Raw genomic sequence first — 144,179 nt, forward strand, 5'->3', positions numbered from 1 at the left:
AAAAGAGAAATTAAGAGACATGGAAGAGAGAATGAATGAGTCGAACAATGTATCTAATCAAAGCTCTGAAAAAATACTACATTAAACAGAAGGGATATTTAAATAGGTAATGAATAATAAGAATTTCATGAGTCCTAATGAATTCATTTGAGGAATACCAACAAATCCCAAATAGAATATATTATCACTTGTAGGTACAAAAGCAGAAAAACTGCAGAGCAACAAATAATATAGCAATTTTTTAGAAAAACAGAGAGAAGAGATGGATTATGAACAAAGGAATGGTGACTAGATTAATATTTGACTTCTCAACAGGAGCCAGAAGGCATTGGAATAAAATTTTCAAGATGCTGGAAGTTTCTTTCAACCTGGGATTATATGCAACAAAAGACACCTTTCAAAGAAAGCCAAATTAGACAATTTAATGTACTAACCACTCAACCACAACAAATTCTCACTGAAAGAACATCTGAAGGATATACTTCAAGAAGGAAAAAGATGCTAGGTAAAAGGTCTGAGATGTATTAAAAACTGGGGCCCAAAGGGAGGTAACTGGAGAGGGTTTCCAGGACACTTCACCAGTCCTGGCAATATTACTGTTTTGTTATATTGTTACTTTATTATTGTGTTATGTTGCTAACTCTATTATTATGCTGCACATGTTATTTTATGTACCAAGTGTTTGATAGTGTTAAAAATTGATGAAAAGCATCATATGGTCCCTCTAGGGGAAAAAAAAAAACAGTAGCATAAAAGAAGAGGAATATATTATCCTGAAAATTCAGGAAAATTAAATTTCTGGGAAAAGTGATTTATGAGAGGAAGCAAAAGAAACTTTTAGACAACTGTTCAGCTTGTCTAAACAGGATTCAAGAAGTTGTCATTCCTAAGAAATATGAATACCTGCCATATATAAAGAACACGCTGAGGAGACAAGTGGATGCTGTGCAAAAATAAGCTGGGAATAAAAGGGAGGTGGATGGAAAGATGACTGATAATACAAAGGCAATAGAGAATGGCCCTGTTAAAACACTGATGCAGAAAATTTTCATCAGTGCACTGAAGGCAAATTTCAAAGTTGTCTTAGAATAAGGAATAAAAAAGGCGAAGGAGATGATGAATAGAAGTAGACCACTAAAGAAAGTATAGTGATAAGGAGGAAAGCAGATGGTAGGAACATTGGCACCAGGCTTGCTGGGCACCTCCTATACTAGGCCGTGGGATCACAGGCATGTCAGAACCTTTCCTGAATGCTAACATCTGAGCTTAGCGTGATCTCCCTCTTCACACAAGAGGAGTTTGTGCTTAGTCGCTCAGTCATGTCTGACTTTTTGCAACCCAATGGACTAGCCCTCCAGGCTCCTCTGACCATGGGGATTCTCTAGGCAAGAATACTAGAGTGGGTTGCCATGCCCTCCTCCAGGGGAATCTTCCGAACCCAGGTCTCCCACAATGCAGGCGGATTCTTGACTATCTGAGCCACCAGAGAAGCCCACAGAAGAGGAGATTGGGCTTCAAAGAAGCTCTGTGCTAAAAATCACAGACTTGGAATTTGAACCTGGGTTTTTCTCATTCACATGTTTGAACCTTAATTTTTTTTTCAATATTATCAAAACACTTAAAATTTAAGTTAACTTGCTTTGAGAAGAGTTATTTTTTTACTCATGACAGATAAAACATCAGTGAGGCTAAGACACAGAAAACAGACTTGTGGTTGCCAAGGGAGAGAGGGGATGTGGGTGGGATGGAGCAGCAGTTTGGGATTTAAACTATTTAAACTATTTAAACAAACTATTTAAAATAGAATGGATAAACAACAAAGTCCTACTGTATAGCACAGGGAACTATACTAAATATCTTCTAATAACCTCTAATGGAAAAGCATATAAAAATGAATATATATATATATATATGTATGTCAATCACTTTGCTATACAGCAAAAATTAATATACTTCAATGAAAAAATTTTTTAAATCAATGAGGCTAAAACAATATTAAAAATTAATATTCCAAATAATATAGTACAGAAAAATTAAATATACACATACATAAATATATCCTATAGATTAAAAGAGAAAATGAGCAAGAACACCAGTATAATCTATGAGTGTGAATGCATATCTCTAAAATCAATTGAATAACTATTGAACTCAGCAGAATTGCAAAGAAATAAAAGTTGCAAGTATAGTTTAATCTTGATACATTTTACATATCATTTAAATATGTCAAAGGAGTAAATGTAACTTATCATTCACATAAACCAAAGTTCAATTACGAGGTAATATCTGCTGCTGCTGCTAAGTCACTTCAGTCGTGTCCGACTCTGTGTGACCCCATACACGGCAGCCCACCATGGTTCCCCGTCCCTGGGAATCTCCAGGCAAGAACCCTGGAGTCGGTTGCCATTTCCTTCTCCAATGCATGAAAGTGAAAAGTGAAAGTGAAGTCGCTCAGTTGTGTCGGACCCTCAGCGACCCCATGGACTGCAGCCTTCCAGGCTCCTCCATCCATGGGATTTTCCAGGCAAGAGTACTGGAGTAGGGTGCCATTGCCTTCTCCACCACAAGATAATATCAGTTGTACCCTAAAAATATTTAATAACTTTAAAATGCCTCTATCTATAGTAAAAGTTTTCCCTGGTGGCTCAGATGGTAAAGAATCCACCAGCAATGTGGGAGACCTGGGTTCGAGCCCTGGGTTGTGAAGATCCTATGGAGGAGGGCATGGCAACCCACTCCACGATTCTGGCCTGGAGAATTCCATAGACTGTAAAGTCCATGGGGTCACAAAGAGTCAGACACAACAGCGACTTTCACTTCACTTTCATCTATAATAAAATTACTTATTAAATAAGAATATACTTACTTCATTTGTATAACAAAGACTTTTTTAAAATATCAGGAAAATTATACATAATGTTAAGATACTAAAATTACTCCCATAAAATAATGAAGCAAGTCACCTGTATTTATTTAAAATGATTCTGGAATTGTCACCAATTCAATAAGTATTGATATAAGTGTTAAGAAATATAGTTTTGGAAAGGGTACAGATTTATGATTATATGAAGATTATTAATTGTAAAAAAACTTTCTGATTCAACTAATTAGAATGTTTTGTATTTCTGAATATACAAAAATATTTTGTATTTTTGCATATCTGAATATCTGTGCAGAGAAACGGGTACCTCTGTGCTCATGATAGATAAATTTCTGAAAAAAAAAAAATCAGTGTTTTAAAGTTAAAGGCTTTAACTTTAGAGTTAGAGCTAGGATTCTGTGCTAAACATAACCAGAAGCATGCAAAATATGTGTGTTTAAAGCTGATTACTAAAATGTTAGGGCTTCCCAGGTGGCACTAGTGGTAAAAAACCTGCCTGCCAATGCAGGAGACATAAAAGATGTAGGTTCAGTCCCTGGGTTGGGAAGATCCCCTGGAGGACTGCATGACAACCCATTCCAGTGTTCTTAACTGGAGAATCCCTAGGACAGAGGAGCCTGACAGGCTACAGTCTCTAGGGTTCCAAAGAGTCGGACACGACTGAAGCGATTTAGCACACACAAGTGCATTATAATGTTAATTATTAACATTGCAAAATTGCGATGTTTCTATGTCCAACTAAAGAATGATTAAAGCATTGTACTACTTCATTAAACTTGGGTTTTGAAAGATGTCAAATGACATGGAATGTAAACACGTTAGGTGCAAAAGGTATACATTATTTTTATACTCTGAAGAATATAATTCGAAAATAAAATTTTAAAAGACCCTCTATATACAGTATGATCACGTTAAAGGAAAAGACTGGTGCTTTGCTTAACATTTCTTAGCTTTTAATGGTAAGATTACAGGTGATTTTATGTCCTTCTTTAGGTATTATGTATGTATTATGTGTTTCTATATTCAAGTCAAATAGGAGGTAGGCTGTGGGTGGAGAGAGGAGAAGGGAGGAGAGAGTGGGGATGGGAGGAGAAGGGAGAAGAGGAGAGAAAAATGAATCACTTCCAGACCTGGCTATATTTGATTCCATCATACCATCAGAAAGGAATAAAGTGTTAATGAGGGAAGGTCTCTGGGTGGTAGAAACAGAGAAAAGGGAGGACCTGTTGGTGCTGTCGGTTCAGGCCCTCTCTAGGGAGAAGTGTCTTGATAAGATAGCATGGTTATTTCACTGGGCTATTGAGAATTGGGGTGCGTGATATTATAAAATCCTAAGATCCGAAGGCTATTAAGCATCAAATTATGGAACGGAAGTCTGTGCCTAGTCACTTGGTCGTGTCTGACTCTTTGTGACCCCATGGACTGACTATAGCCCAGCAGGCTCCTCTGCCCATGGGGATTCTCCAGGCAAGAACACTGGAGTGAGTTGCTATGCCCTCCTCCTGAGGATCTTCCCAACCCAAGGATTGAACCCAGGTCTCCCTCATTGCAAGCGAATTCTTACCAACTAAGCCACAACAAGGAGAAGGCAATGGCAACCCACTCCAGTACTTTTGCCTGGAAAATCCCATGGACGGAGGAGCCTGGTAGGCTGCAGTCCATGGGGTCGCTAGAGTCGGACACGACTGAGCGACTTCACTTTCACTTTTCAGTTTCATGCATTGGAGAAGAAAATGGCAACCCACTCCAGGGTTCTTGCCTGGAGAATCCCAGGGACGGGGAACCCTGGTGGGCTGCCGTCTATGGGGTTGCACAGAGTTGGACACGATTGAAGCGACTTAGCAGCAGCAGCAGAAGCAGCAGCAAGCCACAACAAAAGTCTGGACCATATTAAATTTGCTGAATTTATTATGATGGGGCTCCTGACAACCCAACAGCTGGCCTCTCCTTGGGACAGCCTGACCTCAACTTGTTGATGCAAATGAAAACTTTATCATGTAAATTATCTGGAGTTAATTTTCATACAGCTTGGAAAGTATGATATGCTTGTTTTGTAAATGAAACTGTAGATAAAAATGGACTTGTCCAGGATCATACAGAAATGACATGGTGAATCTGGTATTTGAACCCAGGTAGGTCTCTCTCTCTCCCCCTCCCTCTGCCCATGCTCCCTAGTGTAAACTTACACTCTGGCATGTGGAAGACACTCATCTCTAATCCACAAACTAGCAGCACAAGGCAGGGATTATTAAACAAACAACACCTGTGTTCTCTTCAATCTGTCCCAATTCTAAGACATTTATTTATCTGATTTTTGAGAGGCTAATCATTATGAAGCTGACCACCAGTCATTATGAGAGCAAACGTGAAATCCACAAACAAGTTTGCTCAAGTGCAAAGGAATATTTAATGTGAATTGAAGTTAATATGGAAAGCTCCTTGACGGGGAGCGCTCTTGAGGCAGCCTGTGAGAAAAGGTTTGGCTTACTGTGTCAAGTATTAACCAGAAAAAGAGCTATAGAAGCACACACTTGAAGGGATAGGAGTAGGAGGCAACAAAACCGGTGTGTTCTTTAGTTTTGTAATTGTACAAAACTATAAAGAGAGATGGAACTCAGTAGATCAGTTAATGGGAGACTTTTAAAAATACTCACCTGAGAAGTTAGTATCTGCTTTTTATAGGCAATTACCTTAAGGTTCAGCTCTGATCGCTGTCCTGTATTATAAAAATGGTGTTTGACCTTTTTTTTTTTTAACTTTGCACATCAAAATAACACTTTATCATCTACTTCTCTCTCTGTTAACTCAAAAAGATACCCAATAAAAATGAATATCTTATTGCTTATTTTGAGACATTTTGTTGCAACTCTGTTGTAGATGTGATTTTTTTCCTCCACATATAGAAGACTATTGAATTCAGACTATACAACAAGATCAGATGGCTCAGTGACAAAGCTGAAAGCTCCATAGGTTCCCGGAAAATAATGCTGTTTTCACAATTAATTTGAAGTAATATCACAAGATCATTTTATTTATTTATTTATTTTAATTGGCTAGTTTTCTTTTGCCTATGGTGGTTTTGGATTCAATCTTCAAGTGTATGTAAATCTGTGTGTGTTTTATTGAAACATAGTTGGAATTAAGGAAATGGAACTTTATATATTTCTCCAGCTATACGACCTTTGGCACATTAATCTCTTTGAAACCCAGTTTTACCATATGTAAACTGGAGCTAATAATCTCTACCTTGTTGACTTTAGTTTTAGGATTACAGTACCTAAGACCCTGAGCTCCCACAGCAGGAGGCTGGGATTCAACCCCTGGTCAGAGGACTAGAGCCTACATGCCACAACTAAAGATTCTGAGTGCTTCAACTAAGATGTAGCATAGCCAAATGCATAAACAAATATTTTTTTTAATGATGCATATTAAGCTGCAAGGGTGTAGCTAACATAGGGTAGGTAGTGAGTAACACAGCAATTGTTAATCATTTATGGGCCAATACTCAACTAGCTTGCAGTATGTTAGAGGTGGAAGTGGAAGTTGCTCAGTCATTTCCAACTCTTTGAGACCCCACGGACTATGCAGTTGCTGGACTTCTCCAGGCCAGAATACTGGAGTGGGTAGCCTTTCCCTTCTCCAGGGGATCTTCCCAACCCAGGGATCAAACCCAGGTCTCCCACATTGCAGGCAGATTCTTTACCACCTAAGCCACAAAGGAAGCCCACGAATACTGGAGTGGGTAGCCTATCCCTTCTCCAGAGAATCTTCCTGACTCAGGAATCAAACTCAGGTCTCCTGCATTGCAGGTGGATTCTTTACCAACTAAGCTATCAGGGAAGTCCCAGAAGGTGCTTCTTCTATCAGAGAAGGTGAAGATTTGCTAATAGAGATTGGTTCAAATATTGGATTTACCACTTAAATTCTGTGAGATCCTAGACAACTTTATCGTAGATTTTCAGTTTCTAAATGAATAGTGTCTACTTTGGCCAGACAGATTTAAAACTAGATTAAACAGATTTAAAACTCACATTATAGAGCTTAAAATTCAATATTCTCTATATGATATCATGCTGACATCACAACATCTAATCTCAGTGAATGGACATCTGGGAGATAAATTTGTGTGACTAATGACAGTTGCTTAAATAGATCAGACTTTAAGCCTTCAATTACAGGTTTGCTTTTCTCTCCCCTTTTGAGTGCATGAGAATTAGCATACACCTGATGTCAAAATTCTCAGTAAACTATCATGGGGGGATAAAAGCTAGTCAATTGAAATGACATTGTGATATTACTTCAATTGTGGTTATGCCAACATACAAAAATCAACCACAACATATTGTAAAATTCTCAATGGTAGCAATTAGGTCATGTATTTTCCTTTTGGAAAGGAAGAACTATACCTTATATAACTTCTATATAATCTGTGGCATGTAGTAGATTCTGAGTGCAGAGTTAGCAATAAATAAATGCTCATGAAAGACTGGTTTGATAACATTAGTGTTAGGTCTATCAAAGCTGATTTTGAATATTCAGATCTTAGATTTCGCACAGTAAACTTAGGTATGTTAGTCTCTCAGCTATGTCCGACTTTCTGCGACCCCATGGACTGTAGCCTGCTAGGCTCTTTTGTCTATGGGATTCTCCAGGCAAGAATACTGGAGTGGGTTCCCATTTCCTTCTCCAGAGGATCTTCCCCACCCAGGGATAGAACCCAGGTTTCCTACACTGTAGGCAGATTCTTTACCACTGAGCCACCAGGGAAGCACTTAGGTATAAATGCAAACCAATGTGGATTTTAAAGGGAAGATTTGTATCTGAGGGGTAAGACCAGCAAATGTAGCAGCAAGACTTCTAACACAATTTACATACCATCATTATTTATTCATGTAGAGATGAAAGTACCTTCAAATACTATGCCTAATTATTCCCAACACTTCTGTGTTCACTATGTTTGAGCATAAAAGTTGATTTTACAAACATAAGATTTTACTTTGCCTGCACTAGAACCTCATTTCTTATTCATGTTTCAAAAAGAACAAAAAATACCAAACCTTCCTTTTTGAAAGCCATTTTTCAAAGAAATGCTCATTCAATGTTTTTGTAAGTTTCTGCAATCAAATAGTAAGCTATGACATGGTTTCTTGGAATACATCTTATTTTCTGTGTGCTGTATCAGACAAGAATTCAAATAGGTATTATATTGCTGCTGCTGCTTAGACGCTAAGTCATGTCTGACTCTGCGATCCCGTGGACAGTAACCCTCCAGGCTCCTCTGTCCATGGGATTTTCCAGGTAAGGATACTGGAGTGGGTTTCCATTTCATTCTCCAGAGGATCTTCCAGACCCGGTGATCAAACCTGCGTCTCTTTGTGTCTCCTGCATTGGTAGGCAGATTCTTTACCACTGAGACACCTGGGAAGCCCAGGTATTATATTACACCTACCTAAATTTTACTTTGCTGTTTCAACTACATAAGAGGGGTTACTTCCATGATTTAATTAACACAGTGTTTATCGACAACACTTTCTTACACTGAACCAGGGCTGGTTTTTGATGAGTTCTTCTTAGGGACATTATGGAATGTAATCATCATGATTGTCTCTTTTAATTGAAGATCTATAGGTGAGGAATTTTAGTGATAGCCTTGTTGCTTCTTAAGGCATGTAGGGGAGGAAAGATAATTTTCCCTCAACCCTCCGGGTTCTTGGCTGAGACCCATAAGCAGCAGTTTAATAAAATGTACACCTCCTGTATACATGGGAGATAACCAAGAAAACCAGTAACTCTCTGAAATTGCCCAGCCACCACCTTAAATATCATCTCCAGTTAAAGACAAAAGAATGATGGTGTGGTGTGGTATGGGGGGGTGCAGTTATGGGAGGTTATCAGGAAAAGCACAGTAAACAAGGGTATGATGCTTATACAGATTTAAGTCCCTGCCTTCTCCAGTCATAAGTGTTTCCAGAGAATTCTTTCTCATCCGCTTCTTGGTACAGAGATGAAGACATCCTTAAAAATCAAGCTTTCTCTTATAAATGTACAGTTCTCTTAGAAAAGGATAACTACTTGGTTTTCAGAGCTTTCCCTATGTATGCTGTTTCTTATAAATAACCAGCTCAAGATAATCCCTATGCCTGAGGCATATTTGGGGGTGACAAATTCTCATGACCTTCAGGGATCTGTTCTGAGCTCCGCCATTACTTGCATATTTCACAAAGTGTGAATCATCTTTCTGGTTTCTTTCTGCTTTTTTCTTTTGGGGGGCAGTGGCAGCATCTGGGATCTTAGTTCCTGGTTTGAAGGTCAAATCCAGGCCCCCTTAGCTAAAACGCTGAGTCCTAACCACTGGACTTCCAGGGAATTCCCTTTTTAAGATTTTGTACAGCTAAAGCCATTCCTGGCAATAACTTTTCTTAGACTTCTTTAACCAGAGTGAGTTAGACTTCAGTTTAAATTTTAGATTCTCCAGTCAAATTGTATATGAGGACTTTTAAATTTTAACAAAAATAAATCAAGTTGTAAATGGCTATTAGCAGGTGAATAGTCAATTAAGTTATACAATTATTACAAATACTGGATGTTTATTGCCATAGAGGCATGTATATAGCTCCTAAACATTTAGAGCATCACACTAAAGTATAAGTGAATCAAATGCAGAGCATATCTGGTGGTGAAAATAGTTATTTGGCTGTTATGGCTCCTCTCTCTCAATTAGCATTGATAATGGAGTTTATTCTAGGAGAAAGTGATGTCTCTTCAATAGCACTTTTCAAATGCGTTTTCTGGAAAGCAAGTTCTGCTCATTAACTGGGGTTCTACTGCAAAATGGTGTTTTTAACTAATAAATTTGAGAAATAAGCTATTTCAGACTATTGCAAGAGTCCCCAGAAGCTTTAGTATACTGGTAGTCATTGTGGACCTTAAAAGGAGAAAAACAGTTTATAATTTGATGACATCCAATTATTTCACTTTGTTTCATTCATAGTACTTTTTGTCTGCTAAGAAATCTTTACCTACATCTAGATTGTAAAGCATTTTCTTTTATGCTTTCTTCTGGAAAGTTTATATATTTTTATCTTTTCCATTTTGGGCTATGAACCATTTGTGTTAATTTTCACAAATGATGTTGTTATTGCTGTTGTTCAGTCACCCAGTTGTGTCTGATATTTGCAACTCCATGGACTGCAGCACGCCAGACTTCCCTGCCTTTCACTGTCTCCTGGAGTTTGTTCAAACTCATGTCCATTAAGTCGATGATGCCATTCAAGCATCTCATCCTCTTTCACCCCCTTTTCCTGCCCTCAATCTTTCTTAGCATCAGGGTCTTTTCCAGTGAGTTGGCTCTTTGAATCGGGTGGCCAAAGTATTGGAGCTTCAGCTTTAGCAACAGTCCTTCCAATGAATATTCAGGGTTCATTTCCTGTAGGAATGACTGGATTGATCTCCTTGCTGTCCAAGGGACTCTCAAGAGTTTTCTCCAGCACCATAGTTCGAAAGCATCAATTCTTCGGCACTCAGCTTTCTTTATAGTCTAACTCTCATATCTGTACGTGACAACTGGAAAAACCCTGGCTTTGACTAGATGGACCTTTGTCAGCAAAGTGATGTCTCTGCTTTTAATATGCTGTCTAGGTTTACCATAACTTTTCTTCCAAGGAGCAAACATCTTTTAATTTCATGACTCCAGTACTGTCTGCAGTGATTTTGGAGCCAAGAAAATAAAGTCTGTCACTGTTTCCATTTTTTCCCCTTCTATTTGCTATGAAGTGATGTGACTGGATGCCATGATCTTAGTTTTTTGAATGTTGAGTTTTAAGCCAACTTTTTCACTCTCCTTTTTCACCTTCATCGAGAGGCTGTTTAGTTCCTCTTCACTTTCTGCTATTTCTGAGGTTGTTGATACTTCGCCCAGTAATCTTGACTTCAGCTTGTGATTCATCCAGCCTGGCATTTCCTATGATATTCTCTGCATATAAGTTAAATAACCAAGGTGACAATACACAGCCTTGACGTAATCCTTTCCCAATTTGAAACCAGTCCATTGTTCCATTTCTGGATCTAACCGTTGCATCTTGACCTGCATACAAGTTTCTCAGGAGGCATGTAAGCTGGTCTGGTATTCCCATCTCATTAAGAATTTTCCACAGTTTGTTGTGATCCACACAGTAAAAGTCTTTAGCGTAGTCAATGAAGCAGATGTTTTTTCTGGAATTCTCTTGCTTTCTCTATCATCCAATGAATGTTGGCAATTTGATCTCTGGTTCCTCTGCCTTTTCTAAATCCAGGTTGTACATCTGGAAGTTTTTGGTGCATGTACTGCTGAAGCCTAGCTTGAAGGATTTTGAGCATTACTTTGCTAGCATGTGAAGTGAGTGTAATCATACAGTAGTTTGAACATTCTTTGGCATTGTACTTCTTTGGTATTGGGATGAAAACTGACCTTTTCCATTTCTGTGGCCACTGCTGAGTTTCCCACATTTGTTGGCATATTGAGTGCAGCATTTTAACAGCATCATATTTTAGGATTTGAAATAGCTCAGCTGGAATTCCATCAGCTGCACTAGCTTTGTTCATAGTGATGCTCCCTAAGGTCCACTTGACTTCAAACTCCAGGATATTGGGCTCTCAGTGCGTGACCACACCATCATAGTTTTCTAGGTCATTAAGACCCCCCTGCCTTTTGTTTTTAATAGTTCTTCTGGGTATTCTTGCCACCTCTTATTAATCTCTTCTGCTTCTGTTAGGTCTTTACTGTTTATGACCTTTATTGTGCCCATCCTTGCATGAAATGTTCCCTTGATCTCCAATTTTCTTGGAGAGATCTCTAGTTTTTCGCATTCTATTGTTTTCCTCTATTTCTTTACATTGTTCATTTAAGAAGATCTTCTTATCTCTCCTTGCTATTCTCTGGAACTCTGCATTCAGTTGGGTATATTTATTTTTTCCCTCTTGCTTTTAACTTCTCTTCTTTGTGTATGTATTAAATGCATACATACACATGTATATGTACAATACATATGTATATGTGTACATATGTATTTATATATGGAGAAGGCAATGGGAATCCACTCCAGTACTCTTGCCTGGAAAATCCTATGGACAGAGGAGCCTGGTAGGCTGCAGTCCATGGGGTTGCTCAGAGTCGGACACGACTGAGCAACTTCACTTTCACTTTTCACTTTCATGCATTGGAGAAGGAAATGGCAACTCCTCCAGTGTTCTTGCTTGGAGAATCCCAGGATGGCAAAGCATGGTGGGCTGCCATCTACGGGTTGCACAGAGTCAGACACGACTGAAGTGACTTAGCAGCAGCAGCAGTATTTATATACATTCGTACACACATATCTATATGTTCTCAAAGTTTTGATTTTAGCAAGAATTTAAAACCAATAAATGACAGATGAAACTATTTTTTAACAAAAATAAACTCAAATATTTATGTAGGGCCTATTTGCTAGCCATATGATCAAAATCAAAATCAATGTCAGTTTAACTTGCTGATGTAGATATTACTGGTGTTGACTTTGGTTCACATCCTTTCATTAAAATTGTGACATATTGTAAAAAGTGCTTATTTAAATTAGAGGACTAACTCAAGTAATGTGTCTTTTCCATCCTCAGCAAGTATATGTGATGAAAATGAAATCCCTTTTTATAATTAGTCATTGAAATAAATGCCAAAAAACCCAGTTATATTGTGTACATTTATAGTACACTCTCATAAATCTAAGTAAGGTAATTAATGTATTTTGAACTAGATTGTGATTGATAAGATCAATCTTCAAAGACTGTTCAGAGTAGTATTATTAGCACATTAAATTTCTCTTGGTTCTATTTAAACCCCTTCTTACTAAATAACAAACATTTAAGATACTATATACTTTTAATCATATTAAGTATTATGTCATTATTTAATTATTTTAAATTCATTTACAGCTTGACACTAGGGGCCCTTTCTCCTTCTATGCCACAGGCATGCTTTGACTCTGCAGTCCAAACAAAATCACTATCTTTAATGGGCATCTGCCAGAAGGTATCAGCCACTGGTTCTTCTGTTTATGACGTGCAGCAGAGCTCTGCCAGCCTGTTGTCAGTGATTTTATTCAAATAATCTTTTTCATAAAGTAGTTGCAAATTTCATGGCAGTTTCATTACAGAAACACAAGGAGATCAGGAAGCAGAAGGGAACTGATGAGTTTCCTCCCTGGTGGCAGCTAAAATTACTCTAGAGCAAATAAAATATAACCGTCAGATACTGCCTGAGAGCAAAGGCTTCTTTTCTCAGAAGCTGTGGAGGGTGGGTCAGTTTAGAGGTGGCAGGGGTTAGGGGTAGACCCAAGCTAGACCACCCAAGATCAGATCCTTGTGGGGGACTACCCAACTGCATGTGAATTGCAGGCAAATTGTGAAATTTCTTGTGGCCTTGGTTTCTCCATTAGTAAAATGGAGATAATAGTTGTTCATATTTCATAGCATTATCATGAGGATTTAATGAGCTAATATTTGTCTTAGTAGGCACACTTCTAGGAACTACAGAAATAGAAGCTAGTATTGCTCTACCTCTGACAAAGCAGTAATTTAAGAAACTCTTAAAAACTTTCTTTAAGAGGAAGAATGTTGCTCTTTGTTGTCAGGACCACCAAAAAGACTGGAAGCAATCTCGAGGTAAGGTTTTAATCAAAATGGCACCTTGAGGGGTCCCAGTCTATGTTTTACATAGACCAGAAGGTCAGCTTTTTCTTGTTCTGTGATCTGCTCCTTAGGAGAACCATAAATAAGGTCACAGTCGTGGACTTTGAACACGAAGTCAGATGAGCTAACTTTCAACTGCTTCGATGTAGTCACCAAAGCTACAGAAAACATTCGTTAGCCATTTCTTTTAAAGAAGACTAGCCAATTAGGTAATATTGTATTTTGAATGAAAAATCAGATGTTAAAATTTATTCCATTATTATTTTATTATTTTTTTAATTCAAAGGAAGATTATTATCGTCACTTCTGTGAGATTTAGTTAATTTTTACTTCTTTCTACATGGTACTTTTATTAGTTACCTTTAGGCAATTTCATCAGTCTTGGCCTTTGCTTTTAATTTATACAGTGGGATTTACTTGTTCATTGGTGTGAGCAATTTTTAATACCCTGCCAAACAGCCTGTGGCAACTGAAAATACAAGTTGCATACTTTAGATTTCTCTTTTTGAGGCACTGCAACAAAAACATGCTGAAAACCCAACCTCATTGAATTGCATGCATTTATATAACCAGTTCAAATATACATTTTTGTGTGTAATTGAGAAAACAAATTTGACCTACATGCTCAGGAGGCAAGTATGTAGTTGAGCAGTCTCTCCCATGGCCATCATCAGTTTCAATTTCAATTTGTCAATTTAAAAAATATTCACAACCTAACAGCTGAGAGTTATGTTTTTTTTTTCAATGGGAATTTTTAAACCTTTGAGCCTGGGAGACAGCATCTCAAGTGACCCTGAGAGAACTGTGCTGAGGAGGCAAGGGGAGAAGCCAGATTATATACAAGTTTTGCAACAAAGGGCAGGTAGTCTGAACGTCATATGATTGCTGTTAATTAAAGAAAACCAGATATCCCAAGTTAAGGAACTTAGAGCTTTCTATGTATGGGAAGATGCAAGAGTCTAAGCTCACGGAAATCATTCCTTTCTTTTGCATCTCAGCTATCTGGGGCCAGTTTCCAGTGTTTTTCATATCCTGAGCTTCCTTTCCTCAGGGCTCACCATAGGGAGTGGCTGTAGTCCCATGGCTGCTAGCTCGAAGGTATTCTTCTCCTTCCTGAGTGCCCTTAGGGTTCACCAGCTCGCACTGGAGGGTTGCAATCGCTGATGATTGTGACATCTTTGTTCACTGATGACGTCACATGTGTGTGTGCTCAGTTGTGTCCGACTCTTTACAACCCCATTGACTGTAGATGCCAGGTTTCTCAGTCTCTGGAATTTTCCAGGCAAGAATACTGGAGTAGGTTGCCATTTCCTACTCCAGGGGTCCTTCCTGACCCAGGGATCAACCTGCTTACCATGTGTCTCCTGCATTGGCAGGCAGATTCTTTACCACTGAGCCATAGGGCAGGAAATATTCCGTTCCTCAACTTTCTTGTCATTTGTGTATTTTATCTCCTGACTAAATGCTTCATATTTCATTCAGTCCATCTTGTTCTAGAGTTTATACATGTATTAGAAGCTCAATCAACATCCAGAGACCATTTATACTGATTGTATTTTACAGTTTGGCTACATGAAGAAAATTCCCATCAGTTTCACAGCACCATGAAAACTTCTCCAGTAGCTCAGAAAATTCATGACGGCCACGTATTAAAAGTGTGTTGTCAGACACTGATGTCTCTCAGCCCTGGGGTCAGCCAGAGCCACCAGGCTAGTGAGCTCCAGCTAAGAGTAACTTTTTTAAAGTGCTCTTAGGCAGCCAAGTGCAGCATGTAATGACCTGACCTCTGGTGGCGGTGATATTTACTTCTGCTAGTTGTTGCTGAGTGAAGCCAAAGAGGGGCCTTACTATCTGGACAACTGCTTCAGCCATCAGCTGCAGATCACACAACATCTGTAGGGGCGCTGAAGGAGGTATGGGGGTTCATCTTGCAGGAGCCAAGAAAGACTGAAGCAGTTCAAGTCGATGAGCAGACACAGATCCACTTCTCTGTCATTAATTTCCATATTCACATATACACATGCTTTGCCTTTAGGGCTGCTATGTCTATTGTAACAGAAACCAATCCTGTACACACCTGATCTCAGGATGCATGTTTGTTCTGCAAATCAGAGTTTCAGTGTATCGTTAGTCCCCTGCATACAAAAATCTCGGAGTTGAATTCCGAGAGCACATTCCTTAAGTCCAACAAAGTTAGCCTAGGTGCCCAACTAACACAGTCAGTTATATAGTACTGTACCATAATAGGTTTATAACACTTTTCACTCAAATAGTACATAACACATGCAAAAAATAAACATTTTAAATCTTATAGTACAGAACCTTGAAAAGTACAGTACCATGTATCAGTACCAACTACATCACTGTTACTTTTACCTTGCTTCCGGAGATTCTGAGCTTGAAATATACTGAGCTACTATACTCTATACAGTGCTGTACAGTAAAGTGCACAAAAGCACAGTCACTTGTAGACAATGCACATACATGACAATGTATGCCAGACAAATGAACTAACTCATATGATTGGATGTGTGAATGCACATTTGCATCTTTGAAAGTTTACAACTTGAAAGTTTGTATGTAGGGGACTTAGCTTTGCCATGGACAAGTCTGATTGGATTTTAAATCACTGGCATTATCATAGGAAAAATCAGTATTACATTGTCTTAAAACAGAAAAGAATAACTGCTTTATTTCTTTAAATATAATTTCCAACTATGGTAAAATTTTGAATGGTTGTAAAAGAGTATTTACATTTTCATCTCATTTTGTTGACAGTGACTACCTAGAGCTCAAACTTTTCATAAAAAGTGAAGTGATTTTATATGGAACTTTAGGTACATTTAATATTTAAATCACTTCTAATATGTTTCTATTTTATTTTTAACATGTTTATGTGATGCAAAAGAAAGTTAGTTAAATGCTTTACCAAGCTCTGGGGAGCCTTATTTTTCCTATGACATAACTCTGAAAAATTTGGGGAAGCACCCTTCCCTTAGGGATTTTCAGTGATTCACAACGTGTGCAAGATTCTCCAAAGTGCCTCCAAAAAACTGAAACCTCTTCTGCAGGCTTTAAGGCATTAGAATACCTTAGCCTCAAGGAACTTGGTTCTTTCAGCAGTAACACCCTACAATAACAACATTTCACAAGGTCCTATTGTAATATGTCACACTGGACTATGCACTAGACTGGGAAAGTGGCCGGCAGACAGGCTCCCTTCAAGTTCATTCACCCTCCGTGCCAACTGCCTTGGACAAAGTAGTCGCCCAGATGTCTTCCTTCCATGGTTTCTTTAGTAGAACTTCAGCTTCCAGTCTACCTACGGGGAGGGTCAAGGTCTGAGGCGGCCGCCCATCCCGACCCAACACGTTTTCCCTCTCCTGCAGACGCCTTGGACCTGCGCCGCACCCAGGTCTCAGTCGCAGCTCAGACAGCCTCGCGTCCCATGGGCCCGTGGATGCGGCAGATGGACTTCGGGTCACCTTCTCGCTCCTTCCCTGCATGTGTCCCAAGAGGGAGGGATAGGCCAAGGCCACGGCCAGCGTCCCAGGAGGCGGGGCAGGAGCGCCTAGCCTGCCTTCCTCCCCCCTGCCCTCCAGGTTCTGCGCCCCTGGGCTTGGCACTGGAGGACACCTCCCAGGGGGCGTGGAGCCAAGACACCTGGGGCACCCGGCAAAGAGCTGCTGCCACCCACCCCTCCCCCAGCCTGCGCTGGGGGTGTTTATCTTGGCCGTTCCTCATCGCTCTCTTCTCTTTCACTTTTCTTTTCGTTGGGGGTTGGGACTCCTTGGGTTCCAGGCGCCCAGGGAAACCCCAGCTGATTTGTTTGTGGCCGCAGAGGCCCGACGCCCGGGAGGGGAGCCGGGTGACCGCGCCCGCCCCGCTGCACTGCCTGCCGCCCCTGACCCTGCAGCCCGGAGTCGATGGAGGTACAGAGCTTGGCTTCTCCGCCTCGGGAGGGGAGGTGCTGGTGGCTGGAAAGGGCAAGGGAATTTTCCCCGAAAGCCTTCGTCTCGGTCCCCTCCCAGCACTGGCCGGACCCACCCGTCTCCCCGCCGACTAGCTGCCAGCCGGGCCGCCCCGCCCTCTTACGGGGGAAACACTTGACCGCGACTTCGGTTTTCGGTGGCGCTAGGCGCAGAGGTTTTTCCCCTTCTGACCCTTTATTCCTGTCGCGGGCTCTCCACGCCATCCTCCGCTTCCAGCCGAGCACAGACTGCTAGTCCACTTGCGGCTCCCGCGCGGGTCCCCCGTGGCCCCGCGGTGCGCTCCGCTCTTTCTGCGTCGCGGGGTGCTGTGCGCTCCACATACTCCGCGCCGGGAGGCGGAGAGCAAGGGAAGCGCGCCCGGCCGAGCTGCGGGGTTCGGAGAAAGGGAAGTCCTACCGCACAGAGCACTGAGTTCTGCACCTCATCCAGCTCAGAAAGTTCAAGTAAGGTACTGCAGTTCCCCGCTTCTTCCCTCCCTCCTCCCAAACCTCCCACCGACCGTTGCCAACTCGCCAACCGGTGCCAACTCCTGTGTGAACTTGCACGTCTGACTCTGTGTTTGTCAGTCAAATTGCCCTCCTCTTTTTTGATCAGGACACTTATCTGCCTTGGAAGAGGAATTTATAGAATGGCTACCTTTTGACAGTCAGGCCTGGCTTTATATTATTTCCGGAAAATCCGTGCTAGAAACTTCAAAGAAATGCAGGAGACTTGTACTGCTGTGAACTGCTTATTCAAAGGGGCTTTAAATGAAAATGCAGTTAATTTTTCCAAGTGTTGTTGAGATGTTGCAAGCATATACAATGTATTTGAATGTAGCTTATAATGTATTGAATTTAACTTGATTTTCTATGCGTTTAAAAGTTTCTTAACGTCGAAGTATACGTAAAGCAGGGTTAATTTTTAAATGATGCTTAAAATAGGTTCTTAAATAGGGTGAATCAGAAGTTTCAAAACTGGAAGTAAAGTGGTTGTCACTAGCGATTCCCATTATGTTTTTAAAAACTACCGTCTGATGTTATGACACTGGTGATGGCATCTCCTTGTAACTGATAGGCATTCTCATTTTGTCAGTGTGTTTAAAGGGGCTTAGTTGACTTGACTGAATAAACAGATGAGATCTAGGTGGTTACAGCATCCTACTCTGCAGAGGTGGATGTTCTATGATAATGCATCAAGGTACAAGATACATTAAACTCCTGTCATTTTATTGGAAAGCAGTGCAGAGGGCATGATAGCTAAAGAGGGAGCAGGTACAAAGAGAGAAACATAAAGATATAGAAAGGAAAGGACTGATGACAAAGCAGTAGCCATTTTAGAGTTAAAAAAGTGTGAAAAAAATTAAAATTTTGCTTAATAAAGTTAAGAAGTCTAGAAGACTGTGAAGGTTTGTTCTGGTAGGCAGAAAAGGCACATCCTTGTATTTCTTCCTCGGTTTTCTCCTCTCAGAGTTTTGATCATACTCAGAATGGCCTTTCCAGCAGGATTGTCTGCTCTAGGACAGGGTGACAGAGGGGTTAGGTTGGGTGCTGGCCTGGACTTCTGGTAGGCAGAATGTTCACCGTTCTCTGCTGATTTGGAATGGAAACTCCAGAACCTGATTTAAAGCTACAGTTTCTGGAATTAGGAATTTTCCTACAGCTTACTAGGTGGGTTTAAGAAAAACAATTTGATGCTTTTTGTTTTAATCCATGAAATTAATATGTAAATGTCAACAGCTGTATCTCAGGACATAATGTTTGTCAGTGAAATACATGTTTATAAATTTCTTTGGAGGAAGGGGGAAAGCAGTGGTCTAAAGTTTGATAATTGAAAAATTTAAATCCTAGAAGGGTCTCCATCTCAGGTTTTATCAAACCTGGACTTCGGGAAGGCTGTGAATAAAGGGACTTTTTCTGAGGAAAATAGCCATAACTCTAATGATCTTTTTAAATGGATCTTGAACACAAAACAGTTTGAAAAACATTAAAAACTTACAAAACTGCCCTTTCTTCCTGTCTCCCATTGAGTATACTAAGTTCTATTCATTATGTAACAGTTCCTTTGCAGGTTAGTTAGTGATAGTGAAGAGAGTGATAATGCAGAGAGTCCTATTTCAGGTCCACAACTTGAACTATCGGAAATAATATGAATCATAGCTAACACTTGATGACTTCTTATTATGTCCCAGACATTGTTCTAAATATGTGTGTAGTTTTTTTTTTAAATATCATAATAAACTTTTGTGGTAGTAGGGACTGTATTTTATAACTGGAGAAATTGAACCATAGAGTAATTAAATAACTTTCCCAAAGTCACAGAGTGAGAAAGTGGTCGAGATTTAAGAACACCAGTATTTATGAAGGCTATTATTTCCATAGAAATATTTCTCACAATTTGATAGTGACAGCCATAATTTCATTGCAAGGTAGTGTGAGATAATGATGGAACACTGGTTTTATAGTAACACTTATATGGTACTTTCATTCTAACATTATTAATTATATATTTAAAGATTACATTTAGGAGCAAATAGTAGTCACATCACATGGATGTCTATATGAGTTTGTTCCTTGAAGAAAATCTTTTTATGGTTCCTGAATGAAAACATTTGTCCATTTCACCTAGTTTTTGCTGATAGAGCTTGACAAATGGTAGGCAAATGTGGATTGATGTATGTCTGTATCTTGCATTCATCCAAGTGAAAGGCTGGGATTGAGGGAGTCTTCAGAAGACACATAACACAGGGGAGGTGGGTGTGGTCAACTGTATGGGAAGTCTCCTTTTCAGAAGATATTTATGGTCTGAGGGTTGGCAAGAAGCCAGCTTCTTTCTTTAGCTCAATATTAGCTCTTATATTTCTTGATCCAGTGATTACAGATTATTGTGTGAGACTATTGAGTTGAACATTGTTTATATGCTGGCTGGTATCCTATTTTATGGATTGGGTAGAAACATCCCATAGGAAAGTTGAGAGAACATTTGTGAGTTTTGCTAGTAGTATTTACTCCTAGTTAATGGTGAATTTTATTAAAATAACTGCAGTCAACTTTGTATGTGTTACTATTTACTAACTTGCTGCATGTTGGGGAATGTTACCCTTTTTTTAAGTTATTCAGTATTAGAATCAGAAATAGGAAATAAAATGCTCTGACCTCAGCTCAATCCAATGGTAGTATTTGTACATATTCTGTATCTGGAGGTAGAGTATGTATACACATATATTTTCCAGTGTTTTACCCCACTGAAAATCTAATGGTGCACGGCAGGTCATTTTTTGGAAGAGCAGAGAACTGTATATGGACCACATGAAAATGAATTAAAAAAAGTCAGAATGCCGATTAGGTGGCCATGTTCTAAGTCGTGTCTTTTCCAAATGCTGAAGGAGAGTGACAGAAAGTGTTTGGTTAAGTAAAGGAACTGAAACTGAAAATGATCCCAGAAGAGGAAAATATGATGACTGTAAGGTTGGGGGTGGGGATTCTAATGATCTTTGTGACATACCAGCCCAGTGACATAGGCAATGAAACCTGCACCACTGAAGTCTCCTTACCGGCTCTTCTGCTCATATGCCTTCTGACACAACTTTGGGAGAGGAAGTACATTGGCCCTTGAATGACAGCAGTTTAAACTGTGAGATCTACTTATATGAGACTTTTTTGGACAGTAAATACCACAGTGCTAGGGTATCCATGGCTGGTTGACTCTGTGAAGCAGAACTATGGACACCAAGGAACCGCGGTACCCAGGGCTTGCTGTAGGTTACAGCAGACTCTCCATAGAGCGGAGTGTTGGAGCCCCAACCCTGCATTATTCAAGCGTCATCTGTATCATTTGCACACTTTTAGCACTGACTGCTAACATTTTCAAATTATTTTCTAATTGAACATTTTAGTTAGATATTTAGCCATATATTTTTCCAACTTGTTTGCTCTCCTTACCCCTCCGCGAGCTTCCCAGATGGCACAGTGGTAAAGAATTCGCCTGCCAATGCAGGAGACATAGTTTCCATGGAAAACTGCATGGACAGAGGAGCCTTGCACCCTACAATTCATGGAGCTGCAGAGTCAGATGCAATTAAGCACACACAGAAATACACCTCAGCACCAAAAAGAAGCATATACTTCGAGATTTCATTTTAAAATAAATATTAATATTTATATTGTGAAAATTATTATTTATGTTATTTTAAGCATAGTTATTAGTACACAACTAACCAAAATAACCCATTCACTTTTGATAAGTAATTATTGCTGCTGCTGCTGCCGCTAAGTCGCTTCAGTCGTGTCCTACCCCCTGCAACCCATAGACGGCAGCCCACCAGGCTCCGCCGTCCCTGGGATTCTCCAGTCAAGAACACTGGAGTGGGTTGCCATGTCCTTCTCCAACGCATGAAAGTGAAAAATGAAAGTGAAGGCGCTTAGTCGTGTCCAACTCTTAGCGACCCCATGGACTGCAGCCCTCCAGGCTCCACTGCTTTGACTTAAAAAAGTGTCTCTAATAGCAGTTTTCCCCCTTTCCCCTATGTTTGACACCCTGGACAGGCAAGGCACGAAGTAGGATTCTGAGTGGGGGCGAGGTCCACCTTTCTTTTGTAAAATGGGAAAAGCATCGTTATGAAAGAGGAAGAGGGAAAAGAGAACTTGCTAGAAATCTGCTTGCTTCAGGGTCATTTCAGGCATACCATTCATAAAAAGGGGCTCCTATGGAAGTAGTGGATCTGGAAATTCATTTCTTTAGAACTCTCTGTGGTCGTTCAGACCTTGGAAAGTCATGGAGGTTCCCTGACGAGCTCTGATCTAGTTCAGCCTTTTCCCCAACAGCCCCTTCCCATGGTTTCCGGACTGCCAGGGCTCACTGTGCTTCAAAGCAAGTGTGTGTGTGTGTCCACACACATGCGTGAGTGCGCCTTGTGGGGCAGACAATAAAAGAGGGAATCTGGCTGCAATAGAGTCTTCCCAATGATAGGACTGAAGAGTAAGTTCTAGTCAGGCTTAGACAGCCTTTGTAGCTTCATTTCCAGTCACCTCTTCTGTGCTCCAGACACACTTGCCATACATATGCCTCATCACTCCTTGTCAGCCAAGTGTCCTGCTCACAAAGCCCACCCTCTCTAACTTTGGCTGCCCCTTTCTACTGCCCAGGAAAAATTATTCTTTTCCTCCTATGAATGTATTTGGTGCTGTCTACATTCCTCTATGGGCTTCCCAGGTGGCACTGGTATAAAGAACCTGCCTGCCAGTGCAACAGACATGAGAGATGCAGATTTACTCCATGGGTCAGGAAGATCCCCTAAAGGAGGGCATGGCAACCTACTCCAGTGTTCTTGCCTGGAGAATTCCATGGAAAGCAGAGCCTGGCAGGCTACAGGCTATAGGGTCGCAAAGAGTTTAACATAATTGAAGCAACTTAGCAGGCACACGAACATTCCCCTGTAATAGCGTTTCTTTCTGTGAATTCATCTTATTATGTGTCTCTACACTTATATTCTGAGTAAAGACAGGACAGTGTGTCCCATGTCCCCAGCCAGGGGTTGGACACGTAGGTGACTTCTATTGACCTCAGTGATCACTGAACAGTTTAACAGCTGGGCAGAGGCATATGCAAAACAGGTAGGAAACAAGCAACTCAGCAAAACACTTTGCTGGAACATTATCATATAGGCAGTATTTTAGGAAAATTAGTGTAGGATAGGCTTTACTGAAGAAAAGAAAGAATTGGAGCTAAGGAAACCAGCCAGAAGTCCATTCAGGGATATGCTCTTGTTCCTATCATCTTCTCAAGGACCTGCCTGTGTCATTCTGCCTGCTAAGTCGCTTCAGTCACGTCCGACTCTTTGGGATCCTTTAGACTGTAGCTCGCCAGGTTCCTCTGTCTGTGGGATTCTCCAGACAAGAATGCTGGAGTGAGTTGCCATGTTCTCTCCATGGGGTCTTCCCAACCCAGATCTCCTGCATCTCCTGCATTGGCAGGCAGGTTCATTGTTACTAGTACCACCTGGGAAGCTGAGCTAATGCTAGCAATTCTTCTTTTTTTAAAATTTGTCATCAGTTTTTCTTCTGTCTCTAGTGAGTCTTTCCTTCACCATGCAGCTTTGCTATAATTTTTCCCATTAAAAAGGGAAACCAGAAAGACTCTCTTGATCTCATGTTTCTCTCCAGCTACCACCTGGTTTTTCTGTCCCCGTTTTATAGGAAAACCTTGATAGAACAACTCTGGTCCGTATCCAGTGTATCTTTCTCATCCTCTCTTGACCCAGTGAGATGGTCATCCCCACCATCCTGTGAAAAATGCACTTGTCAAAGGTACCAGGAACCCACGAGAAATCCAGTAACCAGAGCTTGGTCTGCTTCCTAGGTGCCACATTAGCAGAACCGGAAGGTTCTTTGTATGGCTTCCAGGGAATCCCCCCTCCTCATTGTCCTTTTTCCTCACCAGCATCAAATTTAGTCTCCTTTGCCACCTCACTTTCTTAACCTCTGAATATAGGCATCTGAGGGCTCAGTTCATGGCCTTTTCTCTGTCTATGCTCACTCCCTTGGTGATCTTAGTCTCTTGGCTTTCAATACCTTCCTAAATGATGACTCATCAGTGTATGTGTTAGTCATGACCCCTCTCTGAATTCCAGTTATACATAAAAGTCCCTTCACCACCCCCAATCAGATATCTAGTGCTCATTGGATTCTTGTGAAGTGAAAGTCACCCAGTTGTGTCCAACTATTTGGGACCCCATGGACTGTAGCCCGCCAGGCTCCTCTGTCCATGGGATTTCCCAGGCAAGAATACTGGAATAGGCTGCTGTGCCCTTCTCCAGGGGATCTTCCCCACCCAGGGATTGAACCCGAATCTCCTGCATTGCAGGCGGGTTCTTTGCTGTTTGAGCCACCAGATGGTAAAGACCTGGATTCCTGACTTTACCCCCAAAATTGCTACACCCATGACAAGTCCATTCTTGTAATTGCACAGATCACCAATCAACCTATTAACCATGGAGTATTCCTTTCTTCCCCTTCACACCCTGCCATTTATTCTGCTGAATCACTTAGCTGTGCCTTCAAAACAGATCCCACGTCTGCCGAGTCCAGGTCACTATTATCCTGTCTCGAGATACAGTGGCAAGAATGGGTCCCTCTTTTGCAACGCTTGTCCCTCCCTTCGGCCCCGCCAAAGTTTCAGTTATCTGTTTTTACTTACGTTTTTCTTATCTACAAACAGATGAAAACCACTGCAGTATGTCGTGGCTTAAAAAAGCAATATCATGTTATTTGTCATGATTCCGAGATTTGGGCTACATGCAGCTCCTCTAAGGCTGCCGGGAGTGACGCACCCAGGAAGATTTCCTCATCTTCCTGCCACACACCCAGGTGGATCTAGCACCTGGTGTCTACAGTCTAGCACTGGACTGGCTATGAAATTAAAGGCACCTCCTTTCTTTCTTCCTTTTCCATAAGAAATAGTTCTTATTAGCGGTTGAGCGTGCCATTTCTTTAGAGATTTTAGGGATCTAGAGACTTTCTCTGTCCTTCTTTTTGTTTAGCCGGTGGTGCTTTTATGGGGGGTACATTTTTCTTATAAACCTTGGAGGCTTCCCATTTGTCTATTAAGGATCGGTCCATTGGAAAAGACATACCCAGAAAACTCTTGAGACAGGCTGCAGCTGACCTTGACTGTGAGTCAGAATGCTGTAGGGCAAACCTTCAAGGTCTTAGGAAACTGCTTTTCCTCCTGGACAGGGTCTATGAGGTGCCACCTTAAATCTCTTCTAGGTCTTAATGAGACATCTTCCAGCCACATGCTTGATTTAATATTTAACCTCAGGGGACACTGTACTAATAGACCCTGGATTTGATCTTTGTCCTAAGACTGCTTCTTTGAGAATCTTGTGTTGCCTCGAGAGGCAAGAAGGACAGTAATTTTTGTTTTCCAACCTAACAAGTCCTAGTTTGAATGATTTCCTCTAAATACAAGTTGAACATTTTAGTTCCTCTTTCTCTTCCTGTAATTAATCCTAGGTCACAGAGTAAAGCCAATTATCACATTCAGAAATTTTCTTAGCCATGTCCACAAGTTTTTACTAGACACATTTTCTTTTGTTCATACTATTGCAGGCGGTTATGCAGCATGGAATCACCTTCTCTCCAGCCTCTAATAATGATTTCATCATACCCTTTTAGGCTCTAACAGTGAGTATCCTTGCTACATACTCCTCAGGTGTCTACTCCTCACCTGAGCTCATATCAATTTCAGTCAGTTATTAATTACTATGTATTTAACTACCCCCAAATTTAGTAGGGTAAGATAAGAATTATTTTATATGTTTGAAGCTCCAAGTGTAGAAATTTGGACAGGACCCCACGGCAATGGCTTGTCTCTATGTCAGAATGTCTGTGATCTCAGTTGTTATGACTCCAAAGGTCCAGGATTGTCTGAGATTGTACAAGAAATTGGGTCATGTGTGGGGCCTCGGTTCTGCCTGTTGCCTGGTTTCCTTTGTTCTTCTCCACTTCACTTTTTCTACGTGACTAGATTGGACTCATTCGCAACATAGTGGTCTCAGGGTTGTCAGACTCCTCACACAGTACCCAGCTTCTATAAAAGAGGAAGTGGAAACTGCCAAGGCTCAGAAAGCCTAGGTCTAAAATTCCCAGACTGTCCAGTTTGTCTCATTTTATCAGGAAAAGCAAGTCTGGAGGCCATCTTGATTCAAGAAGAGAGGACATAGACTCAGCCTCCTGCTGGGCTGTATGTTATGCTTGTTCCTAGAAGGAAGATGTTGCTTAGTGGCCACTGTCTTGGAGATCATCTGCCACACGTTGTGATCCTGTTAAAGCCTTGATCCGGTCATGTCACTCCTCTATTCAGAACTCTCCGTTGCCTTCTCATTTGACTTCAGTAAAAGCCAAATTCTATTGTAGTAGTCAGTAAGGCCCTCAGTGATTTGTCCCTCTGTTACCTCATCTCCTCCTCCTCTTTTAGCTCAAGGCTTTGGTAACTCTGACAACCTTTCTTTTTAAAAATCATGTATTTTCAATGGAAGGATAATTGCTTTACAACATTGTCTTGGTTTCTGCCATCTATCAACATGAATCAGCCATAAGTATGCATATGTCCCCTCCCTCTTGAACCTCATTCCCATCTCTCACCCCATCCCACCCCTCTAGTTTGTCACAGAGCCCCAGTTTGAGCTTCCTGAGTCTTACAGCAAGTATGGTAATGTGTATGTTTCCACGCTACGCTCTCCATTCATCCCACCCTCTCCTTCCCCTCCTGTGTCCACAAGTCCGTTTTCTATTGTGTCTCCATTGCTGCCTTGCAAATAGGTTCATCGGTCCCATCTTTCTAGATTCCATATATATGCATTGATATATGGTATTTGTTTCCATTCATTGTGTGTACTGCACTGTTCTTGTCTCCGGGTCTTTGAACTTGCTATTCTTCTGCCTAGAATGCTTCCTTTCAGGTGTGGCCCACTCCCTTACCTCATGCGGGGCTTGGCTCAAATACCCGCCTTGCTGGGAGGCTTTCCCTGACTGGTGTACTTCCTGTTGCATTTCCACGTACACTCTCTCTCAGCTCAAACATTTCTCCAGACACCCATAACTACCCGACATACCACCAGGTTTCTGCTACCTTATCCAAAACACTTAGGGTCAGATGTCTTTGGAATTCAGATTTTTTTCAGCTTTTGGAAAGGTAATTGTGATAGACTGAGTTGTGTCTCTCCCTCTCCCCACCAAATCCACATATAGAAGTTCAGCCTCCAGTGTGACGACATTTGGAGACAGTGCTTTCAGGAGTAATTCAGGGTAAGTGAGGTCAAAAGGGCGGGGCCCTAATGGACTAGAACTGCTGTCTTTATAAGATGAGGAAGAGACCCTAGGAGTCCACATGTACAGAGGAAAGGGTGTGTTCAGACCTAGTGAGAAGGGGGCTGCCTACAAGCCAGGAAGCAAGACCTCACCAGAAACCAACCATTCCGGCACCTTGATCTTGTACTTCCAGCCTCCAGAACTATGAGAAAATAAATTTCTGTTGTGTGACCCACCCCATCTATGGTATTCTGCAATGGCAATCCTAGAAGAACAGACTAATATAGTGACATAATGCCTTTGCTATATATCATGTGACAACTATGGTATATAGTAAGCTTATTCAGGAAAGCTACTCAAAAGTGAAACAGATACAGATCTAAGTAGTTTTATGCCAGCCCATGTTTTGTTAACCAACAAATTAAGCAAAACCTTCAGTTCTTAGAGTCTTTTCAATGTAAGATTTTCAGATAAGGGATGATGTTTTATTCAGTCATGTTTGTTAATTCCCACCTTTCCCCATTTGTACATGAGCTACAGGAGAGCATTTTTATTATTTTGTTCATTGGCATATCCCCATCATCTGTTAGTGCCTGGCAAATGGTTGTGCCTCATAAATATTTGCTGAATGAATGCCAAAGAATACGATATGTTCAAAGTAATGGGGAATAAAACAAGAGCTCTGTCAAGGAAGGTCTAATTTATTCATATGTTTTATTTGTTCATAGAATTTATTTGTAATAATTTTGAGTGCCTACTATGGGCCAGACACTCTTCGAAGCCCTTGACTGGCTTTGATTCAGTTGGAGGTTCAAAGTGCAGGGAGGATCCTGACGACTTTCAGATTTTAATCTTGGGAGTCAGGAAAAGTAAACCCTGTAGGAACCGATATGGATTGTGGCTAAAATGTGAGGGGAAGTCAGGGAAATGGATGAGTTTCATTTTGGAAACCTCAAGATTGAGGAAAAAGTGGAAAAGAAAGCCAAAAACGTCCGGTGACTCATTAGAAGTACTGCACTAAAGACTGGGTGGGCTATTAGTCCAAGAGATGTTGATTTATGAGTTCACTGTCAGGAATTACTGACTGAAGCCAATTGTGTGAGTATTTCTCCAGGAGGCAAATGTAAGTAGAGAAGACCAGAGGCCCATTACTGAGCTGGCCACTCCAGAAAAGGAAATGCTCAGAAAGGATTTTCAAGAAAGGGTTGGCCAATTTCCAGGTCTTCAAAAAAGAATGTTAGGCTTTTCACATCTTCTAACCCTTGCTTGCATATCATATCCACACTGTCTGCTTCTGTTGTGATGGATTCCATACCCCCATAGGCCTATTCTTACACACAAATCTTTTCTTTTTCTAATTGAAGTATAATTGACATGTAAATTCTATGAGTTTCAGGTGTCTGACATAATGATTTGACTTTTGTTTATATGGCAAAATGATCACCACCACCATAAGTTCAGTTAATGTCTGTCACCACAGAGAGTTATCATTTTTTCTTCTTATCATGAGAACTTTTAAGATTTATTTTCTTATCAACTTTCAGTTATGCACTATAATATTGTTACCCAGGGATTTCCCCAGTGGCTCAGTGATAAAGAATCTGCCTGCAGTGCAGGAGACACAGGAGACATGAGTTCTATCCCTGGGTAAGGAAGATCTCTTGGAGACGGACATGGCAAACCCACTCCAGTATTCCTGCCTGGAGAATGCCATGGACAGAGGAGCCTGGCGGGCTACAGTCTCATAGAGTTGCAAAAAGTTGGACACGATTGAAACAGACGAGCAGGGCACAATTGTCTTAGTCACCATTCTGCACATTACAACCCCGTGACTTATATTCTAACTAAAAATTTATGCCTTTTGACACCCTGCACACATTTTGTCTCTACCTCTGGAAACCACCCATGTGTTCTATGAGTTACTTCTTCTAATGTAGTTCTCTTGACAAAACCTCAAGTTTACCTGCTCTCTGTACATGGATTCTAAGTCGCCTCAGTCATGTCCAACTCTATGTGACTCTGTGAACTGCAGCTCGTCAGGCTCCTCTGTCTGTAAAATTCTCCAGGCAAGAATGGGTTGCTTCAGGGGATCTTCTGGATGCAGGGATTAAGCCTGAGTCTTTTATGTCTCCTACATTGGCTTACCTCCTCTCTAGCCAACTGGAAACATTGATCACATCCTGTTTTGTGCTCTCTCCACTGATGGATGCTTCTCTAAGTATCTGCAGTATTTTCTATATTGACTCATGTTCTTATTACCCATCTCCTCAGATAAATGATACCGGTGGTGCAAAGGATGACAAGAATCATGATGGAGTTGGAAGGGCTAAAGTTTGGAAAACACTGTGTCCTCATGTGCCAGGCACTTGCCTGGTACATGGTAAAACTTGAATAATGTTATTATTGTTGTCAGTAATCTTTCACATATTGCTGAGGGGTCAGGTAATAATACTAGGTTCTGAGAAAAGGAGTTTGACTGGAAATAAATCATGAGTGATCACATAGCTCTTAGAATGTCCCAGCACATGCTTTTATTGTCAGGATCAAGAAGGGAGATAGAATTTTCTGAGAGTCTAATTTGGGCCAAACTACAGATAGAATCTTTACGTTCATTTTTAGATAATACAGGTGAGCTTCTTAGATTAGTGTGATGGTTTTTAGAATTGACTGAAAAAAATAGGGTTGTTTAATATTTCTTTTTCCAGTTTTATTATCTGAGAGGATAATTTTAATCAATTACAAAGTAAATGCTTCACTAAGTGAAAGGAAGTAGAAGCAAGCCACACCCTATTTTCTAAATTCCTTCAAATAGAAATTCTTTGGTTTTCTTAATTCAACAATATTGGCTAAGTATTTTGGAAAAAAAATATTCAATAGTACAAAAAAGATGAGAAAGCTTTTGTAAAAATAGTAGTAGCATTAATACTTAATTTATTTGATGCTTCTTTCCCTGGGAGGCCAAGAGAACAAATGTGCAGTCATAGCAATACTATTTGTCACTTTAAAATTTGCAGTAATTCTAAATGTGACTTTTTTTAAATCTATATTTCATATTTTAAACTTTACTTCTAGAAATAAAGATTCTCGTTTTGTTTTGTGAAGGACCTCTAAAACTTCAGACATGTGGTTTTATGTTGGCATATTAGATTTAATATTGATATAGTTCTCTTCTATACTTTGACCTCTCAATTTAAGACACATTCCTCAGCCTCTGTAGTTCATAAAGCATTGGCTTGTAGGGATGGTTTTGAATCAGGTAGGATAACAACAGACCAGAAACTCTCCCAAACAATAGCAGATATTTATGATTTATTGAATACCTTCTCTGTGCTTGGGTGTCTATCAAGTGCTGTGAGAGATAAACACATGAACCAAACATGATGACTTTTAGGAACTTGTTATCTAGTGGAGCAATGAATATTTGTATATGAAGAGCCAAGTTACCCAGGACACACTGTCCATTCTCTGAACAATCCATATTTTCTTTCATTGCTAAATGCACAGACATGCACATCCCTCATTGAGAATACTTCAACCAACATCTCTTCCTCACCTCTTTGTCCTGACTCACTTACCTGGTCCAGGTGTCTCATTTTGATATTGTTTTCTCTGGGACTATTTCCCCTAAGACTCCAAGATTGGGTTAGGTATCTCCCATTCTTAATTTCATGTAATAAATATTTCAGAACAGTTGGCCTGCTCTATTTGTTGGGTGCCATAACCTCAGGATCAACCAACTGCAGATCGAAAATACTAAAAAAAAAAAAATTCTAGAAGGTTCCATAAAGCAACTTGAATTTTTGGCTCATTGGCAACTATTTACATAACATTCATATTTAGTTAGGTATTACAAGTAATTTATAGATGGTTCAAAGGAGAAGGAAATGGCAACCCACTCTGGTGTCCTGGCCTGGAGAATCCCATGGACAGAGGAGCCTGGTGGGCTGCAGGCCATGGGCTTGCCAAGAGTCAGGCACACCTGAGCAACTAACACACTTCGAAGTATACAAGAAGATGTGTATAGGTTATAGGCCAATATGCCATCACTTTATATAAGACTAGTATCCATGGGGTTCCTTGGACTAGTCCCTGGTGTATGCAGAAACAGGGCTGTGGTTAGCGTTTATTGTCAGCCACATGCGAAGCACTTCCACTTGTGTAACCCTCCCAAGCTCCTTAAGGTGTTTACATCTTCACCACTTTTCCGGTGATGCAACTGAAGCCGCAAGAATGTAGGTGACTGGGCCAGGCTCCACAGTGAGATGGAATTAGACTTTTAACCCAGATCTCTCTCCAGAGCATGCACTGTTCACCTAGTTGGTGCTGCCTCAGTGTAAAAACTAATATGAGATATAAAGATTAAATGGGAGGAGATAAAATTATCATTGTTTATAAATGAAAGTTCTGAATATTAACAAACTACTACAAGTAGTTGGCAAGTTCAGTAAGATTGCCAGGCAGAAGAACAATGGAAAATCAATAGCATTTTTCAACACTAAATAGAATGTTAGCTAACATAACAAACAATAATCACAGAGCAGACGGACTGAAAACCACAGGCACAGGAAACGAATCAATCTGATCACATGGACCACAGCCTGTCTAACTCAGTGAAACCATGAGCCATGATGTGTAGGGCCACCCAAGATAGACTGGTCATTGTGGAGAGTTCTGACAAAACGTGGTCCACTGGAAAAGGGAATGGCAAACCACCTCAGTATTCTTGCCTTGAGAACCCCATGAACCATATGAAAAGGCAAAAAAGATAGGACATTGAAAGATGAACTCGCCAGGTCTGTAGGTGCCCAATATGCTACTGCAGATCAGTGGAGAAATAACTCCAGAAAGAATAAAGAGATGGATCCAAAGCAAAAACAACACTCAGTTGTGGATGTGACTGGTGATGGAAGTAAAGTCCAATGCTGTAAAGAACAACATTGCATAGGAACCTGGAATGTTAGGTTCATGAAGCAAGGCACATTGGAAGTGGTCAAACAGGAGATGGCAAGAGTGAACATCAACATTTTAGGAAATCAGCGAACTAAAATGGACTGGAATGGGTGAATTTAACTCAGATGACCATTATATCTACTACTGTGGGCAAGAATCCCTTAGAAGAAATGGAGTAGCCATCATAGTCAACAAAAGTCTGAAATGCAGTACTTGATGCAATCTCAAAAATGACAGATTGATCTCTGTTCATTTCCAAGGCAAACCATTCAATATCACAGTAATCCAAGTCTATGCCCCAACCAGTAATGCTGAAGAAGCTGAAGTTGAATGGCTCTATGAAGACCTACAAGATATTCTAGAACTAACACCAAAAAAAGGTGTCCTTTTCATTTTAGGGGACTGGAATGCAAAAGGAGGAAATCAAGAAATACCTGGCATAACAGGCAAATTTGGCCTTGGAGTACAGAATGAAGCAGGACAAAGGCTAATAGAGTTTTGCCAAGAGAATGCACTAGTCATAGCAAACACACTTTTCCAACAAAACAAGAGAAGACTCAACACATGGGCATCACCAGATGGTCAATACCAAAATTGGATTGATTATATTCTTTGCAGCCAAAGATGGAGAAGCTCTATACAGTCAGCAAAAACAAGATTGGGAGCTGACTGTGGCTCAGATCATGAACTCCTTATTGCTAAATTCAGACTTAAATTGAAGAAAGTAGGTAAAACCACTTGACCATACAGATATGACCTAAATAAGTCCCTTACGATTATAAGTGGAAGTGAGAAATAGATTCAAGGGATTAGATATGAGAGACGGAGTGCCTGAACAACTATGGGGGGAGGTTCATGACATTGTACAGGAGGCAGGGATCAAGACCATCCCCAAGAAAAAGAAATGCAAAAAGGCGAAATGGTTGTCTGAGGAGGCTTTACAAATAGCTATGAAAAGAAGAGAAGCAAAAGGCAAAGGAGAAAAGGAAAGATATACCCATTTGAATGCAGAGTTCAGTTCCAAAGAATAGCAAGGAGAAATAAGAAAGCCTTCCTCAGTGATCAATTCAATGCAAAGAAATAGAGGAAAACAATGGAATGGGAAAGTCTAGAGATCTCTTCAAGAAAATTAGAGATACCAAGGGAACATTTCATGCAAAGGTGGCCACCATAAAGGATAGAAATGGTAGGGACCTAACAGAAGCAGAAGATACTAAGATGAGGTGGCAAGAATACACAGAACTGTACAAAAAAGATCTTCATGACCCAGATAATCACGATGGTGTAATCACGAACCTAGAACCAGACATCCTGGAGTGTGAAGTCAAGTGGGCCTTAGAAAGCATCTCTATGAACAAAGCTAGTGGAGGTGATGGAATTCCAGTTGAGCTCTTCCAAATCCTGAAAGATGATGCTGTGAAAGTGCTGCACTTAATATGCCAGCAAATTTGGAAAACTCAGCAGTGGCCACAGGACTGGAAAAGGTCAGTTTTCATTCCAATCCCAAAGAAAGGCAATGCCAAAGAATGCTCAAACTACCACACAATTGCACTCGTCTCACACCCTAGCAAAGTAATGCTCAAAATTCTCCAAGCCAGACTTCAACAGTATGTAAACTGTGAACTTCCAGATGTTCAAGCTGTATTTAGAAAAAGCAGAGGAACCAGAGATGAAATTGCCAACATCTGTTGGATCATGGAAAAAGCAAGAGAGTTCTAGAAAAACATCTACTTCTGCTTTATTGACTATCCAAAAGCCTTTGACTGTGTGGATCACAACAAACTGTGAAAAATTCTGAAGGAGATAGAAATACCTGCCCACCTTACCTGCCTCCTGAGAAATCTGTATGCAGGTCAGGAAGCACCAGTTAGAATTGGACATGGAACAACAGATTGGTTCCAAATCTTGAAAGAGTATGTTAAGGCTATATATTGTCACCCTGCTTATTTAACTTATCTCCAGAGTACATCATGAGAAATGCTGGGCTGGGTGAAGCACAAGCTGGAATCAAGATTGCCGGGAGAAATATCAATAACCTCAGATATGCAGATGACACCACTCTTATGGCAGAAAGTGAAGAATTAAAAGAGTCTCGAAAGTGAAAGAGGAGAGTGAAAAAGCTGGCTTAAGGCTCAACATTCAGAAAACTAAGGTCATGTCATCTGGTCCCATCCCTTCCTGGCAGCTAGATGGGGAAACAGTGGAAACAATGACAGACTTATTTTGGGCTCCAGAATCACCACAGAAGGTGACTGCAGCCATGAAATTAAAAGACTCTTGCTCCTCGGAAGAAAAACTATGACCAACCTAGCCAGCATATTAAAAGCAGAGACATTACTTTGCCCACAAAGGTCCATCTAGTCAAAGCTATTGTTTTTCCAGTGGTCATATATGTATATGAGAGTTGGACTATAAAGAAAGCTGAGTGCTGAAGCATTGACGCTTTTGAACTGTGATGTTGAACTCTTGCAAGGAGATCCAACCAGTCCATCCTAAAGGTAATCGGTCCTGAATATTCATTGGAAGGACTGATGCTGAAGCTGAAACTCCAATACTTTGGCCACCTGATGCAAAGAACTGACTCATTGGTAAAGACCCTGATACGGGGAAACATTGAAGGCGGGAGGAGAAGGGGGACAGGATGAGATGGTTGGATGGCATCACTGACTCAATGGACTAGAGTTTGAGTAAACTCCGGGAGTTGGTGACAGACAGGGAGGCCTGTCTCCAACTCACAAAGAGTTGGACATGATTGAGTGACTGAACTGAACTGAACTGAAATAAGCTATACAGTAGGTTCTCATTAGTTATCTATTTTATCTTAAATAGAGCTTGATAATATTCGATGGGGTCATCCAAATAAATACATGAATGGATTAATGATATCCACTAAAAAATCTCTAGTAAACATCACACATATAGAACTTTAAAAAGCATTTTCTTTACTTTTTAGAGATTTCAATGCAACTATTTTAATCAGCAACTGAAGACCAAAATAATAGTAACAACGCATTTTCATGGAGTACTCACTATGTGCTAAGTAGTATTTTAAGTGCTTTCTATGTTTTGCTTATTTAAATATTAATAGACTCTTAAGGGGCTTCCCAGGTGGTGCTCGTGGTAAAGAACCCACCTGCCAATGCAGGAGACATAAAAGATACAGGCTTGATCCCTGGGTCGGGAAGATCCCCTGGAAAAGGACATGGCAACCAACTTGAGTCTTCTCTCCTGGGGAGTCCCAAGGACAGAGGAGCCTGGAGGGCTATACCGTCTGAGTCGGACACAGCTGAGACACTTTGGATGCACACACACACAGACTCTTCTTTACTTATCTTTGTTTCCTCTATCTTCTTGCTTCCTCCCAAAATTATTTCACAAATGATAAATGAAGGGTGAATTTTTCAGAGGTCTCATATGCCTGTGGATATAGTCATTTTGTCTGCACATTTAAATAACGGTTTCCCTGGATATTTGATTTTAGGTGCAAGGCTATTTTTCTTCAACAGTGTGGGGACTCTATTATCTTCTTGCATCTGGTGTTTCTTTCAAGAAGCCTGATGTCTGTCTGACTTCTGTCTGCTTTCGCTGTAATGAATATTTCCAAGGAGAACCTTGGCCTGAATATTCTTGAATGCACTAAAATATTCCTGACTCTGAGTTTTTAATTTAACTTCTTTGCTACTCTATTATCGTCTTTATTTTGAGGTCTTATATTTGCAATTTTAGCAACATCTTGATTATTGTATTCTCATTTCTGTCCTTTTTTTTGGTTTGCAGACCACAAGTGGACAGAAGTTGAAATTTCTGCTTTCATCTTCCATGTCATTTGACTCTTCCTTCCTTTTCCTTGTGTAATTGTTAGCCCCAAATGCCTCTGAGGACAATGCCTGATGTAACTGTGTAGCTCATTCTTCCAGTCTACCGTGGTTTTCATCCTGCATTCAAGCTATTTGGCTAATTCCTTACTTTATCACTTACTTTAAAAATATTTATTATACCCATTTATTTCTTCACAATTTCTTCCTCTTGACTCATGTTTCCAAAATCCTTCTTACTGCTCCAGTATTTATTATTTTAAAAAATTGTTGCAGTATAGTTGATTTATAATGTTGTGTTAGTTTCAGCTGTACAGCCAAATGAATCAGTTATACATATATACATATATTCAATCTTTTTATATTATTTTCCCATTTGGGTCATTATAGAGTATTACCTAGAGTTCCTTGTACAAAACAGTAGGTTCTAATAGTTATTTATTTTATCTATAGTAGTGTGTACAAAGCAACTATACCCCAATTAAAAAAAAAAGATGCATTCTGGGGGCAGGTGAGGGATAAATTGGGAGATTGAGATTGACAGGTACACGCTGCATGGTGCTTATTATTTTTTAAAATTCTTGTTTAAATTCTTAGTTCTTCCACTAGGCTTTCCCCATCTGGCATACATTTTTCTTTTCTTTTTTTTTTGGCATACATTTTTCCAGTTTTTGTCACTCTTTTATGGAATTCCTACTAATATTGTTCCATGCAAGATTATATTTCTTAAATTGATATCTTTGTTAGCTTAGTATTATCAGCTGAAAGACAAAGCCCTTGGCTCTTGATATGGTTCTCCAAATGCGTTGGGTGGGGCACCCTTCAGGTTGAAGATACTCTGTTGCCGTTGTTGCTCAGTTGCTAAGTTATGTCCAACTCTTTGCGACACCCTGGACTGCAGCATGCCAGGCTTCCCTGTCCTTCACTGTCTCCTGGAGTTTACTCAGTTTCATGCCCATTGAATCAGTGATGCTATCTAACCATCTCATCCTCTGCTGCCCCTTTCTCCTTTTGCCTTCAATCTTTCCTAGCATCAGGGTCTTTTCCAATGAGTTGTCTCTTTGCATCAGGTGGCAAAGGTATTGGAGCTTCAGCTTCAGTATCAGTCCTTCCAATGAATATTCAGGGTTGATTTCCTTTTGGATGAACTGGTTGGATCTCCTTGCTGCCCAAGGAACTCTCAAGAGTTATCTCCAGCACCACAGTTCAGAAGCATCAATTCTTCTGAAGACTTTTTACTGGATTTAACAATTCCATGGCTCTGTGCTCTTCCGATACCTTGTTTCCCAAGTATCCTTCGCAGTCTTTTGCTGTTGGTGCCCTGCTCTCTGGCAGTTATGATGGAAAGATCCGTGTTCTAATGATAAGAGCAACGTTCATAATGTTCTAATGATGAAAAGAATAGAAGGATGCTAATCTGCATGGAGTCCAGTAAGAGAAAAGATAGTGACCATCACCATTATTTACATAAGTCCAAAGAGAGAGGTTTTATTTCTACAAAGATGGATGTTTGTGATCCAAGCACATGGTTGTGATACTTTTAATGCTGTTTGCTTAGAAGGCTATGTCCTATAGCTGAATGAAGATAATTTTCCATCCCGTAGCTATATTCTATAAAACTATATTCTATAAAACTTTTTAGTTTCCTTTGCTCACTGAAGTTAATAGTGCAGCCTCTGTTACTTAGGGATAGCTGTGGTGCAAGAAGCAGCCTCCTACATTTACCTTTTTATAATCCTCTGTGATAACAAACAAAAAAGCTCTAAAAAAAAAATCTAACATTTTAAACTACAAAAATGCAGCCATCTTGGGCATCTTGTACAAGTACACCCAGTAGAAAGGGTCAAACTCTTAAAGACTCTAACAAATATGTAATCCCATAGAAGGACCTGAGTATTTCAGTCCCATGGAGGCACACTGAATATTTGATGATGTCTATAGCTCCAGGAGTTGATGATGGACAGGGAAGCCTGGCATGCTGCAGTCCATGGGGTCACAAAGAGTTGGACACAACTGAACTGATAGCCTATTTTCTTGGAAGAAAAGCTGAGGAGCTTGGAAGAAGTAAAAAGCAGAGAAAAATGGAAAGCAAAGTTTAGAAAGAGTAAAGGAATAGCAGTCTATTCATAGTAGTAGTTTTAGTAGCTATTAAATAAGAATATTTAATGATCTCATGTCTGTGTCTCTAATAAAATCATCTGTAACATTTTCTAGAGTTCATATATAAGTATTAATAATACTTATTAATAAATAATACTTATTTATTGTACTTAATAAATAAAATATTTATTTTTCTCTTTCTGACTTACTTCACTCTGTATGATAGTCTCTAGGTCTGTCCACATCCCTGCAAATGATCCAGTTTTGTTCTTTTTCATGGCCGAGTAATATTCCATTGTATATATGTATCAAGGGGGAAAGGGGAGGGTAGGATGAATTGGGAGGTTGAGAATGATGTATATACACTACTTATACCATGTATAAGATAGATAACTAATAAGAACCTACTGTATAGCTCAGGAGACTCTACTCAATCCTTTGTGGTGACCTACATGGGCAGGAAATCCAAAAAAGAGAATATACATGTATATGTATGGCTGATTCGCTCTGTTTACAGTAGAAACTAATACAGCATTGTAAAGGAACTGTACTCCAATAAAAATTCATTCCAAAAAAGAACATTTAATGAGGCCAATGAAAGAAGAGGTAGAGAGTTAAAACTGCTTTAAGTCTCCTAACTGAGGGGCAGCCATTCTGTTGGCTGTTCCCAGATAAGGACACACAGCTCTAGTGGAGAAGAAGGAACCCACCAGTGCTGAAAAGGTCGGGAAGTTCCACCATCCAGTCCAGGGAAGAGAAGGCCAGCAGCCCCATGGACCACATGGAACTTAGGAATGTAAGCATGCTGCCAGTTAAATAAACGTAACTGATAGAAACATCCAGCCACCTAGTTTTGTAAGCACTACTGACTTGAGAAGTTGAATCTACTTGTCAGGAAGGAACCTACAAGCAATACCTTAGAAATAAGACCTTTGGGATCACTACACCAAATCTGTGGCCATGATGTTGATTCAGAGAGTCAATGCTTAGGATAAATCATTTGACCCATTTCATAAAAAGCCCAGTATTTGGAATGGGAAATATAAGAGGCCTAATCAGCAAGAAATATAAAACCATTGGAGAATGGTAACCAGCTCTTGTGAACTGGAAACGGTTGCCGAGGAATTATTGGGCTAAAGTACATATGTGGTTAATAAAAGATCAAGTTTGACTTAGATTTTTATTTTCTTAATTTTAAGTGTTGTTTATGAGGATTGCGGTGATTCTCCTTTCTGCTTCTGTTAGGGATTGGTGAGAAGCAAGAGAAATGTTTGAATCCAGTTATTTGCCAGCGGGAGACGTGCTGTATAATTAAGCTGTCGTTTTCACTGATAGGTTATTATCAGCAGGTAATAAGAAATGCGCATCAGTATAAATTGTCACACGGCATTTCATGCCACAACAGATGAGGTATGTCTTCCGCGGCAGCACCAAGCAATCATGTAGAGATTGGTGCCATTATGGCAGTTATAAATCACAACATACACTTTAATAGTTAAACAATTATCTGTAGTGGCAGTACTGGAAAATTGTTTAGTAATGATTGGCTGACTTTTATGATGAAGAATAATTTTGATATGGATCTTTTTCTATAAATACCTGAAGAAGGAAAAAGAACACTCATTTGAAACACGTACTTGAGAGCTTTTTGCTTTGGAGCTCATTTATCTTTAACTGCAAATATTTGAAGGATCAGAAAGTCGCCAAAATAGCTTTCTATATATAACTTTAGAGAGTTTAAAATTATTATGTATTTCATATTTTTATTCTAGGTAGATAGATACTGCATAATAGGACTAAGGATGCCCAAAATCAAGTCTATCTGATTTTCTCTTTGGAAAGCCATGAGTTAACAAGGGAATGTCTGGGCTTAAGGGATAAGAGGAAAATACTGCTTTGTTCTTGAAGGGCTAACGCTAAAGTCTTCTCTCCCATCTTTCTGTTTCCTTTTTCTTGATATTATTCCTTTGTTATTTTTCTTACTTATCTCTCTTCCCTCATCACAACTCTTATGTTCTTCAAAATTGAGCTCAGGGCTACCCACTATAAAAACTTCATTTGGACTGACCCAGCTTTCTTTTGTCCTTTAATTCTATTGTCTTAGACTTTGCTCTCCTCATGGAAAAGTTTAATAGACTTCTTTGTGAGAATTTTTTTTTTCAAGAAGTATTATTATTTTTTAAATAAATTTATTCATTTTGATTGGAGGCTAATTACAATGTTGTAGTGGCTTTGCCATACATCGACATGAATCAGCCACAGATCTACATGTGTTCCCCATCCTGAACCCCTCTCCTAGCTCCCTCCCTATCCCATCGCTCTGGGTCATCCCAGTGCACCAGCCCCGAGCACCCTGTCTCATGCATCGAACTTGGACTGGCGATCCGTTTCTTTGTGAGAATTTTAAAATCATATCAAGGGGTTTATGTGTTTCTAACTAGACCATTGCAGGCCAAAGTATCAAAATGTTTGTTCCCAGAATTTGGCCCCATGAAGAGCTTGCGCCAGAATGTAAATGCACCACACCACTAACACGTATTTAGTTCAACTGAATTTTTTTTTTTTTTAGCAAGACTTTTTTGAAGAAAGATTTAGTGCATGCTTCAGTTCAGTTCAGTTCAGTTCAGTAGCTCAGTCGTGTCTGACTCTTTGTGACCCTATGAATCACAGCACTCCAAGCCTCCCTGTCCATCACCGACTCCCGGAGTTCACATAGACTCAGATCCATCGAGTCGGTGATGCCATCCAGCCATCTCATCCTCTGTCGTCCCCTTCTTCTCCTGCCCCCAATCCCTCCCAGCATCAGAGTCTTTTCCAATGAGTCAACTCTTCGCATGAGGTGGCCAAAGTATTGGAGTTTCAGCTTTAGCATCAGTCCTTCCAATGAACACTCAGGACTGATCTCCTTTAGGATGGACTGGTTGGATCTCCTTGCAGTCCAAGGGACTCTCAAGCGTCTTCTCCAACACCACAATTCAAAAGCATCAAGTCTTCGGTGCTCAGCTTTCTTCATAGTCCAACTCTCACATCCATACATGACCACTGGAAAAACCATAGCCTTGATTAGATGGACCTTTGTTGGCAAAGTAATATCTCTGTTTTTCAATATACTATCTAGGTTGGTCACAACTTTTCTTCCAAGGAGTAAGCATCTTTTAATTTTATGACTGCAGTCACCATCTGCAGTGAATTTGGAGCCTCTCAAAAATAAAGTCTGACACTGTTTCCACTGTTTGCCCATCTATTTCCCATGAAGTGATGGGACCAGATGCCATGATCTTTGTTTTCTGAATGTTGAGCTTTAAGCCAACTTTTTCACTCTCTTCTTTCACTTTCATCAAGAGGCTTTTTAGTTCCTCTTCACTTTCTCCCATAGGGTGGTATCATCTGCATATCTGAGGTTATTGATATTTCTCCCGGCAATCTTGATTCCATCTTGTGCTTCTTCCAGCCCAGCGTTTCTCATGATGTACTCTGCATAGAAGTTAAATAAGCAGGCTGACAATATACAGCCTTGACGTACTCCTTTTCCTATTTGGAACCAGTCTGTTGTTCCATGTCCAGTTCTAACTGTTGCTTCCTCACCTGCATATAGGTTTCTCAAGAGGCAGGTCAGGTGGTCTGGTAAAACTGCTATTTGAATAGCACTGAGCTAGACTGTGAGAATGTTAAAGGCTACTCTGTGGGAGGGGTGGAAGAGCCTGTTTGGGAGGGACAAGATGACTGGCTCATGGTGAGGTGTAATATTCACAGTAGTGCTAGTCACTGAGAGGTAACACTTTACGTGTTCACTGTGTCCTGTGAAATCTGCATGAAAGAGCTCGTTTGAGCCTCACAATGACCCAATGACATAAGTTTTCTCATTTTCCCTATTCTCCAGATGAGGAAACTGAGGCTTTGAGAGATCAACTTTCCCTAAACTGTACTTCTAGTAAGTGCCTAAGTTGGAATTCAATCCATTAATGTCCAAAATCAATTTCTGTACTATACCTCAAACAGTGCTATCCAGAAGTTTCTGCAGTGATGAAAATGTTCTCTGTCTGCTGTGTCCAATATGGTACCCACTAACCATGTGTGACTTTTTGAGCACTTGAAATGTGGCTGGCTCAACTATGGACGTGAATTTCTAGTTGCATTTCATTTTAATTAATTTACATTTATATGTAAATAGCCACATGTGGCTAGTGGTCATTGTATTGGACAGCGCTGCTTCAGATACTTTTAAGTGTTGCTGACTGTAGGCTTATAAGGGGAAAACCAAACCAGGAAAATACATTAAGAGAATGTGCTAGTCTTTCTCCATTTTTAGAATTTCCCTAGATCTCAAATTAAAAAAAAAATTTTTTTCAGGAAGGAAGGACTGCTTTAAATCTATTGCTATATAGATGCAGTAGGATTCAATTAAAAAACAAACAAATGATCTACCATCTTCTCTGGTTCAGGCACTCCATTGGGCTTTGGAAATTATGAATAAATGAATTAAATATGATTCATGTCTTCAAGGAGCTCCCAGTATAAGTAACTTTGTAGAGGATGTTATACATTTTCCAGAGTTTCTTCATATATGATTAGACAAAGTATTTAAATATCTGCTATCTAATATTTTGCAGTGTTTTGCTTTTAATTTGTAATAGTTTAATTGTTTGAAGAGGTCATCTATTTCCATGGTTTAAAATGAAAAAGTCAAAGTGCTTTTAATTTTCTTCTACAGAAACAACTAGTGCTATCATTTTCTAATGTATGCCTTTCCAAATATTTAATGCATGCAGAAGAAAATGTACACATATATTTAATCCTTCCCTTTTTTAAGAACAAGTACACACAGTCAGCTAACCTTGCTGTTTGGACTAAAAATATATACTTCAGATACTTTTTCATTCTAGAACTTAAAGAATTTCTTATTTCTTTCTATAGATTCATAATATTTCATCAAATATCATAATTTATATAAACATTCCTCTATTGTTTTCTTTATTGTTCCCCCATTGTTATTTCCCTTCTTTTGCCATTACAGGAGGGATTGACATGAGGAACTTAACCAATTATATTCTCATGTGAGCTAGAGTGAACTGCGTTCATGTTTCCCAGAGCATATTCCATAGAGTATGGATCTCAGAAGATGTTCGATGTAAGAAGAGCGTTCTGTGGTTAAATAACTTCTGGATATTCATTGAAGATTCACAGTGCACATTGTCAAATTAAAGGAGATTCTCCTCAATCTAAGCAGGGTTGATCCAAGTGTTTCTCAACCATACATTTTCTCAGCTAAGAGAGTATAATGTTTTTGTAGATTGGCTTCCCTGGGAAGCAGACTCTGAGACAGGAATGTACATGCAGGAGTCTCATGGGGTGTGTCTTCAGGAACACCTGATGGAAATGAGGGGGATGGAAGTAAGTGGGTAGAAGGACAAGTTGAACTGGGGTGCAGTTGGAGCAAAGACAGCCAGTCAATCCCATAAGGAGTTCTCTGAAGCTTGACGACCCTTTAGGAGTGCTCCAACTCCAGGGAAGGAGGCCAGGTCCCCAGAGAGGGGTCCATGGAGGGCATCTCTGCAGAGACTCAGTTCTGAGCTCTCAGCTAGTGTGACGACTGCCTCCATGTTCACGACAGTTCTGCCGAGCTTCTTTACATCTTTTATGGAAGGGCATAACAATCCTTAGATGGCTTTGCTGGTCAGAGGAAGGCATTTCCTTTGGGAACCATTTATCCTCTTTGAAACACGGATGCCTGGATGGAAGTTGTTTGGAGTATCAAACACTCTTTGATTCTATTCCATTTCAGTGTGTACAAATTGAAGTCCAAAGTAAGAGACAAAAATGTTTCCCAAACATGCATTTGGCCACAGAGAGGCCAGTGATCTGGATCAGTCAGCCTTAACTGCAGTGTGGAGATGGAGGACATGCACTGTTAGGGCATTTTCAAGAGTGTGTTGCATTAGTTGAGGCAGGTTATTGGGGCAAATGGCAGCAGAACTGAGTTGAATTTGGTTTTTAAATATTTTGATTACCTCTTCTTAGGTATTTCCTGAAGAAGCTTGCCTCCTCTTTTCTAGAAACATTATCCCTTGTTGCTAATAATTGGAACATTAGCCAACAGAGGACATGAAAGGCAGGGATCTATCTAGCTTTAAATCAGAGATGTAGGTGTTTTTATTCATCCTCTATTTTGAAGCTTAAAAGGGTAAACATGCATGCGTGTGAAGTTGCTTCAGTCGTGTCCAATTCTTTGCAACCCTGTGAACTGTAGCCTGCCAGGCTCCTCTGTCCATGGGATTCTCCAGGCAACAATACTAGAGTGGATTGCCATTTACTTCTTTAGGGGAATCTTCCCAACCCAGGGACCGAACCCACATCTCTTATGTCTCCTGCATTAGTAGGTGGGTCCTTTATCAACTAGAGTTACCTGGGAAGCCCAGGAGGTAGCCAAAAGTCATAGCAGCTCTCAGGGTCCTTCCTTTTGAGGATCAGATGGGTCTGCGTGCTCATCCTGTGCCTTTCAGCATATTTGCTGATTTCATTCTCACACATTCTGTGGAATTCTCAGTTGTGGTGCCTATCCAGGAAGCTTATTTCTTGGTTGCAGAGGGAAAATGCCCAAGGAAGTGATCTCTCTTAGGTGTTCCTGATCAAGTTGATGCATGTTTATAGAGTGGATGGGAAAATATCCAAGAAAAATCTCAAAGAATAAATTCTGAGATAATAGAGTTCAGTTCAGTTCAGTTTAGTCACTCAGTCGTTTCTGACTCTCTGCGACCCCATGGACTGCAGCACACCAGGCCTCCCTGCCCATCGCCAACTCCTGGAGTCTACCCAAACTCATGTCCACTGAATTGGTGATGCCATCCCCTCTCATCCTCTGTCATCCCCTTCTCTGCCTGCCCTCAATCTTTCCCAGCATCAGGGTCTTTTCAAATGAGTCAGTTCTTTGCATCAGGTGGACAAAGTATTGGAGTTTCAGCTTCAGCATCAGTCCTTCTAATAAATACCCAGGACTGATCTCCTTTAGGATGGACTGGTTGGATCTCCTTGCAGTCCAAGGGACTCTCAAGAGTCTTCTCCAGCACCACAGTTCAAAAGCATCAACTCAGCCTTTTTTATAGTCCAATTCTCACATCCATACATGCCCACTGGCAAAACCATAGCCTTGACTAGATGGACCTCTGTTGGCAAAGTAATGTCTCTGCTTTTGAATATGCTATCTAGGTTGGTCATAACTTTCCTTCCAAGTAGTAAGCGTCCTTTAATTTCATGGCTGCAATCACCATCTGCAGTGATTTTGGAGCCCCCCAAAATAAAGTCAGCCACTGTTTCCCCATCTGTTTGCCATCAAGTGATGGGACCAGATGCCATGACCTTAGTTTTCTGAATGTTGAGCTTTAAGCCACCTTTTTCACTCTCCTCTTTTACTTTCATCAAGAGGCTCTTTAGTTCTTCTTCATTTTCTGCCATAAGGGTGGTGTCATCTGCATATCTGAGGTTATTGATATTTCTCCTGGCAATTTTGATTCCAGCTTGTGCTTCATCCATCTCATGATGTAGTCTGCATAGAAGTTAAATAAGCAGGGTGACAATATACAGCCTTGACGTACTCCTTTTCCTATTTGGAACCAGTCTGTTGTTCCATGTCCAGTTCTAACTGTTGCTTACTGACCTGCATACAGATAATACAAGTAGGAAGTAAAACCAGAACTAAGGAGTTGGCTGTTGTATGAACATGATGTAGAGGAGAAAGCAAAAAAAAAAAAAGAGAGAGAGACAGAGAAAGAGAGAGAAAGGTTTGTTAATGGCTGTGTCTTAAGATCAACTTTTGAGTTGAATAAACATTTTTCTCAAAAACCTTTTTTTCTTTCAACAAAAAGCTTCATAAGAATTCTTGTTATTCTTATTGTTATATAATAGTAATGGATTAGGTGAAAGATTGTTAAAAAGGGAATTTGAAAGGGAATAAACTTGAAAAGTGAATTCTAGAAAGTGGGAGAAATGATAGAATAGGAATTTGCCTTAAAGTGATCCAAAATGAGTTACTCTTTGTTGAACAGTCATTGCCTCTTCCTTTTTCCTTCATAACACGTGGTATCAAAGACCTAGGTATGCTGACTCTTCAGTGTTTCAGGTACAGCTTCTCTCATAATCCATTTGTAAGTATCCATTCACAAAATTGTCAGATCAGGTGGCATCTTGATCACTTCCAATTATTGAATTGTCTAATCCATTTAAAATTCCAGTCTAATCTCCAGATGATGTTCACTCAGCTCAAGTTAGGCCTGTGGAACCAGTTGAGGGAAGAGGGTGTGGTCAACATTTTCATGCCTTCAAACCTCCTTCTGGTTTTAACCACTGGAAGTTGAGGGCCAAAAGGGTGGTGACGGACAGACATACCAGATGGCTCCTGACTTAACTAGGCTATACTCTGTTAGCTGTCGCTTCCCTTCTGAGCTAACAGGAACAGGTTATTGTTACATTCTCTATGGAAGGTTCCAGAATTGGGCTTTTTCTGCCCTTTCAGATCCCTCCCCTGGGGGTACAGCACAAGATCAAGATGCCAGCTGATTGAGTTCCTTGGGGGAGGCCTCCCTTCCTGGCTTGCAGATGGCTGCCTTCTTGCTGTGTCCTCATGAGGTGTAGAGAGAGAAGGAAACAAGTGCTCTAATACCACTTCTCATAACTCCATATAATCCCATCATGAGGGTCCCACCCTTATAACCTCATTTAACCCTAGTCACCTTCCAAACCCCATCTTCAAATGCCGTTACAATGGGGGCTAGGGCCTCAACACAAGAATTTTGGTGAGACACAGCTCAGTTTATAATGCAGTGTCTCTTGTGTATAGTCCCATAGAACTTCCTGTCATGTTGCTGACTGGTGATTCCAATCATTGCCTCTCACTTCCCATGCTAGGATTTTAGTCTTCTGTATATGGACCAGTCGTGGGATCTTGGAGTTGATGGTGTTGAAGTAGAAGTAGAGTAAGGGTTTGCCTGCCTCTGAATTCTCCCTGAAGTAGGTGTCTAGACATAGCTACAAAACTCTCTTTAGAATGTAGGGCAGCTTAATGCTTCTTTATCCCCAATATTTGGTTCTCATCACCAGTTCCAGGGCAAGAGTAAAAAAATCTTCCTTTTAAATAATGTCTGATTATTTCTTTTCCCAAATGAAGCAGCTATATTCAACATGGATGTGAGTTAAATTATGAGGAAGACTGAAGATTTCAGGGACAATTAATTTTAAAAACTTCCTATTGACTTCTGAAGCTTTCTCCATATGAGTCTTCCTGTCTTTTCCAGCATCATGAGATGCAGAAGTAATTATAAATTCAAGGAAGGGAAGATTATTCAGTACATAATTTTTAATCTCTTTATCCTGCCTTTGACTCCTACAGAATCCATTCCTACATATGGTCACGTGGCTTTTCAAAATAATGTCTCATCATGTGCCATGTTGGTGATGTCACAGGAAGTCAAGAAGTCAATGTTAGCAGATAGCCAGCATATAGGAGGTCATGTAAGTAAGGTTTCAAGAATTACATCATGCAGTATAGACCCATTTATGTAATAATGTAATTAACAATAATGAAGATGTGGCAAACTAGTGGATATTATATATGTACCTGAGATTTTTAAGAAGTGAGCATCTTAGTAAAAACTAAAATGCCATTTGTCATAGAAGGTTGAAAGCATTTTCTGAGGACAGAGAACATTGCACATAACAGGTGGGCAAATTTTCTTCCGAAAAAAGCCAGACAGTAAATATTTTAGGCTTTTCAAGCCAAATGATGTCTCTTGCAACTACTCAACTCTTCCCCTATATACTGAAAGTATTGGGAAAGTATAGACATAGATGGGCATGGCTTTATCCTAACAAAACTTAACAAATGGCAAGTGAGATTTGGCCTGTGGGTCAGTTTGCCAACCCTTGGCATATTAGTTGAAGAAATTCTGCCTCTCACGTTTTGCTATTATTAAGTCAATTTTAAAGAAACTAGTGTTCTTAGAATTAGATAATAAAGGTAATACAGCGATCCAATCTCTGAATGATTTTACAAAGGTAAGGAGATCAGAGAATAATATAGATTAGAGTTCTAGAATGACTATTTGAAACTTTTGAAAAGTGAGAGCGATGTAAAATCAAGTAGTCTCAAGAACTAAACAAAATAAAGTCACAGAAATGGAAATCCAAGGAACTAGCTTCTTTTTGATAAAGTGAACACATGATTTAATTTTACTTTCAGTTATAACTCTGTTAGAAAAATTTCTGTATCATGTGTTTAGATCAGAATATGCAGTAGAGTAAATACAGGGGTTTATGAAAAGTGAAACCCTTTACAAGAATCCTAAGAGGGAAAAAAGTAATTCCTTTCTTATGCAATCATTTCTGGCATAATAAAATAATAAAGTAAATATAAATTGAAAGAAAAAGAATGAAGAAAATGTCGTTTGTAATTACCTAAAAAGTAAGACATATCTTCTAACTTCATGTGTTTCTTTGAAACTGCTCTGTTTCCTAGAATCTTTATTAAGAATTCCCTAAACTTGAGAAACAACTTACTGACAATCTTAGAGATAAACACATTTTATGTGTTTATTTTATGTGTTGCTATCACTGAAGGCTCAAAGAAGAAGTTGGAGAGTCCTTTGGATGTTGAGGAATAGAACTTGGGACATTGTTGTCACAGCAACATAGCTCTAAATTGTCACTGATTATGAAAATGAATAAACATGTTATTTTAAAAATTCCATTATGATCAATTCTGGGGCAAAAACCAGGGGAATTTCATTAAGTGAAATCATACTTGAAATATGCAAGAAATTAAGCAGGATATTCCCCTCAGTTGTTTTGAAGTCATAACAAAAGTACTTTCTGTTTATTGGAATTTTTTATTCCTAGTTTTTGAGCAGGTGGTTTCTTGAGTTTAGGGATTCTTAATAAAAATGCAGAGCAGCGTCCTTTGGGGTCCTTAAAAACAACCCTTTTGATGGTTTGTGGAGGCCTGCAATAGCTGTTCTTATCTGTGGAAGAGTGTCTCAAGATTTTTGTTTTGTTATCTTTCTGATTATCAAAGTAACATGTGCTCACTATCATAAGAGTGAAGAGTACAGAAAAGTATAAAGTGAGAGAAACATTGCCAGTAATGCAGTAACTAAGAGGCAGATTATTACATGATTCTTTCCAGGGCTATTTTTTTCTACATGGTTGATATAAAAAATATTGAAAATTTACCTTGTTTGTTTAACAGCAAACTGTGACATTTCCTTGTGATATTACATAAGTTGATATTATTTTTCATGTGTATGTAATACTTCAATTTAAATATATCGTAACCTATTATAATGTCATTAACTTGTGGTTATTAAAAGAAAACTTCAGTAAGTATATTTTTTAATAAATCTGTGACCAGATTTTTGAAATTTTTATTAGGAAAATTTTCTAGGAAAATTCAAATGTTTAAAGTTATAAATGGTACTTCAGACATATTCCAGAAAATATGTACAGATTTATGTCTTCATCATCCCATTGTGAGTTTTGGTGACACTACATTCTCTTCAGTGCTGACATTTAACAATTTTAAAGCAATCTTTCCCGCTTCCATGATGAGCAGTGGATTGGACCAAATGTAATTCTCATCTTGGAAATCATGTATTAATAGAATGGGACTGGGGAAAGACTCACAAACTAAGTGTAAACAAAACTCAGATAGTGAAAAAGCTGTAAAATCTAAAATGAAAAGCTGTAAAATCCAAACCTGTGGGCTGTAGACTAAAGCACCTGAGGCTGGTAGCATTTGCCAGGAAGTTTCCTCGAGGGACTGAGAGAAATGGAAGTACGGAGGGGGTCCTGTGATGACATTTGTCAGCAATCACCAAGGGGAAAGAAAGAGCCCAGTTCTGTGTGGGTACTGAGCCTGAGCAAGGAGTCGTTGCCAGGGGAAACGGGGAAAGGTTCTTTGTCTCCGTGAGCGGACAGATCTCAGAAAGCACATTTTTCAAAAAGGAAGGAAATGCATTGGTACGAAGTGGCTGTGTCCTTCAGTGACAGACGGGGTGGGTTACCAGCTCACATCCTGGATTTCCTGCATGGGGTTTCCTCCTGATGGAAATGTCGGCAAGTTAACAGGCTGTCTGGCTAATCTTTGCCGGTGGGTTGTAGGAGTTAGTAACACATTCTTGCAAATCTTGCCCCTTCCTCTGCCTGGGGGTGACTGCAAAGGTGCCCTTTGTGTAGCTCCGTGCACTTAAGAATGGCCAGCCTGCCTGGGCACTTCCTTCTAGGGGCTCGCCCCTGCCCTGCGGCTGCCCATTTTTACCTTCTCTTGCTTTCTTGGAAGTGCACCATTTACTAGAATCCTTTTTCTGTGCCTAATGATGACGTCATATCTTTTTTATTTGCTTGAATTCGTGAGTTCTTTAAGAAGTCTATTGTTTATTTTTCACACAGTTGAGAATTGAGGAAACAAACTAAGAGTTTATTATTGATTTCACAGCCAGAATTATATCCCATAATAAACACTGAATAATTTTAGTTCTTTAAATATAATGACTTGCTTTGTGGTCCAGCACATGGTCACCTTTGGCAAATATTCCAGAAGTAGAAGAGTGAATTTTTCCATTTTGAGGTATAATGCATCATACATGTCAGGTAGATCAAGCTTTTTTTTTTTTCAAGCCTACTCTATCCTTGAATTTTGTTTCTCTGTTGTTCTGTTAGCTTTTGAGAGAGATATTTTAAAGTCACCCAGATGATGGTGAATTTGCCTTTTTCTCTTTTCTCTAGTTCTACTTAGCTTTGCTTTATAAACTTTAAAGCTATAATTTTTAGGAGGCTGCATTTTTTATCATGATATCCCCCTGGTGGATGGACCTTTTACAGGGTATGAAATGCCCGCCTATCTTTCTAGTAAGTGACTAGCCTTCAAGTCTGCTTTATCCAACATTAGTAGAGCTGCCCCAGCTTATTTTTTTCAGTCTTTGCATGATACATATTTTCCCCTCCATTTCACCCTGACATTGTCCTTATATTACAGGTGTGTGTCCTGTAACAAGAGGTAGCTGTTTTACATTTTTGTTTTTAACTTAATCTGGCAATCCTAGTCTTTTACATATTTAGTCCATTTTCATTTAATATAATTACTGATATAGTTGGATTCATATCTACCAGCCTACTATTTGTTTCCACTTGACTCATCTCTTTATGTAGTTTTATCCTTCCTTTCTTGACTTTATATAGATTAATGAATTTTTTGCTATCCTTATTTCCTCTACTAATTTATTAATTAATATTATTTCACTCTTTATTTTTCCCTTAAATATTAAATGTATCTTTAAAAATTGTACCTCAACATATTAATTGTTACCTAGATATTACAGTATGCATCATTTGTATATTACACCCTATCTAATGATTTTTTAAAAGAAGAGAGTACTTCAGTGTGATTTAAACCCTTCCAGAGGAATATAAACTCAGCTTGTTTTAGTGAAGGGAGATTATCATTGACACCTAAATATGCTAAAAATTTCACAAGAAGAAAACTATTTTCAATTTTATTTATGAATATCAATGAAAAACTTTTCAGAAAATTATTTGCAGCTCATTAAAGGAATTATGTATTCATGATGAAGTAAAGTTCATTCCAGGATGAAAGATTATGAAGTCGATTAAAATATTTCATCGTAATAGTTGATCTAAGGGAAAAATCATATGTTAATTTCAACTCATTTGATAAAATTTAGCAACCATTCTGGATGTTTTAAAAAAGAGAGCTATCTCAATAAAGAAAGAGTCAAACATTTTATTACCATGACAAAACAACAAACTGTATGTTCACACATACGTATACACAAACATAATGGCTAAATGCTAGAGGTACTTCTGTTATTTATGCTCAAAGAACAAACAAGATAATTGTGTTTACCTCTCACCCTTGCTAGTGATGTTGTACCAGAGATATTAGTTAACACAACCAAAAAAGGCAAAGGAATTTGAGGTATGAAATTTTAAAAAGTGTAAGTAAAGCTGTTATTTGTAAATGACTTAATACTTAAAAAGAAAAATGGAATCTAGCTGAACATTTTCTATTGCTCAATTCCAGCATCTAAAAGAGAGAGAGAAAAAAGGTAAATACTTAAAAAGAAAAATGGAATCTAGCTGAACATTTTCTATTGCTCAATTCCAGCATCTAAAAGAGAGAGAGAAAAAAGGTAACTCTGACTCATTAAAAGAAATCCTTTGGTTCGCCAAAATACAAGCCAAAACAAAAGAAAAACTCTGGAGAAATTCTAAAGGAGAATGGTAAGCATGGAAAAAATACTTGCCTCTCAAATGACCAGGAGTTTTCTCTCTTAAATTAAATACAAAGCACAGAACAGCATGTTAGTCCCTAACTTGTGTCCAACTCTTTGTGATCCCATGGACTGTAGCCCGCAAGGCTCCTCTGTCCATGGGATTCTCCAGGCAAGAATACTGGAGTGGGTTGCCATGCCCTCCTCCAGGGGATCTTCCTGACCTAGGGATCAAACCCAGGTCTCCCACACTGCAGGCAGATTCTTTACCAACTGAGCCAAGTAAGCAAAGATAAATGAACATTAAAAAATACAAATAGTGGGCTTCCCTGGTGGCTCCATGGTAAAGAATCTGCCTGCCAGTACAAGAGACACAGGTTCAATTCCTGGTTCAAGAAGATCCCACATACCACAGGACAGCTAAGCCCATGTGCCACAAATATTGAGCCTGTGCTCTAAAACCTACGTGCTGCAGCTACTGAAGCCCGAACACTCTAGAGACTGTGCTCTGCAACAAGAGAAGCTGCTGCAATGAGAGCCCCATTAACCAACTAGAGTAGACCCCACTCTCTGCAACTAGAGAAAAGCCTGTTCAACAACAAAGACCCATTACAGTCAAATAAATAATACAAATAGTGTTTTGATTCATAAAAAATATGTTCAACCTCATGTGAAGTGCTGCTTGTTATTTAATTTTATTTGAGGAATGTGGAAATATAAGTATATATTACTAAATTTGCTTGCATTTCATAAGGAAACTTTTATGTATTTGCAAGAACTAAAAATGTTTGCCTAAATCAAGGCAGGAAGGTGGAGGGAAAACAGGTGACCAGGGACAGGAATCAAGGTACAGTTTCTAAAATGAATATATTTTCTTTTTGTTTTGTTTTTCAACTATGTACATTACTTTTATAAAAAATATAACAAACTGTAATTTTTTAATTACATAAGTTTCAGCTGTACAACGTTATAATTTGACATATGCATACATAGTGATCATTTCCTAATGTCAATAAAATGTAACTTTTTTCCCGGATTTGAAAAGTAAGAAATGCATTTGAGTCTAATTTGCTTTCTTGATTACTGTAGATACTGGATTCCATAAAGTGTTCATTTGTTGTTTGTATTTTTACTGCAATGATCTTTGTTATTTATATTTAGAGATATTTTTGTTTTTCTTACCAAATTTTATAATCCTTTAAAAATATAAGGAACAAGTACATTTTAGTATTTTTTTTTCACTTTTCTTAACTGTTTACCCTTTCATTTGGTTTATTGCACATTAACTTATAGAAATATTATTTTTATTTTGTCAACTCTATCAATTTTATTTTGTTGAATTTTTTAAAAATTGCTTTAAATCCTATCCCCAAATTAGGCTTTTATATATTTGTTTCACACCTATTAGGTCTGGTTCCTCTTTATTACTTTTCTACTTCAAAATTATTCTCACTGCTTTCACTAGTAGGTTTTTCTGAGATGAATGTAAAGATTGTAATGTCAATTTCATTTCCTACGAAATAATTTGGAAAAATATCTCTGTAACACATAGTGTTTCTATCCAGGAATAAAGTATACTTCTCAAATTATTTGTCTTTTTTGCTTTTTGGTTTAGCTTTATTGATTTTTATGTAGTTCTAATATAGTTTTTATCATATTTATCCTAATTGTACACTTCTGTCAATAATGTGAGTTATATAATTTCCTCTACATATTGCTAACATATAGAATGATGAATATGAAAATTATGGTTATTCAGTTTTTATTTATCATTTGTTTTGCTCCAAACCATCTTAAAGAACTTGCCGTTTCAGTCTGTGATACCTCAAGTACTGTATTTAGCTTTGTTGTATTAAATACTTGTTGAATTTATAAAAGTGATGGTCTTATTTTTTTGAGTAGTTGTAACTAGAATTTCTTATTTTTTATACTTTATTAATCAGAAATTCCAAAAAAAGTTCCAAAGAATAGCCACCAGGGTATCTTATTCTTAGTCCTGAATACAGTGGGGACACAGTGATTTGTTTGTAGGTTAGAAGTTGGTATTAGTTTAAAGAAGACTTGATTAGGTTAAGAAGTAACTATTCTATTCCTTTTATTAAGAATTACTTTTTTTTAGGAGAATGGATGCTGAATTTTGTGAACTGCATTGTGGGACACTATTAGAATTTGAAGCCCAGCTCTAGCACTTAGGAGCACTGTATCAAACGCAGGCTAGCTAATGCTACTCACAGCTTTATCGTTTGTAAAATGGACACAGCAGTTGTTGTATGGTTTAATTCATACCCTATTTTCTCAGAACACCACTCTTACTAAGTCACTCACCTTAAAAAAAAAATGTATTTGCTTCTTCTAGTCAGCAAGATTAAGAAATAAGTTTGTCTTCTGCTTTTCAAGGCTCTGTTTATTCAGGAAGGAAGGGTGGAGTTGAGTTAGATACTAATTCTTGAGATGTTTAAGTTCTCATAAGGTGGAACATGTTTATTTTTGTCTTGGTGTCCTAATGTGCATAATATTCAAGAAGTTGTCAAAATACTCTGACTAGTTAGTCATCTGCCCATATGTATGGAGGGCTAGTCACAATGTATATAAGCATGAACCTCACTGCCAGTCTATTGCTATCTATTTTACTATTAGTAAGCTTACTTATTCATCTTCTGCATGTGTGCTTCAGTCCTGCCAGACTCTTTACTACCCTATGGACTGTAGCCCGCCAGGCTCTTCTATCCATGGGTTTCTTCAGACAAGAATACTGGAGTGGGTTGCAATCCCCTCCTCAGGGGATCTTCCTGACCCAGGGATGGAACTTGCGTCTCTTATGTCTCCTGCATTGGCAGTTGGGTTCTTTACCACTAACTATTGCCACCTGGGAAGCCCCATTTTATCTTTACCTTATCTTAATTCTAATTTTCTTATACAGGTGATTATTTTAATATTCTGTGGAAACCTCACCTGAAATCTTAACATTTTTTATGAGGCAGTGGAGATTTGTCTACTGTGAGTAGTAGTAAACTTATGTTACAGAACTATAATTTGTGCATTAAAATGTGCAGAAAGGAGGTATTCCTTTTATTAATACATATTGTATAATTGTGGTTAAAACACTTTGTGGTTTTATTAAAACTTGTTAAATTATTGATTTTGTGATAGAGGTAATACTTAGTACTACATATGCCAGGAAATGTAGGCACATCCTTGTTAGGAAATATTTTCTTCGGAATGAAGGATCCTTTTTTTAAATTTAAACCATTTAAAAATTTTTGTTTGTTTGTTCATTTACTTTTGGCTACCCTGGGTCTCGGTTACTGCCCACAGGCTGTCTCTAGCTGCAGCGAGCAGGGGCTGCTCTCTAGTCGTGGTGGCCTCTCTTGCTGCGGGGCACCAGCTCTAGAGTGCTGGCTCAGTACTTGTGGCTCAGGGGCTTAGTTGCTCCATAGCATGTGGGTTCCCGGTCCAGCAGTTGAACCCATGTCCCCTGCATTGACCAGTGGATTCTTTACCACTCGACACCAGGGAAGTCCAATGGAGGACCTTTTGCAAGATAGCTCCTGCAGATCCTCTGAGCCTCGGTCTACCTATTCAGGCAATGCTTTTAAACTGTCTCTGCTTTAATTGGCTTATCTTCCTTTATGTCACCTCACCACTGCCTCTCCCATACAAGTATGGCTGTCTCCTTAGCTATCCTCACCATTCTTTTGTGGGTTTTGGCAGAAACTTCTGGATCTCTTCCAGTGAGGAGGCTTGGGTGTGTTAAATTCAGTCCTCTCTGCCTAGTTAACCCCCACCTTTACTTTTCTATCACATTTGGCTGCCTGTTTAGTGGGGGTACCCTTTTTGTTGATATCCATCAGGAATTCCAAAGCATGAGCCAGGACTAAGCCTTGTCACCAAATGTACTGTCAACCCACTCCACCAAGGGTACTGATCCCTCAGTGGAGAGTTTATCTCGCATCTGTCGTCTCCTACCTGTTTTTGCTTTCTCTCCGTCCTGGCTGAAGCATTCACTTGGATCACATCTTTCTGATCTTGAGAATTTTCTACCCGTCTCTTTCTACTTCTACTGTAAAAGAAACTCCATTTATACCCACTTTCATTTTCAAGGAGCCTCAGGAGAGCCAAGTGGTAGGAATTTTCCAAACAGGAGGTGACATTAGTTTAATTCTGAGAGGAGCAGGTGCAAGGAAGCAAGCCAGCCTTCCTGCTTTCCTGCCCTGGTGCTGACACTTACAAGCTGTGTAACTTTGGACCAGGAATCCCTGTTCCTCAGATTTCTTAACTTTAGAATGATGATTGTAACAATCCTTTCCTTACAAAGTTGTTGTAACAAAAAAATTGGTTCATACTATGTAACTGTAATAGCTTAGAACAGTAACTAAGTAGTCAGTACTTGATATTTGTTAGTAATTATTCTTTTATTATGATTTTAAATAATAGTTTAAAAATCCTTCTTTTATATATTCGAAGATGGAGAGCATAAGTAGAATACAATAAAGTGAGGAGTCTAACTGAAGGTAGGTAAGTGACTTCTTATTTGTGTGTGCTAAGTTGCTCAGTCTTGTCCGTCTCTTTGTGACCCATTGTACTGCAGCCCACCAGGCTCCTCTGTCCATGGGATTTTTCAGACAAGAATACTGGAGTGGGTTGCCATTTCCTCCTCCAGGGGATCTTCCCAACCAGTGACTGAACCTCATCTCCTGTGTCTCCTGCATTACAGGCATATTCTTTACCACTGAACCATCAGAGAAGCCCAAAGTACACAGATGGAGGAGGTGGGGGTTGAACCTGGGGCCTCGTACATGCAAAGCATGCAATATACCACTGAGCTACACCCCCTGCAACTTTTTATTGGCCACCATTTAATTGGAAAATAAAGTTAAAAATGCAGGTGTCTGGTTATGTAGGACTTTGAAAGTGCTATATAATTTATTTATTATCTTTAAAGAAACTTTTCCTTTTATTAAAGAAACTCTTTAAGTCATTCAGACTTCTTTGTAAACTCCTCTTATGGCTGTACCTCTGTCCTATAAGATCTCAACTCCTGAATAGGTACTTTTACCTGGGGTTTATTTTCCTTTTTCTTTTTTCAGCTTTTTGTTTTTTATTGGTGGATAGCCAGTTAACAATGTCGTGATAGTTCAAGTGAACAGTAAAAGGGACTCGGCCATACATATACATGTATCCACTCTCCCCACAAACCCCTCTCCCATCCAGGCTGCCACGGAACATTCAGCAGAGATCCATGTGCTATATAATAGGTCCTTTGTTGGTTATCTATTTTAAATATAGCAGTGTGTACATGACCATCCCAAGCTCCCTACCTATCTCTGCCCCTCAGCAACCATAAACTCGAACAATGCCCTATAATTTATACAGACAATAGTAAGCAATGGAAAACTTGATACAGTTTAAGTGATCTATGATGATAATAAAGTTGTTGTTTTAAATTAACCCATTAGAGGCACAGACAGCAGAATTAAAGAGTGAAACAGATTATAGTTGTGGGAATTCAGCCTTAAGGTGATGCAAGTTTCGACTAAGTTGTTGAAAATAGCAGTGGTGAAGCTCAAAAGCATAGAAATGGTTATTGGGGCTCAGAGGGAGGCTCTGGCAATAGGTGCTTCTGAGCCAGGGGTCATGGTTGAAGCAAGTTGAATGAAAAGTTAGCAGAAGGTGTTGTCTCAGCAGAAGTTTGAGAAAGTGATACCCTATTTGGGTGGAAATACCATTGATGGCGATCAAACTTTTTTGTGTAAAGGGTCAAATATTTTAATTGTTGTGGGACAACTATTGTCTCTGTTACATAGTCTTCTTTTTTAAATTTCTTTTTTTTTTTTTTACTAATTTTAAAATGTAGAACAGAAGCTTCAACCTGATTTTCCTCATCAAGCCATATTTCCCAAAACCCCTGCTATAATTTATTGTCAGAGAACAGAATGATGGCAGACATGTTTGGGCTAGAAATCTAGTTTTCCTAATCTTTAGCATATATATATTTTGAAAAGTCATTACTGAAGTGGGTTGCCATGCCCTCCTCCAGGAGATCTTCCCAACCCAGAGATCAAACCCACATCTCTTACATCTCCTGCATTGGCAGGCTGGTTCTTTACCCTTAGTGCCACCCGGGAAGCCCAAAATTAATATAGACTTTAAAAAAAATTTTTAGAATTAACATAATAGTTTCTGAAAATTCTTAAGTTCATAATTCTAAAGAAATTAATGTAAAGTTTGGCTTACATTTGGTTTATGAGACCATGATGGTAAATGATAGAACAAAACAGCACATAATTGTAGCTAGCTGCACTTGGCATCAAGGATTGGGGATTATTTATGTTTTAACCATGGGATTAAAGAGTGTTATAATCTTTTAAAACTGACCAAAATAAATGCATTATAAAAAGCATTTAATAAAACAACTTGAGTTCTTCAATTCTATCTAAATTAACCAAAATCAATGGCACAGCTTAAAGAAGCCTCTTAAACTAGCTAAAATTAATGAGTCCATTTATTCCCTCAATTCAAGTAGATCACAAGAGAATAATTATATTTTCCTGACTGAGTTTTATTGATCTTAAGTTTAACTAAGGAATTTTGCTTCTTACAACAGATTTCTAGAGAGATTCAATCTCATCCCATTAGAACCAAGACATTATTTTATTTGTTTTCTTTAGCGTGATACCTTATTTCAGATAAACTTTTGAAATTTACAAAGCATTGCTTTCTTATAGATGCAGAATTCGGATTATAGAAAGGAGTTTTAGATAAATTCAATATTGTGTTTAGTTTTAGGTACTAAGTTTTGAGAAAAACATTGATATATTAGATTTTACTTACAAGGAGACAATCAGGAATAGAAGCTATCTATTACTAACTCAAGTGAAAAATAGCCAAAACACCTAACAAAGAAAGACTTTGGATGGATGTGCATTTAAAAATATTTATAAGAGCAGAGGAAGTAACGGGTTGATTTATTCATCCATTTATCCATCCATCCACCCAACCATCCATCCATCCAACCTTTTAAAAATTTCCTTCTTTATGTTTGTCATCTTGCATGTGCTTGAGATTCAGAGATGAGTAAGACATCCCCTACCTAAAGAAGATCACAGATTAGTGAGGATATTTAGTTTTGTGGGCACAGTTTTAGCTAAGTAAACTAGTCAGCCTTTGTTTTCTCTTCTTTACGTCTGGATATTAATAATAACTAGCTCATACGGTTATGGTTAGGGGAAAAATTAGGTTGTGAAAAGTACTGCAAAGTGCTGTAGAAAGTTAGATGGTTTAACATTATAGGCTGAGATTTATTGACTAGAGATTACTAACTCATATTTTCTAAATCTTACAATTTATAAATATGTATATGGTGAATCAGTTATCTATTGCTAGGTAACAAATTATCCAAAATTAGTGGACTTAAAGCCACAGTACTTTATTATTTCTTACAATTCTGCTTGTTGACTGGTCAGTTTCTCTGTTGGTCTTGTCTGGACTTACTCAAGATTCCTCACTCACATGTCTGGGTCCATGGGCTGGCTGTGATCTGAGTTTTTCTGTATATATGTTCATTTCATTTAGCAGTCTAGCTGGATTTTCTTTTCATGACAGTGGAAGCATTCAAAGATAGAGAAAACAGAGAGGCATGGTTTCCTACAACCTAGCCCTGGAAATTCCTTTTTATTTTTGCCAGTCTTCTCAAGCTCAGCAAGTTATAGAGATAGGTCCAGCCCAGGTTAATGGGACAGAAAAGAGATTCCATCCCTCCATGGAAGGAGAAGTGACATTACATTGCACAAAGGCACAGGGATGAAGGGATTGTTGTGGCCATCTTTGCAATATGATGAGTTTTCATTTCACCTTTGATAAAATCTTTCTATATACAGAGACTGACAGTTGTATTTTTTTATTTTGGTAATCATTACTAGTAAATAATTATATGAAATAAGATAAAGGAAATATTGCAGCTTCTTCTGACTTATGCATTCATTAATGAGTAAAGGTTCTATCTGTATATGAGTAAAATCTACTAATTTGAATTTTACATCCCATTAGTTGATCTTCAGTGGTTTAACAATAGAAATAAGTCCTACCTTTTACTAGCTGTCATTTTTATTCCTTCATAACAAAAAGAGAAATATATTTTAATTCAATTTTCCTTTTATTTCAGTGTATAGTCAAGGCTTAGAGATAATAGAGTGGAGATGGGGAGCAATTTTGTTTTATTTTTTAATCTAATAGTTTTAATGGCTTCCCCAATGACTCAGTGGGTAAAAGAATCTTCCTGCAATGGATGACACTGGGTTTGATCCCTGGGTTGGGAAGGTCACCTGGAGATGGGAATGGTAACCCACTCCTGTATTCTTGCCTGAAAAATCCCGCTGGATAGAGGAATCTAGTGGGCTATAGCCTGAAGGGTCGCAAAGAGTCAGACATGACTGAGCAACTGAGCAGAGCTGAGTAGTTTTCATGTCATTTCTGTTTTAATGTCATTTCCAGCTGTTTAGTCTCCTTGCTTTTTAAAATTTTTAATTGAGGGATAATTGCTTTGCAATGCTGTGTTGGTTTCTGCCATATATCAACATGCATCAGCTGTAGGTATGCATATTTCCCTCTCTGTTGAACCTCCCTCCCACCTCCCATCCCATCCTACCCCTCTTATGATCCTGTGTATTTTTGCATTGTCTTTTGTAATCTTTCCTTTTTCATTCCTAATTTTGTTGATTAGAGTCTTCTCCCTTTGTTGTTGTTGTTGTTGTTGTTGTTTTTGAGTTTGTCAATTTTGTTATCTTCTTAAGGAACCAACTTTTAGTTTTATTGATCTTTGCTATTGTTTCTTTCATTTCTTTTTCAGTTATTTCTGCTCTTAACTTTATGATTTCTTTCCTTCTGGAGTTCTTTTGTTCTTCTTTTTTCCAGTTGCTTTAGGTGTAAGGTTAGGTTATCTATCTGATGTTTTTCTTGTTTCTTGAGGTTGGATTGTATTTTTATAAACTTCCTTCATAGAACTGATTTTGCTGCATCCCATAGGTTTTGAATCATTGTGTTTTCATTATCATTTGTTTCTAGAAATTTGTTTTATTTCCCATTTTATTTTTTCAGTAACCTGTTGGCTATTTAGAAATGCATTGGTTAATCTCAATGTGTTTGTATTTTACATATATACATATATATATATATATTTCCCTATAATTGATATCTAGTCTCATAGTGTTGTGGTCAGAAAAGATGCTTGATTTGACTTCAGTTTTTCTTAAATTTACCAAGGCTTGATTTGTGACCCAAGATGTGATCTATCCTAGAGAATGTTCTGTGTGCACCTGAAAAGAAAATGTGTTCTGCGTTTGGATGGAATGTCCTGAAGATATCAGTTAGATCTAATTAGGTGTAATATGTCATTTAAGGCTTGTGTTTCTTTATTTTCTGTTTTGATGATCTGTCCATTGGTGTAAGTGGGTGTTAAAGTTCCCTACTATTATTGTGTTACTGTCTATTCCCCCTTTTGTGTCTGTTAGAGTTTGCCTTGTGTACTGAGGTGCTTGTATGTTTGGTTCATAAATGTTTACAATTGTTATGTCTTCTTCTTGTACTGATCCCTTGATCATTATGTAATATCCTTCCTTATCTCTTATAATATTCTTTATTTTAAGGTATATTTTGTCTAATATGAGAATTGCTACTTCGGCTTTCTTTTGATTTTCATTTGCATGGAATGTCTCTTTTCATCATCTCACTTTCAGTTTGTATGTGTCTCTAGGTCTGAAGTGGGTCTCTTGCAGACAGCATATATATAAGTCTTATTTTTGTATCCATTCGGGTAGTGTGTGTCTTTTGGTTAGAGCATTTAATCCATTTACACTTAAAGTAATTATTGATATATATGTTCATATTGGCAGGGAAAACAAATTATATTTATTGATTATAGTCTCTCATAATAGGGAATGTCTTTTATTTTTCTTAAAGATGAACACAATTTCTTATCTTTTGACTTTTAAATATTCTGCTACTTTTGGATAGAATGTTTTGTATATGTCTGTTAGGTCGGATGACTGACCTAACATGTAGTTTAAATCAAGGGTTTTCTTATTGATTTTTTGTCTGGATGATCTACCCATTGATATCATTGGGATGTTAAGTCCTTTGCTATTATTGTATTTTTTTTTCCTTTTCTCCCCTTGGGTATATTAATATTTGCTTTATACATTTAGGTGCTCCTATGTTGGTGGATAAATATTTACAAATGTTTTATCGTCTTGTCGAATTGACCCTTTGTCACTGTGTAATGTCTTTTCCTTAACTCATGGCCATTTGTGTCATATATATGTAATATTTTGCTGTCATCCTGACAGTAGTCTCATAGATTCACTTTATTTTTAATCTTACTATATGGTTTATCGTCTTTCAAAGTATTCTAGTTTCTTTCTAACTTTATTACATGGTTTATCTTCCTTCAGAGTACTCTCATTTCTTATCCTATTCCTAATATTCCAACATAATTAATTTTCTGCTCTTTTCTCTCAAGCCACATTTCTACTTTCATAACTATGCGTTATTTTGACTAGTCAAACCATGTAAGCAAATTGAGCATTCACAAGGCACTTAATCTTTCCTGTTTGGGTCCTAAAATTGAGAGAGTTTTGCTAAAGTTGACATTAGCCTTGCACAGGTTTCAGGTAATTCTTCAGTTGTTCTTTATTGTAATAGTGAACCAGAACCTAAAGCACTTGTGACTTTATTTATCAGCATTCTAATCTTGTTTAAAGATATCTTTTTAAAAAAAATTATTGTTATTTTCTATGCTCTAATGAATTGGAGCATGTATAGGATGAAAATACAAATGAGCCAAAATGATTTTCAAATGTACTTTGTGAATCATCTGATTAATTTAATGTGTTATCTCACATGACATTTCATTTTAATTACACCTGTTAAGTCTGTTTAAGGTATTGATGGTCTTGGCAGAAATAATAGCCAAAGAATTTTGCAGGGGATTTCAGAATGGTTGACTTCAAAAATGTGACAGTTATCTTTGAAATGTCATAAAATAAAATATTTAAAAGTACATTAATTGCTTCTTAATTTCTTATTGCATGCTAATTACTTTGCTAGGTTTATTGTGTGCATCATCTCTTTACTCCTCATTACAACTTCTTATGATTTATATTGTCATCTTTGGTAGTTTTCTATGCTGTGTAACAAATCATTACAAACTTATGGGCTTAAAATAACATCCATTAATTATATCACAGTTATGTCGAACAGAAGTCCATACAAGCTTGACTGGGTATTTTACTCAGGGTCTCACAAGATAGAAATCAAGGTGTTTTCCAGGCTGGGCTTTTATGTGGAGGCTTTGAAACTCCAAAAACATCCATTGCCAAGCATGTAAGTTAAATTTAATTATTCAGCATAATTCGTTGTGAGCATAATTCAATTCCTGTGGTTGTACGAGTGAGGTCCTTGTCTCCTTGCTGGCTGTCAGCAGGGTCTACATACTAGTCCTAAAAACCACCCGTATTCCTTCTTACATGACTCCCTTCATCATGAGACCAGCAAAGGCACTGTGTAGTCCTTCTCATGATTTGAATCTCTCTGGCATCCCTCTGTGCCACCATCCAGAAAAAGTTCTGAGCTCATGTGATTAAATTAGTTGTCCTCCTTGCCCACTTCCCCTCATATAATCTCCCTATTAAGGACAACTGTGCTATATAACATCTCCATTTAACAGGGGTAATACCTCATCATATGCACATTTTAAGGTAGGATTTGGTAGGGAGCCAGGGTGAGGTATATAATTTTGCTTGTCATGCCCTGTTCCTCAAAATAGTAATTGACTGAGTTGGGCAAGCCTGGATTTGGTTGAACTACAGAACTTGGTCCCCATAGCACGTTCATCAGAGGGCCCGATTTTATACACGGGGATTATGGGAACCAACATTATTGCTACACAGCCAGACTGTGTTGGTTCCACATACTGCTGTGAAAAGTACTGCATTAGAGGGTGGCAGCACAAGCATTGCATGAGCGCTGGTCCTATAGAGTAGGATATCCAGATGGTCAGGAGTAACATAAATTGGGTTTTGTTATGCTCTGGATATTTCTGTGATTTGCACTGAGCATCGGTTTAATCCACCCTATTGTATTTCAAGCTGTGGTTTCTGCTTGCACCCTGTCTCCTCTCTGCTTATCTTATAAATGCACTTTAAAGACTTGATTAACTGAGTCAAACTCATTTCAGTTTCTTTTGGAAATCAGAGTGCAATTGTAGTTTTTCTTTTTTATTCATATTCTTTTCAGAGGTAATTGAATTGAATGACTATAATTCCTTTAAGAGTATGCTAAGGGAACTGCAAAAAATATAAAGTCAATGAAGAAAATTCCCACTCTTGAGGATACCAAGCTACCATTAACTAGAGACCACACGGAGTAGAATGTTTGATCTGGTGCACACACACACACATATACAGCACATAGTGTTATATTGAATATGTGATATATACTACTTAGGCTATTGAGTATAACTTTTTCTGAGAGTACTACTGATTTCTTTGTTGACTGCTTTTGAATCTTGTTTTTTCTCCCCATTAAGACAATGAGAGAATCTATTTTCCCCCCCATGATTTAGAGGTTGGATCCAGCTTCACAGTTGTGGGAACCAGCTCAGTTGTATTAGGAGCAGTATAGTTTATATGTGAAACAGTGTGCATTCTGGATTTCCATAATAATAATTATTTTAATAATTATTATTTACTCAGTAATTAAGTAATTTGGGACAAGTCAGTAGACATGTCTGGACCTCATTGTCCCAACTATAAAATGAATAACCTACTTTGGCTAGTTTCCAAATTGCTAGAGATTTTTAATTTATTTTGGTTTGACTACCTAGACTTTGTTGGATCTCAGCAAAACATACGAAGAAAATTTACAGATGAATGTTTGTGACTATTTTGTAAAATTTATTTGGTCCCATTTGTTTATTTTTATTTCCATTTCTGTAGGAGTTGGGTGTGTGACTACTATAATAGTAAAATTGATTGGAAAGTGCATGGCGCCCGACATACTTAATCAAGTTATAGGATTGTTTTTCTTTCTTCACACAATGAAACTCTTTCTTAGCTTCCAGTTGTGCATGCTCTGCTCTTCTCAAGTGTTTCATTTTCTCTTTCTTTTATTTATTTTTTTTTGCCTTTTCTGCATTTCACCAGACATATCTTTTATACTGATTATTTGATTATTTGGTTACAAGCTATGCATAATTATTCTCACTTTAAAGAGACATTCATATTCCTGCTATCTAGGATAAATTACCAAAATATTGAGACACAGGCATCATAATAGCAGACCTGAGCCAGAATAGTTATCACATATTGTCTTAGCAAAATTGTTTTTGCCTTTCTTTGTGAAATATGTTGTATGAAATACTGATGTCATTCTGACAGGCTCTCTCCCAAATTGATGGCCCAAGTCATAGCATCCACAGGACATTTTAAACTGTTAAAGAAAATTAAGTGAACGGTTAAATTAGAAATGGGGTCTGAGCTATAACTTCCCTCCCTAGAGGGGAGAATATTATGAGCAACATGCATCTAGGGAATGATTTTTCTGGTAATAAAGTTTGGAAAATAGCAACCCAAACAGAGCAAAACCATTCATGCTGCCGTTCAGTATGTAGGGAACAAAAAGACTTCTCGCAATGCAAGAACCTTTACTATGATATGTTTGCAGTGATGCCTTCGTGCAAGGGGAAACAGCTGTTTATCTGTTTTTCTTTTGGTTTTATTTTCTTTTTACTCTGCCATTCTGTCAGCGCGTGTCTTCATAAAGCTGTAGGATTCTGATAGAAAACTAGTGAGTCCATGTGCTTTGGAAGCCAATGTGTTGATTTTCTAGCTGGATAACAATATTTTATTATAGCTAGAGGGAGCGCGTGACTACAATCGCTAGAGGCAGGAAGCCTAACGCCACCCATATCATGTCCAGAGTGAGCTGTCTCCCGTGTTTTATGTGCGTCTCTCTACTGAATGAATATTGTAGCACTGCTTTTGTTCTTTTTGTTCTTTGAGTATCAGAGACTTGTCAGATGGTTCTGTTTCTGTCAAATACTTGATGGAAAGTAAAGCTTCCTGCATGGAGATGGCTTTACAACTTGGCTATAAAGGAAATCTCATAAAAGTTGATTGGCAATTGTCTTTATGAATTCTTCCCTCTGTGTTATTAAAAAGTTCATAGCACAGCATTGTGTTTGCCCAGTGTATTTGGACACATCTTTCGTCTGACCACCTTCTTCTGACAGAACATCTGTCCCACCAGCCTTTCTTTGAGGGCTCAATCAGTTCAGTTCAGTTCATTTCAGTTCAGTTGCTCAGTCGTGTCCGACTCTTTGCGACCCCATGAATCGCAGCACGCCAGGCCTCCCTGTCCATCACCAACTCCCGGAGTTTACTCAAACTCATGTCCATCGAGTCGGTGATGCCATCCAGCCATCTCATCCTCTGTCGTCCCCTTCTCCTCCTATCCCCAATCCCTCCCAGCATCAGAGTCTTTTCCAATGAGTCAACTCTTTGCATGAGGTGGCCAAAGTATTGGAGTTTGAGCTTTAGCATCATTCCTTCCAATGAACACCCAGCACTGATCTCCTTTAGAATGGACTGGTTGGATCTCCTTGCAGTCCAAGGGACTCTCAAGAGTCTTCTCCAACACCACAGTTCAAAAGCATCAATTCTTCGGCACTCAGCCTTCTTCACAGTCCAACTCTCACATCCATACATGACCACAGGAAAAGCCACAGCCTTGACTAGACGGACCTTTGTTGGTAAAGTAATGTCTCTGCTTTTCAATATACTATCTAGGTTGGTCATAACTTTCCTTCCAAGGAGTAAGTGTCTTTTAATTTCATGGCTGCAGTCACCATCTGCAGTGATTTTGGAGCCCAAAATAATAAAGTCTGCCACTGTTTCTACTGTTTCCCATGAAGTGATGGGACCAGATGCCATGATCGTTTTCTGAATGTTGAGCTTTAACCCAACTTTTTCACTCTCCTCTTTCACTTTCATCAAGAGGCTTTTTAGTTCCTCTTCACTTTCTGCCATAAGGGTGGTGTCATCTGCATATCTGAGGTTATTGATATTTCTCCTGGCAATCTTGATTCCAGCTTGTGCTTCTTCCAGCCCAGCGTTTCTCATGATGTACTCTGCATAGAAGTTAAATAAGCAGGCTGACAATATACAGCCTTGACGTACTCCTTTTCCTATTTGGAACCAGTCTGTTGTTCCACGTCTAGTTCTAACTGTTGCTTCCTGACCTGCCTACAGATTTCTCAAGAGGCAGGTCAGGTGGTCTGGTATTCCCATCTCTTTCAGAATTTTCCACAGTTTATTGTGATCCACACAGTCAAAGGCTTTGGCATAGTCAATAAAGCAGAAATAGATGTTTTTTTGGAACTCTCTTGCTTTTTCCATGATCCAGCGGATGTTGGCAATTTGATCTCTGGTTCCTCTGCCTTTTCTAAAACCAGCTTTAACATCTGGAAGTTCACGGTTCACATATTGCTGAAGCCTGGCTTGGAGAATTTTGAGCATTACTTTCCTAGCGTGTGAGATGAGTGCAATTGTATGGTAATTTGAACATTCTTTGGCATTTCCTTTCTTTGGGATTGGAATGAAAACTGACCTTTTCCAGTCCTGTGGCCGCTTCTGAGTTTTCCAAGTTTGCTGGCATATTGAGTGCAGCGCTTTCACAGCATCATCTTTCAGGATTTGAAATAGCTCCACTGGAATTCCATCACCTCCACTAGCTTTGTTCATGTGATGCTTTCTAAGGCCTACTTCACATTCCAGGATGTCTGGCTCTAGGTCAGTGATCACACCATCGTGATTATCTGGGTCGTGAAGATCTTTTTTGTACAGTTCTTCTGTGTATTCTTGCCACCTCTTCTTAATATCTTCTGCTTCTCTTAGGTCCATACCATTTCTGTCCTTTATCGAGCCCATCTTTGCATGAAATGTTCCCTTGGTATCTCTAATTTCCTTGAAGAGATCTCTAGTCTTTCCCATCCCGTTGTTTTCCTCTATTTCTTTGCATTGATCGCTGAAGAAGTCTTTCTTATCTCTCCTTGCTATTCTTTGGAACTCTGCATTCAGATGCTTATATCTTTCCTTTTCTCCTTTGCTTTTTGCCTCTCTTCTTTTCACAGCTATTTGTAAGGCCTCCTCAGACAGCCATTTTGCTTTTTTGCATTTCTTTTCCATGGAGATGGTCCTGATCCCTGTCTCCTGTTCAATGTCACGAATCTCTGTCCATAGTTCATCAGGCACTCTATCTATCAGATCTAGTCCGTTAAATCTATTTCTCACTTCCACTGTATAATCATAAGGGATTTGATTTAGGTCATACCTGAATGGTCTAGTGGTTTTCCCTACTTTCTTCAATTTAAGTCTGAATTTGGCAATAAGGAATTCATGGTCTGAGCCACAGTCAGCTCCCAGTCTTGTTTTTGCTGACTGAATAGAGGTTCTCCATCTTTGGCTGCAAAAAATGTAATCAATCTGATTTCGGTGTTGACCATCCACTGATGTCCATGTGTAGAGTCTTCTCCTGTGTATTTGGAAGAGGGTGTTTGCTATGACCAGTGCATTCTCTTGGCAAAACTCTATTAGCCTTTGCCCTGCTTCATTCCGTATTCCAAGGCCAAAATGCCTGTTACCACAGGTGTTTCTTGACTTCCTACTTTTGCATTCCAGTCCCCTATAATGAAAAGGACATCTGTTTTCGGTGTTAATTCTAAAAGGTCTTGTAGGTCTGCATAGAACCATTCAACTTCAGCTGCTTCAGCATTACTGGTCAGGACAGAGGCTTGGATTACTGTGATATTGAATTGTTTACCTTGGAAACGAACAGAGATCATCCTGTTGTTTTTGAGATTGCATCCGAGTACTGCATTTCGGACTCTTTTGTTGACCATGATGGCTACTCCATTTCTTCTAAGGGATTCCTGCCCACAGTAATAGATATAATGGTCATGTGAGTTAAATTCACCCATTCCAGTCCATTTTAGTTCGTTGATTCCTAGAATGTCGACATTCACTCTTGCCATCTCCTGTTTGACCAGTTCCAATTTGCCTTGATTCATGGACCAGGTTCCTATGCAATATTACTCATTACAGCATCGGACTTTGCTTCTATCACCAGCCACATCCACAACTGGGTATTGTTTTTGCTTTGGCTCCATCCCTTCATTCTTTCTGGAGTTATTTCTCCACTGATCTCCAGTAGCATATTGAGCACCTACCGACCTGGGGAGTTCCTCTTTCAGTATCCTATTATTTTGCCTTTTCATACTGTTCATGGAGTTCTTGAGGCAAGAATACTGAAGTGGTTTGCCATTCCCTTCTCCAGTGGATCACATTCTGTCAGACCTCTCCACCGTGACCCGCCTGTCTTGGGTGGCCCCACAGGGCATGGCTTAGTTTCATGGAGTTATATAAGGCTGTGGTACGTGTGATCAGATTGGCTAGTTTTCTGTGATTATGGTTTCAGTGTGTCTGCCCTCTGATGCCCTCTCGCAAAACCTACCGTCTTACTTGGGTTTCTCTTACCTTGAACATGGGGTATCTCGTCAGGGCTGCTCCAGCAAAGCACAGCCACTGTTCCTTACCTTGGTTGAGGAGTATCTCCTCACAGCTGCCCCTCCTGACCTTGATGGTGGAGTAGCTCCTCTTGGCCCTCCTGCGCCCGCGCAGCCGCCGCTCCTTGGATGTGGGGTTGCCCCTCTGAGCCGTCGCCCCTGACCTCGGGCATGGGGTGGCTCCTCTTGGCCGCTGCCCCGACCTTGTGTGAGGGGTGGCTCCTCTCGGCCGCCGCCCCCGACCTTGTGTGAGGGGTGGCTCCTCTCGGCCGCCGCCCCCGACCTTGTGTGAGGGGTGGCTCCTCTCGGCCGCCGCCCCCGACCTTGTGTGAGGGGTGGCTCCTCTCGGCCATGCTTCTGCGTGGTCCGTCGTTGCCAGCTCGCTTCTAGTCTTGTTCAACTCACCCTTGCTGTACATTAGAATCAAGCTTTTGGAGTGCTTTCCTTGGCTATTTGCACTGTCAAGGATCTAACATCATTTATGTTCAGTAATTCACCTCTTTTATTACTCTAGGCATAACTCCTGAGAAGTGCCTCAGACCAGGGAATCCTAGCTGAGCATTAATTAAACATCTTGGAGAGGTTTTTTTTTTTCCCATTGAAATGAGCATACTTTAATGCCAGTTTTTCCTTATGAAAATTTCTGATTCTCCGCTTACCCTTTGTGGTTACATCACCTGGCTATGTATCCTTACTGGCTGACATTTCTGGTACTCAGCTCAGCCTTAACACCCTCCCAATAATTCTGTGACTCTAAGTGGTCTTGTTTTACCTTAATTAAGCCAAGCCTGAGAGAATGCCTGTTTCTCTCACTGTACATTTTCCTTCTTTCCCCAGAACACTGCTTGATTCTTGCTCAGAACTCTTACATGAGATGCACTGTGAAACAAGGTGCCTTTCCTTCTTCTGTTTTCTTAAGAGTTGCCATGTCTAATTAACCCGAGTTAAAAGAAGACATTTTTTTAAAGGGTTACTAGAAGTCATAGTAATCTTTTATTTGCCTGGAAACAGGTTGTCCAGCATCCCAATGGAATCTAACAATACAGATATTTCTTTAAATTCTCCTTTAAAAAAAATCAAAGGGTAGGTGGCAGTCTAGAGGGTCTATTTCCTTGTACCTTAATGACCCATGGTAGCCCAGATGTTGAAATGCTCTAAGTGGGGAAAGAATTTTCTTTCATCATCTTTTCTGCTAATGGTGTTTATTTGATGTAAATATTCAGTTCAAGCATGATAATGGGTGCCCGAAGGAATCGAAGTGAAAAAACAAGATCTTTAACATATTTTTCATTTCCGTATAATTTATGTTTTATGTGTTTCTGTTGGAAACTGAGAAAGCTTTTTTTTTTTTTTTTCTGAAGGCAATTACTCTGCATGGCCTTTTACTCGATTATGGGGCTTTCTTTCCTTTCAGATAATAATCCACAGACTCTTCAGGAGCTCAAGTTAAGTCATTAGTTGCTTGATAAGCGATCATTAGTTCAGAGCTTAATTTCCATTGGTTGTACAAAACTCCCTGACATCAAGTGATCCATTTTGTTGCTTCTGAGGCCAAGAATTACTATTTTCTCTTGGCATCATGCAGATTGTGTATTTCAATAGAATTCACAAATTTATAGCTCATATTGAAGTAATTTATGCTGAAGACTAATTTCTCTATACAGTTGTTCAGTTTTTTTAAAACAATTTTTTCCACTGCTGCTTTCTGAATTTTTGTTCTTAACTCTTCTTAATTTTTTTTGGACATGCATCCAGAATGCAGAATCTTTGTTCCCCCAATGGAGATAGAACCCATGCACCCTGCGGTTGAAACACAGAATCTGAACCACCAGACCACCAGGAAAGTCCCCAATTTTTTTTTATTAAGAAAGAAAGAATGAAAGAGAAGTCACTCAGTCATGTCCGACTCTTTGCGACCCTGTGGACTGTACCCACCAGGCTCCTTCATCCATGGGCTTCTCCAGGCAAGAATACTGGAGTGGGTTGCCATTTCCTTCTCCAGGGGATCTTCCTGACCCAGGGATCAAACCTGGGTCTCCCACACTGCGGGCAAATGCTTTAACCTCTGAGCCACCAGGGAAGCCAACATTAGATATGTTAGATATATTTGAATGGTATGTTCTGCTACAGAGATGATTAATGTTAATATGTTGTTCTTTTAATGTATTTTTTCCTTCAGGGATAGTTTGTGACATACTGTGAGTGTTTTCTTTTTTCTATATTTATTTCTTTAGTTTTATTTTTGGGCTGTACGGGGTCTTCGTTGCTCTCTGTGGGCTCTCTCTAGTGGTGGTGATCAGAGGCTACTCTCGTTTATGTGTGTGGGCTTTTCATCACCGTAGCTTTTCTTGCTGTGGAACCGTCTCTGGGCACTTGGGCTCGGTAGTTGTGGCATGCAGGTTCTAGGACACAGGGTCAGTGGTTGTGGCACAGGGGCTTATTTGCCCCGTGGCATATAGAATCCTCTGGAACCAGGGATTGAACCCATGTACCCTGCATTGGCAGGGGGGTTCTTATCCACTGGGCTACCAGGGAAGTCCATTGTGACTTTTTTTCTGAACACTTATTAATGTTAACAATAAAGACAGGTTCAACTATTATCTTTCTATGTAGGTGACTACAACCATAATATCCAGCTTTGTTCTCCTTCTCTATACTTTCTTCTTAAATTCAGATCCATAAGAAATGTTAACAACTAGGTGAACTTGACTTAGTGAAATATGAGTTTTCTGTCAAGTCTAACCTTGGAAAATATTGATAATTGAATTCCACAAAAATTTTGATTTTATCTAATTACAAGCTTTTCCCCATCAAACTTTTGATCCAAACCATTTAAGGTATAAGGTACTCGCTAGGATTTTCCATCAGAAGGTCAGTGTTATATAGCTCCCCATAGCTACAGCACCCTTACAGAATAAATAGTCACATCCAAAAATATATAAGGTTTATAGAAGCGGAGACTTTTATCAGATTCTATGAAATGGGAAATTTGTGTGTATGTGCACATGCTGTGCACACACACACACACACACACGCACATGGATAGACATACAATGGCAAGCCCACACTGGGAAGTTTCCCGGACAGTACATGGATAGACATACGATGGCAAGCCAACACTGGGACGTTCCCCGGACAGTTAAGAAATAGTGAGAGACACCATGATGTCATAGATAAAAGGTAGGAACCTGGTATAAATTACTTAACAACTTATGGCTCACTTTTATCCTATCTATATATTAGGACAGCATTCTCAAGTTTGGGGCTTCCCTGGTGGCTCAGAGGTTAAAGCGTCTGCCTGCAATGTGGGAGACCTGGGTTCGATCCCTAGGTCGGGAAGATCCCCTGGAGAAGGAAATGGCAACCCACTCCAGTATTCTTGCCTGGAGAATCCCATGGACGGAGGAGCCTGGTGGGCTACAGCCTACAAGGTCGCAAAGAGTCGGACATGACTAAGCGACTTCACTTTCTCAAGTTTACTTCCACTTTCAGTCATTGAAATAATATTTGTTTGCCAGTGGAAAAGATGGTGCTTAAGGGGAAGAATAAAGTTTTTGGCTGGAGAGCAGGTGGTACAAATTTTCTGGGAAAGAAAAAACATTGTTTACTTTTCACTTTTGTCAATAGTTAGAGTTCTAAAGAGGGCTATAACCAAATGTACTCTGAAGGGATTTATAAAGAGAGTGAATGAAGGCTGGCTTTAGTAGGCCAGTCAAAATGCAGAAACACCATGAATACTTGATAAATTGAATGATGTATATGTAATACATTATGTACATTACAAGAGACAACAGTCTCAACCCAGATGGAAGTTCCTATTGGGCATATGTGCTGGAGAGGCTGGAGAATTTTATGCTGGGAGGATTTTATGCTAGTTATGACCCAGTCCTCTATTTACCCATCTAATAATTAACATGTGGGTTCAGCATGCCATCAACTACAAATTTCACTCTTAAATAATCAACAGTCTCTATTTTCCTGGAACAAAAGGATGATTGTTGATGACCAGGAAACAAAAGCTAATTTTTTAAAGTAGAAGAGCTATCACTCAGATTAAGGTTATAGTTTGTTTAATAAGTAAACACTTGGTTGAGTATCATACTAGTTGATGTTAAAAAATGATGAATGATTTTTTTCTCTTCAGTTATGGGTTTAATTACTGACTAAGTCTTGTAAAGTATAATTGTTAGGTAACTTCACTGTCTAAGAATCTGAAGTTGTATTCTGTTGTCCAGAACAAATATCTGATTCTTCACCTTGACTTGGAAGGTCATATGGAGTCTCACTCCAATTCACCTATTCAAATGTATTTCCTTTGACTTCCTACATTACTTTCCAGTTGGTGACTCCTCTTAGGCTTTCTCATCCTTGGATGGTATAATTTACGCTGGGTCTATATTAGCTGGAATAGCCTCCTTCTTCCTATTCAAATCATATTCACTCTTCAATAATAACCTCAATTGCCGCCCCCCGCCCCGCTATCCAAAAACCTCCATTTGCGGCAGCCTTTATCCTGTCTTATTTATTATTCATTTATTCATGTATTCACAATCCACAAATACTTGAGTACTGCCTATGTTACAGGTACTCTCCTCACCTAAACGTGAATTTTTATTGCATGTGTAGTTATATCCAAGTAGTTATACTGAGTTTGTAGTTTAATGTTTATTTTACTTCTGCTCTAAACCTGAACCCACAGTAACAATAATTATGTCTTTTTTTAAAAAAGGAAATCATGAAATAGTGTAAGATACAACCAGGCAAAGAATTACAAGGATGGTTCTGTGTCTTCTGTTGGCTACTTAGTTCTTGGGTAATTGAAATCAGTGGACATTTATTAAACTTCCATCATGTTAACTGCAATGTTAGGCACTGTAGGAGATAAACGAATGTATTTTATGTATGTGTTATGTATATGCATTAAAAAAAATCACTTTGCAGGGCCAACAATCTAGAAAAAAGGTATTCTGAAACCTCTAGAGGATTTAATGTTTTAGCCTCATATGATTTCATCCAAATTTTTGGATATGTGTTTATATGCATTTTTCTGAGGAGAGAGTGCATAGCTTTTAGATGTTAAAGGTGTCATTGATCATTTAAAAAAAAAAAGATTAAAGAGCTCATGTTTTCAATTTGTATAAAACAAGCACCCAACTAAAGAAGAGAAGCCTTGGAAAAACAACAATACTCTAAGCTGGGTTTTGTCTGCATACACTCAGATTTCCTCTTTCGTGTGATAATGATTCTTAATATTTTCTATAGGGAGAATAGAAGGAAAAGTTATTATTTCCTGTGGCAGAGTAGATTGAAAAAAAAAATTTTTTTTGGTCGATGGTTTAGGAAGTATTCTTTACCATCAGAATGCATTACCAGAAGCAGTGCATTTTTAACCTTCTCCGGGGCTTCTTACTCAGGCAGTCCCTCTTGTTTGGAGCTAAGGCTCAGTGAAGTTCAGTTTTTGGGTTTCACTTGGCCTGATCTCAGACAGCCAGTGCCTCTCCAGTGGGTCCAGCCTGGCTACGTCCTCACTGCTCCTCTTGACTCATCATCCCCACCCTTGTGGGCAGGTTCAACTGTGAGAAGAGGGGGAAAACTCATTAGTTCAGTTCAGTCGCTCAGTCTTGTCTGACTCTTTGCTACCCCATGGACTACAGCACACCAGGCCTCCCTGTCCATCACCAACTCCCAGAGTTTGTCTATTGAGTTGGTGATGCCATCCAACCATCTCATCCTCTGTCGTCTCCTTCTCCTCCTGCCTTCAATCTTTCCCAGCATCAGGGTCTTTTCCAATGAGTCAGTTCTTCCCATCAGGTGGCCAAAGTATTGGAGTTTCAGTTTCAGCATCAGTCCTTCCAATGAATATTCAGGACCGATTTCTTTAGGATGGACTGGTTGGATCTCCTTGCTGTCCAAGGGATTCTCAAGAGTCATCTCCAACACCACAGTTCAAAAGCATCAATTCTTCAGCGCTCAGCTTTCTTTATAGTCCAACTCTCACATCCACACATGACTCTGGAAAAACCATCGCTTTGACTAGATGGACTTTTGTTGGTAAAGTAATGTCTCTGCTTTTTAATATGCTGTCTAGGTTGTTCACAACTTTTCTTCCAAGGAGTAAGTTTCTTTGAATTTCATGGCTTCAGTCACCATCTGCAGTGATTTTGGAGCCCCCCAAAATAATAGAGTCTGTCACTACTTCCACTGTTTCCCCATCTATTTGCCATGAAGTGATGGGACCAGATGCCATAATCTTAGTTTTCTGAATGTTGAGTTTTAAGCCAGCCTTTTCACTTTCCGATTTCACTTTCATCAAGAGACTCTTTAGTTCCTCTTCACTTTCTGCCATAAGGGTGGTGTCATCTGCATATCTGAGGTTATAGATATTTCTCCCAGCAATCTTGATTCCAGCTTATGCTTCATCCAGCCCAGTGTTTCTCATGACGTACCCTGTATATGATTAAATAAGCAGGGTGACAATACAGCCTTGATGTACTCCTTTCCTGGTTTGGAACCAGTCTGTTGTTCCATGTCCAGTTCTGACTGTTGCTTCATTAGCACATATCTAAATAGAGCATCTGGGTTTCCTAGGTGGTACTAGTGGTAAAGAACTCATCTACCAGTGCAGAAGACATAAGAGACATGGGTTTGATCCCTGGGTCTGGAAGATCCCCTGGAGGAGGGCATAGCAATGCACTTCAATATTCTTACCTGGAGAATCCCAAGAACAGAGGAGCCTGGCGGACTACGGTCTTTAGGGAGGCAAAGAGTCAGACATGACTGAAGGAACTTAGCATGCAATATACAAAAATAGAATATCTATATAAAGTAGCTGAAAGCCCTGAGGAATCAAGGCACCAGGCTTGGTATTCAGGTCCTTGAGAGTCATGGATAAGGTTTGGATTCCCCATGAGGTCTGCTGGGGTTAGGTTGTCATTGGAGTCAATGTAGATTGAGGGGCATGCTGGCAGCCTGCCTGCTGATAGGACCTGCTGTTAACCTGAGATGCCAACTAGGAGGTAGAATGTGACACAAGGCTGGGGTCACCCTCCATGCCTCCACTACAGGCCTGGGGCTGTTCCTTCCTTGCCATGTAAGATAGGAGCATTGGAACTTCAGAGCTACTAATTACATGATAAACCTACCTCATTCTAAGTGCTCAGAGAGTTAGAACTTAACCATTATTATTTAGTCTTTTGTCCCAAATAATGTTTCTGTCAGTCTCTGGGAATTTTGCAATGAGTGTCTTTTAAAAATCTTATATATTACTTTAAATGTTCCAGAGTAATTCTCTTTCTCCACTTTGTGCCAAACAGGGTGGGATTCCAGATGACCTAACCTTTTACTAAAACAGATTTTTAAATGGCTTGTTCCAAGAAATATTTATGTTTGAAACTTCATGATCATATTAAGATCAAATCACATGGAGATAGAAGTGCTGGATTTCCTTCAGTCTTGAGAATCATCTGCAGTGGATGCCATGCTATGGCTGTATTTTCCTTAAGGAATGATGATTTTGCTCTCCTGATGGTTGGGAGTGCCACTTGCTGGAAATTCCTCTCTGGGAGAACCTCTCGTTGCCCAGGTCATGGCCAATCCTGGGGCATCATACACACAGTGTTCTTTGCAGAGAGGGGAGTGTTACAAAAGCCCTGTTTTCTCCAAGATCGACAATGTCAAGGGCCATCCCAGCTTCAGTGCTCCACAGAGCCGAGAGAGACTGGGCCTTACTGGGCTTTCTCCTTCCCTATCCCATAGAGAGTGATCCCAAAGACCCTTCTCAATATACATCCTGCACAGAAATCTGTTTCAGAGTCTCCTTCCCAGAGAACTTGCCTTGAGATGCCGTCATTGTCTTTAAGAAGCACCTATCTTTTTACTATCAGCTTTTCTAGAGATGAGATTAGAGATCATTTATTAGATGGGACCCTACTTCAGAAATGTTTGAATTGAAAAAATGTGCTTTGTACATTCAAACAAATTGTGCTGAGTCCACAGGAGAGCTATAATTGCTGGCTGCGTGATCATGTTTTTGATGCTCATTTGCTAAGTTGCATCCAACTCTATTGTGACCCCATGGACTAGCCTGCAAGCCTCCTCTGTCCATGGAATTTCTCAAGTAAGAACACTGGAGTGGGTTGCCATTTCCTCCTCCAGGGAATCTTCTCTACCCAGAGACTGGACCTGCATCTCCTGCATTAGCAGGTGAGTTCTTTACCACTGAGCCACCAGGGAAGCCCAGGATCATGTTGTGGTTGTTCTTCAGTCGCTCAGTCATGTCCGATTTGTGACATGGGGTCTTTGTGACCCCATGGACTGCAGCACGCCAGGCTTCCCTGTCCATCACCGTCTCCCGGAGCTCGCTCAAACTCATGTCCACTGAGCCGGTGATGCTATCCAACCATTTTATCCTCTGTCATCCCCTTCTCCTCCTGCCTTAAATCTTTCCCAGCATCAGGGTCTTTTCTAATGAGTCAGCTCTACACATGAGGTGGCCAAAGTATTAGAGCTTCAGCTTCAGCATTAGTCCTTCCAATGAATATTCAAGATTGATTTCCTGTAAGATTGAGTTGTTGAATGTCCTTCCAGTCCAAGGGACTCTCAAGAGTCATCAGTTCTTTGGCACTCAACCTTATTTATGGTCCAACTCTCACATTCATACATGACTACTGGAAAAACCATAGCTTTGACTATATGGATCTTTGTTTGCAAAGTAATGTCTCTGCTTTTTTTTTTTTTTAATATTCTGTCTAGGTTGGTCATAGCTTTTCTTCCAAGGAGAAAGTGTCTTTTAATTTCACAGCTGCAGTCACCATCTGCAGTGATTTTGGAACCCAAATAAATAAAGTCTGTCACTGTTTCCATTGTCCCATGATCATGTTAGCTGTGACTAACCCCAAGCAATTAGAAGCCTTTCACCAAAGCTATCATCTGAAGAAAGTTTAAAGATTATTCCTCCCATTTTTCACTGCAGTTTTCTCTTTATATGCTCTCCTAGCTTGCTCTGAACTCATGGTCTTAAGCCCATGCCTTATATCGTCAGCCCTGCCATGTCTTAAGATTCTAATTTGCATATTCATCTGTCTGCCAAACCATTATCTTTGCTATCCCACCGCCCTCCCAAACTTCAACACTGAGTGAATCATCTTCCCTTCCAGCCAACCCTGTCTTATGTCCAGTCTCAATTAGTAGCTCCACTACTCTGACATTCCAAACCCAAAACCTGTGAGTCATTCAAGCCTCTTCCTGCTTTTTCCCTCTACATATCAGACAGTCAATGCGACCTGCCAATTTTTTCTGGGAAATGTTACTCCAATAAGTAACACTGTTACTACTTTGGGATTTCTATTACTACTTCTTCAAACGTGAACTATGTACTGTAGCACATGAACTATCTATTATAATAATGTTTGATTTGTTTTGCTACCTTCAGTCTTGCTTCCTTTAAATATATTCTCTTCAGGGTGGTCAAGATATCTAAATCAAATGCAAGTTTTGATCATGCCTTGCACTTCTGAGCCAGTGAGCAGTAAGTTCTATCAAGCAAGGTTTTCCGTGACAACTCATTGATCATTGATCATACCATTTTCATAACACCATTGGGCTTCCCTGGTGGCTCAGCTGGTTAAGAATCCGCCTGCAATAGGGAGACCTGGGTTTGATCCCTGGGTTGGGAAGATCCCCTGGAGAAGGGAAAGGCTGCCCACTCCAGTATTCTGACCTGGAGAATTCCATGGGCTGTATAGTCCATGGGGTCTCAAAGAGTCGCCTGAGCGACTTTCAATTATACCACTTTTACCCCCTTTCTCCAACTTGATGTGCTGGTAAAATTGAAGTGCTTGGAGTTTACCTGAATGCTTCATAGTATTTCTTGCCTCCATGCCTTCCCCCACTATTTCCCTCTGCTTGAAAGGCCCTTTTCCCCTTTCTAAGATTGGCTAACTTTAATCACCCTTTAAGGTAATCAATTTTTGTCATCTCCTCTAGAATGCTTTCTCTACCTACAGACCTGGATATCCAAACTGGTTTAGCATTTACAGTATTGGGCTTCCCTAGTGGCTCAGTGTTAAAGAATCTGCTTGCCAATGCAAAAGACATGATTTTGACCCCTGGGTGGGGAAGATCCCCTGGAGAAGGAAATGGCAACCCACTTCAGTATTCTTGGTCTGGAGAATCCCATGGACAGAGGAGCCTGGCGGGCTACGGTTCATGGAGTTGCCAAAGAGTCGGACATGACTTAGTGACTAAACAACAGCAAGGAAAGTATGTTTGCTTTCTGTAATTTCTTCACAGACAGGGACTCTGGTTATTCACCTTTGTAATCCTAATGCCAAGCACACAGGGAATGCTCAGTAAATGTCTGGTGAACAGAAGTGGAGAGTGAAGACAGCAGCTCTCTGGTTCCCTTTATATTTACTTATTTAAAGAGTCTGCTTGCAATACAGGAGGTCTGGGTTCTATCCCTGGGTCGGGAAGATCCCCTGAAGAGGGGAATGGCAACCCACTCCAGTATTCTTGCCTGGGAGATCCCACGGGCAGAGAATCCAGGCAGGCTACAGTCCTTGGAGTCACAAAGAGTCAGACACGACTGAGTGACTAACACACATTTTATTGCTTATTTAGTATATTATCAACATTCCCAGTATTCTTTTTGTGGTCTTTGTCTGGAATCCAGTTCTTGCTCTCTTCCTAACATCTTGAGAAAATCGGATACTTAACAGTTGTGGAATTTAATCTTTTCAAAACTGAACTCCTGACTTTTCTCTTACATCATCTCTCCCTGTCTCCCTCAGTTGAATAAACAGTAAACTGGCTCTTGCGATTTCAGGCCCAAATCTTTGACGTCATCCTTGACACTTCTCTTTCTTTTATAACTAACATCCAATTCAGCAGAAAATCCTGTATCTTCAAAATATGCATCCCCTCTCTCTCCATTACTGTCATCTTGGATTACTGTAGCAATATTCCAATCGTTTCCCCAAGCCCGTGCTTACCCAAGCAAAGTCTTTCTCAGTATGGTAGCCAGAGTGTAGCTTTAACAATCTAAACCAGAACAGAATGGACAGTACTGCAACCTCAGCAGTTAGGAACAAAAAGAAATGAGGTGGATATTAAAGAAGACTTAAAAGACAAAGAAATATGAGAGTGAAAAAGGAAAGAACTTATTCCCATTAAAAATGGAATCGTGTTTACATTTAGCAGAAGGGAGGAGATTGTGTTTGAGTAGAGAAATGTAAAAGATTCCTTTCTCTGTTTGGAAGGACTGGCTTAAATGTACACAAGAATCTTTTGTTATTATTACAACCATTCTGTGACTCTAACATTATTTCAAAATAAAATACATTTTAATTGTAAAAAAAATAAATAAAATAAAAATCTAAACCAGTTTACCTGCTTCTTGTGCTCGATATGTTTCAAATAGATTTTCCGATGAAAGCTCAAGTACTTGCTCAAGTCCGTACCTCTTGCCACTGTCCCCTACTCTCATGTCCCCTCACTTCCTGAATTTCTGGCTGAATTAGAGTCTCTTTGGGTCCAATGGTTAAGACTCTGTGCTCCCACTGCAGGGGGATAGGGGGACAGGTTCGATCCCTGGTCTGGGAATTAAAATCCCACATGCCATGCAGCAAGGTCAAAAGGATTAAAAATAGAGCCTCCTTGCCTTTCCCAGCAAGCTTTTCCCATACAAGGGTCTTTGTATTCCTTGTTGCCTCTGCTTGGAAAACTGTTTCCTCAAACACTGTCTCACTCTCTTCCTTTAGGACTTTGCTTCAATTTCAGTTCAGTTCAGTTCAGTCGTTCAGTCATGTCTGACACTTTGTGACCCATGAATCGCAGCATGCCAGGCCTCCCTGTCCATCATCAACTCCCGGAGTTCACTGAGACTCATGTCCATCGAGTCAGTGATGCCATCCAGCCATCTCATCCTCTGTCGTCCCCTTTTCCTCCTGCCCCCAATCCCTCCCAGCATCAGAGTCTTTTCCAATGAGTCAGCTCTTTGCATGAGGTGGCCAAAGTGCTGGAGTTTCAGCTTTAGCATCATTCCTTCCAAAGAAATCCCAAGGCTGATCTCCTTCAGAATGGACTGGTTGGATCTCCTTGCAGTCCAAGGGACTCTCAAGAGTCTTCTCCAACACCACAGTTCAAAAGCATCAATTCTTCGGCACTCAGCCTTCTTCACAGTCCAACTCTCACATCCATAATGACCACTGGAAAAACCATAGCCTTGACTAGACTGACAAATGTCACCTTATTAGTGAGGTCTTTCTTGCCCATCTCTTGTAAAATAGAGGTTAACTTCGCAAGTACTGTCTTCATTGTTTTCCATGGTAGTTTGTTTTGTCAGTCATACATTTTTTTTCTCGCTCCTTTAGTTATGTCCCGACTTCCTGGGTTGTTTCTTTTTTTCCCTTTTTTCCATGCTGTGTCCTTAGAATAATGACTGACACTTAGTAGGGGCTTAATATATTTTTGATGAATGTGTGAGTGAATGAAGGAACTAGGAATAAACTCCAGTTATGTTTCTGCTTACCATGTGTAATGTTGGGCAGATGATTTCACTTCTCTGAGTTTTACTCCCTTTCTTTGTGAACAGAGGCTGATAATAATGGTGCCTGCCATATTTTTCTCAAAGGTTGTTGATGAGATGCCAGTGTAATATTCATAGATGATGTTGTGAGTCCTTACTATGCCTTGTGCACAATATAAATTGTAATCTTCACAGTAATCTTCACAATGATCATAAGAGGTATGTTCTATGATCATTTCCATTTTGATGATTTGGAGGGGAAAAAAAAAGAAGAACTAAGGCATATGCATGTCTTGAAGTCACCTAGAGAGTAAATGAGAGGATTCAAACCTGTATAGTTGTGACCACGTCAGTGTTGACCGGCAGCCCTGAGTATGTGTCTCCTCATTCAGGGCCTGTACTTTGTGAAAATGACCCTAGATAGGAATCTTACAGGTTTGTATTAGACATTGTTTTTCAGTTGGATCTTATTTTGATATTTTAAAAATCTTGTGCTGAATTTTCTCAAATTATTTTTTCCATCTACAAAGGCTACCGTATGACTTTTCTCTTTTTATCTGTTAATGTAGTGAATATACAACTAAGGGCTTCCCAGGTGGCGCCCTGGGAAAGAACCCGTGGTCAAGAACCCATCTGCCAACGCAGGAGACATAAGAGACGCAGGTACACTGGAGAAGGGCATGGCAACCCATTCAAGTATTGTTTCCTGGAGAATCCCACAGAGAGGAGCCAGGCTGGCAACAGTCCACAGGGTTGCAAAAAGTCAGACATGACTGAAGCAACTTAGCATGCGTGCATGCACACAAGTAAACTTCCTGATGCTGACCATCTTTTCTTTTTTTTTCTTTTTTTGTTTTTTATCTGTTTCTTTTTTTTTTAATTTTTATTTTATTTTTAAACTTTACATAATTGTATTAGTTTTGCCAAATATCAAAATGAATCTGCCACAGGTATACATGTATTCCCCATCCTGAACCCTCCTCCCTCCTCCCTCCCCATACCATCTCTCTGGGTCGTCCCAGTGCACCAGCCCCAAGCATCCAGTATCGTGCATCGAACCTGGACTGGCAACTCGTTTCTTACATGATATTTTACATGTTTCAATGTCATTCTCCCAAATCTTCCCACCCTCTCCCTCTCCCACAGAGTCCATAAGACTGTTCTATACATCAGTGTCTCTTTTGCTGTTTCGTACACAGAGTTATTGTTACCATCTTTCTAAATTCCATATATATGCGTTAGTATACTGTATTGGTGTTTTTCCTTCTGGCTTACTTCACTCTGTATAATAGGCTCCAGTTTCATCCACCTCATTAGAACTGATTTTATTCTGTTAACACTCTACTTAGTAAAATTTAATATTTTGGAAATTAGTATTTATGTTCCTATAAGAGATTGCTACATGATTTTCTTTCCTAGGTTATCATTACATAGTTTTGATGTTAGATTTTGGTGCCCATGAATTAGAATAATACTGTAATTACCATAAGGATTTGTAAATTTCCTGAATTTTTGGTAAAAACCTTCATAAAGAATTCAGAGTCTTTTAATGCATGTCTGTGTTAGTCGCTCAGTAGTGTCCAACTCTGCAATCCCATTGACTGTGGCCCGCCAGGCTCCTCTGTCAATTGGATTCTGCAGGCAAGAACACTGGAGTGGGTTGCCATTTCCTTCTCAAGGGGATCTTCCCAACCCGGAGATTGAACCCAGGTTTCCTGCATTGCAGGTAGATTCCTTAGTAATCTGAGCCACCAGGAAGCCCCTTTTATTACATATATTTTGATTAATCTTTAATTAAGTTTTCCTTATTTTCATGAGTCCATTTTGATAATTTTCTTAGAAAATCAGTGTTCAAATAGATTTGCATGAACATATAATTTACAGAAATTATACTCTAATGACCTTTTTGTATTTTAATACATATGTATGTAATCTGACATTTTGCTTTTTAGTTTTGATCAGATTTATTTTTCAAAGCTATATCTCTTAGTTATACTAATTACCTTTTTCTACTTTATTACTCTTTTTATCTTTAGTAATACTTAATTCTCCTTTTAAAATGATTTTGTAGATTCTTGAGATTAATAAATAGTAAAGTATTTCAATCTAATTATTTTCTGAGAGTCTATAGAATTCTATATGTTATGCTTTTGCTATAATTTTTTTTAATGACATGTAATTTTCAAATTGATTTTCTTTTATACCAGCTCTATTTAAAAGGGTAATTTACATTTTCAAGTGTATAATTCTTTTTATATTCTATTTTTTATTGCTTTTTAATTCAACAGCATTGATATTATTTTAATTCAATATTATCTGATTCAATCATCCAATATTATTGATATTATTGATTTGTAGTTATAGCATGTGGCATATAGAATCTGGTTTCAGATTTTTGTGTAGTTTTTTTTGAGACATTAGGTTTAGCACATTGATGCTTTAGGTGTATGTCATAAGCCACCTCTTAGGAATGTCCTATGTATTTATTTTCTATGTGCTATGTCTATGAGGTAGAATGTTTCATCTATCTATAGTTAATCTAATATACATACACACTACCTAAAACATTGTTCACTGTGTTTTAAAATTTACCACAGGCAGTGGTGTGCTAGAGCCAGCTCTAATTGGCTTGTGAGAGCCAATGGTTAAATATGCAGAAATTTTGTGAGCCAGATGTTAAGACACTGTGACTTGAAATCAGTATGGTGAGGAACTTACAACACAGAAATTGGCAGATGCTACAGGATGATGGTGGTGGTGGTGGTGGTGTTTTGAGAACTAGCTAACTCACATACCCAAACCACAGCCCTACTCATTTTTATGGTTAAATTTCTGAGCACAGTTCAAGATTTTTAAATGACTCCTTGTTTTTCTATTAGATTTTCCTTTATATAATTTGAAGCTATATTGTTATATATTTGAAACTATATTCTTAGAAGCATAAAGCTTCATATCCTCTTATAGATTGTAACTTTCATCCATATCCATTATCTTTGTATTGCTTAGAATTCTAATTGTATTTTTGTCTTGAATTCTAATTTTATGGTATTATTATTACTATACTCATATTTGCTTAGCATATCTTTTCTTGTACTTTCATTTTCAAGCTTTTGGTAACATTTTATTTTTGTTTCACTTTTTACAAATACCATATTAAAAAAACATTATCTGTTATCTTTCTGCCTCTCTATTTTTAAAACTCAATCCAAGTGTCTTTTAGTAATCAAATGTAGTTTTTAATCACATCTTTTCATGTATGGGTAATTGTGGTTGTATATTTAGATTTACTACTGCTACGTTACTTTTTATGTGTGAACTTATTGTGATTTCTTTGTTTAATTTTCTCCTTTTATGCTTACCATTACCTTCTGTTAGTTTGCTTAAGTTTTCTTTGCCTCATTTTACTTTATTTTATTTTTAAGCTTGAAAATTACGATATATCCAGGATTTTTTTTTTCTGTATTGAACTTTTGATTTCTGCAATTAATCATCATGAATGTGCTGCCTGTTCACCAAATAAAGTAATAATCTTAGCATGAGTTTTCCTCTTCTTTTCTCACAATATTTACCACATGGAATTTATCTGTGATTTTCCTTCCACACTGCTATCTGGAAAAGTACATATTAGGTCAGGAGTTGCCTGGTGTTAAGGTTGGGACTGGTATGACTGTAAAGGGGCATGGGAGAAATTTTGATGATTATAGCTGTTTTCTGTTGTTGTTGGAGCAATTTCATGGGTGTATACAGTTATCAAGACTCTGCATATCATATACCTAAAATGGGTATGTTTTATCACTTTGAAATTATATCAATAAAATTGATTTTAAAAGTATAGTGGGGGAATGTCAGAAAGAACCAGAAATCATTAGCAAGATGTAGAGAAGGCCCAATTAAAAATTGCATCTCAAAAAATTATAAGGGAACATTTTTTCCAACAATACTATGTAGCTTGGAATTGGACACTGGTAAAATAAAAGTATCAGAAAGGTGAACTGTGGAGAAAACTCAGTGGAGGAAGATTTCGATTCTCTTTAGGATAGTATTACGGTGGCCGACTGGGACACCTGCTGGATAGGGAAGCAAGTGCGGCTAAGAGTCTGATAGTTCTAAGTGTGTGTATGTGTGTTATGGGGGCAGTGTAATTGTAAAGAAGTGAAAAATAAAATCCAACAAACATGTGGTATGTGCTCGTTATGACCTAGTATGCTTTTTTGTTTTGGATTTCGGTAATGAACAAGATAAATAAGCTTTCTACCACAAGAATCTCACATTTTTGCAAAATTAAATGAATGAATGAGATTTATTAAAAAAACTTAAAAAAAAAACGTGGTGGTTATTTATACCCAAGTGTGAATATGACATGTGTTGGGCTCCATGATTTCTTATATCCCATATTTTTCTTTTTCTTGGATAACTTTTTTTTTTTTCCTAGAATGTATTTTCACATTATTATTTCACAGACATTCAGTGGATTTTAAATTTTCTGAGGTCTGGTAGGAAGAATGTTCTTTATCCTCTTTCTCAAATACTAATGTCCTTCTGTACTATGGTTTCATCCTCACCACTTTTTGGAACAAAGTGCTTTTGGAAACTAAGCTAGAGGAATAGATCTTATTGACCATTTCTGGACAGTAGGTTAAGTATTAAAGTTGTGCTGCTCTGCAGAAGCTGTCTACTTATACCTGCCCTAGAGTTAGCTTTTCTCAAAAACATTTACCCAAAACATTTTTCAACAGCACTTACACCAAATGATAAAAAACGCGCATGAACATACTGCTGTGTAGAACTGTTATCAAAGAGTGGTAAGAGCATCGTTTGTATATGTCCTTTAGCTACATATATGCTTCATTGTCTGGAGAAGGAGATGGCTATCCATTCCAGTATTCTTGCCTGGAGACTTCCATGGGCAGTGGAGCCTGGCGGGCTACAGCCCATGGGGTCGCAGAGAGTCAGACACGACTGAACAACTACCATGTATACACACACACATGCATCATTGTTGTCTTTGATGATAAACTACCTTAGGTGTTTCTATATTCATTTTCTGTAATAGCGTCTGTCTAGTTAAGGCCTTTTGAGTTGTCATGGCAACTAAGGGGTCCAAAATTTATAACTACCATTGTCCTTGACAGTGTGATATTTAAATGGCTGTGATGTGTTTGGAAGCATTTCAGGACAGTTAAGCAATTTAAGTACTCCAAGAACTTCATGTTGTTTTATTTAAAATATATATGTATATTATTTTACAGGTCTTATATGAAATAGCATTTTTTAAATACTAAAAACATCTTACTTAATCATTTATTTTTGTTGTTTTGATAAACTGTTGTGATTCATAGGCCTTAAAAACATATTGTGTGGAGTCATGAAAATTAAATGCCAACTTCAAATCTTGTTTTAATTTTTATTTATTTATTTTATTTTAATTGGAGGCTAATTACTTTACAATATTGTGGTGGTTTTTGCCATATATTCACATGAATCAGCTGTGGGTGTACATGTGTTCCCCATCCTGACCCTCCCACCCACCTCGCTCCCCATCCCACCCCTCAGGGTCATCCCAGGGCACCAAATCTTGTTTTTAAATGGAAGTAATTTTTAAAAGTCACCGTAGTAACTCGTGGTAAGATAGTTCACATTGGATTATTTTAGCCTTAATATTGAACACAGATTGTGTGTTTAAGAAATTTCTTATTTGAAAGTTTCATAATATTGGTGTCAGTTGAAATCAGCTTGAAAGAAGTTACTGAAAAAATGCCAGTACACTTAATGACAGGACAATTTAAGATGTTACAGATATCACTTCCTCAACTCTACTGAAATTGGGACTGCTTATGGAATCCATACGTGTCAGAGGCTGGCCTGTGGGTCAAATCCATCAACAGTCTATTTTGATAAGTAAAGTTGTACTGGATACACGCATTCATTCATGCATTGTATATGGCTGTTTTCACATTGTGTCAGCCTTATTAGATAGTTGAACAGAGACTACAAGATTTATAAAGCATGACGTTTACTATCTGACCCCTTACAGAGAATGTTTACTGACTCCTGCTATATACAATAGGGACAGTTTTGTTTACAATTTCCTCCCATTACTTTCACACCATTATCAAATGACTCACTTTTCTCTGAGTACACAAGTCATTGTCAGGCTCTTTTCTCCACCTAAAGTGTTGTTTTTCCTTTTGCTCATATCTAAAATCTATCTTCTCTTCAAGATATGATTCAATTGAAGTATTTAGTTCCAAAGTCTTGTCCAACTCTTTGCGACCCTATGGACTGTAACCCACTAGGCTCCTCTGTCCATGGGATTTCCCAGGCAAGAATATTGGAGTGGGTTGCCATTTTCTTCTCCAGGGGATATTCCCCACCCAGGGATCAAACCCACATCTCCTGCTTGGCAAGCAGATTCTTTACCACTGAGCCATCAGGAAAGCCCCATGATTCCATTAACCCTTCCTTTATGAAGCTCCACAATTACCAAAAAAAAAAAAAGCAATATTACCTAGATACATGTCTCTTATACTCCCGTACTGCTGCTGCTGCTGCTAAGTCACTTCAGTCGTGTCCGACTCTGTGCGACCCCATAAACGGCAGCCCACCAGGCTCCCCCGTCCCTGGGATTCTCCAGGCAAGAACACTGGAGTGGGTTGCCATTTCCTTCTCCAATGCATGAAAGTGAAAAGTGAAAGTGAAGTTGCTCAGTCATGTCCGACTCTTAGCGACGCCATGGACTGCGGCCCACCAGGCTCCTCCGTCCATGGGATTTGCCAGGCAAGAGTGCTGGAGTGGGGTGCCATGGCCTTCTCTGATCACATAGTTGGTTCTCCCTGAAACCAGCCCACATTCTTGGGTGGGGTCCAAAAGTCACCTCATTATCATAATAAAAGATCTCATCACTCTCAAAGACTCCTTATCGCCCTCATCACTAGAAATTCCTAAGGTTTTAGGAGCTGTGGGCCAGAAATGAGAATGAAGACCAAATATATATTACAAATTACAATATCCCAGATATCATCCTCACTTGCCTATTCAAGAATATCACTCTGACAATCATTTCCCTCTCTTGTGTGTGTTAATTGCTCAGCTGTATCCAAGTCTTTGGGACTCTATGTACTATAGCCTGCCAGGCTCCTCTGTCCATGGACTTCTCCAGGCAAGAATACTGGAGTGGATAGCCATTCCCTCCTCAGGGGATCTTCCTGACCCAGGGATTGAACGTGGGTCTCCTGCCTTGCAGGGAAATTCTTTACCATCTGAGCCACCAGGGAAGCCCTATTTAAGAGTGTCCCTCTGACAATTGTCCCCCTCTCTTCCATAATCAGTTTCTACGGCAGCATACAAATGTGCTGTTATTTCCCTCACTTTCTACTATCTATTATCACCTTTTGGAGCAATATTCTTCAAAACATTGTCTGCACCAGCAATTTAGAATCCTTTCCCTTTCCCTGATGCCCATTTCATGTAGGCTTCTGCCTCTATTACTCCCTTTAAGTGCTCTTTTCAGTGTCACCCATGACCTTCATGTTGCTAAACACACTGGTAAGCACTCAGTCTGTGTTTTCCTTGACCTGTCAGCACATCTGACAGGCTCTTCATTTCCTTTTCCTGAATGTACTTTTCTCACTTGACTTCTGGAACATCACCCTTCTTAAAGTTGCAACCTTGTCCTTCTTACCTGTTTTCTTTTTCCTGTATCATTTAGCCACTCTTTAATGAAATATATAATCCATTTACTTATATGTACTATATATAGTCCATCTTTCTTCCTGAAACCAAGGTGCTTCTGTGTTCACTGATTTGCTTTGTGAACAGGAATGCCTTGGTCATACCGAAACGTCCAGCAAGTAGTAAGTACTCAATAAATGCATACTAAATGGTTAAGGACAGCCATGTAATCTTACATTTTTTATATTCCACGTAAGCATTCAACCTTGGTCTGCCCTCGGTTTTAGTTTTTTTTGAGTGATTAGCTGAATATGTGTACCAAATAAACCAATACTTATAGCCCTTCTTTTCTTGCAGAGTCTATTTAAGTTTATTTTAAATGTGTGACTAGGCAGGTAAATAATTAAACAGAATAAAGCAAAAGAAAACAGCAGTACGCTAGATTGTTTTTCCTCACTGGGAAAAACTACTATTGGTATAGAATAGGGGCTTCCCAGGTGGTGGTGGTGCTGCTGCTGCTGCTAAGTCGCTTCAGTCGTGTCCAACTCTGTGGGACCCCATAGACCGCAGCCCACCAGGCTCCACCGTCCCTGGGATTCTCCAGGCAAGAACACTGGAGTGGGTTGCTATTTCCTTCTCCAATCTAGCTGGTGCTAGTGGTAGAGAAACCACTTGCCAATGCAGGAGACTTAAGAAACATGGGTTCAGTCCCTGGGTTGGGAAGACCCCCTGGAGGGATGGCAACCCACTCTAGTATTCTTGCCTAGAGAATCCCACGAACAGAGGAGCCTGGCAGGCTATAGCCCGTAGGGTCACTAAGAGTCGGACACAACTGAAGCAACTTAGCACGCAGAATATTTACAATTGTTTTCACAAGTCACTCCAGAATTAAAGCTACTGGAGCCACCCCGTTGTGCGGATTGTCCACTTTTCACGATGTCTAACTCTTAGGCAGTGACATAGACAGTATTGCTGCCATAAGTTCAGGGAGTGCCCCGCAGTAAGACCCTGTCTCAGGAGTCCAAAAAAAATCAGCTTAAACTCTGATAGCTCTTTGAGAGTAGGGCTTGGATTTAGTCTTTTTTATTCTTGAATCTAGGTATGCAGGTGAATGGACACGTCAAAGATGCTGATTGTTAGGGCCTTTCATGACCATATGCAAACTGTGTGCCAGGATTAAACACTGCTTCCATAGTTCTCCACAAATATAACTTTATAAGGAAGTGGACAGTTTATTTCATCACTACACTTCTAGTCTCAGAAAGTAATTAACTGGTTTCAGCCACTTTTATCTAACAGGTACTTTGTAGGGGTCAAATGAGATGATGTTTGTGAAAGGACTTGAGTTCTGTTTCACGTCACAACAGTTTCAAACATGTTTTTTTTTTTATTGAAGTACAGTTAATTTACAACATCTTGTTAATTTCTGCTTACAGCAAAGTGATTCAGTTACACACACACATGTATATAAATAAACACATGTGTTCTTTTTTATATTCTTTTGCATTATGGTTTACCTGAAGATATTGAATATACTTCCCTGTGCTCTACAGGAGGACCTTGATGTTTACCCATTCTGTGTACACTACTTTGCATCTATTAATTCCAAACTCCCAGTCCATCCCTCGCTCACCTCCCTCTCCCTTGGCAACCACAAAGGAAAGACCTGTTTGTACACTATCAGAGAGCGGTGACTTTTTATGATTCACATGGGATGGATCAGCTGCTTTCCATAGTAAGGACCTCCACTTCTCAACCAGAGTTTATTATTTCTTGCCTCTCTCTTCTACCTGTGCAACCTGGATTGTGAGGTAGAATTTTGATAGCCACATGTATGACATTTATCTGAAGCAAGTCACTTAACCTCTCAGGACCTCAACTTCTTCACTATAAAATAAGAGTTATATCTCTCATATAAAGATATTGCCAGGATTGAATATGATAATGTATATGAAATAATTTTGTAGACTTAAAAGCACTTGGTAAACAATTCCTACTCTAATTAGTATTGCCATCATGAGTGATAATTATATTAAATGTTAACACTGAGTCTTACTCAAAGAGAAAGTTACAGAGTATTTTACCTTTTTGGATCTTTACTCTCCTGGATTACACACACTCACATTCTTAGTAAAGTTATTGATCCACAGAAGTATGGAATGTCAAAACTTCCAAAGCTGTTATGAAAATCTGTCTGTCAGCCAGAAAACCAGGTCAGTTCTTTTACCAAATTAACAAAGCTGTAAAAATATCCTCAGTTAACACTGGTTTTTATTATCATTATTTGTTAGAAGTCTTTGAGGTCATTTCCTACTTATTCTACCATACTTGGCGTGGAGCATTCTGACTAAAGCTGTTAGTTGTCCTTGACTTACACCAGCTGCTGGTAGGTGGGCAGGACAGTGAAAGTCTGACTGGTAAGATTTTAACATCCTGCGTGTGTGGAGACTCACTGATGCAAAAGCCCAGGATTGAAATACTCATTGCTTACTCAAGCAGCTTCATGAGGCCTCATTAACAATTGTATCACCCTTTGTACTGCTTGGTCCCAGCTCAGGAAATCCTGTTTCTTGAACAATGTGGAGTGGGGGGATCCTACAACTAAAAAGGAAGTAGGGAATTTAAAAGAGTTTGAATGAAATGGTAAAGATAATTTTAAAGTTTTGCAAATAATTTGGAGCAGTGAGATAACATAGACAAAGAGAATGATTAAGATGAGAGTAACAGGTTGCTTTAATTAAACTGATTAATGGGTGGCTTAGATTACGTGTAATAGGAAGATTAGACTTAATATTTTGTTGTGGAATAGATGGCATTTTTATTGGAAATACACTTACACTCTCTTTTTTAATACTTAGTTAAATTCTGGTTTTTCTTTTAAAGAGTTATACATCATATATTATAAGGTAATCATTTTTACATTTCAAAAACATCTGAAAATAAAATAATTATTTCAGTCTACAAAACTTAATTGCAGTGAATACTTACGTTGAGAGACATGGCAGATTTTGGTTTTTGAAGGGGAAGTCAACAAATACACACTATTTTAGAATGATGGCCAAAATAGTTGTTTAAATTTTATATATTTTGGTTTTAATTTTTTTTAATAAAATGGAATTGGATATGGGAATGTGTAATCTTCATATACTTAATCACTTTGAATTAAAGAAAACAGGATTTTGTTACTTATGAAATTCTCAAATGATGTTTCAGTTAACAGTGATATAAAGACTGAAGACATCTATTCAATGTCTATAGAAGTAGCTACTTCTGTTGTAAATTATATTAATAGTCAGTAGTTTATATGCATTAAGGTATTTGGCTGTCAGCTTTTCATTAATATGTCTTTGGAATTCAGTCAATTCAAGAACCTAATATAGTGGAAAGGACTTGGGCTTTGTAATCAGACAAACCTGGTCTCAAATCATGGCTGTCTTGTACTTCCTGTGGGGCCTGGGCGGCTCACCCAAAAGTTGCTAATCCTCCATCATAGGATTGTTCTGATGATTAAATGAGATACACATTTCTAAGTAACTAACAGAGTGACTGAAAAAGTTGGTGCTCAATAACTGTTAATTCTCTTCCCTTTCTTTCCCCCTACTAGTCCACTTGTGTTTTTAATGGATCCTCTTTACTCTGGGTTGTATTGTAGGAAGTATTCTGGATGGATGGCTGCTGGAAACCCATTGCCATAGCCAGCTCTTCTTCGATACTGAAAGATTTACTCTGGCATTGAGTAATGAGAATTTTGGTAAGAAAAACTAGATGAAGATAGTATATGGACTTTTCTTAAAAGGTCATTTGTGTCTCAGATACTTCATAATAATTTATATGGCTCTTCTCTGGAGATTTTGGGATGTCACAGATGTCTGTTGACATATGGGTTATTCTTATTTTGAAAATAAATAAACTAGGTTTTTAAGGTCTATTAACACCTTGATGTGCTCTTCATGTTGTTTTTCACTTATCTCACTCTATTTTGTTCCTTAAATGTCTAATCAATAAGCTGTGTAGTCTTTGAAAACAAGGTCTAGCTGTTATTCATTCTTTCAGTGTGAATAACATGGAGCACAGATTCTTAGAAGTTAAGTCAACACTGCTCTTTGGGGACTTCCCTGGCGGTTCAGTGGTTAAGACTCTGCCTTTCAATGCAGGGGGCTGTGGGTTTGATCCTTGGTTAGGGGGCTGAGATCCCATGGCCAAAAAATAGAAAAAGCATTGCTCTCTGAAACTATAAAGATTTTGACCACATGAAAGAGGCAGGCAGAAATATCAAAACTCCAGGAAGTTCTGAGATAAGTAATCTTCCTAAATCACCCAGAAAATGTATTATATATCAAGTCTTAAGATAGCATAGAGTATCTTTGGTTGGTTCCATTTCTATTCAGTTTGTCTCCAAATGATATTAATATGTAATTAATTTTCATATTGTTATGTGAAATTATGATATAACTAGCGTACCTATATTAGTAATTCATATAACTAACATGAAATATGTTGGACAATTAAAAAGGAAGAAAGAAAAAAAGAAGAAAAAAAGAAATAAGGATGAGAAGGAAGTTAAGGATAATAGAAACAAATTATATTACCATATAGGTAAATTAGTAAATAACCATATTTTCTATGCATCATTATTATTGAAATGCATCTGGAGAAATATGTATTAAAGAACTTTGCATGTAGGAGACAAAGTTGAAGGTAGGGGAGAAAGCAAAAAAGATACATTCTAATTTCATTAATTCCAATAAGGAATTCTGAAAGTTTGATATATTTACATTTTGGAACCTAAAAATATGATAAGGTATCATTTTGAATCTCATTTTTTCACTGAGAAGTTTAACCACTTTGTCTATGATTTTATTTTTCAGAAACCATATTTGAGAAGTACTTCCATCCAGTGCTACTTGTGTTTACTTCTGAACAGTCATTTTTTAACAGAGGCTGGCATTCATGTCTTCATTTTGGGGTAATTTTATTTTTCAGCATAGAATCATCATGTTAATAACCAGGATCATTGTTCTTCAATATCTTCTCTATTAAATTGGTTTGTGTTCATTGCTTAAATCTTTAGGTTCTCAGTATGTGGGGTGTGATAGCAGATTATGGAGATTCAGAGGAGGTTTGGTAAACATCCTACAGAGAATTTCTATATTCTTATAAAATTCCAAATGAGTATTACATCCTGCAAATAAATTGGACTTCTTGGTTTCTGACTAAACTTGGAAGGAAACTCTTTATTAACATCCTATGTGATTTTGACACCAGTAAGAAAATAGATATTGAGGGCTTACCCATGTTACTTTTTTGTTTTATCTGCTGCTGCTGCTAAGTCACTTCAGTCGTGTCCGACTCTGTGCGACCCCATAGATGGCAGCCCACCAGGCTCCCCCGTCCCTGGGATTCTCCAGGCAAGAACACTGGAGTGGGTTGCCATTTCCTTCTCCAATGCATGAAAGTGAAAAGTGAAAGTGAAGTTACTCAGTCCTGTCTGACTCTCAGCGACCCCATGGACTGCAGCCTACCAGGCTCCTCCATCCATGGGATTTTCCAGGCAAGAGTACTGGAGTGGGGTGCCATCACCTTCTCTATTTTATCTACCCCTGGCATTGACTCTTCCTATCCTTTGAGCCCTATCTTAGTTCAGTTTGAAACACTTGTTTCTTCATTTAGGCCTTTTGATTTTCCTCCTAATAAACATTCATATTTTGCCATGCCTATTAATTTTTTCCTTCTCTGTTAGAAGCAACTAATATACTGCACTCACCCAACTTGTAGTTTTGCGATCTGACTTGCAGTTCAGTTTTATTCTGCCAATGCCTTCATGTTATGGGGAACCATAGGTTTGTGCAGGTAACTCCTCCTTTCAAAAACAGAATAGTTTTGGCTTGCATGCTTCTGTCCTGGATCCATCAGGGAGCAACTATTTTTCCAGAAGCTCTAAGAATTATTCTTCAGTTACTTGGTCAGTGTGTGTATCTTTTGTCCTGATATTAAATTTCCATTTTACAAAACTAAGTAAGTTGTATGATCTAGTTTTGTGACTAGGGCCGAGTCCATAATGTTTATGGAGAAAGCTGCTATAAGGTGCATGTAAGGGGCATATATTTACTGTCAAAATCCTTACATGAAAAAGGTGATTGCTTATTTAATGACTTTACCCTCTTAGACTTAAAAGTCTGATGGGACTTCTACTTAAAGGAAAGTAAAATTTATTCAAAAACATATTCTGGGCACTGCCACATATCAAGCAATGTTTTTCTTTCAATGTGATAAATTGCACCAGCTTATCTATAAATTTGGAGAAGGCGATGGCAACCCACTCCAGCACTCTTGCCTGGAAAATCCCATGGACGGAGGAGTCTGGTAGGCTGCAGTCCATGGGGTCTCGAAGAGTCGGACACGACCGAGTGGCTTCACTTTCACTTTTCACTTTCATGCATTGGAGAAGGAAATGGCAACCCACTCCAGTGTTCTTGCCTGGAGAATCCCAGGGACAGGGGAGCCTGGTGGGCTGCCGTCTATGGGGTCGCACAGAGTCGGACACGACTGAAGTGACTTAGTAGTAGTAGTAGTATATATAAATTATCCCTCTGAATTAGATTTTTCTGTAATCCAGGTTGGTCATCAAGCTAGCGTAAAGCACCAAAATTGTACTATATGTTCAGTGTTTATATTCATCTACGAGGCACAAAGGCAAAGATAGCAGTCATTTTTTCACTTGTTGGAATAAAAAGGTCTTGATTGCTCTTTTGCCAGTAGTATTCATCAAGACAGTATTATGTTCATTCAAAATGCTTTGCTCTTTGGTTTTGCTTTCAGCTGTATCAGTGCAAGTCTTCCCAAAACAGAAGCAAACTGGCAGTATGTAATAAATGATTTGAAAACAATTGAGCATCTTATTCAAGTAAGTACTCATTTTTCCATAAACTATTTTGTATAATTGCTATGGAGTCTGTTACGCCTGTGTTTTGCTGTCAGTCCTAATGAAATCTCACATAAAACAATAATGTTTCGGTAGAATTGTATGCCTCATAGAACCTCCAATGAAATCTTTTATTTAGAATTTTCAGATAGCAATTACCTTTAAACCTCAATTTATGAGTGGCCTAGCATGAAGAGTTCTTTGTGACCACAGGCCAGAGAGACTCCCTTTTCCTGTCAGATATATACCTGATATATCCTCCAGATAGAAAACAGACTGGAGAGACTTGTTAGCAGAAAAGCCAGGTGGCTTGGTGACCCTTGTAGGGGAAATAGGCTGACCCAGGGAAGGACTCTCTGTGCCATGGGCTAGAAAACCCCCTCTGGAGACACCGGTTGTTCTGGCAGAACTTGTAGAGGAGAGAAATAGGGGCTGTATTGTTGTGCAGGCAACACAAGAGGACCAGTGAGCGTCTCAGGGGCAACAGGTGTACCAAACCTTCCAAATTTGCCCCACAAAGCTTCTGAAAACTAAACCATCATTGGAATAACAGCATACAAACTTAGGGCAGCACCTCTGTACTGAGCCTACACAGAGTGGCTGCACGCTAAACTCCAAGACTTACGTAGGACCAGGGTCTCCTTACATAATATCCTAAATACCAGGATATATGGAAAACTCAGTTTTCAAACCAAAAAGCAGGAAAATCACAACTTGAATGAGAAGAGCGTCTGAAACAGACTCTGAAACTGAGATGGATTAGATGTTGGAATTATTTGACAAGAATTTCAAAGCAGCCATCGGGAAGATATACCAGCAAGCAACTGTGGATATCCTTGGAACAACTGAAAATAAAACAGAAAACAACTCAGAAAGTCTTAGCGAAGAAATACAATATGTAAAAACACAGCAAATGGAAATTACAGAACTAAAAAATACAATAGCTGAGATATAAAACAGACTGAAGAGGCTCATTAGCAGAATGAATATGACAGAGGAAAGACAGTCAACTTTAGGGTGGAATAGAGAGAAAACAGATTAGAAAAAAGTAAATAAAGCCTCAGGGATTTTGGGGACAATAAAAGAGCCAGTCTTCCTGGCATTATCATCCTAGAAGGAGAGGAGAAAAAGAATACTAACAAAAAGACATAGATCAGCCAAATCGTTGACAAAATACAAACTTATTTTGTGCTGTCTACAAGGAAATGGGTAGGTTGAAATTAAGAAAGGGAAAAGAATATGTCATGCTGTAGTAGACTGAATAGTGTCCACCCCTAAATTCACATTCACCTAGACCTCACAAGTCTTTGCAAGTATACTCAGTTAGGGTGAGATTACAGTGAGGCGAGGTGGGCCCTAAATCCTTGACTATTGTCCTTATAAGAAGAGAACAGGATACATAGACACAGGGAAGAAGGCCCTGTGAGAACAGGCAGCCACAAGCCAAAGAAGATTGGAATGACTGGCACGATGTGGCAAGGGCTGGGGAGCCAGGAGTGACAGTTCTCTAGTACCTGCAGAGGGAACAGGCTCAGTGGAATCCCTGGCTTTGAACTGTAGGAGTATGAATTGTTAGTTGAAGGCCCTCACTTTGTGGTACCTTGCTACAGCAGCTCTAGGAAACTGAGGCACACACACACAGTCATACACACAATAATTTTAAAAATCAGAAATGGCTATATTCATATCAGAGAATGCAAACAACAGCAGATAAAATTACTAGAGTCAGGAGAGACAGTATACCTTGGTAAAAAAGATTAATCACCAGAAAAACATAATGATCTTAAATGTGTACCCACCAAACAGCAGAGCCTCAAAATGGAAGAAGCAAAAACAAATAATAGATCCAAAAGGAGAAGCAGATGAGTCCGTAAATATAGTTGATTTTAGCACTTCTTCAGTGACAAACAGAACTACTAGACAGAAAATCAGAAAGGATATAGAAGAACTGGATAGCACAGTCTACCAAGAGTATCCAATGTCATGGATAGAACACTTCACAGAACAGCAGCTAATAAACATTCTTCTCAGGCACCACTCACCAAGACTGGACGTATCCTGAGCCATAAAATAAACCTGAACACATTTATCAGGACTGAAATCATGCAGTATATGTTGTCCAACCACAGTGAACTCAAGTAGAAGTTGATTACATAAATACAACAGGAAAATCTCTTGGAAATTAAATTATACACTTAGAAATATTGCATGGGTCAAAGAACAAGTCTCAAAGGATATAAAGTATAGAACTGAATGAAGACAAAAATGCACCATAAGAAGATCTGTGGGATTTAGCTAAAGCATTACTGAATGGAAAACTGATAAAATTAAATGATTACGTTAGAAAAGAGGAAAGATCTCAGATCACCAATCTAAATTAGTGCCTCAAGAAACTGGGGAAAGAAGAGCAAAATCAATCTAATCCATGCAGAAGGAAGGAAGTAATAAAGACAAAAACAAAAAGTAATGAAATTCAAGTTAGGAAAGCAATAGAGAAAAATCAACTAAATATAAAGCTCATTACTTGTGGAAAAAATCAATAAAATTGATAAACCTTTAGAAATCCTGACAAAGATAAGAGATGATAGATACCATTAGTATCAGGACTGAAACTGGGGTCTTACTACAGAACCTACAAACATTAAAAGGATACCAAAGAAAAACCATGAGCAACTTGATTCTCATAAATTTGATAATTTAGAGGAAATGGACAATTTTCTCACAAACCACAACCTATCGAAATGTAGCCAAGATGAAATAGATAATGTGAACTCTCCTATAACTACAAAATACTTTGAATTCACCATATACAAGCTCCCCAAATAGAATCTCCAGATCAGCTGGTTTCAGTGGAGATCCACACACAACTGTGTAAAAATAGTGAATGGGGTAAACAAACTGTAGTTCATCCATACATGCAACGTTACTCAGTAGATAAAAAGAAATGAGCCACTTAGCCATGAAAAGGTAAAGAGGATCCCTAAAACCCATTTGCTAAGTGTAAGAAGCCAATCAAAATAGGCCATATACTGTGTATGATTCCACCTATGTGACATTCTGGAAAAGGTTGGATACGATAAAATCATCAATGATTACCAGTGGTTAGGAAAAAGGGACAGATGAGAGACTGGAGAACAGGTGATTTTTAGGGCAGTGGAACTATTTTGTATGTAACAATAATGATCAATGCATGTCATTACACATTTTCAATAACTATAGGTGTACAATACCAACAGTGAACCCTATGTAATCTCTGGACTTTAGCTGAAAATGTATCAATATTGAATCACCAGGTGTAATAGATGTACCATCCTAATATAAGGTATTAATAATAGGGGGAACTTGGGAAGGGGCCTGGGGCCATATGGGAACTTTTCTGGTCATGTCCTGCAAACCTACAACTGCTTAAAAAATAAAGTCTATTAACTTTTTCAGTAAGCCAGTTTCAAAAGGTTACTTACTGTATGATTCCATTTATATAATATTCTTGAAATGATATCATAGGAATGAAGAGCAGAGAAATGGTTGACGGTATATAGAAGGATGGTGGGCGGAATATGAATGTTTTGGGAGAAAGGTGATTTTAGCTATAAAAGAGTAACGGAATCTTTCCTATGGTAATGGATTGTTCTGTATCTTAAATATGGTAGTGGTTACATGAATTTACACATCTGATAAAATTGTAAAGAACTATACACATACACACAAAAACTGGTGAAATCTGAACAAAGTGGGCAGACTGTATCCATGCCAATCTCCTCATTACGATATTGTGCCATGTTATGCAGGGCAAAATGTGGTCTACAGGAAAAGGAAATGGCAAACCACTTCACTATTCTTGCTTTGAGAACCCCATGAATGGTACAAAAAGGCAAAAAGGTAGTACACTGAAAGATGAACTCCCCAGGTCAGTAGGTGCCCAATTAGCTACTGGAGATCAGTGGAGAAATAACTCCAGAAAGAATGAAGAGATGGATCCAAACAGAAAACAGCACCCAGTTGTGAATGTGACTGGTGATGGAAGTAAAGTCTGATGCTTTAGTAAAGAACAGTATTGCACAGGAACCTGAAATGTTAGGTCCATGAATCAAGGCAAATTGGAAGTGGTCAAACAAGGAGATGGCAAGAGAGAACATCTATATTTTAGGAACCAATGGACTAAAATGGATGGGAATGGGTGAATTTAACTCAGATGACCATTATATCTACTACTATGGGCAAGAATCCCTTAGAAGAAATGGAGTAGCCATCATAGTCAACAAAAGAGTCTGAAATGCAGTGCTTGGATGCAATCTCAAAAACAACAGAATGATCTCTGTTCATTTCCAAGGCAAACCATTCAGTATCATAGTAATCCAAGTCCATACCCCCACCAGTAATGCTGAAGAAGCTGAAGTTGAACAGTTCTATGAAGACCTACAAGACCTTCTAGAGCTAACACTCAAAAAAGATGTCCTTTTCTTTATAGGGGACTGAAATGCAAAAGTAGGAAGTCAACAGATTCCTGGGGTAACAGGCAATTTGGCCTTGGAATACAAAATGAAGCAGGTCAGAGGCTAACAGAGTTTGCCAAGAGAATGCACAGGTCATAGCAAACACCCTCTTCCAAGAACACAAGACTACACATGGACATCTACATATGGTCAATATCAAAATCAGATTGATTATATTCTTTACAGCCAAAGATGGAGAAGCTCTATACAGTCAGCAAAAGCAAGACCAGGAGGTGACTGTGGCTAAGATCATGAACTCCTTATTGCCAAATTCAGACTCAAATTGAAGAAAGTAGGGGAAACCACTAGACCATTCAGGTATGACCTAAATCAAATCCCTTACAATTTTACAGTGGAAGTGAGAAATAGATTTAAGGGCCTAGATCTGATAGATAGAGTGCCTGATGAACTATGGAATGAGGTTCATGACATTGTACAGGAGACAGGGATCAAGACCATCCCCAAGAAAAAGAAATGCAAAAAGGCAAAATGGTTGTCTGAAGAGGTCTTACAAATAGCTGAGAAAGGAAGAGAAGGTAAAGGCAAAGGAGAAAAGGAAAGATAGAAGCATCTGAATGCAGAGTTCCAAAGAATAACAAGGAGAAACAAGAAAGCCTTCCTCAGTGGTCATTGAAAAGAAATAGAGGAAAACAATAGAATGGGAAAGACTAGAGATCTCTTCAAGAAAATTAGGATACCAAGGGAACATTTCATGCAGAGATGAGCACAATAAAGGACAGAAATGATCTGGACCTAGCAGAAGCAGAAGATATTAAGAAGAGGGGGCAAGAATATACAGAAGAACTATACAAAAAAGATCTTCATGACCCAGATAATCACGATGGTGTGATCACTCACCTAGAGCCAGACATCCGGGAATGTGAAATCAAGTGGGCCTTAGGAAGCATCACTAGAAACAAAGCTAGTGGAGGTGATGGAATTCCAGTTGAGCTATTCCAAATCCTAAAAGATGATGCTGTGAAAATGCTACACTCAATATGCCAGCAAATTTGGAAAACTCAGCAGTGGCCACAGGACTGAAAAAGGTCAGTTTTCATTCCAATCCCAAAGAATGGCAATGCCAAAGAATGCTCAAACTACTTCACAATTGCACTCATCTCACATGCTAGCAAAACAATGCTCAAAATTCTCCAAGCCAGGCTTCAGCAGTATGTGTACTGTGAACTTTCAGAAGTTCAAGCTGGATTTAGAAAAGGCAGAGGAACTAGCGATCAAATTGCCAACATCTATTGGATGATTGAAGAAGCACTAGAGTTCCAGAAAAACATCTACTTCTGCTTTATTGACTACGCCAAAGCCTTTGACTGTGTGGATCACAACAAACTATGGGAAATTCTGAAAGAGATGGGAATACCAGACCACCTGACCTGCCTCCTGAGAAATCTGTATGCAGGCTTAAAGCACCAGTTAGAACTGGGCATGGAACAACAGACTGGTTCCAAATCGGGAAAGGAGTATGTCAAGGCTGTATATTGTCACCCTGCTTATTTAATTTATATCTAGAGTACATCATGTGAAATTCTGGGCTGGATGAAGCACAGGCTGGAATCAAGATTGCCGGGAGAAATATCAATAACCTCAGATATGCAGATGACACCACCCTTATGGCAGAAAGCGAAGAACTGAAGAGCCTCTTGATGAAAGTAAAAGAGGAGAGTGGAAAAAGTTGGCTTCAAAATCGAAGTTCAGAAAACTAAGATCATGGCATCTGGTCCCATCACTTCATGGCAAATAGGTGGGAAAATTAGGGAAACAGTGACAGACACTATTTTGGGGGGCTCCAGAATCACTGCAGATGGTGACTGCAGTCATGAATCAAAAGACGGTTGCTCCTTGGAATAAAAACTATGACCAACCTAGACAGCATATTAAAAAGCAGAGACATTACTTTGCCAACAAAAGTCCATCTAGTCAAAGTATGGTTTTTCCAATAGTCACGTATGGACGTGAGAATTGGACTATAAAGAAAACTGAGCACTAAAGAATTGATGCTTTTGAACTGTGGTGTTGGACAAGACTCTTGAGAGTCCCTTGGACTGCAAGGAGATCCAACCAGTCCATCCTAAAGGAAATTAGACCTGAATTTTCATTGTAAGGACTGATGTGGAAGCTGGAACTCCAATACTTTGGCCACCTGATGTGAAGAACTGACTCATTTAAAAAGACCTGATGCTGGGAAAGATTGAAGGTGGGAGGAGAAGGGGACGACAGAGGATGAGATGGTTAGATGGCATCACTGACTTGATGGACATGAGTTTGAGTAAGCTCTGGGAGTTGGTGATGGACAGGGAGGCCTGGCGTGCTGCAGTCCATGGGGTCGCAAAGAGTCAGACGTGACTGAGCGACTGCAGTGAACTGCTGATGCACGACATTGTCACTGGGGGAAGTGGTGAAGGGGCACACAGGATCTTGCTGTATTTTTCTTATAACTTCACATGAATAAAATTATCTCAAAATAAAGACTTTAATTTAGAAAGTTTAATTTAATGTTTTCAGTAGGTTGTTCCCATTATATCTAAAGCAGGGAATAGTTTCTCATATTGCTTCTGTTTCTTTTCAGTCTATACATATGGATGCTACTTTATATACTGAAAGTGATGCTCATGTGAGTATATTTTGTTTTCAACATTGCTGTCTTTTCCAATGTTCAAAGGCTTGGAAATATATTTTTATAAATTTACTGAAACATGTATAGTTTTAAAATCTAATGTTCGGATGTTCATATGATCAATGAATTTTATATGCAATTGTTGAAATTATAGCATGGTAGGGAGAAAGAGCTACATAGATACTATTTACATTGTAGCATCCTTGTCAAATCAAGACATAAAAAAGCCTTTTTCTATCAATGTCAAACAAAACATAGTACATATTTCTATGATGCAAGTAAAACACAATGCAATTGATTCAAGAATCAAGTTAGTCAATTTAACAATATCCAACATATCAATTTTATCCAGTGCTATCACTTTTAATCATATTTTTTACAAATTGTTTAAGTATATTCCTGTTCTACATTTTGCCTGAATCACTACAGTTGTCAGAAAAGGATTCTGATTGGTTATTCTTTATGTGAGAAAAGAAACTAACACAACCCATAAAATCTATCAGAATTCAAAAATGATCTTAAATCGCTTCATTAATATGCTGACATTGCTTAAGGCATATAGAACTTCTGTTGAGTTGCTGGTCCATTCTCTCTTAATTGGTTACTAAAACCAAGACACAAATCCCTGACATCTTCTCTTCATGGAAAACAAACTCTGTGTTGTGTGTATTCACAACAGTGAGTCTTCTATTATTCCTTAATTAGAACTTCTCCGAAATAGAAGGTTTACCCTACCGAGACTTCTTAAGCATTGGAAAGAAGCCACAGCCAGAAATTAGGTGGGGAGGGGAAACAGGTATCTATCAATCACTTGGATATAGTACTGCTGCACTAGAAATTGTCTCCTCTTTTGGCTTCACATGTTTTCCATTTTTCTTTGCATTTTCTTCAAAGTAGAAAGCAGTCAATTAACCGCCAACACTCAGAATCCTGAGATTGCTGTTTTTGTAAGAAGATAACCTTGCTGCTCCTGGGGTTGTAGCTCGCAAGAAGCTGAGACCGAAATTTAGATTTAAACCCTGACTCAGCCACTTTCTAGCTTTGTTGCCTTGGAAGACACTAAATACTTCTGAACCTCAGTTTTATTATTTATATTTTAGTTGTTATTTATTTTATTGACATGCTGACAGTATTTACCCTTTCAATCCAGAGCAGCGGCTGTGGGAGGATAAGGAGTATTTCCAGGGCCAGCTAGGTGGCTGTGTCCTTTCCTTCCTTCCTTCCTTCCCTCCTTCATTCATTCAGTAAGCACTTGCCAAGTGCCTGCAGAGCTCCAGGCACTATGCATGGCATTGAGAACAAGAAATCAGACAGTCTCTATCAAATCCCCCACACGCTGGTTAAATACTTCGGTTTGAAGTTTAGGTTTTTGTTAAAGTAATCATCTTGGGAAATGTATTTTTATGGGACCTGAAAAGTACCTTTCTGATTTGGCCAGCCTGTACATAGGCCATACTCCTGCTTTGATTTTTCTAAGAAATTTCTTGGAATCATGTGTGCCACTGGAACTTGCAAGAATAGGATGATTAGCAGCTACCAATATTTAAAATGTTAACAATGCAGTCTGATTCTAAAAAATTATTCCATATGCACCATCTATATTCATGTTTTGAGAGTTCCAGGTCAACATTATCACCCCTTTAGACAGAGGAAATGTGCTTAGTGGGAAAAAGTGGCGTATTATTTCTACATTTTCTAGTTTTATGTTCTTTCTTCTGCACAGCATCCCCATCTTTCCTGACTGTTTTTTGTTCTCAGTTTGTTTTGGTTTTGATTTCAAAGCCAAAAGAGAAAAATAAGTGAAGCTGTTTCCTATGTAAAACGTCTTAGGAGTATTGTGTTTTTTTATAAAATAGTTGGATTGACTTTTTACAAAATCAGAATTGCATCTGTGTGAAACTGAAATAATGGGAAAATAATTGTTTTCAAAAATGATTCTTTGTAATTCTGTTTTAGCCCAATTGCAAAGTAACAGCGATGCAGTGCTTTCTCCTGGAGTTACGAGTTATTTTACACGAGTCCAAAAATGCCACCATTTATGAAATAATAGAAAATCTTACCATGCTAGCAAACAGCAATTTATCTTCTATTGAGGTGAGTTATCCAGTAGTTGTCCAGAGTTGCATCAGATGCTCTTGGATTGACTGGGGGAAATCATTAGCTGGATGGGAATGGACAAGGAGACCCTTGGAGGGAGCACTTGGGAAAAGGAGTTAATTCCAGCAGAATGGCTGCCAGAAGCTGCACCATCACTCCTGTGCACACAATCCTAAGCATTTTATTGATTTATTCATTCAACACACATTTCCTACAGCTCCACAGTGTGCCTCAGTGCACACAGGGCTGTGTGTGTGTGTGTGTGTCCGTGTGTGTGTCCATGTGTGTGTGTTAGTCACTCTGTCCTGTACAACTGTTTGCGACCCTGTGGACTATAACCCACCAGGCTCCTCTGTCCATGGAGTTCTGCAGGCAAGAATACTGGAGTGGATTGCCATTTCCTTCTCCAGGGGATCTTCCCAACCCAGGGATCAAACCTGGATGTCCTGCATGCAGGCAGATTCTTTATGTCTGAGCCAACAGGGAAGATTCTTCATGTCTGATGCCCAATTGTTGAGCACCCATAGAGTAATATTTGGGTTATTACTCTGTGCCAGATACTGTTCTTCCAGGGTCAGATGGTAACTCGTTGAATTCCTGCAGTCAATCTGTGAGATATGGTTATCATTGTTTCTATTTGAGGTTTAAGAAATTGGGGCTCTGGGAACTTGCATCTCTTTCTCCAATTCATGCAGTTAATAAAACGAGGAGCCAGGAATCCCCGAGCAATTTCTCTCCAGAGTCTACCTTCTTATCTACTCAAAGGATAAATGTTGCAGAAAGATAATAATAAAAATCTGAATACTTGGAGTATAAGGTATACTCCTAGGTAGCAAGAGCAGTATAGGGCTCCTGGAGAGCAAATGCCAGGGACCCCTATGCTAGGCTGGAGCATCAGCTCTGCAAGGCCCTGAAGTACAGACGATCATGGATTGTATGGCAAAACACTAGTGGCCAAAGGAAAGTGGACTGAAGAAGTTTCATAAACAAACAAAGCCATCATTATAATTTGTTCACTTAACAAATACGCTTTGGGACCCATTGTAGGCCCTCAAGATAGCAGAAGTTAAAACAAACATACTCTTCCTGCTCTTACAGAAGGAGGAAACACATAGTAATCAATAAGCAAATAAATAGTAGGTCAAGTGTTTATTAATAACTGTAGTGGCCACAAAAGAGGCAGGTCAGGGGAAAGTTATGATCAACCTAGGTAGCATATTCAAAAGCAAAGACATTACTTTGCCAACAAAGTTTCATCTAGTCAAGGCTGTGGCTTTTCCTGTGGTCATGTATGGATGTGAGAGTTGGACTGTGAAGAAGGCTGAGCACCGAAGAATTGATGCTTTTCAACTGTAGTGTTGGAGAAGACTCTTGAGAGTCCCTTGGACTGCAAGGAGATCCAACCAGTCCATTCTGAAGGAGATCAGCCCTGGGATTCCTTTGGAAGGAATGATGCTAAAGCTGAAACTCCAGTACTTTGGCCACCTCATGCGAAGAGTTGACTCATTGGAAAAGACTCTGATGCTGGGAGGGATTGGGGGCAGGAGGAGAAGGGGATGACAGAGGATGAGATGGCTGGATGGCATCACCGACTCGATGGATGTGGGTTTGGGTGAACTCCGGGAGTTGGTGATGGACAGGGAGGCCTGGCATGCTGCGATTCATGGGGTCGCAAAGAGTCAGACATGACTGAGCGACTGAACTGAACTGAAGGGGACTGAGGCTCTAGAGAAGGTTTGCTTATATAACTGACAATTGGCAAAAACATGAGAGAGAATGAGCTTCAAGGATGCCATGGGGAAGTATGTTCAGTCAGAGGCAACTGAAAGAGCAGAGACCTGAGCTAGTGTGGCTGGACACCGTTGATTTTCCCTAAAGTACCAAGCTACTTTAGGTCTTTATTTCAATGTCACCATCTCACAGCAATGTCACTTCTTCACAACTGCAATCCTGTCCCTACCTCAACATGCCTTACCCACTTCTCTATATGTCCCACCATCTTAAATACTATATATTTTGCTTGCTGGATATTGTCTGATTTTTCCGTAGAATTTCAGCTTCAGAGGGGCAGGTGTTTGTTTCCATTTTTTTGCTGTTTGTTTTTAGTGCTGTATCCCAACTCCTAGAACAATGCTTGACATGTGCTAAAATTCTCATCTATTTCTGAAATGAATATATTAATGTTTAAAATACTCTTGTGATATGTTATCTCTCTGTTATTGGTGGAAATGCTGGGCCATGCAACAGATAATTCATAGCAAATGTCAATGGGGAACTCTTTAATGTGCATTTTTATAGTCCCCCTCATCATGACAGAGTGTGGCCTGAATGCACAGTCAGAAGACCTGGACGTGGAGAATTTCACTGATTATGTCAACTAAATGAGTCATTTACTATCTCTGCCTTCCTATCTGACATGATTACTTTCAGAATCAAATAGGACAGCATTATATGGAATATGACAGCACCTGGCAGAGGGTATGTGCTTGATAAACGTTGGTGAATTTGAATTTTAAATGCCTAATGGATGGAAAAATCTCATTTTGATTTTTCCTGAAACAGCTTTCACAGTTCAGATGATCCCTGGAAAGTTCGTTTTGTAGATTGCTACACTTGTAGCAACTGTGTTTACAGTACAATAATTTATGGTATTCATCAAAATAGTTCAAATTAGCCAATAATAATTGGGCGAATATCATGTGCCAGACCATTTGCGAAGCAACAATACATAGCCTTGACTTCCTGGAAGAGCCTAGAGCAAACAGGGGTCTGAGAAGCATAAAGCTCCTTAATATCAGCCTAACACATGATGTGATATGAGAGCGAGCCTAAATACGGAGTTCTTAGAATGAAGAGATGGGACGTTTAGTCCAGCCTCGGGAGTTCCCGGGTTCAGAAAAGCCTTCCCAGTGGAGACAGCACCTGAGTGATCTTAAGTGTGAGTGGTTGTAGCTAAAATAGAAGTGTGGAAGGAAGAGAGAAAAGCAAAGACAGCAAAACACCTAATAGGTTCATGTATGTATGGGACCAAAAGGCATGAGGCCAGTGTTCCTAGGGCTGAATCTTTGAGCCGTGGAAAAAGGGAAAGAAATAGATAAGGAACAGCTCAAGGAGAGCCGGCATGCCACGCAGGGGGCCAGGGACTTCATGCTGCGGTAGATGACCAGAAACTACTGAAGGCCTCTAAGCAAGACGTTTGTGGTTCAGTAGATCTTTTTTCTTTTTCAATTATATTTTTCACTGTCCTTAATTCACTCGAGGAAAAAATCAGTCCTTATCAAATCTCTCCAGTTCTCTTTTGCCTTAATTCTTCCTAATATGGTAATTAATCTGCCAAGTATTTTATGTCTGGACACCTCACCATGTGGTTCAAAGGATATGATATTCACAGGAAAGGTATATTTTAGATTTTCCAATCTAATCCTTTCTTTTTATTTGCAGAATAAAACAGAATTGGGATGCAAAGAATGTGAGGAACTGGAGGAAAAAAGTATCAAAGAATTTTTGAAGAGTTTTGTACATATTGTGCAAATGTTCATCAACACTTCTTGATTGCAGCTGATCCTTTTCCGCATTTCTATTATTAACAAACATCTTTCCGCGGCTTAGAGGCAACAAAGCACTCAGCATTTCAAATGTGCTGCCAAAAGAAATTCTCCTGGCAAGACGATGCTCAGGATCTTGGTTGGGATGGATTCATAAAGATAAAAGTCAAAACATGTCACCGAGACCACGTTGTCTGCCAAGGACGGACTTATTTTGTTCATTTATTTTTAATTTATTATTGAAATTGTACATATCTGTAGCATAATGTAAAATGTTGAATAAAATTATGTACATATTTTATCCTTTGAAATTGCACTGATATTTTACATCTTATAAGAAAACAGAGGGTGTTTGGTTCAAGGGTGAGAGTCAAATTATTAAACAATCTGTACCACTTGGTACTATGGCTATAGACATAGAGGATGCCCCAACCAATTGGAAATTGACTACCAACCTTCATTTACTTCTTCTTCAGCTGTGGCACTTGGAAGGAGAATTGACTACCAACAAGAAAGGAGGAACTAGGTAGAAACCAATCATTTCATTATTGATATATAAAGCCCTTCTTCTTGCTATTGTTGTTTAGTCACAAAGTCATGTCCAGCATTTTTTGTGACCCCATAGTCTTTAGCCCTAGAACATGGCATCCAGTCCCATCACTTCATGGTAAATAGAAGGGGAAAAAGTATAAGTAGTGACAGATTTTATATTCTTGGACTCCAAAATCACTCCAGACAGTGACTGCAGCCATGAAATTAGAAGACGCTTGCTCCTTGGAAGAAAAACTATGACAAACCTAGACAGTGTATTAAAAAGCAGAGACATTACTTTGCCAACAAAGGTCCATAGAGTCAAAGCTATGGTTTTTCCAGTAGTCATGTATGGATGTGAGAGTTGGACCATAAAGAAGTCTAATTGGCAAAGAATTGATGCTTTCAAACTGTTGTGATAGAGAAAACCCTTGAGAGTGCTTTTAACAGCAAGGAGATCAAACCAGTTAATCCTACAGGAAATGAACCCTGAATATTCATTGGAAGGACTGATGCTGAAGCTGAAGCTCCAATACTTTGGCCACCTGATGCAAAGAGCTAACTCATTGGAAAAGACCTTGATGCTGGGAAGGATTGAAGGCAAGAGAAGAAGAGGGCAGCAGGGGACGAGATGGTCAGATAGCATCACCAACTAAATGGACATGAATTTGAGCAAACTTCAGGAGATGGTGATGGACAAGGAAGCCTAGCATGCTGCAATTCATGGGGTTGCAAAGAGTCAGAGACATGACTTAGCGACTGAACAACAACAGACTGTAGCCTGCCAGTTTCCTCTGTCCAGGGGATTTTCCTGGCAAGAATACTGGAGTGGGCTGCCAATTCCTTCTCTAGGGGATCTTCCTGACCCAGGGGTTGAACCTGCATCTGCTGCACTGCAGGTGGATTCTTTACCACTGCTGCTGCTACTAAGTTGCTTCAGTCGTGTCTGACTCTGTGGGACCCCATAGACGGCAGCCCACCAGACTCCCCCGTCCCTGGGATTCTCCAGGCAAGAACACTGGAGTGGGTTGCCATTTCCTTCTCCAATGCATGAAAGTGAAAAGTGAAAGTGAATTCACTCAGTCATGTCCGACTCTTAGCGACCCCATAGACTGCAGCCTACCAGGCTCCTCTGTCCATGGGATTTTCCAGGCAGGAGTACTGGAGTGGGGTGCCATTGCCTTCTCCGCTTTACCACTGAGCCACCAGTAAAGCTCTTATTATGAGAGAGAGTTTGCAAGTGCCTGGCATGGAATATGCACCAGTCCATCTATAATAAACCTTTACTGTGTCTACAATAAACCTTTACTGATAGGTGAAATTGTGTATCAAAGCTAATGGTTGCAACAATGTTTATATTTCATTCTTCCCTCATGTACAAGTATTTTACTTTCCTACATTGTTTTTGTCATGTTTGTATAATAAAAAGCTGCTGATGAGAGCTAACATGATGTGGCATGAAATAATTGTTTCTATTATTTTTAGTATACTGTCTAAAATTTTCAAACTCTCTTGAAGCTGAACTGACTGAAATGAAATATGCTCATCGCATCACGGATGTCTTGCCCCTAGTTCACTTCTAGCAGACTTTACTGAGAGATCAAAGAGTAGGAATTTATCTCAAGAATTTGATTTCTTTTCATGTCATAGTGCAAACCATTTCTCTATTGAATCATTCTTTAGTAGTCCAATGCCCCATCCCTGCTCATGTATCTCATTCTTTCAGTCAATGTATGCTTAATATTTTCTTTCAAGATAGTTTTGGAGAAATCTGTATTCCATTTGACCTTCAAAGAGTCATGTATTGGCTCTTAGTCTGTCCCTTGACCTCAATCCAGACAAATAATATTTGGCAGCCATTGAGCTTGTGGCTTTTTTTTTTTTTTAGTTTCATCTGAAAAGGAATTTTTTTTGGACAGGAAAATTGTTTTATTTATTGTATCAAAGGTATTAAGCAGACATTTTAAAAGTTTAAATACAGATGTTTGGATATTCATTAAAGATCAAATTATTTAATATGTTAAGAAAATTTTACCATGTTCATTAAACTCAATTGAAAGAAAGAAAGTTGAAAGTGAAGTCGCTCAGTCGTGTCCCACTCTTTGCGACCCCGTGGACTATAGCCCACCAGCCACCTCCGTCCATGGGATTCTCCAGGCAAGAGTACTGAAGTGGGTTACCATTTCCTTCTCCAGAGGATCTTCCTCACCCAGGGATTGAATCAGGTCTCCTGCATTAGAGGCAGATGCTTTAACCTCTGAGCCACCAGGGAAGCTGGGTATTAAACCCAATACATTATAGGAATTCTGTTTTTAGTTGAGTCTCCGTAGAAGTGTCTAAAACATGATCGTATATTTCTCTGCGATGAAACTATTCTAGATGGAATGATGGCATTTGTAAAACAGAGCCGTGATCACGCCTCCACCTTTTTATTTTGGGTCTTTTGTGTCTCCATACAGGTTTTAAGATTTTTATTTTGGTCTTGTGGTACATTTTGGTCTGTGACTTGGATAAAGATAGAAGGTATGTGTTTATCAAATCTGTGGAATATGCAATGAAGATTTACAGTTCCCTCAGGCTAAAAGGGAGTGCCAGTGTAACAAGATGAAAATGAATAAGGATATACAAAGAGTTCTGTACTTGGGCCACAATAATGAACGGCAGGAGTAAAGAATAAGGAGGATGCAGCTGGAGTCAGCAAAAAAGATTTTAGGGTTTTTATGCACTAATAACTCGGTGTAAGTTGACAGTTTGATATAACTATCAAAAAGGTAATTGCAATTGTTAGCTACTTTAATATAAATATATTACCTAGGGAAGTATTTTTGAAGTGTACCCGGTGACATCAAAATCACCTGGAAGGTTTTTGTTTGTGTTTGTGTGTGTTTTTTTTTTAACAGTTTTTTTGAGAAATAAATTGGCATACATCACTATAGAAGTTCAATCATGAATTTTGATTTACATATATTGTAAAATGATTAACATGATAGGTTTAGCTGACATAACCTTCTCCTATAGATACAATAAAGAGAAAAGAAAGGAAAAAACAGGGAAAAACTTTTCTCCTTGAGATGAAAACTTACAGGATTTACTCTCAACAACTCTCCTGTATAACATACAGCAATGTCAGCTATTATAATTATATTGTCCATTACATCCCTAGTAATTATTCATCTTGTGACCGGACGTTTGTATCTTTTGACCACTTTCCTCCTATTTCCCGTCCTTGCACTCTGCCTCTGGTAACCATGAGTCTGATCTCTCTCTCGCTCTTTTTGTTTGTTTGTTTTGCTTTAAGATTTCACAAATAAGTGAGATTACACAGTATTTGTCTTTCCCTATGTGACTTATTTCACTAAGCATAATGTCTTCAGGTTCTCATGTTGTCACAAATGGTGGAATTTCCTCATTTTTATGGCTAAATAATATTCCTCGCTCTCTCTCTTTCTCTCTCTTCATCCACATCTTACGTCGTTTCCGTATCTCGGTTATTGTAAATAATGCTAGTATGAACATAGGGGCACATATATATTTTCAAGTTAGTCTTTTTGTTTCCTTTGGATGTGTTTCTAGAAGTAGAATTGCTGGATCATATGGCAGTTCTTCTATTTCTAACGTTTTGAGAAACCTCCATACTTTTCTCCATAGGGGTTGCACCAGCTTAGAATCCCACTAACAATGCATAGGTTTCCCTTTTCTCTACATCCTTGCCAGCACTTGATATTTGTTGTCTTTTTATAGAAATCATTCCTATAGATGTGGATATAATTTCTTATGGTTTTAATTGGTGTCCCTAATGGTTAGTGATTTGAGCATCTTTGTTGGTTTTGTACAATATCTCTGTTGGTTTTGTACATTTTCTTTGGAGAAATGTTTATTCAGGTCCTTTTCCCATCTATAATTGTGTTTGTTTTTTATTGAGTTGGATGAGTTCTTTATGTATTTTGGATATGAAGCCTCTATCAAATATATAGTTTGCAAATATTTTCCCCAATTCTATAGGTCGCTTTTTCAGTTTGTTGATAGTTTCTTTTGGTGTGCAGATGCTTTTTACTTTGACATAGTCCCAACTTTTTATTTTTTTATTTTTTTGTTGCTCACCCATTAGGTATCATATCCAAAGAATCATTACCAGAACCCATGTAAAGTAGCTTATGTTCATATGTTTCCTTCTGAAAGTTTTATTATTTCATATCTTACATAGAAGTTTTAAATTCATTCTATTTCATTTTTGTGAGTGGTGTTAAGATAGGGGTCCAGTTTTGTTCTTTTACATGTGAATATCCAGCTATCCCAACACCATTTACTGAAAAGACCTTCTTTTCTCCATTGAGTATTCTTGGCTCCCTTATCAAATATTAGTTGACTGTATATGCCTGGTTTTATTTCTGGGTTCTCAATTCTGTTTCTTTGGCCTATTGTTTTTATCCCAGTATTCTTTTATTTTTTATTTTTTTCTCTCTTTAAAAAAATTTTTTTTTTAATTTTATTTTTTAACTTTACAATATGGTATTGTTTTTTGCCATATATCAACATGAATCCACCACAGGTATACATGTGTTCCCCATCCTGAACACTCCTCCCTCCTCCCTCCCCGTACCATCCCTCTGGGTCGTCCCAGTGCACCAGCCCCAAGCATCCAGTATCGTGCATCGAACCTGGACTGGCAACTAGTTTCATATATGGTATTATACATATTTCAATGCCATTCTCCCAAATCATCCCACCCTCTCCCTCTCCCACAGAGTCCAAAAGACTGTTCTATACATCAGTGTCTCTTTTGCTGTCTCATATAAAGGGTTATTGTTACCATCTTTCTAAATTCCATATATATGCATTAGTATATTGTATTGGTGTTTTCTTCCTGGCTTACTTCACTCTGTAAAATAGGCTCCAGTTTCATCCACCTCATTAGAACTGATTCAAATGTATTCTTTTTAATGGCTGAGTAATACTCCATTGTGTATATGTACCACTGCTTTCTTATCCATCCATCTGCTGATGGACATCTAGGTTGCTTCCATGTCCTAGCTATTATAAACAGTGCTGCGATGAACATTGGGGTACACGTGTCTCTTTTAATTCTGGTTTCCTCGGTGTGTATGCCCAGCATTGGGATTGCTGGGTCATAAGGCAGTTCTATTTCCAGTTTTTTAAGGAATCTCCACACTGTTCTCCATAGTGGCTGTACTAGTTTGCATTCCCACCAACAGTGTAAGAGGGTTCCCTTTTCTCCACACCCTCTCCAGCATTTATTGCTTGTAGACTTTTGGATCGCAGCCATTCTGACTGGCGTGAAAAGGTACCTCATAGTGGTTTTGATTTGCATTCCTCTGATAATGAGTGATGTTGAGCATCTTTTCATGTGTTTGTTAGCCATCTGTATGTCTTCTTTGGAGAAATGTCTATTTAGTTCTTTGGCCCATTTTTTGATTGGGTCATTTATTTTTCTGGAGTTGAGATGTAGGAGTTTCTTGTATATTTTTGAGATTAGTTGTTTGTCAGTTGCTTCATTTGCTATCATTTTCTCCCATTCTGAAGGCTGTCTTTTCACCTTGCAATCTCTTTAACAAGTGGTGCTGGGAAAACTGGTCAACCACTTGTAAAAGAATGAAATTAGAACACTTTCTAACACCATACACAAAAGTAAACTCAAAATGGATTAAAGATCTAAGCGTAAGACCAGAAACTATACAACTCCTAGAGGAGAACATAGGCAAAACACTCTCCGACATACATCACAGCAGGATCCTCTATGACCCACCTCCCAGAATATTGGAAATAAAAGCAAAAATAAACAAATGGGACCTAATTAAACTTACAAGCTTCTGCACAACAAAGGAAACCAGTATTCTTTTATTTTGATGGCTATTGTTTTATAGGACAACTTGAAATCAGGAAGTGTGATGCCTTTTGCTTTGTTTTTCTTTCTCTGAATTTCTTTGACTATTTGGGAAATTCTGTGATTCCGTATAAATTTTTGGAGTGCTTTTTCTATTTGTATTAACAACAAAGGCCATTGGAATCTTGAGAGGGATTGTATTGAGTCTATAGATAGCTTTTGGTAGTATTGCTATTTTAAAAATATTCTTCTAGTTCCTGAATATAGGATACCTTTCCATGAATTTGTTTCTTCTTCAGTTTCTTTCAGCAGTGTCATATAGTTTACAGAGTACTTTCACCTCTTCAGTTGAACATTACTAAGTATTTTGCATCTATTGTGAATGAGATTGATTTCTTTATTTTTCAGAAAATCTGTTGTTAGTGTGCAGAATACTACTGATTTTTTTTCACAGTCTATCATTCTGTCATTTTTGAGACTGCACCCAAGAACTGCATTTCAGAATCTTTTATTGACTAGAAGGGCTACTCCATTTCTTCTAAGGGATTCTTCCCCATAGTAGTAGATATATAGATATACAGTCATCTGAATTAAATTTGCCCATTCCCGTCCATTTTAGTTCACTGATACCTAAAATGTCGATGTTCACTCTTGCCATTTCCTGCTTGACCATGTCCAATTTACCTTGATTCATGGACCTAACATTCCAGGTTCCTACACAATATTGTTCTTTACAACATAGTGAAGGTGATGGAATTCCAGTTGAACTATTAAAAATTCTAAAATGCCAGCAAATTTGGAAATCTTAGCAACGGCCTGAGGACTGAAAAAGGTGTTTTCATTCCAATCTCAAAGAAGAGCACTGCCAAAGAATGTTCAAACTACCTTACAATTACACTCATTTCACATCCTTGCAAGGTAATACTCAAAATCCCTCAAGCTAGGCTTCAGCAGTACATGGACTGAGAACTTCTAGATGTACAACTTGGATTTAGAAAAGGCAGAGGAAATTGCCAACATCAGTTTGATCATAGAAAAAACAAGGGAATTCCAGAAAAAAAAAAAATCTGCTTTATTGACCATGGTAAAACCTTTCACTGTGTGGATCACAGCCAACTGTGGAAGATTCCTAAAGAGATGGGAATACAAGACCACCGTACCTGCATTCTGAGAAATCTGTATGCTGGTCAAGAAGCAACTGTTGGAACTAGACATGGAATGACAGACTGGTTCAAAATTGGGAAGGGACTATGTCAAGGCTATGTATTGTCACTCTGCTTATGTAACTTATTTGCAGTGTACATAATGCAAAATTCTGGGTTGGATGAGTCACAAGTTGGAATAAAGATTGCTAGGAGACTGATATGGTTGATTCATGGTGATATTTGGCAAACAAAACAATTCTGTAAAGCAATTATCCCTCAATTAAAAAATTAATTTAAAATTAAAAAAAGATTGTAAGAAATATCAACAACCACAGATATGCAGATAATAACAATCTAATTGTAGAAAGTGAAGAGGGACTAAAGACCCTCTTGGTGAGGGTGAAAGAGGAGAGTGAAAAAGCTGGCTTAAAATTCAGCATTCAAAAAACTAAGATCATGGCGTCTAGTCCAATCACTTCATGGCAAATAGATGGGGAAAAAGTGGAAACACTTTTTTATTTTTATTTCCTTGGGCTCCAAAATCACTGTAGACAGTGACTGCAGCCATGAAATTAAAGGACACTTGCTCCTTGGAAGAAAAGCTATGACAAACCTAGACAGTGTATTAAAAAACAGAGACATCACTTTGTCAACAAAGATCCATATAGTCAAAGCTATGATTTTTCCAGTGGTTGTGTACAAATGTGAGAGCTGGGCCATAAAGAAAGCTGAGTGCCAAAGAATTGGTGCTTTCAAACTCTGGCTCTGTAAAAGACTCTTGAGAGTCCCTTGGATAGCAAGATCAAACCAGTCAATTCTATAGGAAATGAACCTGGAATGTTCACTGAAAGGAATGATGCTGAAGCTGAAGCTCCAATACTTTGGCCACCTCATGCAAAGAGCCAACTCATTGCAAAGACCCTAATGCCAGGAAAGATTGAGGGCAGGAGGAAAAGGGGGCAACAGAGGATGAGACAGTTGGATGGCATCACCAACTCAGTGGACATGAGTTTGAGCAAACTCCAGGAGACAGTGAAGGACAGGGAAGCCTGGCATGCTGCAGTTCATGGGGTCACAAAGAGTCAGACACGATTTAGTCACTGAACTATGAAAACAAATCCTTTATTGACATATTAAAATTTCAGTGGATGTAGTATAGCTTATTTAACTGGAGTTGTTCTAGTCCCCTAAACAGTTTAATAAAAATTTTCTACATGCATAAAAGGAAAATTTTACAATGCAGATGTAAACTGCTATGCTAAAATTAAAATTAAGTTGAATTTAGATGTGAATATTATGAGAAGTGGGCTTCCTAGGGGGCTCAGTGGTAAATAATCTGCTTACCAAGCAGGAGACACACATTTGATCCCTGGGTTGGAAAGATCCCCTGGAGAAGGAAATGGCTACCCACTCCAATAGTCTTGTCTGGAAAATCCCATAGACAGAGGAGCCTGGCAAGGCTACAGTTCACAGGGTCTCAAAAGAGTTGAACATGACTTAGTAAATCAACAACAACACAGGATCATGAGAAGTGTTACCAATGGTATGGGAATACATTTTTGTGACATTAAACTAATGTTTTCTTTTCAAAAAATTTCCATTAAAAATAAGGATGAGTGAGCTTGTGTCCTTTGTAGAAATTTATTATATGATTTACTAAGTTTATATTAAGGTCCTACCAAAAAAATGAAACATATGGGATGATTTTTTATTTGAATTTTTGTTTCTTATATCAGACTTCATCAAGATGAAGTCGTATTTATTTCTCTGATTAATGATAAGTCAGACTTCTAATTTGAGTATCAATTTATGCTCAAGCTGGCAACTGAAGAATGAAACAGCTATCCAGACAACAGGCAAAATTGATTTTTATCCATCCTCTTTGTATTCCAGTAAATGTTTTCCAAATGTGCTTTTCTGTTTCCAGCAAACTAAAGATTATAATTTTATTTCTCTCAGCCATTAATTAATTACTTCTGAGAGTGAAGAACTTCTTAAGGCACAAGAGTCCTTTTTTTTGTATTTTAATTTTGTATCCTGGAACTTTACTGAATTCATTGATTAGATCTAACAGCTTTTTTGGTTGAGTTTTTGGGATTTTTCTGTATATAAAATCATGTCATCTGCAAACATAGACAGTTTTACTTCTTCCTTTACAATTCCGAGGGGTTTCCCCATGGCTCAGATGGTAAAGTCTTCCAGCAATGTGGGAGACCCGAATTCAATCCCTTGGTCAAGAAGATCCCCTGGAGAATGAAATGACAACCCACTCCAGTATTCTTGCCTGGAAAAATCTGTGGACAGAAGAGCCTGGCAGGCTACAGTCCATAGGTCACAAAGATTGGACACAACTGAGCAACTTCACCTTTACAATGCTGATAACTTTTTCTTTCTTGTCTGATTGCTCTAGTTAGGGCTTCTAGTACTTTGTCGAATAGGAGAGGCAATGTGGGCACCCTGTCTTATTCCTGATTTTAGAGGAAAAGCTTTCAACCTTTTACCATTGAGTATGATGTTAACTGGAGAAGGCAATGGCACCCCACTCCAGTACTGTTGCCCAGAAAATCCCATGGATGGAGGAGCCTGGTAGGCTGCAGTCCATGGGGTCGCTAAGAGTCGGACACGACTGAGCGACTTCACTTTCACTTTCCACTTTCATGCATTGGAGAAGGAAATGGCAACCCACCCCAGTGTTCTTGCCTGGAGAATCCCATGGACGGAGAAGCCTGGTAGGCTGCAGTCTATGGGGTCGCATAGAGTCGGACACGACTGAAGCGACTTAGTAGTAGTAGTATGATGTTAACTGGAGACTTGTCACATATAGCCTTTATTATGTTGAGATATGTTCCTTCCATGCCTAATTTGTTTTTTTTTTTTTTTTTTTTTTTTATCATGAATGAATGGATGTTACATTTCTAAATCAATTTCCTACATTTATTAAAAGTGCCATATGGGGAGAGGAGGAGCTAAGATGGCGGAGGAATAGGACGGGGAGACCACTTTCTCCCCCACAAATTCATCAAAAGAACATTTAAACGCTGAGTAAATTCCACAAAACAACTTCTGAATGCCGACAGAGGACATATGGCACCCAGAAAAGCAGCCCATTGTCTTGGAAAGGAGGTAGGAAAAAATATAAAAGGCCAAAAAAAGAGACAAAAGAGGGAGGGATGGAGCTCCATCCCGGAAAGGGAGTCTTAAAAAGAGAGAAGTTTCCAAACACCAGGAAACACTCTCACTGCCGAGTCTGTGGAGAGCCTTGGAAGCACAGAGGGCAACATAACAGGGAGGAAAAATAAATAAATAATTAAAACCCACAGATTACGAGCCCAATGGTAACTCCCCCAGCAGAGAAGCAGCACAGACGTCTGCACCCACCACTAGCAAGCGGGGGCTGGGCAGGGAGGCGTGGGCTGCATCGCTTAGAGTAAGGATCTGGCCTGAATACCCTGAGTGCTATCTGAGCGAACTAACTTGGGCTAGCAAACCAGATTGTGGGATAACTACCACGCGAAAAGCCAGCCCTAACCTGACACCGCCAGGCCTGCGCACAGAACAAAGGACTGAACAGAGATAGCTGGCTGCAGACCATCCCCCTCCAGTGACAGGCAGCCAGAGCCAGAAGGGGGCAATCACAGCCCCAGAGAGACATTATCTACCAAACTGCAAGCAGGCTTCTTTACTAACCAAGACCCTTTGGGGTTCTGGACGGTCAACATCCGCCTGAGAAGGTGCATCGGTTGTACACCCAGAAAACCGAGCAGCAGGGACCAGGGAGGCGATAAGTTGCAGCGACCGTGCTCGCCAAACACCTCATCACCTAAGCTGCTCGGACCTGGGAAGGGCCCAAAACGCAGGCCCAACCGAGTCTGCACCTCTGAGGACTACCCGAGTGCCTGAACCTGAACGGCTTGGACCTGGGAGGTGCGTGCAGCCCAGGGCCAGCCTCGGATGGTTCCCAGTGGAGCAACCTAGAGCCTGAGCAGTGTGGGCAGGGAGGGTACATGTGCCGTGAGCAGGGGCAGGCCCAGTGTGGCTGAAGCATTGTGAGCACACGCCAGTGTTATTTGTTTGCAGCATCGCTCCCTCCCCACAGCACGACTGAACAAGTGAGCCTAAAAAAAAAGTGTCCACCACTGACCCCTTTGTGTCAGGGCGGAAAGCAGACGCTGAAGAGACCAGCAAACAGAAGAAGCTAAAACAGAGGGAACCGCCTTGGAAGCAACAGGTGCAATAGATTAAAACCCTGTGTTAGTACCGACTACATAGGAAGGGGCCTACAGATCTTGAGAAATATAAGCCGGACCAAGGAACTAGCCGAAAATGAACTGACCCCACAATACCCACAACAGCAGAGAAAGTCCTAGATATATTTTTACTATTTTTACGATCATTCTTTTTTTTTAATTTTTAAAAAAAATTTAAGTCCTCTATTACTGCTTTAATTTTCACTTTTATAACCTACTATTACTTTGAAAAAAAAAAAAGACCTTTTTTTAAAATCAAACTTCATATATATATTTTTTATAATTTTTGTGACTTTGTTTTTTTCTTCTTTTCTTTAACATTGTATTTTTGAAATTCCAAACTCTACTCCAGACCTTTAATTTTTGCTTTTTGGTATTTGTTGTCAATTTTGTACCTTTAAGAACCCAATCTTCAGTACCCATTTTTACTTGGGAGTAAGATTACTGGCTTGACTGCTCTCTCCCTCTTTGGACTCTCCTTTTTCTCCACCCAGTCTCCTGTGTCTCCTCCCTAACCCCTCTATGCTGTACCCAACTCTGTGAATTTCTGTGTGTTCCAGAGGGTGGAGAACACTTAGGGAACTGATTACCGGCTGGATCTGTCTCTCTCCTTTTCATTCCCCCCTTTTATCCTCCTGTCCACCTCTGTCTCCTTCCTCCCTCTTCTCTTCTCTTCTCTGTATAATTCCGTGAACATCTCTGAGCGGCCCAGTTGTGGAGTGCACATAAAGAAGTGATTACTGGCTAGCCTGCTCTCTCCTCTATTGATTCCACCTCATCTCATTCGGGTCACCTCTAACTCCCTCCTTCCTCTTCTTTTCTCCATGTAACTCTGTGAACCTCTCTGGGTGTCCCTCACTGTTGAGAAACTTTTCATCTTTAACTTAGATGTTTTATCAATGGTGGTGTACAGAAGGAGAAGTTTTGAGACTACTGTAAAAATAAGACTGAAAACTGGAACGGAAGCTTAAGTCCAAACCCTGACTCCAGGGAACATTAATTGACAGGAGCTCATCAAACATCTCCATACCTACACTGAAACCAAACACCACACAAGGGCCAAGAAGTTCCAAAGAAAGACACACCACACAAATTCTCCAGCAACACAGGAACACAGCCCTGAGCTCCAATATACAGGCTGCCCAAAGTTACTACAAAACCATAGACATCTCATAACTCATTATGGGGCACTTCATTGCACTCCAGAGAGAAGACATCCAGCTCCACCCACCAGAACACCGACATAAGCTTCCCTAACCAAGAAACCTTGACAAACCACCTGTACAAACCCACCCACAGCGAGGAAACTCCACAATAAAGAGAACTCCACAAACTGCCAGAATACAGAAAGGACACACCAAACTCAGCAATATAAACAAGATGAAGAGACAGGAATACCCAACAGGTAAAGGAACAGAATAAATGCCCACAAAACCAAACAAAGAGAAAGAGATAGGGAATCTACCTGATAAAGAATTCTGAATAATGATAGTGAAAATGATCCAAAATCTTGAAATCAATACGGAATAACAGATAAATGGCCTGGAGACAAGGACTGAGAAGATGCAAGAAAGGTTTAACAAGGACCTAGAAGAAATAAAAAAGAGTCAATATATAATTAATAATGCAATAAATGAGATCAAAAACACTCTGGAGGCAACAAACAGTAGAATAACAGAGGCAGAAGATAGGATTAGTGAATTAAAAGATAGAATGGTAGAAATAAATGAATCAGAGAGAAAAAAATAAAAACGAATTAAAAGAAATGAGGACAATCTCAGAGACCTCCAGGACAATATTAAACACTACAACATTCAAATCATAGGAGTCCCAGAAGAAGAAGACAACAAGAAAGACCATGAAAAATACTTGAGGAGATAATAGTTGAAAACTTCCCTAAAATGGGGAAGGAAATAATCACCCAAGTCCAAGAAACCCAGAGAGTCCCAAACAGGATAAATCCAAGGCGAAACACCCCAAGACACATATTAACCAAACTAACAAAGATAAAACACAAAGACCAATTATTAAAAGCAGCAAGGGAAAAACAACAAATATCACACAAGGGAATTCCCATAAGGATAACAGCTGATCTTTCAGTAGAAACTCTTCAAGCCAGGAGGGAATGGCAAGACATACTTAAAGTGATGAAAGGAAATAACCTACAGCCCAGATTACTGTACCCAGCAAGGATCTCATTCAAATATGAAGGAGAAATCAAAAGCTTTACAGACAAGCAAAAGCTGAGAGAATTCAGCACCACCAAACCAGCTCTCCAACAAATACGAAAAGATATTCTCTAGACAGGAAACACAAAAAGGGTGTATAAACTCGAACCCAAAACAATAAAGTAAATGGCAATGGGATCATACTTATCAATAATTACCTTAAACGTAAATGGGTTGAATGCTCCAACCAAAAGACAAAGACTGGCTGAATAGATACAAAAGCAAGACCCCTATATATGTTGTCTACAAGACACCCACCTCAAAACAGGGGACACATACAGACTGAAAGTGAAGGGCTGGAAAAAGATTTTCCCTGCAAATAGAGACCAAAAGAAAGCAGGAGTAGCAATACTCATATCAGATAAAATAGACTTTAAAACAAAGGCTGTGAAAAGAGACAAAGAAAGTCACTACATAATGATCAAAGGATCAATCCAAGAAGAAGATATAACAATTATAAATATATATGCATCCAACATAGGAGCACCACAATATGTAAGACAAATGCTAACAAGTATGAAAGGGGAAAATAACAATAGCACAATAATAATGGGAGACTTTAGTACCCCACTCACACCTATGGATAGATCAACTAAACAGAAAATTAACGAGGAAACACAAACTTTAAATGATACGATAGACAAGTTATACCTAATTGATATCTATAGGACATTTCACCACAAAACAATGAATTTCACCTTTTTCTCAAGCGCACACGGAACTTTCTCTAGGATAGATCACATCCTGGGCCATAAATCTAGCCTTGGTAAATTCAAAATAATTGAAATCATTCCAAGCATCTTTTCTGACCACAATGCAGTAAGATTAGATCTCAATTACCAGAGAAAAACTATTAAAAAATCCAACATATAGAGGCTGAACAACACACTGCTGAATAACCAACAAATCACAGAAGAAATCAAAAAATAAATCAAAATTTGCATAGAAATGAATGAAAATGAAAACACAACAACCCAAAACCTGTGGGACACTGTATAAGCAGTCCTAAGGGGAAAGTTCATAGCAATACAGGCACACCTCAAGAAACAAGAAAAAAGTCAAATAAATAACCTAACTCTACACCTAAAGCAACTAGAAAAGGAAGAAATGAAGAACCCCAGGGTCAGTAGAAGGAAAGAAACCTTAAAAATTAGGGCAGAAATAAATGCAAAAGAAACAAAAGAGCCCATAGCAAAAATCAACAAAGCCAAAAGCTGGTTCTTTGAAAGGATAAATAAAATTGACAAACCATTAGCCAGACTCATCAAGAAACAAAGGGAGAAAAATCAAATCAATAAAATTAGAAATGAAAATGGAGAGACCACAACAGACAACACAGAAATACAAAGGATCATAAGAGACTATCAGCAATTATATGCCAATAAAATGGACAACGTGGAAGAAATGGACAAATTCTTAGAAAAGTACAACTTTCCAAAACTGAACCAGGAAGAAATAGAAAATCTTAACAGACCCCATCCCAAGCATGGAAATTGAAACTGTAATCAGAAATCTTCCAGCAAACAAAAGCCCAGATCCAGACGGCTTCACAGCTGAATTCTACCAAAAATTTAGAGAAGAGCTAACCCCTATTCTACTCAAACTCTTCCAGAAAATTGCAGAGGAAGGTACACTTCCAAACTCATTCTATGAGGCCACCATCACCCTAATACCAAAACCTGACAAAGATCCCACAAAAATAGAAAACTACAGGCCAATATCACTAATGAATATAGATGCAAAAATCCTTAACAAAATTCTAGCAATCAGAATCCAACAACACATTAAAAAGATCGTACACCATGACCAAGTGGGCTTTATCCCAGGGATGCACGGATTCTTCAATATCTGCAAATCAATCAGTGTAATACATGACATTAACAAATGAAAAATTAAAACCATATGATTATCTCAATAGATGCAGAGAAAGCCTTTGACAAAATTCAACATCCATTTATGATAAAAACTCTCCAGAAAGCAGGAATAGAAGGAACATACCTCAACATAATAAAAGCTATATGTTACAAACCCACAGCAAACATTATCCTCAATGGTGAAAAATTGAAAGCATGTCCCCTAAAGTCAGGAACAAGACAAGGGTGCCCACTTTCACCACTACTATTCAACATAGTTTTGGAAGTTTTGGCCACAGCAATCAGAGCAGAAAAAGAAATAAAAGGAATCTGAACTGGAAAAGAAGAAGTAAAACTCTCACTGTTTGCAGATGACATGATCTTCTACATAGAAAACCCTAAAGACTCCACCAGAAAATTACTAGAACTAATCAATGAATATAGTAAAGTTGCAGGATATAAAATCAACACACAGAAATCCCTTGCATTCCTATACACTAATAATGAGAAAATAGAAAGAGAAATTAAGGAAACAATTCCATTCACCATTGCAACGAAAAGAATAAAATACTTAGGAATATATCCACCTAAAGAAACTAAAGACCTATATATAGAAAACTATAAAACACTGGTGAAAGAAATCAAAGAAGACACTAATAGATGGAGAAATATACCATGTTCATGGATTGGAAGAATCAATATAGTGAAAATGAGTATACTACCCAAACCAATTTATAGATTCAACGCAATCCCTATCAAGCTACCAATGGTATTCTTCACAGAGCTAGAACAAATAATTTCACAATTTGTATGGGAATACAAAAAACCTCGAATAGCCAAAGCAATCTTGAGAAAGAAGAATGGAACTGGAGAAATCAACCTGCCTGACTTCAGGCTCTACTACAAAGCCACAGTCATCAAGACAGTATGGTACTGGCACAAAGACAGAAATATAGATCAATGGAACAAAATAGAAAGCCCAGAGATAAATCCATGCACCTATGGACACCTTATCTTTGACAAAGGAGGCAAGAATATACAATGGATTAAAGATAATCTCTTTAGCAAGTGGTGCTGGGAAAACTGGTCAACCATTTGTAAAAGAATGAAACTAGAACACTTTCTAACACCATACACAAAAATAAACTCAAAATGGATTAAAGATCTAAGCATAAGACCAGAAACTATACAACTCCTAGAGGAGAACATAGGCAAAACACTCTCCGACATACATCACAGCAGGATCCTCTATGACCCACCTCCCAGAATATTGGAAATAAAAGCAAAAATAAACAAATGGGACCTAATTAAACTTACAAGTTTCTGCACAACAAAGGAAACTATAAGCAAGGTGAAAAGACAGCCTTCAGAATGGGAGAAAATAATAGCAAATGAAGCAACTGACAAACAACTAATCTCAAAAATATACAAGCAACTCCTACAGCTCAATTCCAGAAAAATAAATGACCCAGTCAAAAATGGGCCAAAGAACTAAATAGACATTTCTCCAAAGAAGACATACAGATGGCTAACAAACACATGAAAAGATGCTCAACATCACTCATTATCAGAGGAATGCAAATCAAAACCACTATGAGGTACCATTTCACACCAGTCAGAATGGCTGTGATCCAAAAGTCTACAAGCAATAAATGCTGGAGAGGGTGTGGAGAAAAGGGAACCCTCTTATACTGTTGGTGGGAATGCAAACTAGTACGGCCACTATGGAGAACAGTGTGGAGATTCCTTAAAAAACTGGAAATAGAACTGCCTTATGATCCAGCAATCCCACTGCTGGGCATACACACTGAGGAAACCAGAATTGAAAGAGACACATGTACCCCAATGTTCATCGCAGCACTGTTTATAATAGCTAGGACATGGAAGCAACCTAGATGTCCATCAGCAGATGAATGGATACGAAAGCAGTGGTACATATACACAATGGAGTATTAGTCAGCCATTAAAAAGAATACATTTGAATCAGTTCTAATGAGGTGGATGAAACTGGAGCCTATTATACAGAGTGAAGTAAGCCAGAAAGAAAAACACCAATACAGTATACTAACGCATATATATAGAATTTAGAAAGATGGCAACAATAACCCTGTATATGAGACAGCAAAAGAGACAATGATGTATATAACAGTCTTTTGGACTCTGTGGGATACAGAGAGAGTGGGATGATTTGGGAGAATGGCATTGAAACATGTATAATATCATATATGAAATAAGTAGCCAGTCCAGGTTCTATGCACAATACTGGATGCTTGGGACTGGTGCACTGGGATGATGGAGAGGGATGGTACGGGGAGGGAGGAGGGAGGAGGGTTCAGGAGGGCAACACGTGTATACCTGTGGTGGGTTCATGTTGATATATGGCAAAAACCAATACAATAGTGTAAAGTTAAAAAATAAAATAAATTAAAAAAAATAAAATTGCCATATGGTTATTTTATTTCATTGTATTAATGTGCTATATCACATTGATTGATATGTGTATGTGTATGTTAAATCACAGATATTTGTAAGGCCTCCCCAGGCAGCCATTTTGCTATTTTGCATTTCTTTTCCATGGGGATGGTCTTGATCCCTGACTCCTGTACAATGTCACGAAATTCTGTCCATAGTTCATCAGGCACTTTGTCTATCAGATCTAGTCCTTTAAATCTATTTCTCACTTCCACTGTATAGTCATAAGGGATTTGATTTAGGAAACTCCAGTACTTTGGCCACCTCATGTGAAGAGCTGACTCATTGGAAAAGACTCTGATGCTGGGAGGGATTGGGGGCAGGAGGAGAAGGGGACGACAGAGGATGAGATGGCTGGATGGCATCATTGACTCGATGGACGTGAGTCTCAGTGAACTCCGGGAGTTGGTGATGGACAGGGAGGCCTGGCGTGCTGCGATTCATGGGGTTGCAAAGAGTCGGACACGACTGAGCAACTGATCTGATCTGATCTGATACCTGAATGGTCTAGTGGTTTTCCCTACATTCTTCAATTTAAGTCTGAATTTGGCAATAAGGAGCTCATGATCTGAGCCACAGTCAGCTCCCGGTCTTGTTTTTGCTGACTGTATAGAGCTTCTCCATCTTTGGCTGCAAAGAATATAATCAATCTGATTTCGGTGTTGACCATCTGGTGATTTCCATGTGTCTTCTCTTGTGTTTTTGAAAGAGGGTGTTTGCTATGACCAGTGCATTCTTTTGGCAAAACTCTATTAGCCTTTGCCCTGCTTCATTCCGTGTTCCAAGGCAGATGACACCATGCTCATGGCAGAAAGGGAAGAGGAACTAAAAAGCCTCTTGATGAAGTGAAAGAGGAGAGTGAAAAAGTTGGCTTAAAGCTTAACATTCAGAAAACTAAGATCATGGCATCTGGTCCCATCACTTAATGTCAAATAGATGGGGCAACAGTGGAAATAGTGGCTGACTTTATTTTTCTGGGCTCCAAAATCACTGCAGATGGTGATGGCAGCCATGAAATTAAAAGACGCTTGCTCCTTGGAAGGAAAGTTATGACCAACCTAGATAGCATGTTGAAAAGCATAGACATTACTTTGCCAACAAAGGTCCATCTAGTCAAAGCTATGGTTTTTCCAGTGGTCATGTATGGATGTGAGAGTTGGACTGTGAAGAAAGCTGAGGCCCGAAGAATTGATGCTTTTGAACTGTAGTGTCGGAGAAGACTCTTGAGAGTCCCTTGGACTGTAAGGAGCTCCAACCAGTCCATTCTAAAAGAAATCAGTCCTGGGTGTTCATTGGAAGGACTGATGTTAAAGCTGAAACTCCAATACTTTGGCCACCTCATGCGAAGAGTTGACTCATTGGAAAAGACTCTGATGCTGGGAGGGATTGGGGGCAGGAGGAGAAGGGGATGACAGAGGATGAGATGGCTGAATGGCATCACCGACTCGATGGACATGAGTTTGAGTGAACTCTGGGAGTTGGTGATGGACAGGGAGGCCTGGCATGCTGTGATTCACCGGGTCACAAAGAATCGGACATGACTGAGCAGTTGAACTGAACTGAACTGAAACTTCCTTAAGAGGATTATTCTAAATTGTTTGATAATCACAGATCTTCATTTCTTTAGGGTTTATTGAAGCTTTAATATTTTCCTTTGGAAGTGTCATATTTACCTGATTTTTCATGGTCTTTGATTCTTTAATTTAGTGTCTGTGCATTCAATAATCCGGCTCCTTTTCCAGATTGCACAGGTTGCTTTGGCAGAAATAGTTCTTCAACAATCAGCTTGGATTGGGTTTCTGGATGTGTCTGCTGCTGGTGTCCTTAAGCAGGTAGGAGCTGCTTTTATGGTCTATGCTTTTTGGAGCAGGGCAACTTTGAGTATGGGGCTTGACGGGACGTGCCACTGGCTGAGAATGGTTGGACAGGACTACTCACTTGGTTTCCTACCAAGTTGAGGCTGTAGAATGGGCTCTGCAGTTGCCTACATTCTCTGGTCAGACTTACTAGATGGTCCGGAATGGGTACCACTGTCAGGAGTACATGAGGTTACAAATTAGTTTCCCTACCCTGGCAGCAGAATGGGACCCAGGGCCTGCACAGCTCATTGTTTGAGGACCAAAATCAAGCCAAAGTGTGCACTGAATTCCCTAATCAGGTGAGGCCACTCGTTTTGCTCTGCAGGCTGGGGAAGCCAAGGGCTGTGCTCTATGCTCAAGTGCCACTGTACACAGGCTGTTGAATGGGCTCTGCACTTCCCTGTGTGCTCTGGTTAGGGCTTCTCAGTAGGACAGGCTGAAGGCTGTATTCAGCAATGAGTAGAGCCATGAATTAGAATCCTTGCCAGGATGCAGTGGGAGGAGCAGCACTAAAGTCAGTAAAGCTCTTTTCTGTTTGTCTTAACTCAAGCTAACCCACACCCCCAAGTTTCTCTACACAGTAGGGACACTGGCTTTATTCGGCAAAGTCAGCTCTGCCTGCCTGACTCTTGGCTCAAGTGCCACTGGTCTGCACAACCAGTTGTGTTCAGCCCTTCTGATCAGGTGGGATCAGAGGACAGTCTCCATGGTGGGTGGAGAGCTGAGATATAGCTATATCTCAGCTCCCTGGCCTGAATGAAAGGGGAGGGTCTGCTCCAGTCTACTCTCAATAAGATGAAAAATTTTTAGGTTTTATTTTATTTCCTAGCCTTTTTATTGATGGAAAATAGAAAAATGTGCCATTTTTAACTGCAAGTTTCTAGTCCAGTCCTTACACAATGATTGGCCTCTCTTCACTGCTTGTTGGGATGGAGGAAGGAAAACCATAATGGTGGTCACATTACCAATAGCAGTCTACAGTGACCAGTCATCTATTCTGGTTATATAAGCACAGAGTTGGTTTAAATTTTGGCATTTTCCAGTGCTCAAAATTAGAATTCCTCCCACATTAGTTACTTAATATGGATCAGTTTAGTTAATCTTAAGAAACTCAAAGCATATATATGCAACTTCTTGAAACATTCTTAGCTAACTTAAGAAAGAAAGCAATCACATAAAACAATCTAATTTTTATTTCTCATGCTTATATTCTTACCAAATTAGTCTTTCATTTGTGTTTCAAAAATTTCCTTTCTTGAGCCGTTCTCCTTAATTAACCAGCCCGATGCTATTTGCCTAGACTGGAATGCAATGTTTATGTCTCATCTGCCTTAAATGCTGAAGGTATTTGTCTTATGTTACATATAATAAAGAAAGCACAAATTCATAGACCTAGGATCTCAAATGGTAAAGGTAAGTCTAATAAAAATCAGGTTTGCAGCCCAAAGTCGTATTGATAAATGACATTCTTGCCTTTTCTTAATTTCAGATAAAGAAAAAGATACATGAGAGAATATTATTTGTATACTCTTCCTGGCAATAGGCAGAGGACAAGGAATACAAACAGAACCAATAATAATTTGTGAGCCCAGAGATTTTAAAGCCCAATCACAAGTTTAGTTTTATAGGCTCTCATTCTTTATCTTAGAACAGAGGATCTGTGAGATTGTTTTATTTTGCTGCTGTTGTTATTGTTATGTTGTGAGAAAGACTTATAAGTTTTGATGTGTTACTGTTTCTGTCCATCAAAGTCAATGGCTCCTAAGTTCAAACTGACATATGATATAAAAATCAATGAATGTGATTGATCCCTCTCCTCTTCCCACATACACAAATATACTGAAAATGCATTTTCCCCTTCATCTGCATTATATCAGGCTTAGTATAAGCTCTCTGTATTCATATGTGAGTCACGATTAACATATGCATTTCATGTATAAATATTTTGCCCAGAAGAAATCCCATTTCCATAGAGATGTGGTTCAATGCTTCTGAATATCTGATGACTAAATTTCATCTTCACTGAGGAATTTATTATGCAAGGTAAACTTTAGCTTTATTGAATATTCCCCTAATTGTATAATCTCTCTGATGCAACAAAGAAGAAAAATTAATGAATCATTAATAAGGAGTCACAATTTTGTCCTATATTTTACTTTAATCCTGGATTTCAAAGTAAGTTAACTGTTGGAGAAATTAAAAAGAAAATTGTTACACAGAAGCAGATTTGAAAATTGTACCTTTAATTTTTACAAATTGTATCAACACTCCCAAAAAGTGATCATCAGAGAACCCAGTGTCAGTCTCTCGGCACTTTGTCCTCATCACTTATCATTAAGGAGTTCATTCCACCAATCATGTTGTAACTCCATTTATGGAAAACCTCCTGTGTGTGGACTTTATGCTGGGTTCTGCAGTTACATCTGTGACTAAGACAGCCATTATCTCTGTTTTCATGGAGTCTACATTCCAACGGGAAAGCCATATTATCAAATTAATCACTCAAGTGTTTATTCCGGTATTTTGAGTTCTAGGAAGGGTACCAGTTGGGCATATGAAAAGAAAAGCAGTTGTATTCAAGATGTCAGAGAGCTTCTTTTGAGACAGTGATATCTGAGCTCTGCTATGAATTGTAAAGAATCAATCAGAGAAACAGTGTGACCGACCTTCATTCAGGAAGGATGATGGCATGTTCAAAGAGCAGAAGGAAGGCCAGATGGCTTAGGGTCAGAGAAAGCACTGAAAGAAGCTGGTAAGATAAGTATCAACTGGTCTCATAGGCTCTGATAAAGTTTTTCATTATACTCCAAAAAAGGGGATTCTTATTCTGACACATGTGAAAAATATATGACGCATTGTTTCTGCCTTTGAAAGAAGAGTCAGAGTCAAAATTGCCTTACCACTAAATTCCAGCATAATAAAATTATTTCTAATACCATCATCTTACATGGGCCTCAGGATTGCAGTCATTTAACGAATTCTTTGCAACACCTAATAGAAATCAACTTTAGCAAGTAATTGTTCACTGCCCAAAATAACAAAACTGTTTGCAGTACCTCTGACCTGAGAGGCCAGTGTCATGAGAATTAGCACCTAAGTCTATCTAGCACTGGGATCCCAGGACAGTCAGTATTGATGTGTGGTCCAAATATGAACACTGGGAAGGCTTCTCGAAAGAAGGACTTTCTACATAATTTTTTAATGAGAACTATTTGAGGGAATGGAGGCCATTCATTCTCATTAAGAAAAATACGGTAGAGGAAGGCACCAGGATATAAAGAGAGTGCTCATTAGGGCACAGTTAAAATGAGAAGTGGAAAGAAGCAAGAGCAGCAGGGCCAGGTGGAGATAGAGGAATCTTTGAACACACAATTTCAGCAACGCAATAAGGGACTCGTGGGATCAGGCTGTACAGGGTCTTGGAAGAGACAAAAGCTGATGTTTTTTTTAAAGGAGATGATATGAAAGAACCAACATTTCTGAATCTTAGTGACAGCTAAGAGCCTAAAGGTAAGCCAAGAATGTCAGTACAATGATCGTTCCACATGACAAGTATCATCTTTTCAAGGGTTTTAAAGATCATGGTCGTCAGCCAGGTTCAGTTTTCTGAGTTGATTTAATAAAGTCAAAGACCTCTCACCCCAGTGGTCTATGGATTCTGTTCTCTTAAGGACACACAGATGCTGCTGGAAATAATATGATCTTCTTACACTTCCGTGGTGCTTTCAGTTCAGTTCAGTTGCTCACTCGTGTCCAACTCTTTGTGACCCCATGGACCGTAGCACGCCAGGCCTCCCTGTCCATCACCAACTCCCGGAGTTCACTCAAGCACGTGTCCATTGAGTCAGTGATGCCATCCAACCATCTCACCCTCTGTCATCCCCTTTTCCTCCTGCCCTCAATCTTTCCCAGCATCAGGGTCTTTTCAAATGAGTCAGCTCTTTGCATCAGGTGGCCAAAGTACTGGAGTTTCAGCTTCAGCATCAGTCCTCCCAATGAACACCCAGGACTGATCTCCTTTAGGATGGACTGGTTGGATCTCCTTACAGTCCAAGGGACTCTCAAGAGTCTTCTCCAACATGACAGTTTGAAAGCATCAGTTCTTCGGTGCTCAGTTTTCTTTATAGTCCAACTCTCACATCCATACATGATGCTTAAACATTCACAAAGCACTTTTATCTTACTATCTTATTTGATAAGAGTTTTTGACCCTCATAGGTATAGGTGAAGAGAGGCAGAACCTATGAAAGTTTTGCTTATGTTTGTAATATATTAAAAACCAAAAAGAAGGAAAGAAATCAACCTGAAACTCTTGTCCACATTCAGCTGTGTATTTTTCTATGCCTTATTGTCTTTTATATTTCTTTTCAAAGAGGCATGAGCATAATACTTGGGGTGGAAAATTATTTGTTGTTAAGGAAATCAAAACAGAGTTTAAGCATGTATTTTTATTCCATATTTTGATTATTTTTTCTTCACACAATTCTATTCTGGTGTTTTGTTTGCTTTACCCAGATGGCAAATGCGCCATTAAGTTTATTCAGCCTGAATTAATTATCTTTTTATAGTAAAAGAAAATCCTCTCCTTTTGACAAGTAAGATGTTTATGCTCTATTTATGAATAAATAGAGGCAGCTGTTATACACAGCATTATTAATAGCGTTGCTTTAAACATCTTATCTGAAAAGAAATCCAGTCTTCAACATAATGTAAGCTCTTGGTGTCCCAGAGTTTATTAAAGAATGAAAAACCACAGACCTCTTATCCACATTACAGCATAATGAGAAAAATAGCATGCTTTCTATAGAAGAGGCACTGAATTCAAATTGCAGGCATAAAGCAGTGCTCTTAAATGGTCATTGTCTTTGCTGGTCACTGGGCCCTGATTTTTCAGGGTTTCTCAGGTTAAGAGTATTGCTGAAGCTGCTCTCCCTGGAAACAGAAAGCTAACAGAAGTCACACACTTCGTCTAAATGACCACAGTGATGCTATTTCTTAATTTCTCAGTTGAATGGCATTTGATATAACCATAGTAGAAGGGATTTTTCCTTTGGTTAAGACTGTGTAGTTTTGCAAAGCAGAGAAAATTTTACTCCCTCAGAAAGGTCTTCTGAACTCTCAGCTAGAAAAAATAAGATGAAGTATTTAACACTTTGTCACCACAATGAGATCATAATTCTCCAAGGCATCTGATTGGAAATTTCCTGTTTGAAGGAGTTTGCCTTTCCAGGAGGCCATAAAGCCAGTTTTTTTTTTTCTCCCTCAATAAAGCCAACTTGTCTAAGGATTCCTTTCATTTCATAGTCATCTTTATTTTATCTTCAACAACAAACATAAATGGTTCAAGGGAATGAATATTTGCTAGCAGTGTTATACCAAGAATTCAAGTGGGTACATTGTCTTTAGAGAACTAAAAACAATAGTAAAACTGACTGAAAGTCTGTCTGCCTTTAGGATCATGATGTGCTGGTGATTCTAAGGAATGCCAGTGGAAGAATTGTTGTTCAGTCGCGTCTGACTACATGTGACTGCATGGACTGCGGCACTCCAGGCTTCCCTGTCCTTCACTATCTCTCAGAGTTTGCTCAAATTCATGTCCATGGAGTCAGTGATGCCCTTCCCTGAAAAATAATTGGAGAAATCTAAGACTTAAAGGATTACATCAAAGCTGTATATTGTCACCCTGCTTATTTAACTTATCTGCAGAGTACATCATGAGAAGTGCTGGGCTGGAGGAAGCACAAGCTGGAATCAAGATTGCCAGGAGAAATATCAATACCTCAGATATGCAGATGACACCACCCTTATGGCAGAAAGTGAGGAAGAACTAAACAGCCTCTTGATGAAAGTGAAAGAGGAGAGTGAAAAAGTTGGCTTAAAGCTCAACATTCAGAAAACTAAGGTCATGGCATCTGGTCCCATCACTTCATGGGAAATAGATGCGGAAATAGGGGACACAGTTGCAGACTTTATTTTGGGGACCTCCAAAATCACTGCAGATGGTGATTGCAGCCATGAAATTAAAAGATGCTTGCTCCTTGGAAGGAAAGTTATGACCAACCTAGGTAGCATATTCAAAAGCAGAGACATTACTTTGCCAACAAAGGTCCGTGTAGTCAAGGCTATGGTTTTTCAAGTGGTCATGTATGGATATGAGAGTTGGACTATAAAGAAGGCTGAGCACCGAAGAATTGATGCTTTTGAACTGTGGTATTGGGTAAGACTCTTGAGAGTCCCTTGGACTGCAAGGAGATCCAACCAGTCCATCCTAAGGAAGATCAGTCCTGGGTGTTCATTGGAGGGACTGATGTTGAAGCTGAAACTCCAACACTTTGGCCACCTGATGCAAAGAGCTGACTCATTTGAAAAGACCCTGATGCTGGGAAAGATTGAGGGCAGGAGGAGAAGCGGATGACAGAGGATGAGATGGTTGGATGGCATCACCGAATCAATGGACATGAGTTTGTGTGGACTCTGGGAGTTGGTCATGGACACGGAAGCCTGGTGTGCTGTGGTTCATGGGGTTGCAAGGAGTCAGACACGACTGAGCGACTGAACTGAATTAAAGTCTTAAAGAATTGTTTGTGCTGTGCTGTGCTTAGTTGCTCAGTCTTGTCCAATTTTTTGTGATTCCATGGATTGTAGCCTGCCAGACTCCTCAGTCCATGGGGATTCTCCAGGCAAGAATATCCAGGGGATCTTCCCAACCCAGGAATCAAACCACGTCTCCCACATTGCAGGTTGATTCTTTACTGTCTGAGGCACCAGGGAAGCCCAAGAATACTGAAAAGGGTAGCCTCCCTTCTCCAGGGGATCTTCCCTACCCAGGAATCAAACCGGGGTCTCCTGAATTGCAGGTGGATTCTTTACCAGCTGAGCCATCGTATCAGATCAGTCGCTCAGTCGTATCCGACTCTTTGCGACCCCATGAATCGTAGCATGCCAGGCCTCCCTGTCCATCACCAACTCCTGGAGTTCACTCAGATTCACATCCATCGAGTCAGTGATGCCATCCAGCCATCTCATCCTCTATCGTCCCCTTCTCCTCTTGCCCCAATCCCTCCCAGCATCAGAGTCTTTTCCATTGAGTCAACTCTTCACATGAGGTGGCCAAAGTACTGGAGTTTCAGCTTTAGCATCATTCCTTCCAAAGAAATCCCAGGGCTGATCTCCTTCAGAATGGACTGGTTGGATCTTCTTGCAGTCCGAGGGACTCTCAAGAGTCTTCTTCAACACCACAGTTCAAAAGCATCAATTCTTCGGTGCTCAGCCTTCTTCACAGTCCAACTCTCACATCCATACATGACCACAGAAAAACCATAGCCTTGACTAGATGGACCTTTGTTGGCAAAGTAATGTCTCTGCTTTTGAATATGCCATCTAGGTTGGTCATAACTTTCCTTCCAAGGAGTAAGCGTCTTTTAATTTCATGGCTGCAGTCACCATCTGTAGTGATTTTGGAGCCCAGAAAAATAAAGTCTGACACTGTTTCCACTGTTTCCTCATCTATTTCCCATGAAGTGGTGGGACCAGATGCCATGATCTTCGTTTTCTGAATGTTGAACTTTAAGCCAACTTTTTCACTCTCTTCTTTCACTTTCATCAAGAGGCTTTTGAATTCCTCTTCACTTTCTGCCATAAGGGTGGTGTTATCTGCATATCTGAGGTTATTGATATTTTTCCCAGCAATCTTGATTCCAGCTTGTGTTTCTTCCAGTCCAGCGTTTCTCATGATGTACTCTGCATATAAGTTAAATAAGCAGGGTGACAATATACAGCCTTGATGAGCTCCTTTTCCTATTTGGAACCAGTCTGTTGTTCCATGTCCAGTTCTAACTGTTGCTTCATGACCTGCATACAAATTTCTCAAGAGGCAGATCAGGTGTTCTGGTATTCCCATCTCTTTCAGAATTTTCCACAGTTTATTGTGATCCACACAGTCAAAGGCTTTGGCATAGTCAATAAAGCAGAAATAGATGTTTTTCTGGAACTCTCTTGCTTTTTCTATGATCCAGCAGATGTTGGCAATTTGATCTCTGGTTCCTCTGCCTTTTCTAAAACCAGGTTGACAATCTGGAAGTTCACAGTTCATGTATTGCTGAAGCTTGGCTTGAAGAATTTTGAGCATTACTTTCCTAGCGTGTGAGATGAGTGCAATTGTGCGGTAGTTTGAGCATTCTTTGGCATTGCCTTTCTTTGGGATTGGAATGAAAACTGATGTTTTCCAGTCCTGTGGCCACTGCTGAGTTTTCCAAATGTGCTGGTATATTGAGTGCAGCACTTTCACAGCATCATCTTTCAGGATTTGGAGTAGCTCAACTGGAATTCCATCACCTCAACTAGCTTTGTTCATAGTGATTTCCTTCTAAGGCTCACTTGACTTCACATTCCAGGATGTTTGGCTCTAGGTCAGTGATCACACCATCGTGATTATCTGGGTCGTGAAGATCTTTTTTGTACAGTTCTTCTGTGTATTCTTGCCACCTCTTCTTAATATCTTCTGCTTCTCTTAGGTCCATACCATTTCTGTCCTTTATCGAGCTCATCTTTGCATGAAATGTTCCTTTGATATCTCTGATTTTCTTGAAGAGATCCCTAGTCTTTCCCATTCTGTTGTTTTCTTCTATTTCTTTGCATTGATCGCTGAAGAAGGCTTTCTTATCTCTTCTTGCTATTCTTTGGAACTCTGCATTCAGATGTTTATATCTTTCCTTTTCTCCTTTGCTTTTCGCTTCTCTTCTTTTCACAGCTATTTGTAAGGCCTCCCCAGACAGCCATTTCACTTTTTTGCATTTCTTTTCTATGGGAATGGTCTTGATCCCTGTCTCCTGTACAATGTCATGAACCTCATTCCATAGTTCATCAGGAACTCTATCTATCAGATCTAGGCCCTTAAATCTATTTCTCACTTCCACTGTATAATCATAAGGGATTTGATTTAGGTCATACCTGAATGGTCTAGTGGTTTTCCCTACTTTCTTCAATTTCAGTCTGAATTTGGCAATAAGAAGTTCATGGTCTGAGCCACAGTCAGCTCCTGGTCTTGTTTTTGCTGACTGTATAGAGCTTCTCCATCTTTGGCTGCAAAGAATATAATCAATCTGATTTCGGTGTTGACCATCTGGTGATGTCCATGTGTAGAGTCTTCTCTTGTGTTGTTGGAAGAGGGTGTTTGTTATGACCAGTGCATTTTCTTGGCAAAATTCTAACAGTCTTTGCCCTGCTTCATTCCATATTCCAAGGCCAAATTTGCCTGTTACTCTAGGTGTTTCCTGACTTCCTTCTTTTGCATTCCAGCCTGCTATAATGAAAAGGACATCTTTTTGGGGGTATTAGTTAGCTGAGCCATCAGGGAAGCCCAAAGAATTGCTTAGGTTATAATTGTAATAATACACATGAAACCTGCAAATTGGGCTTTCCTGGTGGCTCAGATGGCAAAGAATTTACCTGCAATGCAGGAGACCTGGGTTTGATCCCTGGGTTAGGAAGATCCCCTAGAGAAGGAAATGGCTACCAACTCCAATAATCTTGCCTGGAGAATTCTATGGATAGAGGAGCCTGATGGGCTATAGTCCATGAGTTTTCAAAGAGTTGGATATGACTGTTCAACTAAACAACAACAACAAAACCTGAAAATTAGCTTAAATTTACCTCTTAGCTTTTAATAAGCCTTGTATTTTACATGGAAGTCAGTTTGGAGACCTTATTTACGTGGCTGGCCATCAACCCCAGTGGATTCAGTTGATCATGACTTCCAGAGTTCAGGCTTGTTCATACAGTTGATGTTTTCACCACTCTGGTCTTGCATATTCTTTAAATAGTTTGAAATAGACAATGATAACACAGTGATTGCAAAGATTAAGAAGAAAAATTTTACCTCAATTTTGATTTGTGTTTAACACTTAAAACTGAAAAAGAGAACAAGCCATGCAGCATAATAGTTCACCAAATTCATTCATGAAGTAGTTTATAAATGTGACCAATATCTTTAACTTTGAAATATCCTATTTTTGAGTTGTTAATTATTCCATTTAACATTTTTTTAAAAAACAAAGAAAAGAAAATGTCCCATCTGTGGTTTGATTCATTAGTTGTATCTTTTGCAAACATTTGTTTAATTAAAATTTAATTATTAGTATTAGTTAATTATGTGAAAATAAATAGAGGAAATATCATTTTAATGGAGTCAGGGAGAGACTTCCCTGGCAGTCCAGTGGTTAATGCTGCACTTCCACATCCAGGGATACGGGTTCAATCCCTTGTTGGGGAACAAAGATCACACGTGCCTCACTACACAGCCAAAAAATTGAAAAATTAAAAAATAAATGGAGTCAGGGATTCCTGATGAGGGGGCTCTCATTCAGATCCCAAACAGGAGGAAGCTTACCTTATGAGTCTACAGGATAAAGAAAGAATTTCTCCTTGCACATCAACAGGCCTGCTAATGAGAAACCGCCGTTCACAGCCAATGAGAAATGATAATCACTGAACTGTTTGAAACAGCCTCTCCCAACTTCCTCCTTTGCCACTATAAAAGCAACTACTTTCCCTCTGCTCCCTAGTCTTACCTATGGTTCACAATACTTGGCTGGGCCCAAATCACAATTACTCTATTCCCAAATAAGGGCTTCTCTGGCAGTTCAGTTGGTAAAAAATCTACCTGCAATGCAGGAGACCCTGGTTCAATTTCTGGGTTGGGAAGATCACCTGCAGATGGAAATGGCAACCCACTCCAGTATTCTTGCCTGGAGAATGCCATGGACAAAGGAGTCTATTAGGCTACAGTCCATGAGGTCTCAAGAGTCAGAAATGACTTAGTGACTAAACCACTACCACCACCATTCCCAAATAAACCCATATTTTGCTGGAAAAATAACTGGCTCTTTTGTATTTTAAGGTAAATATTTGCATAAAATGTGATTTTATGAAATTGTTAATAAAGAATCAAATTCTAAACAGTTATGTAGATTTAAATCAACTTAATAGCTTTAGATTTTTTTCTCCTGACATTTTGAGGTACTTATAACTATTTATAGTAATTTTTTTGTGAAAGTAGCAACTGATTCATAGTTATTCTGAATTTTGTAAAGAAATTTATGTGAGGGATCCATAACCAACATGAAATTACATTGACAGTGAATCCTTTTCTAGGGGCACTGATGGTAAGGAAGAGAAAAGAAACATTAGCAAAATTCAAAACCAACAAGAATATTTTTTTATAGGGAAGAGAAAGGTACCAGTAAAGGACAAATAAGACTAGACAAAGGCACTAGGAAAGACCTGGGCAAGATCAAAACTTTTTTAAAGAAGAGAGGATGGATAAAATCTACTTTTATATCTTTATCTATCCAGAACTGGCTTCAAATGCCTTAAGAGTTATTCTGGTTAGGAGGGAAGTGAATCTCTTCAGAATAAAAGCAAACATTTATTTGAAGTCCAGGGAAAAGTCAAAAGGGCAAAGGAGGGAGCCAACATCTGATGACTTTATGGCTTTAGAAATATTTTTAAAATGGTGAAAGGGGTTGAGCACTTGGACAGCATATTCAAAGTAAGAAAAGTATTTATTTTTGCTGCAGACTTCCGTTGTTTAGACAATAGCCAAAATATCCAGCTTTATAACTAGCTAGATAGTTATAAGGTAACTGAAATTTATTTTTTAAAACATAATTGAAATTATATCCAAAAGTCTAAGAATGTGGTATCTGAACATCATCATAGAAAAAAAAATGTTTATCAATATGAAAGATCTTGACTCTGGGACTGAAACTCCAAATAACTATGGATAAGATTCATTGAGAAGAAGTGAGTAACGAGAGAAATAAGTGGAGACAAAATATCTAGGAAAATCCATTGTGTCCACATTAAAATGAGTTAAAGCAAATGTTCTGCCAGTGTCTAGGAAGATGTAAGTTGTTCAGTTTGTATACAGTGTTGATGATTGAAAGGGTAGACTTTTTCTTTGGTCTTGGTTTTTCGCTTTTTGCATATTCTTTATTATTGCTTTGATTTCTCCATTATCTTAATTGCCTCTCAAAGGTGTCTTGAACTTGGAGTCTACAGACAAATGGGTTGCCCATGAGTGTGTTTTCAGAGGTCTCTAACACTCAGGAAATAAATCTAAGTGTGGTAATGTGGTTTAGTTGCTAAGTCGTGTCCAACTGTTTTTGACCACAAGGACTGTAGCCCGCCAGGCTCTTCTGTCCATGGTATTTCCCAGGCAAGAATACTGGAGTGGGTTGCCATTTCTTTCTCCAGGGGATTTTCCCAACTCAGGGATTGAACCCAAGTCTCCTGCATTGCAGACAGATTCTTTACCACTTAACTGCCAAGAAAGCCCACATCTAAGTGTGTATCCATATGCATATATTATTTTCAAGAGCAGGTCCTTAGTGCTCATCAGGTTCATAGAGTGTTCCACGAATCAAAGTTTTCAAGATGCCCCTCTAAGAATCCCTTTTTCTCCCTATCAAGTCAAAGGGTCAGGCAGTTTTATATCTTGTAAAACTTGCCTTCATACTTTAATGTACATATCAGGATCTTCTTAAAATGCAAATTCTGGCTCATTAGCTCCCAGGAGATCCAATTCTGTTGGTTCATGGGTTGTCCTTTGAGAAACAAGTGTTTGACATCAGTGGGCTTTTGCCTCTAAGCTTTTCCAGAATGCCATCACCATTACTGAATAGACACCACCTGGAGAGACATGGAACCAATTGTGGCCTCAGTCATTGGAGCCCTGGCAAGCTGCCTAGCTGCTTTGGGATTCTTTCCTTGTTTCTGCAAAGCAATAACAATATTATTCGACTACCAGGATGGTTGTTAATTAAATTAGATGCTGACTCCAGTTCTTGGTACAGAGTAGAGAGGAAATAACTTTCTTCCGTCCCTCTTCCCTTGAGTACTTTGTCATTTCCTTTTACTCTAGTGAGGCGATTACTTAGGAGTTATACAATCAACGAATCTGAGAATAACCTCGGGTTGAAAATTAAGTACAGTATTACATATGACCAGAATTTCCTTGAAAGCATTCTATTTCAATACCCCCTGGTCTCAAGCAAAATTAGAATTCTAGTTTTTTTCTGCCTATCAAATTTCAACAGTAAAATGCCAAAGCAAATTGTTTATTTGGCGTGGTTTTGGCTTAGCAACTGGTTGCCTGGGGAATGTTGCCTTTAAACCAGTGTGACCACTTCTCTTACTGCTATTTCTACTTCGACGCTATTTGCACCAGTTACATTAGTTAATTGTCACCTATTACAACAAATACTGCAACATTCTCAAATTCTTATCTTTTCTCCTGACTCATTTTCAGGCTATTCTATTTGTTAGATTTCACTTGTCTCACTGCTACTGAATGTAATTGCTTATACTATTTATATTAATTATTTATTTAATGTACAACCTTGGTTACTCATCTGATTTTTTTGTCCATCTCAGATTGTCAGTAATCAAATACATCTAAGCTGCATTGCATCACAGCTCCCATGAGTCAGGTGAAGCTGGGGCCTTAGATGCTTTTGGTCAAGGTTATTCTTTTTTGTAGTTTAGTTTACTGCCCTTGCTAATAAATGATTTTGTGCTCTCATCTTTAAGCTACAAAAGCAGGATAATTTGGTCACTACTTTTTTATTAGCAAAGTAACAAAGTCATGATTAACATGAAATTTGCTATCAAATTCTCACCATTGATAAAGTCTCTGAGAGGGTCGTAGTAAACAAATGGGGCAGAAAACAGATATCCTGATTCATAATTTTTCAACTCTTTAAGTTGCCACTTGTGAAGAAAAAAAAAAAAAAAACAGCTTAAAAAAATGGAGAGAAAGAAAGACTGTTGTGTTATTCTTGAAGACTATTAGGCTCAAGGTTACCAGCCAAGCATAATTCTTGTTTAATTCTTCCATTAACACCTAATCCTGTTTATGTCAAGAACACCTTTAATAGAATGTCACTTCAAATCACTGAAATACAAAGACAAGCACTGTAATTTACATTAGCTACAAAATGAATGCCCT

At 39.1% G+C, this 144,179-nt stretch overlaps 1 protein-coding gene across 4 annotated transcripts; it reads left to right on the plus strand.

The window, feature by feature from the left end:
* Positions 1-17,372: 17,372 nt before the first annotated feature.
* IL15 (interleukin 15) lies at positions 17,373-112,012 on the plus strand. 4 transcript variants are annotated; one of them, XM_070386580.1, is made up of 8 exons: positions 17,571-18,019; positions 47,604-47,725; positions 93,961-94,059; positions 95,177-95,274; positions 97,128-97,212; positions 104,305-104,349; positions 106,309-106,446; positions 109,891-112,012. In XM_070386580.1, the coding sequence occupies exons 3-8, from the start codon at positions 94,048-94,050 to the stop codon at positions 109,999-110,001; spliced, it is 489 nt and encodes a 162-aa protein (XP_070242681.1). In that variant the 5' UTR covers positions 17,571-18,019; positions 47,604-47,725; positions 93,961-94,047; the 3' UTR covers positions 110,002-112,012. The 4 variants fall into 4 exon arrangements, with proteins under 4 accessions (XP_070242680.1, XP_070242681.1, XP_070242683.1 ...); XM_070386579.1 differs by lacking the exons at positions 17,571-18,019; positions 47,604-47,725 and adding an exon at positions 17,373-17,511; XM_070386582.1 differs by lacking the exon at positions 47,604-47,725 and having other exon boundaries at positions 17,571-18,014.
* The last annotated feature ends 32,167 nt before the right edge of the window (positions 112,013-144,179 follow it).

This window comes from Bos mutus, chromosome 17 (genome assembly GCF_027580195.1).
Source record: "Bos mutus isolate GX-2022 chromosome 17, NWIPB_WYAK_1.1, whole genome shotgun sequence".
Classification (NCBI taxonomy): domain Eukaryota; kingdom Metazoa; phylum Chordata; class Mammalia; order Artiodactyla; family Bovidae; genus Bos; species Bos mutus.

What these genes read in the sequence shown, in the direction of transcription:
- IL15 (XM_070386579.1), top strand. An exon ending in ATTCATGTCTTCATTTTGGG is followed by an intron (nt 95,275 to 97,127) that starts GTAATTTTATTT and finishes TTTTGCTTTCAG; the next exon opens with CTGTATCAGTGCAAGTCTTC. An exon ending in GCAATTTATCTTCTATTGAG is followed by an intron (nt 106,447 to 109,890) that starts GTGAGTTATCCA and finishes TTTTATTTGCAG; the next exon opens with AATAAAACAGAATTGGGATG.